Source organism: Elgaria multicarinata, chromosome 19, assembly GCF_023053635.1.
Source record: "Elgaria multicarinata webbii isolate HBS135686 ecotype San Diego chromosome 19, rElgMul1.1.pri, whole genome shotgun sequence".
Taxonomy (NCBI): Eukaryota; Metazoa; Chordata; class Lepidosauria; order Squamata; family Anguidae; genus Elgaria; species Elgaria multicarinata.
In genome coordinates this window covers 1,527,721-1,666,094 of record NC_086189.1, presented here as the reverse complement: position 1 = coordinate 1,666,094, position 138,374 = coordinate 1,527,721, and the positions used below count along the sequence as shown (strand labels likewise).

General features: G+C 50.7%; 9 protein-coding genes across 16 annotated transcripts; 4 read left to right on the top strand and 5 right to left on the bottom strand.

The window, feature by feature from the left end:
- Positions 1–2,608: 2,608 nt before the first annotated feature.
- Positions 2,609–6,823, bottom strand: RNF224 (ring finger protein 224). Its single transcript, XM_063144948.1, has 2 exons — positions 6,804–6,823; positions 2,609–3,119 (listed from the first exon to the last, which is right to left on the bottom strand). The coding sequence occupies exons 1-2, from the start codon at positions 6,821–6,823 to the stop codon at positions 2,609–2,611; spliced, it is 531 nt and encodes a 176-aa protein (XP_063001018.1).
- Positions 6,824–15,470: 8,647 nt separating this feature from the next.
- On the bottom strand, positions 15,471–22,562 carry CYSRT1 (cysteine rich tail 1). Of its 5 annotated transcripts, none has more exons than XM_063144609.1 (2): positions 22,478–22,562; positions 15,471–17,401 (listed from the first exon to the last, which is right to left on the bottom strand). In XM_063144609.1, exon 2 carries the CDS (start codon positions 17,205–17,207, stop codon positions 16,785–16,787), a length of 423 nt encoding a protein of 140 aa, XP_063000679.1. In that variant the 5' UTR covers positions 17,208–17,401; positions 22,478–22,562; the 3' UTR covers positions 15,471–16,784. The 5 variants fall into 5 exon arrangements, with proteins under 5 accessions (XP_063000679.1, XP_063000678.1, XP_063000682.1 ...); XM_063144608.1 differs by lacking the exon at positions 22,478–22,562 and adding an exon at positions 19,091–19,527; XM_063144612.1 differs by lacking the exon at positions 22,478–22,562 and adding an exon at positions 19,314–19,527.
- Positions 22,563–47,936: 25,374 nt separating this feature from the next.
- On the top strand, positions 47,937–49,095 carry RNF208 (ring finger protein 208). Its single transcript, XM_063144595.1, has one exon. It carries the CDS (start codon positions 48,195–48,197, stop codon positions 49,008–49,010), a length of 816 nt encoding a protein of 271 aa, XP_063000665.1. The 5' UTR covers positions 47,937–48,194; the 3' UTR covers positions 49,011–49,095.
- An 11,070-nt stretch (positions 49,096–60,165) lies between these two features.
- LOC134411232 (uncharacterized) lies at positions 60,166–61,683 on the bottom strand. The gene has a single exon (XM_063144947.1). It carries the CDS (start codon positions 61,681–61,683, stop codon positions 60,547–60,549), a length of 1,137 nt encoding a protein of 378 aa, XP_063001017.1. The 3' UTR covers positions 60,166–60,546.
- Positions 61,684–64,626: 2,943 nt separating this feature from the next.
- On the bottom strand, positions 64,627–92,908 carry NDOR1 (NADPH dependent diflavin oxidoreductase 1). Of its 3 annotated transcripts, XM_063144825.1 has the most exons (16): positions 92,833–92,873; positions 91,255–91,338; positions 90,742–90,876; positions 90,466–90,543; positions 90,055–90,152; positions 89,045–89,143; positions 88,125–88,226; positions 81,590–81,790; positions 81,069–81,190; positions 79,725–79,945; positions 79,297–79,404; positions 74,886–75,000; positions 73,786–73,932; positions 70,345–70,463; positions 66,975–67,066; positions 64,627–64,878 (listed from the first exon to the last, which is right to left on the bottom strand). In XM_063144825.1, exons 3-16 carry the CDS (start codon positions 90,874–90,876, stop codon positions 64,734–64,736), a joined length of 1,782 nt encoding a protein of 593 aa, XP_063000895.1. In that variant the 5' UTR covers positions 91,255–91,338; positions 92,833–92,873; the 3' UTR covers positions 64,627–64,733. The 3 variants fall into 3 exon arrangements, with proteins under 3 accessions (XP_063000895.1, XP_063000894.1, XP_063000896.1); XM_063144824.1 differs by lacking the exon at positions 91,255–91,338 and having other exon boundaries at positions 92,833–92,908; XM_063144826.1 differs by lacking the exons at positions 64,627–64,878; positions 66,975–67,066; positions 91,255–91,338 and adding an exon at positions 69,648–69,782 and having other exon boundaries at positions 92,833–92,908.
- Positions 92,905–94,155, top strand: TMEM203 (transmembrane protein 203). The gene is made up of 2 exons (XM_063144828.1): positions 92,905–92,936; positions 93,010–94,155. Exon 2 carries the CDS (start codon positions 93,110–93,112, stop codon positions 93,518–93,520), a length of 411 nt encoding a protein of 136 aa, XP_063000898.1. The 5' UTR covers positions 92,905–92,936; positions 93,010–93,109; the 3' UTR covers positions 93,521–94,155.
- A 4,174-nt stretch (positions 94,156–98,329) lies between these two features.
- On the top strand, positions 98,330–114,671 carry TPRN (taperin). Of its 2 annotated transcripts, none has more exons than XM_063144628.1 (4): positions 98,330–100,266; positions 111,739–111,919; positions 113,267–113,394; positions 113,751–114,671. In XM_063144628.1, the coding sequence occupies exons 1-4, from the start codon at positions 98,353–98,355 to the stop codon at positions 113,811–113,813; spliced, it is 2,286 nt and encodes a 761-aa protein (XP_063000698.1). In that variant the 5' UTR covers positions 98,330–98,352; the 3' UTR covers positions 113,814–114,671. The 2 variants fall into 2 exon arrangements, with proteins under 2 accessions (XP_063000698.1, XP_063000697.1); XM_063144627.1 differs by having other exon boundaries at positions 113,264–113,394.
- A 2,032-nt stretch (positions 114,672–116,703) lies between these two features.
- SSNA1 (SS nuclear autoantigen 1) lies at positions 116,704–121,831 on the bottom strand. Its single transcript, XM_063144631.1, has 3 exons — positions 121,702–121,831; positions 120,711–120,910; positions 116,704–116,933 (listed from the first exon to the last, which is right to left on the bottom strand). The coding sequence occupies exons 1-3, from the start codon at positions 121,751–121,753 to the stop codon at positions 116,832–116,834; spliced, it is 354 nt and encodes a 117-aa protein (XP_063000701.1). The 5' UTR covers positions 121,754–121,831; the 3' UTR covers positions 116,704–116,831.
- A 70-nt stretch (positions 121,832–121,901) lies between these two features.
- ANAPC2 (anaphase promoting complex subunit 2) lies at positions 121,902–137,668 on the top strand. Its single transcript, XM_063144640.1, has 13 exons — positions 121,902–122,001; positions 123,953–124,581; positions 125,701–125,833; positions 126,859–127,033; positions 127,988–128,107; positions 128,949–129,066; positions 129,293–129,474; positions 133,673–133,814; positions 134,303–134,378; positions 134,559–134,762; positions 135,448–135,577; positions 136,259–136,494; positions 137,325–137,668. Exons 1-13 carry the CDS (start codon positions 121,936–121,938, stop codon positions 137,535–137,537), a joined length of 2,424 nt encoding a protein of 807 aa, XP_063000710.1. The 5' UTR covers positions 121,902–121,935; the 3' UTR covers positions 137,538–137,668.
- Positions 137,669–138,374: the final 706 nt, after the last annotated feature.

Sequence of the window (138,374 nt, the reverse complement as noted above, 5' to 3'; positions counted from 1 at the left end):
GATGTTAACAACTACAGGCCGGTGGCTAATATCCCCTTCCTGGGCAAGGTGCTTGAGCGGGTGGTTGCAGGACAACTCCAGGCACTCTTGAATGAAACGGATTATCTAGATCCATTTCAATCGGGTTTCAGGCCTGGTTTTGGAACGGAAACTGCCTTGGTCGCCGTGTGGGATGACCTCTGTCGGGAGAGAGACAGGGGGAGTGCAACCATGGTATCCTTCTGGATAGGTTGTCTGAGCTGGGAGTTGGAGGTACTGCGTTGCAGTGGTTCTGCTCCTACTTGGATGGCCGATTCCAGAAGGTGGTGCTGGGGGATTATTGCTCTGTGCCGTGGCTCCTAAGCCATGGGGTTCCGCAGGGCTCTATCTTATCCCCTATGCTGTTTAACATATACATGAAGCCGCTGGGGGAGGTTATCCGGAGATGTGGACTGAGGTGTCATCAATATACAGATGATACCCAGCTCTACCTTTCCTTTTCATCAAACCCAGGTGAGGCAGTGACTGTTCTGAACCAGTGCCTGGGCACGGTAATGGACTGGATGAGGGCTAACAAACTGAGACTCAATCCAGACAAGACAGAGGTACTGTTAGCAGGTGGTTCATCTGTCCGGCGAGGTGATGTTTGCCCTGTCCTGGACGGGGTTGCACTCTCCCTAAAGGATCGGGTCCGTAGTTTGGGGGTGCTCGTGGATCCAGAACTGTCACTTGAGGCACAGGTGAACTCAGTGGCAAAGAGCACCTTTTATCAGCTTAGGTTGATATACCGACTACACCCTTATCTGTACAAGGATAGCCTAGCTACAGTTATCCGTGCTCTGATAACCTCTCGTTTGGATTACTGCAATGCGTTATACGTGGGGCTGCCTTTGAAAACGGTCTGGAAGCTTCAGCTGGTACAAAATAGGGCAGCCTGTTTACTAACAGGGACTGGCTGGCGAGATCACATGACGCCAGTCCTTTTCCAGCTTCATTGGCTGCTTGTCCAGGTCCGGGCCCAATTCAAAGTGCTGGTATTGACATTTAAAGCCCTAAACGGTTTGGGGCCAGGTTATTTGAAGGAACACCTCCTCCCATATGTACCTGCCCGGACCTTAAGATCATCTACAGGGGCCCTTCTCCGTGAGCCCCTGCCAAAGGAAGTGAGGCAGGTGGCTACTAGGAGGAGGGCTTTCTCCGCTGTGGCACCCCGGTTGTGGAATGAGCTCCCCAGAGAGGTCCGCCTGGCGCCTACACTGTACTTCTTTCGTCGCCAGCTGAAGACCTTTTTATTCACTCCGTATTTTAACACTTAATTTTAACTTAAATTTAAATTTTACTGTTTTAACTCTGTATTTTAATCTTATATCAATTTTGCTGCGTGGTTTTATCCTGGTTGCACTTTTTATACTGTATTTTGTAATTGTGCTTTTAACCTGTTGGTTGTTTTATTGTGGTTTTAATTTTTGTGAACTGCCCAGAGAGCTTCGGCTATTGGGCGGTATAAAAATGTGATAAATAAATAAATAAATAAATAAATAAATAAATAAATTTGATGCACTGAAGAAAAAAGGGGCACAAGCTGTGCTACCCACTCCCCAAATGGATGAAACAGAACCCTAGTTCCTAAAAGACGACCCTCTCCCACAGCCAGTTGGCCCCTGCTCCCTCTAGAGATGGGGGGGGCAAGAGCTGCTGACAGACAGCTGCTGCTACTTGTAAATCGCTGGGTTACAAGCGGAATTGAAACTGACCTTCCACACTTGGGGGTGGGGGATATTGTGCTTTTTTTGTGTTTACATCCCGCACTATCAGTGCTCCTATTCCATCCTTGAGCACTACAACGCCATCTTTAAAGGCTGCATTTTTGACATGGCTAGTGACTTTCCACATAGCTGAACCCACTGCAGCTCAGCACACGTTCACAATACCCTTTGCAACCTACACCATTTTTATTTTTAAAATTTACCCTTTAAAGTAGCATTAAAACACCTTTCCAGCTACTTTTTAAGACTCAAAATAACAATGAAATGCCACTTGCATAAAAGAGTTTTAGCTATACCACCATAATGCCAATATCCCTGAGAGTGTGGAAGAGCAATGATTTATTAGTGCTAGGAGCTTTCTGTCTGGAAACACCCTCTGCAGTAAGAAAAAAAGGTAGAAGCAACACTGGGAAAACATGGCGGGATTATAAATGGATGATGACATCATGTGGTCCAGTAAAATGTGGTTGAATAAACCACAGCAATTCCATAATGAATGCTCGCCTGGAAGCAGCCCATGTCAATATCTGTCTGAATAAAAGAACTTAGAGCTGCTCCGTGCATCAGCTCCGTGCAAGGACCAACTCCAGGAAAATAGGACTATGGGGTGATCCATTACCAAGCCCACTTGCAGATTAGATTTATTCTGTAGTCATACTATGAGTAGCCAAAGCCTAAATCCACAAAGGAAGGCTGCTGGAAGTCAAGGAGCGAGCAAGAGAAAACAAGTGGAGGTGAATGGCCACGTACACAACATAGGAGAAGTCTTCACTTGCTGTATGCTGGATCTGGGGATTTCAAGCTCTGGTTGGCCAAAGTTTCTGTTTCCAGTACTAAGGTGGCCACCCTGGCCAAAAGTTGAGTTAGCCCTGAAAAGCTGCAGTGGTCCCACAGCACAAGCAGTGGCCACAGCAGTCGTTCTGTGGCAAATACGGCTGCTGCAACGTCTCCTGGCAAAGGCTTGTGGGCTGCTGCGTGATTGGTTTCTCCTTGGTGGGCATTTTTGGGGCTGGATCTGGCTCCATTTTGGCCACCATCCGCGGATGCTCCTTCTCAGACTTCACTGCTAAAAAGGCCGCTAGATCCAGGTCGAGCATCGTCACCCCTCCGCGTGGGGTGGGTGTGTTTTGGCGGCATTGTGGACACGGAATCCACCACTGCTCATTGGTCACCACATTGAGGCGCCTGATGCAGGCCTGGCAGAATGTGTGGCCGCAGTAGAGGCGGCGAGGCAGGCGGGCCGCGAGGTCGTAAGAGCAATAACAGATGATGCAGTCGATCTTGTGACTGCTGCGAGCAATCGGAATCAGGGACTGGACCTCGGACCTCAGCTCTGCGGCCTGACTGCTTTCAGCCCCTGGAGCCTGAGGCGTCCTGGTGGGGAGAGAAACAAAGAGAGGCAGCGTTCAGTGCAAGGCCATAGACTGGCCTTCCCAAACCTGGTGGGACAAGAACTCCCAACAGCCCCCAGCTAGCAGGGCCAATTTCAAGCTCGGCAACTGGCCAAAGCCTCCTCAGTCAGTTCTGCGAGGGCTGCCCAACCTCTGCCACCCAGGCCATAGCCAGAGACCCACGGTTAGGAATCCTCCAGGCAGACCAGGGGTGCTCCCAGGTGAGGCTTTCCTCACGCCTCGCTCACAAAATTTTACGGGATGTCAAGTCATCATTGTCTTCCACTTATAATCCTCTGCATTTCCCTACAACTTCTTCTGCCTTTTATCTTTCCACAAAAAATCTGCTAAGGAAGAAAAGATAGAATAGGTGTGGCAGGGGTCCCCAAAGCAGCATCTGTGAGGGCCTCCAAGGGTGCCTATCAGGTTCTCTGCTCCCTGACCCCTTCAAAACAATTGTTTTAAATAAAATCCTTGGAAAATGATATGGTAGTCTTCTTCCTCTCCCTTTCCAGCTTCTAGCTTTGCTCTTTCTCTTCCATCTACCGCTTTCCCTTTCGACTTCCTCCTCCCTCCCAGCCTCTGGCCTCATTACTTCTCTTCTCCCCCCTCTTTTGCTCACTTTTGTCCAGCCAGCCCCCACAGCAGCCATTAAATAACCAGCCAACTCCTCCAGGGGAGCCATTTTGTTGTGGTGCTCACGGCAGTTTCTCAAATTCCCAAATGTGCCCATGGGTGCAAAGAAGTCGGGTCCCCTGAGCTACTCAGTGTCTTTGGATTTGGGAGTGCTAGGAGCCTTGTCCAGAGCATCCCAATTTACAGCTCAGTCCAAAGTATATTTTCTCAGAAGTCAGTTGGTCCCATTGACTGCAATGGAACACGAAAACCCACTGGTTTGTAGGCCTGGACTACAACTCCTCCTAACTTTAATGCCCTTTGCTACTCCACCCACAATAGGAATCAAACTTTAAAAGGCCAGAGTAGATACTTTCAAGGATTATATTCTTGCTCTGAAAGGGAAGGTACACTGTCAAAAACACGGTTTGCACAGCTGAGCCTCTTCAGCAAAGCTTAGGTTGGAAGTTCCGTCATTCCATTCTGTTTGGGCACTTGCTCATCTAGACGTCTCACGTTTAGCTTGCTGTCAAAAAAGCAAAAGTCCTGGGAAGATGCTTCATACAGAGAGCTACGAGTGGTTTAATGCACTCTTGCCACATCTGGTATCTGGTATCGCAGTGCGTGACTCACACATCGTCCCTGTCCTGCACCCATCTTGCCTCTTTTCCTCCATTTTGCATACTATTTGATGCAGGGAAAGTCTGGATTATTTTCCCCAAGTGGATTTAATGCACCCTTAAGCCTCTGTGTATTGCTGTCCTCTTGCTTTTTCCTTTGTTGGAGGCATGTGCTTTGAATGGAGTCTTGCTGACAAAAGGGGAGGGTGGGGCAGTTCTCCTCCTCCAGCATACCGTGTGGAATGAATGGACTTGTGCTTAGTTGGTTGAATGGACTTTTTACTTCTCCAATCCTGCCCTCATTACCTGCAGAAATGGAGCCCAGCCAATGAAACGTTGAATCAGTAAATCACTAGACAACAAAGCCAGAGCAAGGGCGGGAGGTAAGTAGCCTACATCTCTGAGGACCCCAGCAGATCTCTATTTTTATGAACTGGAGATGAACTGCTGCACATTATCAAAGTAAAGGAAAACAGATCCTCCACAAATGCAAACAGGTGGAATGGTTCAAGGGGGAAAGAATTTTTTTAAATCCTAAAAATTAAGGCATGAACAGATCTGGTTCAAACTTGGCTTTGCTAAAGCCCTCCTTAAGAGCTATCATGGTGCAAAGTTTCATCACTTTATCTTTAAAAATACGCAGATGTAAGCAGTTTTGTTAATTTCCATTTCAAAAATTGCTCAAAATCAAGGCATGAACAGATCTGATTTAAACTTGGCATGGCTAAAGCCCTCCTCAAGCGCTATCACTGTGCCAAGTTTCATCTCCTTATCTTTAAAAATTACACAGATGTAAGCATTTTGGTTAGCCACAGATGTCAATATCAAAGCTAGCCCTCACCCTACTCAGCCTCTTCCAAATATGGAGAGAGACTTACTTCTGAATAAACATGTATAGAACTGACTTTTAATAGTGTGGTCACTCAGAAGCTTTTTTTTAAAGTCTAAAACAGCAAACTGGAAAAGTGCTCTTTAATCCTATGCTTACTTCTGAAATTTTACTTCTGTTTACTCAGAAGTAAATCTCTCTCTATTCAATGGGATTTACTCAAAGGTAAGCATGCATCGGATTTTAGAATGACTTGGATGTAAATGCAGTTGAAATCAATGGAATTTACTCTTGAGTAAGGGCTTTAACTATGGTGAATAAAGCAAAAAAGCCTTATTTGCCATGGTTAAAGCCATGGTTTAAGGTGTCTTCTGAACAGGCCCTTTGTTTGATTTATACCAAGGTGGGTCTGACAATAATACAACTGAAATTTAAAATAAAAATGTTGTTAAAACAATTATAAAAGAAATACATTAAGAAAACAACAATAGAAAAATTAAAAACTGCACCTAAATTTAGTGGACAGCTCCTGGACTGATGCTGATTGGGGCACTGTTGTTGCTACCAGTTAGTTCACCATGCTCCCATATATCATAGACTAGTAGAGTTGGAAGGGGCCTCTAAGGCCATCGAGTCCAACACCCTGCTCAATGCAGGAATCCACCCTAAAGCATAAAGCATATAGGAGGGAGGATGACACAGGAGGATGGCACCAGCTCCCCCACCCCCCAACCTGAAGCCAGCCCTGAAGCATACCATCTACTGTCTTCCCCATAGTCTGCTTGTAAGAGCTTGGAGCCAATCCATTGAGCAATTCAGTTTGGACACAGCTGGCCCTTTGAAGATGCAACAGGGCTGCATCCCTCATCTAGCAGCTCAGCTTAAGGGGCTTCATTAAAATGAAGACAGAAGAGTAATGTCACTGAATGTCTGCTGCCCCTTACGCCTGGAACACTCTTCCAGAACATTTGAGAACTACAAGTTCAACCACAGCTTTTAAAGCTCAACTAAAAACTTTTCTTTTTCCTAAAGCTTTTAAAACTTGATGTTGTGCAGACTTCTACTGTTACTTTCTACTGTTAGTTTTTCCCTACCCTGTGCCTGCTTACCCTACCCTGTACCTGTTTGCATTCTCTTCCCCTCCTTATTGTTTTACTATGATTTTATTAGATTGTAAGCCTATGCGGCAGGGTCTTGCTATTTACTGTTTTACTCTGTACAGCACCATGTACATTGATGGTGCTATATAAAATAATAATAATAATAATAATAATAATAATAATAATAATAATAATAATAATGAATCCGGCAAAAAGTCCCCTCTAACTCAGCCAGCCAAAACTTCTTGGTGACCCAATAAGCAGCCTTCTCCCACTGTCTGCTCCAATATTAGTGGACCGTCAATGTGCCCAGCAACCCTGCCTGCAAGAGCTGCCCTTCGTTGCAGGAGCAAAACGCAGGAAGAGATCCACGGTGTCCATGACCATGATGGGAGTAAGGGGACACCTCTGCTCCAGTTGGGCACCTGCTACCTAGAATACCACCCAGCCGTGTCACTGTAGTAACCTGCATGCAAATACCTGCGGGGGGGGGGGGAACTTACATTTCCTGCAGCGCTTGCATCCTCACTATGCTCAGGACAAAATAAACAAACAAGGACAAAGCCACAACTCTGCTTCGGGCCTGCGAGCCAGGGGTCCCTTTGACTAGCAGACGGAGGCTGTTGGCCTCAGGGTGGTTTCTTGACAGCGCATCTCCCATAAGCCTGCCACCGGCTTCTCACTCTGGTAATTATAGGAGGTTCACATTTCAGACACAGTTGCGGTATTGTATCTGCCACGAGGAAGCCAACCTCATGAGATAGAGTTACTGTTGCCCCGGCTGACAATAGCCTCCGAAATACAAGAACGCGCTCCCTGTCTGCCTGTCTTCCTGGGCAGAGCTTAATAGCCAGCCAGGGCCCAGATCTCAAGAGTGAAAGGAGCCTTTTTTGAGATCTTCATCAGGCTTCTGCTGGCAGGACAGACAGTCCGATACACCTAGGATTCCAAACACAGGATCCTTCCTAGGAAGCTGGGAGCAGGCATTTTGCCCTGCTGCCAGGACTTCTTCATTCCAAGCTCCTGGCCCACTCACAGAATGACAGTTTGCAGAGATCCTCACCTGAAGGAGGGACCCATTTTCCAGGAGCCATGACAGGCCTGGAACCAGTTTATATTTGCAGTGTAGCTGGGCTACAAGTTGATATGCCCCTCCAGGCAAGGGCCTTGCAGCGCACTGTGTGCAGCCCTGGACTACCAACTTCGGGATCTCAAGAGCTGTGAGTTGCAAAGGTGGCCTCAGAGCTCCAGTGAATCCTGCTGAAGTGTTTATGGGGTCCCTGAGACAACGATGCAAAGACTGACAAAAATGCTTCAGAACAGGATTTTATTATTAATATTTATTTACTGCTTCTCATTTGAAACAAATCCTGAAGCAGTTTACAGATGAAAACAAATAAAAACAAAACAACAAGTTAGGAGCCATGCTGGATGATACCAAAGGCCCAGCTAGTCCAGCATTCTTTTCACACAGCAGACAACTAGTAGAAACTGGAGATCTCAGTGGACACTCCCCTCAGAACTACATAATATAAACCACTTTTCCCCCTTTGCATCTGTCTTGAATGATTAGTTCATTTCTTTCTCCTTTTGTCTTTCCTCCCATCTTTATTTATTTATTTATTTATTTTATCTTTATCCTTCTGTCTTTCCAAAACTGACTGTGGGCTTTTCTGCATGAGGCATTTATTGCTTGCCAGTCATTTCCTACTCACGGTTCTTTACAGGTTCTAAAGGTGATGTTGTGCCCCTCCTGTTCATCTTCTGTGTCTAAAGAGCACAGGGAAAATGTGGCATTTCACTGTATAAGTAAAAGGAAATGCTCTTTCCACTTGTGCATTTGTGCTATTCTGCTGCACCACAGTGCCATCTAGAGGTTGTGTTGCAGAAAAGCAGGAAAGGAAATGCTCTTTGTGTAGTGCTTGGATCTCAATTCCACTACAAAGCCAAGAATAGATTCAGCCAATTAACAGCCTTGGGTGGAAGCAATAATGTCTCTTATCTTGGGCCAGTTCACACCATACCAGTTAAAGTGAAATGCTTAAAGGTGGCCAAGATGTCTCTGGTGCTTAGTTGGTTTAAAATAAAATCAGTGGAGGCTGGTGGCTCCAATGTCAGTGGGGCAGTGAATCCAGAAATAGTCAGAACTCTAAAGGAGCCATCCAAGGTGCTTCACACAGTGAGCCACAGCATGCAGGTCACCTAGCCAAGGTTTTCTCCATTATGGTGAACTGTATTATATTACAGTTATTGTTTCCAAATCAGCATCTAAACCTATACATTAGCATGTGTCCTCATTTTTGGTGATGCGCAAGTGGCCACCCTACTGGGGAGTGGCCTGGAAGTACCTGGGAGATGGCCTTCCTGGGGCTGGGTAGGTGTGGAGAGGACAGACCCCCTTCAGTGGGAGACTTCTAACAAGGCAGCCGTGCCAGCCAACCCTAAAGCACCACACATTTTGCGTGGAAAGATATTTCAGCATTTCAAATGCAAATTCTGCATCTGAAATCCCGCAAGAGCTTGGCAAAATTTCAAATATTGGCAGTTCTGCAGATTGGCAAGGGCTTTTGTCTGCTTTCTTGCCCAGCTGTCCACACCTCTAAAAAGGAAACAGGCAAAAAGCAGAGCATGTCCACCAGCTGGCAAACACCTGAAGAGAAAACATGCCAAAGAGCGGGAGGAGGGCAGGTGAGGAATTATAACAGGAGGGGCCCCTTTGGCTGCCTCAGCAGCTGTGACCCACTCGTGTCCTCCCCCTCCTGGCATGGGGCTGCTTTTGAGCACAGTTTGGATACTTCAGCTGGTACTGAACGTAACTGAAAGGATGCTTGTGGGGCCACCCATGTGGGTCATGTTGCACCAATTCTAAACCAGTTACACTGAATACCTTCCCATTTCTGGGCTCAAGTGAAGCACCTTTAAAACCTTGAATGGGTTGGGATCAGGTTACCTCAAGGGTGGCAGCGGCGGTGGCGGCAGCGGCTGCACCCACAGGAGCCTGCCTGCAGCTTCCAGGCCTTGCTCTCAGGTACCATGGACAGGGCAGCTTGAGTGGCAGCTTCACCTCTTTGTCACAGGGTCACTTTTAAGCAGATTTTGAACATTGTAAATTCTGCTCAGCCTTTTATCATTGGCTTTATTTCGATGCATGTTTTAGTTGCTGCCATTTTCATTATTAATGTACTAGTTGATCAAACCAGTCCATACTCCAGGAAATAACGCCAGACTGCTCACTTGAGGGAATGGTATTAAAGGCAAAACTGAAGTACTTCGGCCACATAATGAGAAGACAGGATACCCTGGAGAAGAGGCTGATGCTAGGGAAAGTGGAAGGCAAAAGGAAGAGCGGCCGACCAAGGGCAAGATGGAGGGATGATATTCTGGAGGTGACAGACTTGACCTTGGGGGAGCTAGGGGTGGCGATGGCCGACAGAAAGCTCTGGCGTGAGCTGGTCCATGAAGTCGGAAACAACTGAACGAATAAACAACAAACAAAAACAGTAAAAAAGATAAATACATGAGACAGGGCCTTTTCTGCAGTGGCCCCACACCTCTAGAATAAGTTGCCATCAGGAGTCCACCAGGCCCCATCACTGCAGGCTTTTAAGAAAGCCCTGAAAATGTACGACTTTATTCTGGCATAGCCTTGATGAAGTTTTGTCAGACTGAGTTACAGTTGCAATTGTGTTGTAGGTTCTGTTCTTATGCTGGTGTGTTTGTGTGTGTGTGTGTGTGTGTGTGTGTGTGTGTATGTGTTTTGGAACATTGCTGTTTTTAGTACCACAACTTTTTATTATATGGATTTTACTATATACATTTTACTGTTGCATGCTTCTTTGGAAGGGCTCCTGCCCTGAAAGGCAGTCTAGAAATATTTCAAATAAATCAAATTTTAAAAATGGATATAACAGTAATGTTCAAGATTGACCAAAGGCTAACTGGAATGAACAAATAAATGTTGAGACACTTCTTAACAAGCAACAGCCATTATCTAAAGCTCTGTCCCGGATTTGGATGGCTGGCCACAGGAGAGAAAGAGAAAGGGCTAGGGTGTGTCTGTGATGGGCCCCTAGCTTTGGAACTCCTTCCCTGGAAAAGTTGACCTGGCGCCATCCTGGCTATAACTGAGGCAGTACCATGCTAATCTGTCCAATTTCCAAGCCTTTTCATGAACAATTGTTTATTGGTTTTATTCGACATTGCTGTTTCGTTCTGGCCTTGAATAAAGAATAATAACCAAAGAGGCGGAATGATGGATGAGATCCCAACTGGGCGGTGTGGTCCAGGCAGACGGGGGCATCAGAATTACGCGCTGACCATCCCTGCTTACGAAGCACACATGTTGCTTCTTCTCTGATTGGGACGAAGTCAAGGATGAAGCAGAAGGAAAGTCACTCAACAAGTTAGAAGGGCTTGATGAATGCGAAGTGAAGGGCCGCTCTCGACACTGATTGCATGGTGACCTTTGCTGGCGGCACTGACAGGAGGAGGAAGCCACCGGCTGGCCCCCATCCAAGGTGGCGTGCGTTTCCTGGAAGAACCCCAAAGAACAGGCCGCACTGGGGCAGGGACCAGTCTGGCTGCATTCCTCACCCCTCGGCTGGCAGGTAAGGAGAGAGAGAGGCTGCTTCTCAGGGGGAAGTGCACCAGAGAATCCCGCTAAACTGGAGGCTGGTGAATGGGTCAGTTGGTGCAGATCCAGAGAAACTGGGCTGGTGGCATTTTAATGCAGTGAGCTCAGGGGAGGGGGTTCCCCCCAGGGAGTGTGGGGAGGTGCATCCCTAATTCAGAATAGCCAAGGCCCTTATAAAGACTTTGTGTGTAAGTGGGGGGAGGGGTTTGGATCCTGGAAATGGCCCCTCCCCAGTGGAGAAGAGGATTGAGCTCAAAGGGGGGATCTGGTTTGGGAGGAGGAGCGTGCTCAGCTGTGCAATGGGCTTCTTTGCTACCCAAACTACATCAACCCTTTGCCTCTTATTGGATGCTGAGGAGCATCACAGTAGCAGAAGGAGTGACCCAGGGTGCTCTTCTACCACTCTCCCATTTGACTTCTGCACATCAAGCTGCTGTTAAAGACCTAACAGCAGCTCAGGGTGGGGTTTTCTAGTCAGTTGGCAACCCTCAGCAGGATGTGAGGCTTGGCACCGCTCACTGGAGGAATTAAGCACAATCTTCCTTAACCCTTCTGCTGGTTTCAGGTGTGCTTACAACTCTGGGTTGACCTTGCTGAAAAATCCAATTTTGGCAGAGGCAAGCTATGCTCATGCATTTATCTCAGTACCATTGTGTATCTCAGTATCTCACTTGCATGGCACAGTGTTGTCCTGTGGCCATTACTCCCTTAAGAGTCTGTTTCTTCCCAAACTACTTTTCTAATGTCTTCTTCAGCGATTAGAGTTTCCACGTGCGACAGAGTTATGTGTGCTCCGATCTAAGGCAGTATTATAACTCTTTCCACTGAGAGTAGCTTCAAAGCTGTAGAACCTGATTTGCAACGTCTCCGCCCACCTTCTCCTTTGGCCTCAGGTGGGGGGAAAGATTGGCAGGCACAAAATTTGTGGTTGACCTCTGTTTCCTCTCATTCAAGAAACAAGTGTTGTGGTTGTTCAGCCATCTTAATCAACATCATCATCATCACTATTTTGGGGACTATTTCAGGGTGCAGCTGTGAATAACCACACAAGTGTTTTAAAATGTGCATTCCTGCATAGTTGCACATAGTTGCACCTGACTTTATTATTAGGAGGAAGGAACTAGAGGATCGGCAGTCCTTGACTTGATACTGACTAATAGGGATGACTTAGTGGATCAAGTGGCAGTTATGGGAACTCTGGGGGAAAGTGACCACGTCATACTGGAATTCTTGATTATAAAGGAAGCAAAAGTTGAGTGTAGCCAAACGCGTACTCTGGATTTTAGGAAAGCTGATTTTAATAAACTCAGAACTATGGTAAGTAAGTTCCCATGGCAAGTGAGCCTAATGAGAAAAGGAGTGCAGGATGGGTGGGAGTATTTAAAAAAGGAAATTTTAAAGGCACAGTTACAAACAATTCCAACAAGGAAAAAAGATAGAAGACAACAAAAGAAACCAATGTGGCTCCACAAAAAGCTTAGAGATGACCTGAAAACAAAAAAAGATTACATATAGGAAGTGGAAGGAAGGCCAGGTTACAAAAGAAGAGTACAGACAGGTGGCACAGAAGTGCCGAAATGGCATCAGGAAGGCTAAAGCTTAGAATGAGCTGAGACTAGCGAGAAGTGCTAAAAGCAATAAAAAGGCTTTCTTCAGATACATGAATAGTAAAAGACAGAGGAAAAAATGGTGGTTCAACTGCTTAATGAGGATGGCAAATTGATAACAGACGACAAAGAAAAGGCTGAAGTGCACAATTCCTACTTTGGCTCAGTCTACTCCCAAAAATGGGTCTATGACCCCCCTGGAAAAAGTGAAGCACAAGTTGAGGGGGCAGGATTGCAGTTTGAGATTGATAAACAAATGGCCAAGAAACACCTAATTTCTTTGAATGAGTTCAAATCCCCAGGGCCCGATGAACTGCATCCTAGAGTAATGAAGGAGCTAGGGAAGAACTCTCAGAATTACTGTCAATTATCTTTGCGAAATCATGGAAGACGGGTGAGATGCCGGACGACTGGAGGAGGGCTAACGTCCCTATTTCAAACAGGGCAAAAAGGAGGAACCTGGGAACTACAGACCAGTCAGTCTGACATCCATCCCTAGGAAAATTCTGGAGCAGATTATAAAGAAGTCAATCTGTAAACACCTTGAAAACAATGCAGTGATTGCTAGAAGCCAACATGGATTTGTCAGGAACAAATCCTGTCAGACTAATTTGATCTCATTTTTTTTATCAGGTAACCTCCCTTGTAGACTGTGGGAATGCTGTGGACGTCATATATCTTGACTTCATCAAAGCTTTTGAAAAAGTGCCCCATGATATTCTGAAAAACAAACTAGCTAAAAGTGGGCTAGTTGGAACAATTATTAGATGGATTCACAGTTGGCTACAGAATTGGACTCAAAGAGTGCTTATCAACAGTACCTTCTCAAACTGGGGGGAGGTAACAAGTGGGGTACCTCAGGGCTCAGTCCTGGGCCCAGTGATCTTCAACATTTTTATTAATGATTTGGATTAGCAGGTGCAGGGAATGCTTATAAAATTTGCAGATGACACAAAATTGGGTGGGATAGCAAATACCCTGGAAGACAAACTTCAAAGTGATCTTGATAGGCTGGAGCGCTGGGCTGAAAACAACAGAATGAAATTTAATAGGGATAAATGCCAAGTTCTACATCCAGGAAAAGAAACCAAATGCACAGTTTACAAGAAGGGGGATACTTGGCTCAGCAATACTACAAACGAGAAGGATCTTGGAATTGTTGTAGATCATAAGCTGAATAGGAGCCAACAGTGTGATGTGGCTGCAAAAAAGGCAAATGCTTTTTTGGGCTGCATTAATAGAAGTATAGCTTCCAAATCGCATGAGGTACTCGTTCCCCTCTATGCAGCCCTGGTTAGGCCTCATCTAGAGTATTGCATCCAGTTCTGGGCACCACACTTCAAGAAGGATGCAGACAAGCTGGAGTGTGTTCAGAGGAGGGCCATGAGGATGATCAGGGATCTGGAAACAAAGCCCTATGAAGAGAGACTGAAAGAACTGGGCATGTTTAGCCTGGAAAAGAAAAGATTGAGGGGAGACATGATAGCACTCTTCAAATACTTGAAAGGTTATCACACAGAGGAGGGCCAGGATCTCTTCTCGATCCTCCCAGAGTGCATCACATAGAATAATGGGCTTAAGTTAAAGGAAGCCAGATTCCAGCTGGACATCAGGAAAAACTTCCTGACTGCTAGAGCAGTACGACAATGGAACCAGTGACCTAGGGAGGTTGTGGGCTCTCCCACACTAGAGGCCTTCAAGAGGCAGCTGGACAACCATCTGTCAGGTATGCTTTGAGGTGGATTCCTGCATTGAGCGGGGGATTGGACACGATGGCCTTATAGGCTCTTTCCAACACTACTATTCTATGATGCTATGATTCTATGATTAAAAGGCAACCTGAAGTGGCAGCATGGCCTCTCACTTCTCCTGCTTCTGCGGCATTATGTGGCCTTTTAAACTCCTCCTAATTCTCCTGCAATTGCAACACTGTGAATTGATATATGGCACTTGGTATTGTGCTGAATTCAGCCACGTGTGACCATGGAGCAGCAATTGCAGCACAGAAAAATACCGGCCCGCCGGTGCCTCAGGAACAAAAGGGACTCCGGAGCAGCCTCTCGCAGGGAGGGCCAAGCCCAGGGAAAGCAAAGAATTCCTTCCTCCAGCTCTAAGCTACCAGCATCTATTGACAGGGAGCAGCAGCTCATTTGTTTCATGCAAAGGACCCTTTTTCACATGCTCCGTGCAGGAGGCAGGACTGACCCCAGCATCCCAGGAGTGAAGCGAGCGTTGCTGCCTGGGGCTTCTGGAGTAGTGCAGCAAGCAGCTGCCTCAGGAATCCCTGTTCTGCCAGTGTCACCATGGTTTCTGTGAAACTCAATGGCTTGCCTACTTCTGCCCCAGGGTCGGGGGACACGTGGCCTTCCAGATACTGGTGGGCTGCAATTCCCAGTAGCCCTAGCCAGCATAACTAATGGTGAGAGATGATGGAATGCACAGTCCAAAAACTTGCAGGGCTCTTCTGCACATTCCCCACCCTGGTTAGACACCAAAACAATAATTTTGCCAGATGGGCCCTGCTTTTGAAACCCAGCCAGGAAGCAACAGAGCTTTGCTGTTCTACAGGCCCTTGTCTAGCTTCTCTCTGCAGCAACCGCGGCTGGCTGCTCCCTTGCCCCAGGTAGACATTGACAAGCACCAAAGCAGGGCTCAAATTATAGGGGTAAGAGTTGGGGGGGCAGTGGGGGCAGGCACCCTCCAATTTTAACTGAATCATTCCCACCCACCCATTAACCTTTCAAAAACAGTAGCTAGGCAGTCTAGGCCTCCTCTCCCCCCCCCCAGTCCCCGTAATACAAGGTATTGAATCCAGATGATGTCTCTATACCCACATTTCTGCATACAACACACAACTGTTAAGATTGCTTTCAAGTTGCAAGAGTTAAAAAGCATGCAATTAATATACTTTTATTTGACCTCTAGTTTTTATTACAATCTGGCAGAGTACACAATTTAGTCAACTACAAGGATTCATTTTGGTTCTTTCCCTTGGCAACAGATTCTGCTTTCTAGCCCCACTGTGCCAGGCTGTGGGTCCATGGCAGCCCCGTACAAAGAGTCGGATCAAGGAAACATTTCCCAGAATCGCTAGCGCCTCTTTCCTCCTGGATGCCCCAGCAATGGGGCACCCAGCTCTCAGGGAGGGAGGATACAGCAGGGGCAGGGAGGAGAGAGAGGCGGAGGCCACTAGTGAAGGCCGTGGGGCACATGGAATCCACAGTCTTCCGCACATCCGATTTGGCACAACAGTGCCACAACCAAAAGGCTGAGAAGCATCGACAGGCTGGCCTTTGGGGTGGGCTGTGTCTGCCCTTGGAGGCTCTCACTGAGCAAGTCAAAATCCCAGGAAACTCACTGTGGCAACTATTTTTGGCTGAGCAAAGGAAAGCGCAGACACCTCCTTAGAATGCTGAAAAACTAGAGCCCCTGCCCACGGGGGCAAGATGCTGGGGAGAGCAGCAGCTATAGCAAATAAAGGGCCGGTAATCTGGCCGTTCAAGAACAAGTCTGTGTACAGAAGGCAGGCCTCCGAAGGAATGGGATCCCTCTTGATGTTTACAGAGCCGCATCATTGTGCCTGGCTGCTTTGTGAAGCACTGGAGGCCCGCGCCTGGCCTGGCCCTGGGAGAGGGTCTTTTTTAGCTGGTGCAGCAGCTCACGATTCCACCCCCACCTGCACAGTGCAATGTCCGGCCCAGCCAAAAATGTCTGGTCTTCATTCCTCTCCCTTCCACTCTCAGCCCAATCTGTTCCCTGGTTCTGCCTCCAGGTTAAGGAGGTTGGGGGGAGCCCTGGAAAGGGCAGCTGGGAGTGAATCCTGCACACCCATTTGGCACACCTGCCCCAGTTCTCACTCCAAGCTGGGGGAAATTGTCCTGTTTATCAATGATAATACAAAGTCAGTTTATTTAGGTTGATTCGTTCATGGAAGGATGGGGGGATTTTTATTTTGGGGGTCCCTTTGGCTCTCTTGTAGTCCTTTGGATTACACTGGATTATGGAGGTGAGCATTTTAGGAAAGGACACTTGGCCACCTCTGTGTACCCAGGAGGACCAGCGGTAAAACCATTCTCCTGAATTGTCTGCCCTGCTTCTTAAAACATGACGGAAGGAGGCCGAAACAGCCATGGACAATCATCTGCGTGATCTTCTGGAAGTAACTGAGGCCCAAATCTCAGCAGGTTGGAACACACGGTGTGGCAGGGAAAACCTGCTGCAGATCCCCTTGCGGGGTGGTGGTGCTATGAGATGACACAGCAGCACCTCTTGCAGCAGGGGCAACACCTTCCACAGCAGGGCGTGCAGCAGCCACTGCCGCCTCCGCTGCCCTCTGGAGTTCCCACCTCGTGGCTCTTCCAGTGGAAGGGTTCCGGGGAGTTTCCACTGGGCATCTTGAGGCTGGCGTAGGGGTTGTAGGGCCTGGCCCATGACTCCCGTGTTGGGATCGGCTGACCGTTCCATGCAGCATGGGCCGGCGGATGCTGGCTGACCTCCCGCTCCTTCTCCTGGGCTAGAGAGTATGTGGGCAGGGCACTGGGGTTGAAGACCACGGTGTCTGGGGCCAGATCCTCACCCAGATAATACTTCAGGAAGCCGTCCTTGAGCTGAGCTCGGGGGATGTTCACACTGGCATAGGGGTTCTCAACTGTGACCCCGCGATCCATGGCTCCTCCAAGGCAGGGCAGCCCCCACACCCCTGCGGAAGGAGCACTCCCAGCAAAGCCTCAGAGAGGCAGCCGTGGTCTCCCTGCAAAGGGCTCTGTGAGCTCGCTTCTAGCCGGAGCAAGAATGCAGGGGCATGTGGTGGACCCGGACGGCAGTGGCGTCTCTTGCAAAGTCACCGGTGTAGCCTCACCCTCTGAAAGAAGAAGAAAAAGTCCTGTGAGCACCCTTTCTCCCACACTGTCAAGCACACGGTCATGGATAGCTTCCAAATCACGTGAGGTACTGGTTCCTCTCTATTCGGCCCTGGTTAGGCCTCATCTAGAGTATTGCGTCCAGTTCTGGGCTCCACAATTCAAGAAGGACGCAGACAAGCTGGAGCGTGTTCAGAAGAGGGCAACCAGGATGATCAGAGGTCTAGAAACAAAGCCCTATGAAGAGAGACTGAAAGAACTGGGCATGTTTAGCCTGGAGAAGAGAAGATTGAGGGGAGACATGATAGCACTCTTCAAATACTTAAAAGGTTGTCACACAGAGGAGGGCCAGGATCTCTTCTCGATCCTCCCAGAGTGCAGGACACGGAATAACGGGCTCAAGTTAAAGGAAGCCAGATTCCGGCTGGACATCAGGAAAAACTTCCTGACTGTTAGAGCAGTGCGACAATGGAATCAGCTACCTAGGGAGGTTGTGGGCTCTCCCACACTAGAGGCCTTCAAGAGGCAGCTGGACAAGCATCTGTCAGGGATGCTTTAGGGTGGATTCCTGCATTGAGCAGGGGGTTGGACTCAATGGCCTTGTAGGCCCCTTCCAACTCTGCTATTCTATGATTCTATGATTCTATGATGCCATGGATTGGATTTGGAGAATTCACCTAGTGCCTATCCTCCAAAGCATTCAACTCCCAGGGGGCACTTCCAGGTGGGCTTTTAATGTGCCCCCTCCCCACCTCATTTGCAGAATTTCATGGGGGCACAGACCACGCCGTGTTCTGCTTGTCACCCTCCTGTGTTTGCCCCCTGCTTCTTCCACCTTTTTCCTTTTAATCCGTTTAGATGACAAAGCTGGAATTGCTGCACAAGACGCCTTCTGGCTAGGAGCACCCACAGAATCTCAGTCACCCTTACAACAGCCCTGCAAGGAAGGCCAGCCTCGCCATCCCCACATTGCAGACACAAGGCAAGAGGTGGCAGCCACCCATTCTCATGGCTCCGGGAGCGTCCAGCTCCAAGCACGCTCCCTTCACTGTCCATTGGGGGCCCTCCTCTTCTCAGTGGCCTTGAGAAGCGTAGACCAGTTTCGTTTCTTCCCTCCCCAGCCTGTCCCAGAGCCTCCAGGGGGGCAAAATAAGCTTCCCAAGAGAAACCACCATCTCCCAGGCTTTACATACATTCAGGAAACGAAGCGTGCTCCCCTTCTTCCACCCTGTGCCAGTGCCGCTCAGTGGTGGAGAGTGCCTCCTCGCTGAATGCCTGAGTGCCACACAGCTGTTCACGGTACAAGAACCTTGCAGAAGGAGCCTGGCAACAACCCCGGAACATCAGGCACATCAAGGTTTTATAGGCAATGGAGAGAGTTATGCGTCCGAAAAAAGACCAATTTGATGTGGGATTCAGCAAGCTCAATTTCCAATAAGGCATTGGCAATCCAGCCCAGCCATCCCACTCTTGTGTTCTCTCTCTCTCTCTCTCTCTCTCTCTCTCTCTCCACCCCACCCCCCGCAGCTCCACCAAACATTAACTTAAAACTTAATAATTCAATTTTCCAATCTGGGACTGGGGCTGGCCAACTCACCGGAAAAAGGCCCAACCTGCTGTCGCGCTATTAGCCGCAGCTTGTAGGAAGAAACATTATAATTTTGGCACACTGCAGTTGGCGAACAACTTACAGGGAGGCTCAAGCAGATTTGCCACTCGAAAGGCACCAGCGCCGGGCAGCGTTTGAGGCTTCGTGATCTCCTCCCTCCCGGAAGCTGGGAACATTCACACCTTTAGAAAGAGAGCCCAGCCAAAGCAGCAGGGGAGTGCCGCCCCAGGGACTTGGAGGCTGAAGGGCTGCTGTGCGTCACTAAGTGCAGGAGGAGGGATGGGAGGCAGAGTTGGCCAACTGACCCGGAAAATGCAGCCTGGCCTGCTCTTACTCCTTTGAGAGGAGCTGCTGCTCAGGAATCCTCCTTTATCTTCATGCTGTGAAGAGCTTCTGCTGCCCATGTCTACCGCTCAACCTTGGCTTGAAGGCTTTAGTCACAGATGCTGGTGGAGGCACTGACCCTCCTACCCAAGAGCCAAGGAGGGCTAAATTGGACCCCCTTGATTCAAAACAACTAGCCACTTCTTCAGCTCTCGGTCTGCAGTGTGGTTCTGCTGCGCCTTGTTCATGTCACTCGGTAGGCAGAGCGGCCTTTGGGCAGGCATCCAAGATCAATATTTTCCCGCAACCTTTAATCTCACCACCCCCTTGCGATAATAATGGGGAGGAATATGACAGGAGTGCAAGAGAAGGGGAGGAATATGGGGGGAGGGGGAGGGGAAGTTGCCACCTGTTTTTCTGGCATGGACAAGAGCTGATTAGGAAGGAATTCATAATAGCAAGGGGCTCACGCAAGGCAGGCAGAGCAGGTGCAAAATCAGACTGTTGAGCAGGGCCAGTGGGGGAGGCATTCCTGGGGAAGCCTAGAGAAGACGTTGTTTTGGAAGACCCAGCTTATTAAGTGTTCAGTGGGGTGGGGGAAGAGAAACAGCTGCAGGGTATAAAAGCTGCTATCATCATCATCATCATCATCTCCTCTAATTTATGCAAGTCTTTATCTGTGAGCTTCCCTTGAAATCTGAATGCCACTATCAAATCCTCAATCTGCAGCCCAGCAGAGCTTTCCAGAGTTGTCTGGGGGCTACTACATGCCAGCCCCAAGGACATAGTAGAACCATCTGAGGCCTGCTGTAATGAATTTGCTAGGCACTTCCAGAATAAAATCTTTTGCATCCGCCAGGACTTAGACTCCAGTGTTATAACAGGAGAATCTAGTGAGGTATCCAGGGCACAGCCTTGTCCAGTTTCTTTGGATGAGTTTCAGTTGGTACAGCTCGAGGATGTTGACAAGGTGCTTGGACAGGTTTGTGCAACCACCTCCGTATTGGATCCTTACCCCTCTTGGCTAATAAAAGCTAGCAGGGATGGAACAGCCAGCGGGGCCAAGGAAGTGATTAATGCCTCCCTGTGGGAGGGAGTGGTCCCAGGCCGTCTGAAAGAGGCAGCAGTGAGACCACTCCTGAAGAAACCTTCCTTGGACCCAGAAAATCTTAGCAACTATAGACCAGTGGCAAATGTTCCATTCCTAGGCAAGGTCCTTGAGCGGGTGGTTGTGGGCCAGCTCCAGACACTCTCGGATGAGACTGATTATCTGGATCCATTTCAACCAGGCTTCAGGCCCGGTTTTGGCACAGAAACAGCCTTGGTCGCCCTGTATAATGACCTATGTCAGGAGAAGGACAAGGGGAGTGTGACTCTGTTGATTCTCCTTGATCTCTCAGCGGCTTTTGATACCATCGACCATGGTATTGGGAGTGGGAGGGACTGCATTGCAGTGGTTCCACTCCTACTTGGCTGGTCGGCTGCAGAAGGTGGTGCTTGGGGAGCATTGCTCGGCCCCGTGGATTCTCCAGTATGGGGTTCCGCAGGGGTCAGTCTTGTCCCCCATGCTGTTTAACATGTACATGAAACCATTGGGTGCGGTCATCCGGAGTTTTGGAGTGTGTTGTCATCAGCTCTACTTCTCCTTTTCATCTTCATCAGGTGAGACTGTGGATGTGCTGAACCGGTTCTTGGCTGCGACAATGGACTGGATGAGGGCTAATAAACTGAAACTCAATCCAGACAAGACTGAGATGTTGCTGGTGGGTGGTTCTTCTGGCTAGATGGTGGGTGTTAACCTGTTCTGGATGAGGTTGCACTCCCCCTAAAGGAGCAGGTTCATAGCTTGGGGGTTCTCCTTGAACCTCGGTGGCACAGAGTGCCTTCTTCCAACTCCGTTTGGTGGCCCAGCTACGCCCCTATCTGGACAGGGATAACCTAGCTTCAGTCATCCATGCTCTGGTAACCTCCAAATTGGATTACTGCAATGCCCTCTATGTGGGGCAGACTTTGAAGACGGTTTGGAAGTTGCAGCTTGTGCAAAATGCAGCAGCCAGATCGATAACTGGAACCAGAAGGTTCTGACATATAACACTGATTCTGGCCTGCTTGACTTGGCTGCCTATACGTTTCCAAGCCCAATTCAAGGTGCTGGTTTTAACCTATAAAGCCTTACACGGCTTGGGACCACAATACCTGATGGAACGCCTCTCCCAACATGAACCTACCCGTACACGGCACTCAACATCTAAGGTCCTCCTCTGAGTGCCTAGTCTGAGGGAAGCTCAGAGGATGGCAACAAGGGAGAGGGCCTTTTCAGTGGTGGCCCCTGCTATTATGGAATGATCTCCCTGATGAGGCTCGCCTGGTGCCAACATTGTTATCTTTTCAGCGCCAGGTCAAGACCTTTCTCTTCTCCCAGGCATTTAACAACATATGCTAAGTTGTTTTTTTAATGGACCCCAGAACTGTTGTTGTTTAAAATGGATACTGTTTTATACTGTTGTTTTATATTTTTGACGGTTTTAAATTTTTTACACTTTTTAATGATCACTGTTTTTAACTTTTGTAACCCGCCCAGAGAGCTTTGGCTATGGGGCGGTATATAAATTTAATAAATAAATAAATATAAATAAATAAAGCATACAGAGTACAGGTCAATGAAAAATAATAATGGCTGTCTGCTCATCAAAGGGGATCCGGAGCTCCTCACAGTTCCCAGGGTGGGCTGGGGCTTCAGTCCAGCCTTGGACCCCCATTTCAAAGCTGGTTTGTTTGCTGCTACTTTTAAAGGACTGTTTGGCTTTTCTCATTCTTGTTCATTTCTTGCATCTTCTCTCATTGTCAGCTGCTCTGGGCAGAAAGATGGGGCAGAAATAATATGCAGTAATAATCGCCCCTACTCCATACGTGCCCTTAGGATCCTGAGAGATCATCCTACCTCCGCCCTCCACGCTCCAATCCGCAGGAGCAGCGCCTGCCGCGCTTTCCCTGCCTCCCAGTGAGCCGAGCCTACCTCGCAGGGGTGTTGTGGAGGAATAAACAAAAGCAGCCCGGAATGGGGATGAGAACAAAGAGCGCTGTCAGCCCCCGGAGCGAAGGGATCATCCCCAGAGGGGCCCGGGCAGGGGCGAGACTCACTCACCTGGCTTTCTCCGCGTCGGGGCGCCGCAGCAACTGGCCGTGTAAAGGGAGCTGCTTCGCTTTGCCGGCGGCCACGGAGGACGCGGGCCCAGGCTGTGGCGGCTGCACCTGGGCGGCGCTCGGCGGCGCCTCCGCCTCCTCCTCCTGCCGCCGCCCAGGTGAGGTCACGGGCGCTGCGCTGCCCCACCCCGAGGCGCCCTGGCCTCCCCCGCCAGCCAGGCCGGAAGGTCCGCGGGCGAGTCGCCGCGGCCGCCGCGTGCGTCCTCCTCACCTGTTGGGCGCCTGCCTGCTGCCTGCCTGCCTGCCTGGGATGTGCGTGTAGTCCCGCCTCCGTACCAGATGCAGCCCACTTGTATACCTTCGCGGTGCTGCCAGGGTTTTCGTTTAAAGCTTTTAGGCTTCTCTAGGGTATCTTTCATTGCTGTGACCCGCCCGGGGAGCTTCGGCTCTTGGGAGGTGGAGAGAGTCGGCGGCATGGTGTAGCGGCTCAGGGGGTGGCCCTGGGGTCGGGAGATCCGGGTTCCAGTCCCCACTTGGCCATGGAAGCTCACTGGGTGACTCTGGGCCCTCACAGGCTCTCAGTCCAACCTACCCCACAGGGTGGTTGTGAGGATAAAATGAAGAGGAGGATTATGTATGCTGCCTTGGTTCCTTGGAGGAAGAAAGGCGGGATATAAATGCAATAAATAAACACATAAATCAACGGAGGGCTTCCAGAGGGCCCTAACCCCCCCCCCACACACACACACTGTGGCAAGACATTCATGACCTGTCCTCTGCGCCCCCCCAACTGGGCCCCTCCATATGTTTGGGACAACAACTCCCAGCATTCCTGAGCATCAGCCATGCTGGTTGGGGCTCATGGGAATGAAGTTCTGAACACCTGGAGGGCACCAGGCGGTGGAAGGTGGCTCTTCCATGCCAGGGGTGTGTGTGCGTTCTGGATTTTTCTGCTCGCCCAAGGCAGAGCCGCTGCACCCTAGTGCCCTTTGGACTTTCCCCTCGGCCTCCTCCACCCATCTTGCCATCCTGGAGTTTCCTTCCGAGGCGGTGTGGGCGGCAGCTGGGGTGGGGGGATGTATCCAGAAACACTCCCCCACCCCGTGCCTTTGTCAGTGGCATGATGGCAGGGCCTCAGCCCCTGCCCAGGGGCCCCCTCGTTCCGCAGGGAAACACTCTGCCTGTTGCCCTTCCATTCATCGGTTCATCTGAAATCTTTTTAGGCCGCCTTTACGGATACAAGAACCCATTCCAGAATAAAGTCCTTGTACAACAACACACATGAAATACAGGAATTGCCAAAGTAATCGGTGCGGTCCAGGAAAGACAGAGGTAGGAACCCACGGCTGTGGCCTCTCCTTTTAATTGGTAAACCTTCTCTTCCTTGTTGTGCTCATTTGCCTTTTCTAGGTGCCCCCAGGTGGGCTTCTAGTGGGGTGTTCTAGAGGGGATGCGCGTGCATGTATGCTTGCGTGTATACATGTGCACATGCATGTGTGAAAGCATATCTGGACATGTGTCTGCATGTCAAGGGAAATAGACACTCTAGTTTATACATCACAACCGATATGGAGCGACAGGATGAGGGCTGCAACCCAGAGATTCATTCTGGAACAAAACAGAGTGACCAGTGGATCTCCCTTCACAGTCATTTTTGCCTAAGAGCCATTACCATGGGCTGTGAATTCAAGTGGAGGCCCTGGTCAGAGGCTGGTTGGGGTAGCCGACATGAGGGGAAATTTAGATCAGGAAAGCAGTGTGGGTTAAGAGTCCTGAGGCTGGATCAGACCAAAGATCCTTCTAGTCCAGCATCCAGTTTCCCATAATGGCTAAGCAGAGACCCCCAGGAAGCCCCCCAGGAAGCACAGCATGAGGGCATTAGCCCTCCCCCCAACCCCTGCCACTTCATGGTGCAGCTCCATGTTTTTAGACTATGGCCACCATGGTTGTATCCCACCTCCACCCAACCTTTACATTACTTACATTTCTCTGCCTTCCTCACTCAACTGACAAGTGCTTCTACATTCCTGATATATTTGAGAGAGGGAAAAACTAAACCAAATGCAAAAGAGAATCCACTTGCTTTCCAACCCTGATTTTAAAGAAAGAGAGAGAGAGAGAGAGAGGCTGCCCTGAGCATAGAATCATAGAACAGCAGAGCTGGAAGGGGCCTACAAGGCCATTGTGTCCAACCCCCTGCTCAATGCAGGAATCCACCCTAAAGCATCCCTGACAGAGGGTTGTCCAGCTGCCTCTTGAAGGCCTCTAGTGTGGGAGAGCCCACAACCTCCCTAGGTAACTGATTCCGTTGTCGTACTGCTCTAACAGTCAGGAAGTTTTTCCTGATGTCCAGCTGGAATCTGGCTTCCTTTAACTTGAGCCCGTTATTCCGTGTCCTGCACTCTGGGATGATCGTGAAGAGATCCTGGCCCTCCTCTGTGTGACAACCTTTTAAGTATTTGAAGAGTGCTATCATGTCTCCCCTCAATCTTCTCTTCTCCAGGCTAAACATGCCCAGTTCTTTCAGTTTCTCTTCATAGGGCTTTGTTTCCAGACCCCTGATCATCCTGGTTGCCCTCCTCTGAACACGCTCCAGCTTGTCTGCGTCCTTCTTGAATTGTGGAGCCCAGAACTGGATGCAATACTCTAGATGAGGCCTAACCAGGGCCGAATAGAGAGGAACCAGTACCTCACGTGATTTGGAAGCTATACTTCTGTTAATGCAGCCCAAAATAGCATTTGCCTTTTTTGCAGCCACTGTTGGCTCCTATTCAGCTTGTGATCTACAACAATTCCAAGATCCTTCTCGTTTGTAGTATTGCTGAGCCAAGTATCCCCCGTCTTGTAACGGTATATTTGGTTTCTATTTCCTAGATGTAGAACTGAGGGCAATGAGCTGAGGGCAATGAAACAAGAAGGGAGCCGGCTAGAACACAGGTGGAGGAAAACTCGTGCTGGGTCTGATCGAACCCGGGTTAGAGCTCACTATCGAGCCTACTCTGTGGCGGTGAGGGTGGCAAAGAGGCAGTTCTTTTCCACCAGCATTGCATCTTCTCAGTGTCTTCCGGCGGAGCTTTTCCGAGTGGTTTGCGGCCGTTTACACTCTGGGCCAGGGCGAGAGATGGTGGAACCCTCAGTAGCACGCTGTGACGAGTTTGCACGGCACTTTGAAGATAAAGTCGCTCAGATTCGTCATGAATTGGACACCACACTTAATACAGCTCCACTAGTAGAGGCGTTCAGAGCGCCGTCCGGTTCAGTTTTATTGGATGAGTTTCAGTTATTGAGGCCCGAGGATGTGGACAAGGTGCTTGGCCAAGTCCGGTCGACCACCTGTGTGCTTGACCCTTGACCCTCATGGCTCATTACATCAAATAAGGAGAGGATCGCCGGCTGGGTCCAGGATGTTGTAAATGCCTCCTTGAGAGAGGGAGTGGTGCCGGCCTCTTTAAAAGAGGTGGTAATTAGACCACTCCTGAAGAAGCCTAATCTGGACCCGGAGGATGTTAACAACTACAGGCCGGTGGCTAATATCCCCTTCCTGGGCATGGTGCTTGAGCGGGTGGTTGCAGGACAACTCCAGGCACTCTTGAATGAAACGGATTATCTAGATCCATTTCAATCGGGTTTCAGGCCTGGTTTTGGAATGGAAACTGCCTTGGTCGCCCTGTGGGATGACCTCTGCCGGGAGAGAGACAGGGGGAGTGCGACCCTGTTGGTTCTCCTGGACCTCTCAGCGGTCTTCGATACCATCGACCATGGTATCCTTCTGGATAGGTTGTCTGAGCTGGTAGTTGGAGGCACTGCGTTGCAGTGGTTCCGCTCCTACTTGGATGGCCGATTCCAGAAGGTGGTGCTGGGGGATTATTTCTCTGAGCCGTGGCTCCTAAGCCATGGGGTTACATAGGGCTCTATTTTATCCTCTACGCTGTTTAACATATACATGAAGCCGCTGGGGGAGGTTATCCAGAGATATGGACTGAGGTGTCATCAATATGCGGATGATACCCAGCTCTACCTCTCCTTTTCATCAAACCCAGGTGAGGCAGTGACTGTTCTGAACCAGTGCCTGGGCATGGTAATGGACTGGATGAGGGCTTACAAACTGAGACTCAATCCAGACAAGACGGAGGTACTGTTAGCAGGTGGTTCATCTGTCCGGTGAGGTGATGTTTGCCCTGTCCTGGTCGGGGTTGCACTCTCCCTAAAGGATCGGGTCCGTAGTTTGGGGGTGCTCTTGGATCCAGAACTGTCACTTGAGTCACAGGTGAACTCAGTGGCAAAGAGCACCTTTTACCAGCTTAGGTTGATATACCAACTACGCCCTTATCTGGACAGAGATAGCCTAGCTACAGTTATCCATGCTCTGATAAACTCTCGTTTGGATTACTGCAATGCGTTATACGTGGGGCTGCCTTTGAAAACGGTCTGGAAGCTTCAGCTGGTACAAAACAGGGTAGCCTGTTTACTAACAGGGACTGGCCGGTGAGATCACATTACGCCAGTCCTTTTACAACTTCATTGGCTGCCTGTCCAGGTCCGGGCCCGATTCAAAGTGCTGGTATTGACATTTAAACTCTAAACGGTTTGGGGCCAGGTTATTTGAAGGAACGCCTCCTCCCATATGTACCTGCCTGGACCTTAAGATCATCTACAGGGGCCCTTCTCCGTAAGCCCCTGCCAAAGGAAGTGAGGCAGGTGGCTACTAGGAGGAGGGTTTTCTCCGCTGTGGCATCCCGGTTGTGAAATGAGCTGCCCAGAGAGGTCCGCCTGGCGCCTATACTGTACTCCTTTCGTCGCCAGCTGAAGACCTTTTTATTCCCTCAGTATTTTAACACTTAATTTTAACTTAAATTTAAATTTTACTGTTTTAACTTTGTATTTTAATCTTATATCAATTTTGCTGCGTGGTTTTATCCTGGTTGCGCTTTTTATACTGTATTTTGTATTTGTGCTTTTAACCTGTTGGTTGTTTTATTATGGTTTTAATTTTTGTGAACCGCCCAGAGAGCTTTGGCTATTGGGCAGTATAAAACTGTAATAAATAAATAAATAAATAAATAAATAAACTAGGCATTTATTAAATTCCATTCTGTTGTTTTCAGCCCAGCACTCCAGCCTATCAAGATCACATTGAAGTTTGTTTCTGTCTTCCAGGGTATTAGTAATCCCACCCAATTTTGTTTCATCTGCAAATTTGATAAGCGTTCCCTGCACCTCCTCGTCCAAATGATTAATAAAAATGTTGAAGAGCACTGGGCCCAAGACTGAGCCCTGCAGTACCCCACTTGTTACCTCTCCCCAGTTTGAGAAGGTTCCATTGATAAGTACTCTTTGAGTCCGATTCTGTAGCCAACTGTGAATCCACCTAATAGTTGTTCCATCTAGCCCACTTTTAGCTAGTTTGTTCATCAGAATGTCGTGTGGTTACTTTGTCAAAAGCTTTGCTGAACTCAAGATACATGATGGCCACAGCATCAGAGGTTACTCAATCAAAAAAATGAGATCAAATTAGTCTGGCAGGATTTGTTCCTGACAAATCCATGTTGGCTTCTAGTAATCACTGCATTGATTTCAAGGTGTTTACAGACTGACTTCTTTATAATATGCTCCAGAATTTTCACAGGGATAGATGTCAGACTGACTGGTCTGTAGTTCCCAGGTTCCTCCTTTTTGAAGATAGGGCAACGTTAGCCCTCCTCCAGTCGTCTGGCACTTCACCCGTCTCCCATGATTTTGAAAAGATAATAGTCAGCAGTTCTGAGAGTTCTTCCGCTAGCTCCTTCATTACTCTCAGATGCAGTTCATCGGGCCCTGGAGATTTGAACTCATTCAAAGAAATTAGGTGTTCCTTCACCATTTGTTTATCAATCTCAAGCTGCAATCCTGCCCCATCAACCCCAGAGGGGTCATAGACCCGCTTTTGGGAGAAGACTGAGCCAAAGTAGGAATTGAGCACTTCAGCCTTTTCTTTGCCATCTGTTATCAATTTGCTATCCTCATTAAGCAGTTGAACCACCATTTCTTTCCTCTGTCTTTTACTACTCACATATCTGAAGAAAGCCTTTTTATTGCTTTTAGCATCCCTTGCTAATCTCAGCTCATTCTCAGCTTTAGCCTTCCTGACACCATTTTGGCACTTCTGTGCCAACTGTCTGTACTCTTCTTTTGTAGCCTGGCCTTCCTTTCACTTCCTATATGTATCCCTTTTTGTTTTCAGGTCATCTATAAGCTTTTTCTGGAGCCACATTGGTTTCCTCTGTTTTCTTCTATCTTTTCTCCTTGTTGGAACTGTTTGTAAGTGTGCCTTTAAAATTTCCTTTTTTAAATACTCCCACCCATCTTGGACTCCTTTTCTCATTAGGCTCACTTGCCTTGGGACCTTACTTATCATAGTTCTGAGTTTATTAAAATCAGCTTTGCTAAAATCCAGAGTACGTTTATGGCTACACTCAACTTTTGTCTCCTTTATAATCAAGAATTCAAGTATGAATTCTTGATTATAAATTTCCCCCAGAGTTCCCGTAACTGCACTTTATCCACTAAGTCATCCCTATTGGTCAATATCAAGTCAAGGATTGCCGATCCTCTAGTTCCTTCCTCCACTTTCTGTAGGAGAAAGTTATCACCCATACATGTCAGGAATTTCTTGGAAGGGCTGCATTTGGCAGTAATGGTCTCCCAACAGATATCAGGGTCATTGAAGTCCCCCATCACTAGTACATCACACTTCCTTGAAACACTGGCAATTTGTTTCTCAAAAGTTTCATCCTCGTCTTCTCCTTGAATGGGTGGTTGGTAGTAGACTTCGATTATCATGTTCTTTTTATTCCTTGCCCCATTTATTTTAATCCAGATGCTCTTGATGGGGCTCCCGATCTGATCCGCCTGTATTTCTGTGCAGGGATAGGTATTTTTAACATATAGTGCAACTCCGCCTCCCTTTCTATTTCTTCTGCTCTTTTTGAACAAGTTATATCCTTCAATTGCTATATTCCTGTCATGGGAGTCATCCCACCAAGTTTCAGTTATACCTATCAGGTCGTATTTACCTCCATGTAATAAAAGTTCAAGTTCGTTCTGTTTGTTTCCCATATCCTGGGCATTAGTATATAGACATTGAAGACCATGTGTTTTATAGTCTGGCTTTGTTCCTACATTGTTGTGGACTCTATTTTGGGGAACTATTGGAGCTATGCTCTGTACTGTGGTGCATGGGCCTTCATCCATTATTGCCTCAAAGTTTACGTCTCCCGCCCCCGTAAGATTCAGTTTAAAGCCCTCCTGATCAAGTTCTTCATGCTGTGGCTGAACACATTCTTTCCAGCCCTTGTGAGGTGCAACCCATCCCTTGCCAGCAGTCCATCTTCCAAGTAGCGTAGCCCGTGGTCCCAGAATCCAAAACTCTCACGTTGGCACCACCTTCGTAGCCAGTCGTTCATCCGGAGTATTTTCCTTTCCCTTTCTAATCCTCTTCCAAGAACTGGGAGGATGGATGAGAAAACTACCTGGGCCCCAAAGTTCTTCAGTTTCCTTCCCAGAGCTTCAAAGTCTGAAATGATTTCTTCGTAGCTCTGCTTGGCGACATCATTTGTTCCCACATGGATGAGAAGAAAAGGGTATGTGTCCATGGGCTTTATGAACTTCGGTAACCCTTCAGTCACGTCTCTAATCTGTGCTCTAGGGAGACAGCACACCTGGCGAGTCCATGGGTCTTCACGACATACTTGGGTTTCAATCCCACGCAGCAGGGAGTCTCCCACAACGACTACTCTTCTCTTCTTGGTCGATCGACCTTCTGCCTCTTGTTCATTGTTGCATGGTATCTCCTGTACTTCTTTCTCTGCAAACTGTCCTCCAGTCTATTTCTGTTTTGTTTTTCCTTTCTGATTATAGTGGAATTGCCTGTGCTTTGGCCTGTACTCTCTGAAGGTGCATATGAGTATGTCTTAAGAGAAAAAAGGTTTTTTTTAATTTATTTTTATTATTATTTTTTGTTGGTGTTTTTGTTTTGTGTTTTTTGGGGTTGTTGTTTTTCCCCCTTTGTTTTTTTTCCCTCAGAGACCTCCCCCTTGACCTCCCCTGCCAAACTCCCCCTGTCAAACACCTGTTTGCTATCCCTGTTTGCTCACTCTCTGGGAGCTGGCTTCCTTTTCTAGCTTCTAGTTCAGCTGGGCCAGCTGCTCTTCTCTGCTTCTGCTCAGCTCTGAGTCAGGAAGCAGCACTGTTGACCCAATATGATTCCAGGAACAAGATGGGAGTTTGCTTCTCCTGCCCTGATGCTGTGCACAGAATAAGCCCTGTTTTGTTGTAGAAAAGGATATATTTTAAAGTAACCATAATAACAGGAACATCTGTAACCATATACATGCCACTCTGCCCCCCACCCCGACTATGAAATGTTCTTTGACAGAAGCAGCCAGGTGGCTGCAGCAACCAGAAGGATCCCTGCTGGAGCTGGGGGGTGGGGGGGCAGAAGGCCCTGGGTTCAAGCCAGGAGGGGCCATAGCTCAGTGGGGTAAGAGCCCCTGCGATGCATACAGACGGTCCCAATTTCGAACCCCAGCAGCATCTCCAAGTAGGGCCAGAAAGACCCCTGCTTGAAACCCTGGAGAGCTGCTGCTGCTGGCCAGTGTCAACAATACTGGACAAGATGGACTGGAGGGTCAGGGGAGGGGTCTGACTCAATGCAAGATGGCTTCTTGTGTTCCTCTGCCTGCCCCAGGACCTGGCCCTCAGTGCTACACCTGCCTTGCCTCTGATCATGAAGCTGTATTAATCCGGAGGCCTGATCTATTCAGGGCCCAGTCAAAGTACATTCTTTGGATTACCAGGATGAATCTAGACCCCTTGTGAAAGGCATGATGACAGTTTATTGACAGAAAATGGATGCAGAGTTAAAATACAAAGAAAGCTCACACATCTCTTCAGCCAATGAAGCTGGCAACTTTGCCACTGAATATGTGCTGGGGTCCCCAATCAACAGCATACAAGTCGTCATCCCTAGGACTAACAGTTCTCCGGGCTGGTTGTGCCCATTCCCCCACGGAGTTAGGCCAAATTGTACCCAATTTATACCCTTTCCCAATATTTCAGGATATGCCCAAAGCATCGCAGGTGGGTAATGAGTTCCCTTTCCCTATGACTAAGAAGTTTCAACATCCCAACACTGGGGTGGAGGGAACCCTCTCCCTTTCCTCAGTGAAATAAAACAGTAAAGCAAACAGAGGCAGCTGCATAACTGCTGACGAGAGGGTTCTACCCTTGTCAGCGTCAGGCAGCGTCTGCTGGCACTTGTTCACATGTGGATTGGTGCTTACTTGATGCCAATCTCTCTCTATGAGAAGCTGCCCACTATAGAAGCGGCCTACTCTAGGGAACCATAAAACTGCCCTTTAGTCAGTACTTGACATGCCTTTATATATTTAATAAAGAGCATGTAGGACACCTGACTTGACTCCTCACCATTTCTTTCAGAGTCAAACTCACTAGGAAAAGCCTTCATGGCAAACAGCTGTGGACTGATCTCCCCACCACCACCACCACCACCATTTTTTTTTACTCTTCATCTTTGAAAACTGTATCAATCTCCATAAATTAATTGACCCCTTCCTTTTGTTTGCCCCGATCTCCCGCCAGTCATTGGATGACCCCCGGGTCCTCAGGTTATGGTGAGAAGGGGAGAAAAACCAGGCTGTGCGCCTCCTTTGCCACACTGCTCTCCTGTCCCACGCTAAGTGCACAATCCTGATGCATGTTTAGAGAGCGAGAGAAAAGTCCTACAATCCCCAGCATGGCTGGCTGGAGAATGCTTAGGATTGTAGCCCAAGTTACTTTTCCCAAAATGAAAAAACCCAAATGCTTCCTGGCATGCAGAGAGACAACACGCAACAGACCCATGTGCCACAGGACTTCTTTTTCCTAGACTCACCCCTAACGCTGGAGATGGGCCATTTGCGTCCCAAGGTTGCCAGCATGTGCTACCACTGGCCAGCACTAGAGGTCGCCCCACACCTTTGCCACCCAGGAATGTGAGGCTGCTGCTGGGTTTGTCGCAAAAAATCCGATCTGACCGAGGCAGTGGTCTTATTCTCCTCACAGCCTCCCTGCGAGATAGGCCAGAGTGAGAGTGGCTTGCCGAGATCCATCCAGTGAGCATCAACAGCTCAGATGGGATTCAAACCCAGGTCTCCACGGTCCAGCTCAGTGGTGAAAAAACTGAGATACAGGTAAGGCGAGGTACAGCATTATATCTCAGTGTTATATATTAAAACAACGATGGATGGGTCACATTGGAGAGGCCCAGGCACTATGAGCCATAACAGGCCAAGGGGGCTTCAAATTCAGGCAGATGCTGGAAGAAGAAACAGAGTATGGCCATTGGTGCCTCCTGGGGCATCTGACAGGCCACTATTGTTGCAACAGCAACAAGAAGCACATGAGATTGAAGAGCAACAGACAGCTGAAGCAGAAGTGGAGTATGCTGAGGGGAGGAAAGCCAATGAAGAGGAAACTCCCTGGAAAAGAGTGACAGTTAGGAGCAGAAGAATTAGAAGGCATTCTGCACCGGTGGAACCATTAGAGTTAAGCAACCGCTTTCAGCTTCTGGAGAATGAGACTGAAGGACAGTTTGCAGAGGAAGAAGTGCAGGAGACACCATGCAACAGTGACCAAGAGGCAGAAGGTAGGTCAACCAAGAAGAAGAGAAGAGTAGTCGTTGTGGGAGACTCCCTGCTGTGTGGAATTGAAACCCAAGTATGTCGTGAAGACCCATGGACTCGCCAGGTGTGCTGTCTCCCTGGAGCACAGATTAGAGATGTGACTGAAGGGTTACCAAAGCTCATAAAGCCCACGGACACATAACCCTTTCTTCTCATCCATGTGGGAACAAATGATGTCGCCAAGCAGAGCTACGAAGAAATCATTTCAGACTTTGAAGCTCTGGGAAGGAAACTGAAGAACTTTGGGGCCCAGGTAGTTTTCTCATCCATCCTCCCGGTTCTTGGAAGAGGGTTAGAAAGGGAAAGAAAAATACTCCGGATGAACGACTGGCTACGAAGGTGGTGCCGACGTGAGAATTTTGGATTCTGGGACCACGGGCTACGCTACTTGGAAGATGGACTGCTGGCAAGGGATGGGTTGCACCTTACAAGGGCTGGAAAGAATGTGTTTGGCCACAGCATGAACAACTTGATCAGGAGGGCTTTAAACTGAATCTTACGGGGGCGGAAGACGTAAACTTTGAGGCAACAATGGATGAAGGCCAATGCACCACAGTACAGAGCACAGCTCCAATAGTGCCCCCAAATAGTGTCCGCAACAATGTAGGAACAAAGCCAGACTATAAAACACATGGTCTTCGAAGTCTATATACTAATGCCCAGAGCATGGGAAACAAACAGAATGAACTTGAACTCTTATTACATGGAGGTAAATATGACTTGATCGGTATAACTGAAACTTGGTGGGATGACTCCCATGACTGGAATATAACAATTGAAGGATATAACTTGTTCAAAAAGAACAGAAGAAATAGAAAGGGAGGTGGAGTTGCACTATATGTTAAAAATACCTATCCCTGCACAGAAATACAGGCGGATCAGACTGGGAGCCCCGTCGAGAGTGTCTGGATTAAAATAAATGGGGCAAGGAATAAAAAGAACATGATAATCAGAGTCTTGGGCCACCCAATCAAGGAGAAGACGAGGATGAAACTTTTGAGAAACAAATTGCCAATGTTTCAAGGAAGTGTGATGTAGTAGTGATGGGGGACTTCAATTACCCTGATATCTGTTGGGAGGCCAATCTATGACCCCCTTGGAAAAAGTGAAGCAGAAGTTGAGGGGGCAGGTTTACAGTTTGAGATTGATAAACAAATGGTCAAAGAACACCTAATTTCCTTGAATGAGTTCAAATCTCCAGGACCCGATGAACTGCAGCCTAGAGTAATGAAGGAGCTAGCGGAAGAACTCTCAGAACCTTTGTCTATTATCTTTGCAAAATCATGGAAGACGGGTGAGGTGCCGGACGACTGGAGGAGGGCTAACGTTGTCCCTATCTTCAAAAAGGGCAAAAAGGAGGAATCTGGGAACTACAGACCAGTCAGTCTGACATCCATCCCTGGGAAAATTCTGGAGCAGATTATAAAGAAGTCAATCTGTAAACACCATGAAATCAATGCGGTGATCACTAGAAGCCAACATGGATTTGTCAAGAACAAGTCCTGTCAGACAAATTTGATCTCATTTTTTGATAAGGTAACCTCCCTTGTGGACCGTGGGAATGCTGTGGACGTCATATAGCTTGACTTCAGCAAAGCTTTTGACAAAGTACCACATGACATTCTGATTAATAAACTAGCTAAAAGTGGGCTAGATAGAACAACTATTAGGTGGATCCACAGTTGGCTACAGAATCGGACTCAAAGAGTACTTATCAATGGAACCTTCTCAAACTGGGCAGAGGCAACGAGTGGGGTGCTGCAGGGCTCAGTCCTGGGCCCAGTGCTCTTCAACATTTTTATTAATGATTTGGACAAGGATGTGCAGGGAACACTTATCAAATTTGCAGATGACACAAAATTGGGTGGGATAGCTAATACCCTGGAAGACAGAAACAAACTTCAAAGTGATCTTGATAGGCTGGAGTGCTGGGCTGAAAACAACAGGATGAAATTTAATAGGGATAAATGCCAAGTTCTACATTTAGGAAATAGAAACCAAAGGCACAGTTACAAGATGGGGGATACTTGGCTCAGCAATACTACAAACGAGAAAGATCTTGGAATTGTTGTAGACTGCAAGCTGAATATGAGCCAACAGTGCGATATGGCTGCAAGAAAGGCAAATGCTATTTTGGGCTGCATTAATAGAAGTATAGCTTCCAAATCACATGAGGTCCTGGTTCCTCTCTATTCGGCCCTGGTTAGGCCTCATCTAGAGTATTGTGTCCAGTTCTGGGCTCCACAATTCAAGAAGGACGCAGACAGGCTGGAGCGTGTTCAGAGGAGGGCAACCAGGATGATCAGGGGTCTGGAAACAAAGCCCTATGAAGAGAGGCTGAAAGAACTGGGCATGTTTAGCCTGGGGAAGAGAAGATTGAGGGGAGACATGATAGCACTCTTCAAATACTTAAAAGGTTGTCACACAGAGGAGGGCCAGGATCTCTTCTCGATCCTCCCAGAGTGCAGGACACGGAATAACGGGCTCAAGTTAAAGGAAGCCAGATTCCAGCTGGACATCAGGAAAAACTTCCTGACTGTTAGAGCAGTACGACAATGGAATCAGTTACCTAGGGAGGTGGTGGGCTCTCCCACACTAGAGGCCTTCAAGAGGCAGCTGGACAAGCATCTGTCAGGGATGCTTTAGGGTGGATTCCTGCATTGAGCAGGGGGTTGGACTCGATGGCCTTGTAGGCCCCTTCCAACTCTGCTATTCTATGATTCTATGATTCTATTGGACACTGGGCTAAATGGACCCTTGATCTAATCCAACACGGCTCCTCTGATGCTCAGGAGGGCTGCGCTTGGGCAGGGCAGGCTTGTGAAGGCAGGTGCGTCCGTCGGCCGACACGGCCTGTTTCTATGTGCACTGCTTCTAGCGCACTGCTTCCAAGCAGCCTGCTGGCCTTTTCTATTTTTGCATCGCATCGCATTGGCTCTTTGCGTCATGGTGTGTCAACACTGTCAGATAAATGAAAGCCTTCTCTCTTGAGCCACGCAGCGCTTGACACGCAGGCCCAGGCTGGCTGCTGTTAGCTCCGCCCACCCGCCTCCTTCTTCCTTGGCCACGGTCTACTCTGTTGCTCTTTCTATACAGAGATTAGAGAGAAATTGTTGCTTGACACTAAATTAGAAATTAATATACTTCTTTGTTGCTTCAGGGCCTCAGAGGACAGAGACATAATCGCGGCTTTTGCTAAATTCTTTTTGAATGCTATGAGAATTGATTCTGCCACATATTTCTTAAATTTGTTTGTAATTTCGCCATATTCTTTTATATGTGTAAAGTCTGGTCAGTGACTGTAATAAAGTTGATGATGAAGAGAAGTGCCCACCCCCACCCCGCTGCTGGTCTCTTCCCCTGGCTGATCAAGGGCCATCCTGCAGGCCAGGAGGAATTTTGGCAGAAGCAGAGGAAAGCCAGGCATTGTGGCCGCCCACTGGGTGTTGGGCTGGAGCAGAAGCCGAGGATTTCCTGTGCTAGAACGTGCGCTTCCACACGCCCCGCCCCCCCCGCCTTGGCAGCACCCCCTTGTCACTGGGCCGTGTGGCTGTGGGCCAGGCCTGCCTTGACACAGCCACCTCCCTGGGGGCTGAGGGCTGACTCTTCTGTGTGGCCTCTGCCGCTGCCACCATCCTCCTCCTCCTCCTCCTCCTCCTCCTCCTCCTCCAATACTCCCCCATTTAGTACTGCACCCCTATGCATGATTATTCAGATGCAGGTCTCACTGCGCCCAATGGAAATTAGTCCCAGGTAAGTGTGTATGGCCAGCAAGGGTGCTTTATGGCCCCAAGGGGTCACGCACACATCTCCCCTCCCTGCCTGCTGAGATTTGAGGATCACTGGGTGGGGGGGAAGTAGTGGGAGGCAAGAGCTCGGCTGCTTCCCTGCTGATAGGGGTCAGCCTGGCTGCAGGGGTGGTGGGGTGTGGGTCTTCTCCAGCCAGCTTCAGGGCCACACAGGGCGGCTGCACAACCCTGGTGTCTGGGATAGTCCTGAAACTTAACGAACTCATGCAGCCAAATGCTAGCCAGCCAGGTTTACTCTAAAGCAAGCCTCAGTGAATACAAATGTAGCAACTAATCCAGAACTCAGCCCCAATGAAATCAATGGGACTTACTTCTGAGTAAACACATAGGATTGTGCAGTTAGTTGGAGAGTTTTAAATCTTTTGATCAAATAAATCTGTGTACATTTGCATATGACTAAATAGCTTTGAAGATAAAAGGCACACGTTGTTCTTAAATGGATCTTCACCTCCTTTTTCCCCTTCCAGTTTTTTTTTAAATATGCAGACCTACATTTGGTCTTAGATGGTGCATGTATTTCAGAAGAGGGCCTTGAAGGTTTTGCAGGTGCTTTGCATGAAAAACAAACCTTTTCCAAAATGAGTCCCCTGGCGGCGCGTGTGTGCCCATCTTAAGAGCCCTCCTTCCCCTTCGTCCGGGCTGGGCACCCGCCCCTCCCCGCCCCGGACAGGCCAACCGCCTGATCTCTTGGAGGGCTCTTCCCAACTGCAGTTCTTTAGCGTCACCTTGTGTGGAGGGATGGTGGGCAGAAGGCCAGCTGCCCTGCTGACCAAGGCTCACGGCCGCTGCGGTCCACTTGAGCCAGGCCAGGGCGAGCGCAGCGATGAGCCCAGCCCGAGGCAGCGAGAGAGCAAAGAGCGGGACACAGAGGCTGCTTTGTGGGGGGGGGGAGGGGGGGGGCAAAGGCCAGACAAAGGAGTGGAGGCAGAGCCACGCCGTGTCAAGAGCCAAAAGGACAGGGGACCCGGAAGGCATGGGGGTCACAGGTGGAGATCTCACCCCCTCAAATCCTCTGGGAGGCTGGGCAAAGGGCAGTGGCTTCAGAAAGCCCTGCTGGGTTTTTATGTTTTATCACCCATATGCCCCCACCCATTTTCCTCCTGCAAGGAACCCAAGAATTATGAAAACTAAGTTATTTCTTTTCTGTCCTACGGTGACTCCAGAGGGAGCAAAAATCTCTCTCTCTCTCCAGGCCACACAGAATTTTGTAGACTTCTCTCAGGTATCCCCTTAGTTACAGCCTTCCACCTGTTCTCTAAATTCAAGAGTCCAAAATGCAGCCATCTTTCCCTCTTAGGGACAGCACCAAAATACATGTAAAAGGACTACTAAAATATGAGAGCCAGCACTGAAGTTTTGTCCATATTTGACAAGATATTAGAAGGCAAGTGATGCATTTTGGAATCTTGGCCGCATTCAGATATTGCTTTTGAATCCTGCTTTGAGCAATATTCTTAAAAGCCTTCAATGTGAAAATCTTGTGGATGAATTTTAAGGTGAGTTCCAATCTTTAATTGGTGGGTTTCTATCCTTGGGGCTGAAAACAGAAAATTGGCAGGTCAATCTTAAAAACGTAATTTGAAAAAGAAGTTGTTTTCAAAGCTAGCTTGGTTCTTCTGTATTATTGTGCATGATTGTGATAAGGGATGACACAATAATTAAAACACCTTCCCCATCTTTCTGTGAGATGTCATAATGTGTTCCTATATTGTATAGTCTCATTTCTCCTTCAGAATCCCCAAGGGGTGCCTATATTGAGTTTTTGCTGATATGAATGTGTATTTCTAGTTCATTTGTTTTTTGTAAACCGCCTAGAGATTTTGTAAACTGCCCAGAGAGCTTCAGCTATGGGGAAGTATATAAATGTAATAAAATAAATAAACAAATAAATGTATTACCCAAAAGGACAGATGTATAAGGCACAAAAATTCTTAGATCAACTAATGGCCCTAAGAAATAGTTTTTTGGGGTAGAAGAGTAGTTATCTCAATATCTCTCAAGCTTACTTCGTACTTCACCCTTTGGTGATACACTTGACTTTTCTTTCTAGCATTTTTATTCCTCTGCTCAGTCAAAACCCCTCAGAGTGCCTCACATATAATCTCTAAAACAAGACAGATCCTGCCTGCAGGCTTCATATCTAAAGACACAACACAGCAGGCTCCGGCCTGCTAGAAGGGCTGCTGGTGGGGACAGTTAAGGGAGGAGGAGCCCAACTGAGGGGGGTCTTTCGGCAGGGCTGGTGGGATGGCCAGTTTCCTGTTCCGGATTCCTGTTCCCCCTCCTCTACTTTGCTGCCTTTGCTTTGACCCTCTGCAACATCTGTTGAAATTTAGATTGTAAGGTCCTTGGGGGCAAGGAACTGCTGGCCCCTTCTTCTTCCTCTCCTTCTATTACTCTGCTAATATAAAAATAAATAATCGTTCCTTCTCCCCCCATCCTCCTCTTTACATTGTACTTTACAGAATAACTATTTATCATTTAATAACATTTAACCACCACCCCATTGCTTTTTCCACCAAGCTCAGAGTAGATCTGACCGTGTATGATTTAATATTTATTTCTCAAATTCATTCAAACAAAAGAAATGAAACAATCCACACATGAAAGTCATCATCATTATCCAAAACTTAATTTAGAGTATCTTTGGGGAAATGTCCATTGAAATAAAACCGTATTTATCCAGACAACGTCCCCTTCTTCAGTAGGTGAGCTGAAGAACAGTTGTGGCATCTGTGGATGCCCAAGAGAGAATCACGTGGCAGGAGTGGGATCCGGCTGTGGCTCTCTCCAGTGCTGTTTGCTACATCATGCTGCTGCCTCACGTGCATAAGACAGTTCTCTGCCCGCAAGGAGCCTGCAGTGATGGAAGACAACAGAGGAAGGGGCTTCCAGCAACAAGAAAACATCAGTTTAATCATCTCTAAAGGTTCAACTGAGACTTTCTGCAGGAGGCTTCTCTTTACTCTGTTATTTTGTGTCCCTCAGAATGTGAGCAGATTTATCTTGTTCTATATCCTGTGACAAAGAGGCGTGAAAGATCCTGCAGTAGTGGGGGTTCCTTGGGTTCTTTTCTAAAGCTGGAAAAGTTGCATCAGCAGGTGGCTATTGAACAGGCTGCCTCTGCCTGTGGGCCATTTCCTGGCATTTCACAGACGACACCTCCCTCCCGCGCACGCACACCGGGCGCATCAAGGAAAGAGTCTTGCTTGTGCTACACGCAAAGTTCTGAATGAGGCATCCTGGAAAAGAAAGCACCATCTCAGCCATGACGAAAGGGGCTAAACCTCCCCTCCCCATCTAAACTTTTTAGAGATCACAATTTATTATCTACTAGATTTTTATTTATTATTTTTATGGATTGAGATGCTTACTTTTCCAATCGTTCAGAGTAGTTTGCAATAAAATGAAAATATAAAAACTGGTAAAGAAATTTGCCTTTGTTCTGCTCAGTTTCAACATCAGTTTGCTAAACCTGAGCTGCTTTTCCAGATATACTGTGTGCATTGAGCCAAGCATAGGGAGAACGCAGCAGCAGTGGCAGCCAAAAAGCCACAGCTGTGAGTATAATCCCACCTGTGGATGTGTCGCACCAGATGGGGATGGACTTCTGAACAGTGTCAGGTACGGATGTAGGGGAGGTTTGCCCTGGAGCTCTGAACCATTTCTGCCTGTTTGACCTCTTTATTGAAGAGGGGGGCAGGTTCAGCGGTAGGGTACAGGGTATGCATGCAGAAGGTCCCAGGTACCATCATCTCCACGTAGGGCAGGTAAAACTCTGGCCTAGAAGCTTGAGATAGCTGCTGCAGGCCACTTCCTCTGTTCACACGTGCCCGTGCTCCCTGATTTTGCCGGATCTCTCTCACTGTCTCTCCCTCTCCCTGCCTGCCTTTCTTCTGGGCACTTTTACTACTGATTAATCAACTCGGGGATATCTGATTGATCTACTGATTAAACCAAATAAAGTACATGGCCCTTCTAACTTATATCTTGATATTACATAAGCTGGCTGAGAGAAGAAAGTTTTTTGATGATTGCCAGGTTATTGGATGTTTTGTTTTAATCTGGCATACCATGAGTTAAACATGATGCTGGCTGCCTGTGTCTTATCTTGGCCATGGTGGAAACCTTTGCCTGGAGGCCTTGATGGACTGAACACCGGAAATAATGCAAAGGATTGCACAGATAATAGGGAAATTGTGGAAAGAACTTGGTGAATGTCTAGGCCAGGACTCGCCTTGTGTGTTCCTTTCCATCACTTGTCTGTTTACTCTGCCCGGGGATTCACAGAGCATGTTGGACTAGTTTTAAGATGGGGGGAGGGTTGGGGGAAGCGTTTGTGCTTCATCTTGGCCCCAGGATCTGTTTCCAAAAGCACAGGTGAGTCATGCAATATATGAAGCCAAGATAAAGTGCCTCTGAGCTGGTGCAGAGTGTCTTTCTCTCATCACTGAGGCTGCTGCCTTTTCCCAGATGCTTCCACAGAGGAATCCTCCCCCAGTGCCCTGCCGATGGCTGCGAAGATGAAACCAGAGGCCTCTCAGAGAGCAGTCCAGATCTTGTTGGACTGCAACTCCCATTAACCCTAGGAAGCATGGCCAATGGTCAGGGGAGATGGGAACTGAAGTCCACCAACATCTGGAGGACACCAGGTTTCCTAACCCTGCCCAAATGGCCCAATCCCAGGCAGAGAGAGAGAGAGAGAGAGAGAAGTCCCAGCATTCCCCAGCCAGTCCCAGAATAGCAGGCCCCTTTTCTCGCCCAGCATGCCTTGGGTGGCGCCTTGAGTCAATGTGCAACCGCCCGCACCTGCTGTGTCAGCGCCCGTTTGAGCGTTTAAGGGTCAAGGGGCAGCTCCAGAAAGACGAGACGCGCCGGTCTCTAGGGCGGGGAAGAACAGCCGCCTCCCCGCTCCCTCGCACCCGGAGCGTTTCAGCACGCGAGGAAAGGATACGGAGGCCCCTGACTGTTGGCCCCTGCCAGCGCCTGGAGCTCTGGGCTGGACGCCGCTCGCCTGAGGCTCCAGGCCTCAGCCTCGCAGCGAAGGGGGGGAGGAGGGGGAGCCCCGCTGCCTCGCCCTCGCCCTCGCCCCATTCCCCCTTTGAAGGCCCTCTGGGCCAGTGCCACCCTTCCCACCCCCACCCCGGAGAGGCGAATCCCACCCAGGAAGGGCGCTTTCCTTCCTGCAGGCCTAACGGCTCCTGCCCGCTCAGGCGCCGGGTCTCCCACCAGGCCAGCGACCGTCCTTTCAGCCGCCACCCCCTGGCCTGCGCTCCGGGAGCCCCATCGACCAGGTCGACCTCGCGGGGCTCGTGGAAGAAGAACGGCACTTGGAAGCTCCCGCTCGCCCAGGAGGGTTTCCTGGAGGCTCTGCCCCGAGGGGCCTTTGGGCGCAGAGGGGGTCAGGCGGCGGGGCAGGCGCAGAGGCTCCTCTGGGCGGGCTCCGGGCTTTGCGCCTGGCGGAGAGGCGGCGGCGGCGGCGGCGGCGGCTGCCGCCCTTGGATGAGACGCAGCGGCGGCCGCGGCAGGAGGACGAGGAGGCGGAGGCGGCAGAGAGCGAGAGGCGGGCGCTAAGGCGCTGCAGCCGGCGGCTACGAGCGAGCGAGCGAGCGAGCCGCTGCTGCTGCTGCTGACTGGGGGAAACGTGAGCCGCGCGGGGCTGCCTGCATCACTGCAGCAGAGCCGCCGCCGCCGCCGCCGCCTCTCGCTGCAGAGCGCCGAGCCAGGCAGGAGGCGCCCCGGAAGCCCGCGGCCCTCGCAGCAGCCCGCGCCGCGGACGAGGCGCCCGAGAGCCCCTGAGGCAGCCACGCGCCGCCTCGCCTCGGGGCCCGGGCTCGCCATCCGCCTCCCGGGCGCGAGAGCCCCGCCCAAGGAGAGCGGCCTGCCCGGGCACCCGCCGCGGCCGCTGCCTCTGCCGCCGCCTGGGTACCAGCTGCCGCACCAGCACCTGAGGCGCAGCGCATCGCGCGGGGCGCCGCCAGGAGGCCGCGTCCGTCAGGCGGGGAAGCGCCGCCGCTGCCGCTCCCGGGGGGCCGCGGGCGGACGGACGGAGGTCCACCAGCGCGCAACGAGGCAAGTCCCGGGTCGGGGTCGCGGGGCTGGCAGGCGCAGCAGGCCCGGAGCAGCCAGCCGGGGAGGGGGCGGCCCCCGCCCGGCCTCTGCCGCGGCGAGGATGCTCCCGCAAAGCCGCCGCCGCCGCCTGCCTTTCAGGTCACCTCTAGCTGCGCGTGGAGAGACGGAGGGAGCGGGGCGGCCCAGGCTCTGCGGCGGGTCGGGAGACCCAGGCCCGGGGCTGCCTGCGCCAGGGGAGGCGGGGCGGCCCTGCAGGACTCGTCTGGCGCCAGCTGCCGAGAGCGACCCCCAGATGATGCGGGGGAGGGGGGATCTGCTGCTGGGGAGGAAGCCCCCTGCCCTGCCGCCGCTCGGCCTCCAGGTTCTGCAGGCAGCAACCCGGCTGTGGCCGCGGTGTCCCGCAGCAGGTCCTCGCCCCGAGGCGCTTGCTTGAAGAGGAAAGCCGGCCTGGCTGGCTTCTCAGGGCGACACAGAGGGCCTCTCTGCCCCTCGCTGCGGTGCTGCTGGCTTGGAGGGCTCGGCAGGGAGAGCGCAGAGCTCTGGAGAAGGCCCGGAGGCCCCGCAGCTGCTGGGGACAGGCGAGGAGTCCGCCTCTGTACGCGCGGGTGTTGGGGGGACGGGGACGCCACCGCAGGGCCTGGCCAGCCGCTGCTTCTGGGCCCCGCGGTGCTGGGGGGCTTCCCAGAGAGGCCTCTGCCCGGACATGGCCAGTCCCAGGATGCTGGGCCTGGCCTGGATAGAACTGCCACGCTTTGGTCCAGCGAGGCCACTGTTTCCACAGGAAGGCACCTCTCTCCTCCTCCTCCTCCTCTCTTCCTCCATGCACCCAGTCCACAGCGCTGCTCAGAGTAGCACCCCCCTCCCCCAAAGGCATTGCAGCTGCCTATGGCTTATGTTGGCACAAGGGAAATGTTAATTTCTCTACCATCATGAAAGCTTCACGTGGGCAGGGGGATGCCACAGAGGGACATTATTTATTTATTTATTTATTACATTTATATACCACCCCATAGCCAAAGCTCTCCGGGCGGTTTACAGAAGTTAAAAACAGTGAACATTAAAAAGTATACAAAATTTAAAACAATCAAAAGCATAAAAACAACAGTATTATATCCTGGGTTATATCCTGGAATAGACCATACAGACCTCCGCTCCAGCACTGATCAGTGCAAAGCGTCCCTGGCCAGCTTTTGGGGCTCCACCTGGTTCTCAGAGATGCCTCTGGACGGCCATGGTTGCTGCCCACCCCACAGCTGGGGAGATGAGAATTGTCCATCCCATTCCCCAATCTCTTTCTGAAAGCTTTTTTAAACGTTTATGGTTTTGTTCCCCCACCCCAATGTATGTTTTAAACTTTGTTAGGCTGCCTTGAGGCCCAGCATTGGGCAAAAGGCGGGATACAAATAAATAAATATAATAATAATAATAATAATATTATAATAATAATAATAATAATAATAATAATAATAATAATAAAGCTCCCTCTGCCAGCAAGCATCGCAACAGCCTTCTTGTGGCAAGGATTGGGCAGAGAATTTGGACTTGCGTCCTGCCATACAAGTGCAGTGACAACGGTCCTGGGAGGTAGGCTAGGCTGAAAGACAGAGACATTCACCCAGTGAGCCTCAATGGCTGAGCAGACGTTTGAACCAAACTGTTTCCAGAGCAGTAGTCAACATGGTCTCCTCAAAATGATTTGGACCACAGCTCCCATAATCCGTGTTGGCTTCAACTGATTGGAATTGTAGTTGAAAACATCTGGAGGGCATAAGGTTGTCTACATCACACTCTTGCCAACATGACTTCCTTAAATGCCTGTTTTTATCTCAAGGGGTGTGTGTTGTTTTTCCCAGAGAGACGAGAGCAGTTTGAAAGAGGGATTGCTCTTCTCCATGTGCACCCACTTCCACCTCTGCTAAAGAGGTTTGGTAGGGTTTGGTGCTATTTCAAAACCTGCAGGATCTATTTGACTGGATTCTGTAGTAGGACAAAAGAGATATGTGTGCATGCCCAGGGAAGTGATGCTTCTGTAGACCACTTTTAGGCTGTGGTTTTTCAAAAGAGTTTTCTCCACCCATACTTCCTTTCTCTGAAGACGGAAATGTCTGTGGACATTGCTGGGGAAAGGAAGACTAACCGGGCATAACTCCGTAAGCACCAGTGGTGTCACAACAATGTCTCTTTTCTACTAAAGGTTTCCTGATGTTCAGGAAAACAAAACTCAGCTTGAAGCAGAAGAGCCCTGTGTGACTCACAAGCTTCCACCATAAAACAAAGTTGGTCCACATCAATGCATCCTAACTTGTTCTATGTTGCCAATCTCTGTCCCATTTAGTTTCATTTCCATCCTGGCGGAATATATGCAATGTTTCAAGTGCTCCAAAATGTTTTGCATCTTAGGCAGGCCAGTATTATGATTATTCACCCCCAAACTGCAGATGTGGGGCCTGAGCCTGAAGGACTAGCAGCTTGCCTAAGTCCATCTCGTGTACTGATGGCTATGGTGAGTTTGGACCACCTTGCACACTTGGTCAACACATGACCCCACTTCTCAAAGGGAAGAGTCCTGTGAAGCTGGAAAGCTCACATACTCCCACTCCTGTGAAGCAGTGCAATATCATTTCAAATTCTCGGTGTCTCTCGCCTCCTTTGGTTAGAGCTCTGCTGTCCCGGGGAGAGGAAATGACTACTGAAGCAATCCAAGTCTGTGGTTGAGATGCGGCTTGAGTGTGAGGAGGGGCTGGGAGGTGGAGCAGGAGTGGCGCTGCAGGCTGCATGTGTGTGTGCATTGTGGCTCTCGGATGCAGAAGAGACGTTGGCAGAGCTCGGAAACGTTGCCTGTGCTTGGTGTGGGATGGAGGCGCATGCACCGGGCGTCGGAAGCGGGCCTGACGTCGGAGTGTGCTGTTCATTTGAGTCGTGGGCTGGTGAAATTAGCACAGTGGGAAACCGCCGCCCGCTCCTTTCCCAAGCCCGGCACCAGGAGTGTGTGCGCACGCGCGTGAGTACGTGTGTGTGTGTGTGTGTGTGTGTGAGGGGGGGGGAAGTCTGTCCTTCATTTTCAGCACTCTTCATTTTGGAACAGCTCTGCATTGCACATGCTCAGGTGTAGCCTGTCTGTGACCCCCTGTGTTTCCAGGGAAATTCTTCCTCGTGCTGGCATCTGCAGGGCCGTATGGCTTCAGGCTGCTTCTTTCCTATGGCAAAATTTAGCAACCGTCATAATTGCTAAAGGGCTTGCAGAGGGCTTGCAATGATGGGGCACTTTTCACACTCAATAATAATAATAATGATAATAATAATTTTATTTCTTGCCCACCTCTCCATTTTGATCGAGGTGGGGATCAACAATAAACGATAAAATACATAATACTCAATTAAAACATAATATACATTGTTAAAAGCATCCTAAAAACATTTTAAACAGTCCTTGCTCAAGAAGAGGGAAGCACCCGCTTTTGCCCAGACACGCTGGGTGGAGATAGCAAGGAAGCAATCCGGGGAGGTCTGCTGGAGCGTGTGCGTCTCCCCAGGAGCCCGGCCTGAGCACTTGCCCTTTCCGCGTCTCCAAATGTGTTCTCCAAAGCTGCTGCTTCAGAAACGAAAAGGAGAGCGTGGTTTTGCAGAGCACCAGGCATCTCGTGGAAGGGCCCAGGCGTCAAGGCCCTGTGCAGACACCGGCGATGCTGCGGGATAAGAGCCCCCACTTTGCATGCAGAAGGTTCCAGGTCCCGTCCCGGCAGCAGCGCTGGGCAGGGCTGGGCAGGGTCTGTGACTGAGACCCCAGAGGGAGAGAGAGAGAGAGCCACTGGCCGTGGTCAGTGTAATAACAACAACAACAAATCTATTTATTTCTTACCTGCCTCTCCCTTTGGTTGAGGTGGAGAACAACATTAAATACAAAAATACTATAAAATACATAAATCTGATTAAAACTGTAGTTGGTGCAGGATTAGCTGGATCAAGGGGTCTGGGCTGGCAGGAGGCTGCTTCCTTTGTAACCAAACAGTGGTGAGAGGAGATATTTCCAAATCCCAGGGGGTTAAAAGAAGCCACCTGACTGCAAGGGACGTTGGAGAGGAGAGAAGCAGACTTTCGTCTGAGGGACACATTCACTGTGGGAAGGAGAGGGGCGGGGGCGGGGGCAGAATGACATTGGCACAGGGCAAGTGAAGCCACGCCTTGCAGGGGACCAGGTTGGTTTTTACAAGATGAGAAGCAGGCTTCTGAGTTCCACAGAACTCCTTTTGGGGGGCAGGTGTTCAAAGGAGAGAGAGCTTGCGTGGATGGAGCACTGACTTCTCTCACACCAATTCTGCGGCTGTGTTGGCAGATAGAAGGGTTGAGCAGAGCGCCGCCGTACGCTTTGTTTTTTAAAAATGGTTTGCTGTGTTTTCCAGGACGAGCTGACAGACACCTTCACCAGTTCCACACAAAGACGCCGGCAACGACCTGGAAGAAGCCTGCTGCCCAGCACCTGAGCAGGATGTGTTCCACCTGGCACCTGCCCTCAGGGAATGAACTCCGTGGACGCCTGTGACTGGGAGAGTGGGAGAGAGAGGGAAGTCAGAGCGCAGGAATTTGCAAAACACATTCTTGAGCCCTGTTGGGATCTCCTCACACGTAAACAGGAATCAAGGCCCGTGGGGGAGGGGTGTCAGCTGCAGCACAGGCCGCTCCAATCGCATTCCACCCGGGGATGTGGCTGTAGCTCTACTCCACAGCAGGCGAGGGGGTCGAGCGTGGGACCCCGCCAGTGCCACCTCCTGGCCTCTCCTTGGGCCAGGTTCCAGAGGGTGGCACCACAGGTGGCTTCCACATCGCCTCCCTGGCTGAGGAACGAGCCCCTCCCCCCCGTCCCTGAAGGCTCCGCCCGGCCGCAAGGCACTCCCACGCACCCGAGACGGTTTCGCCAACGCGCCTCCCGCCCTGCAGCCGACCCTGCTGGGAATGTGCACGCCCCCCCCGGCCTAGCAGCGTGCTCCCCCCGGAAGGTGCCATTGTCGCGACCGCTGCCCCAGAATGTGCCCTTGCTCCCGTGGCTGCCTCCAGCACTGCCGCTTCACGGCCCGCGCCCGGTTCAAAGGCCGGCTTGCCGCCAAAGCCATCTAGCCTCATGCAGGAGACCCTCGGAGAACCCAGAGCCCCGGACAGCCATGTGAAGAGCCTCCTCATGTCATGTCTGAAAGGGCAGCAGGTCATCATCAAGATGGAGGCCATGAAGATCATCCACCCGGAGAAGTTCTCGGAGCTGCAGAACTCTCAGGCGCGCTTCGGCCCCGCCCCCCGCCGGGAGCCGCCCCTGGTGGCCAAGCGGGCCTGGCCCTCCGAGTCGGAGATCATCGTCAACCAGGCCTGCGGGGACCTCCCAGCCTTGGATGGCCACCCGGGCCCCCTGGGGCTGTCCCGGACGCCGCCCCTGCCCCGGCGCGAGCAGCTCTACCGTGGGCAGCGCAAAGGCAGCTCCGACTTCTGCTATCACCGCCAGCCGCCGCTGCCGCCGCCGCCGCCCTCCGATGAGGTGATCGTCAACCAGTACGTGCTGCACCCCTCCACCCCCTGCGAGCCCCTGGAGTGCCCCACCTGCGGCCACGTGTACAACTTCACCAACAAGCGCCCGCGCATCCTCTCCTGCTTGCATTCGGTGTGCGAGGAGTGCCTGCAGATCCTCTACGAGTCCTGCCCCAAGTACAAGTTCATCTCCTGCCCCACCTGCAAGCGGGAGACGGTACTGTTCACCGACTACGGCCTGGCCGCGCTGGCCGTCAACACCAGCATCCTCAACAGGCTGCCCGCCGAGGCCCTGGCCGCCAACCAGGTGCAGTGGAGCACCGACGCCGACCGCAGCTGCTACCAGACCTTCCGCCAGTACTGCGGGGCGGCCTGCACGTGCCACGTCCGGAACCCGCTGTCTTCCTGCACCATCATGTAAGCTGCGCGTTCGCCACACTCCCCTGGGTCCACCCGAACCCTTCCACCGCCCCGGCAGCGGGACTGCATACGCGAGAGGAGAGCGTGCTGGCCACTGGCGCCCAGAGCGGCTCACCTGCTGCTCGGCCAGCTTTCTGCAATTGCTGACTGCACGGCCGCATGGCCTGCCTCCGTGGCCCCTCCACAAGCGAGTCGTGGTGCTTAAGTGGTGGAAGCAGCACGACTGGCACTCCTGGGCCGAAGGTGACCCGGAGGCACAGTTTGGCAGCGGGGAGATGCCTGGGCGGCCAGATGTCGGCCGGAGGAAGAGCCGTCGGGAAGGCTGCTGGAGTTTGGAAAGCGAGGCCTCGCAGCCCAGGCCCTCCAGCTTGCTCGCCCTCCCTCCACGTCCTCCGCCCCGGCCTCCATCACCAAATGCAGCGTCTGATCCCCCCTTCTGCTCACAGCACAGGGGCCCGGCAGGGCTGCTGAGGTCGTATCCAGATTGGCGGCCTCGGCAGGGAAGCCGTTGGAGTTTAGAGGAGCAGCCGATGAGGTGGCGGGATATGGGAACCCCGGAGGAGGGATGCCAGGCAGGGCCTGTGCCGCGAGCCAGCTTGGGCTCCTGTTCTTAAGTCATTTGCCAAAGCTTCCGTTTCTGTGGCCAAGCTGTTGTGCGTCCGACTCCTGGCTGCCAATTGAAAGAGAGTTGCCAGCAGACCTCCCAGTAGGGCTGCCCGATCTTCCTGACGCAGGTCCTCGAGGGAAGCAACGGACAGACAGAGATTCTTTTTATCCTCATTTTGGAGGATTTGTGTTCCTCATCACGGTTTCAAAAATGCATCTTGTTTGGGCCTTGCCGTCAAATAAAACGGATTGAGGTTGCGATGACCCTTCTTGGCTTACGTCCGTGTTGGGGAAGAGGAAAGGCAGGCCCAGCCCCCCAAATGGTCCCCATCCGGCGGGCTGCCTCCTTCCTGTCGGTGACACACCCACCCTGTGCTCCCCCTCAGCTAGTGAGATCTCAGTGAACCGGGGGTGGGTCACCCCCCAGGCAACTAGCTGGGCCTGGCCTTGTCACAAGAGCACTGCGTACAAAGACCTTTCGGTTCATGAAAGACACCTGCTTCCTAGCTGGAGAGGGAAAGTACATTCCTCTCCCTATGTGTACCCAATCCAGCCGCTTGTTTGGATCCCGGGGAGGGAGGGAGGGAGGGAGGGAGAGTGGGTGGTGGGGAGCAGAATGCTAGCTTCCTCTTGCAGGGTTTGGTCTTTTGGGGGGTCAACGGTTGTAAAAGGTTTTCTGCTAAGTGAGAAAAAAGCCATAATTTATTTGCTAGAGATCTTGTGAACACCCAGGACTAGAGGCGTGCAGAGTGGGGCAGGTCTCAGTTGTCCATCTGTGGAGGTTCAGCCCCACATGGCTGTGGGGGGGGGAGAGAGGGGAGAGGCCCACTTGGGAGCTGGCTCTCTCCAGCAAGCTTTGGACAAGTGCAGCTTTGGCTTAAGGCGCCACACCCATCTTTCCAGAAACTGGCCCAAAAGGCACGTGGTCCCTCCTCGCGCTTCTCACAGTTGTCCCCTGAGAGGTGAGGGGTCCAACAGCAAGACCAGCTGTGGGTGAAGCAGATGCCCTGAGTAATGGCAACATCCAAGTCCAACGATGGAGGAGAGGCAATGGGGTGGAGGGAGGGGCTGGGAAAGGGCGGCTGGCAGATCGTTCTGGCTAGACCTGACCCATGAGGGCTCCGAGCGGCTCCCAGCCAGTCAGGGTGAGGGACATGGGGCTCTGGCTGGCTCAAAGGATGGATTTGGGCCCACAGGAGCTGGTACTGATCCAGAGGGCAGAGGAGCTATGTGAGATCCTTAGGTAGGCTAGGCGGAGTCTTTAGCCATGATCCTGAGGAAGCTCCTTGGCTTGGGGGCCACCACTATGCAGGCATCAGGAATGGTCTGGAATTTATGTCGTAAAAAGCCCTCTGCCCACCGCATCTTACCTGGGCTGCTAGGAGGCCCCTCTTGGGCCCGCAGGGCAGGCAGCTTGTGGCAGGCCAGGGAGAGGGGAGGGTGGCAGCCTGCCAAGGAGAAGGGACCAAGACCACCAGGCTGCAGGGTACCCCTCCCTCCCTCCTTCCCTGCCCATTCCTCCAGCTGCCAGTCATGATGAAGCCCCTCCTGTTTTATACCAGCCTTGTTAATCCATAACTGAATCTCCCAAATAAAGATGATACTACTGAACCCAAATAGTGACGCACTGAGCCATCTCCGTTCAGGCCGTCTGGTGGCACAGGAGGACAGGGGTGGGTCGGGGTGGGGCAGGAATGAGCAGGGTCTGGCGTCCCGCAAAGGGCTGTGGGCGCCACAACGGCGGGGGGCGGAGGGGGCAGGCCGGTGACTGCAAACTCGCACAGAGCAGCTTGACAGGTCTACACTATGGAGCTGAACCTGTTTTGTGGCCTTCCTCTCATCCCAGGGCAGCCTGGGAATTGTGTTTTTGCAGGGCAGGGTCTCTCATGCCCCCTGGGTGGGGAGGCACAAGGATTATACTGGTATGAAACCAGTACATGCTTGTAGTGCAGCCAAGGCGCAAACCTGTGATCTGCTCTCCCTGTCCTGCCTTGGTGGTGCCCTTGGCTATGGCAATGCCAGTCCCGTGGAAGTGCCAGCCTCCTTGCTGGCGCTGGGACTTCCCTATCCCGGAACCACTTGTGCAGCACTAGCCCAGCAGCCCTGCCTGACCCAGGAGGGGAGGGGGTGCCGGGCCAGGTTCTTTGCCCTAAGCCATGCCGCTTGGCACACTGGTCATGGGCTGGGATTTGCCCATCGCTGGCCTCCTGCTTCTCCTCTGGCCGTCATTCTTCTCCATGTCTCCCCACCCACCCCGTCTGTCTTGGCAGCAAAGGAGCAGCAGGCGCCGTTACTGACGTGCCAATCTCAGGCTGCCAGCGTATGAAAGCGATTCAGGTTTTCAGAGGACAAGCAAAGCCCCAGGAGGAGGAGGAGGAGGCTGGGGCGAAGGCTTTGTGGGTGACCCATGCCAAGGGGGTGATGTGCCCCCTCTCCCTCCCCAACAACCTGCCAACAATGCCGGCATCCTTTTGTTGGCTTGGCAGTTTGCCAGCGCTGCGTTCATGCTTGCCCCTCTGGAGCTGGCAGTGCTAGAAGCTTTTCTGAGCTAGATTCGGTGCCAGCAGGCCTCGCCGTTAAAGAGGGGAAGCAGGAGCAGCCCTCGTGGGTCAGGAGCTGCTTTTCAGGGCACTCAAGCTCCAGTCGCGCATGTGCTGCCTCGAGAATAAGTCCTACTGAGACCAGGGAATTGGATTCTGCGTAAACATGACTCGGCATGTTCAGAGGTAGAGCATAGCCGCTGGGGTAGATGAAAATGCCCCTGAGCAAGCACAGAGTGCATCTCCCACTCACTAGAGAGTTCACAGACGCGGAGTTAAAGGCAAAGGCTTCTGAAGTCCTGGATCCTGGCCTCTGTTCCCATAAATTAAGCACAGAGGCGAAGGTCTTCTGCCTCCCTGCGTGGCCAGTGGACTTCCCAATTGGGCATCTGGCTGAAAGATGCTGGACTGTGAGGACATGTTGGGAGTTGTAGGACCTTTTTCTGCCCAAGCCTCCATAGGGTCACGCCCTGAATGCACCCAGCCAGTCAATGGCTATTGCCAGGTTTGAACGGCCGTCGAGTGCCAGGAGCTGCTGGGCTGTGCGTTCCCAGTCAGGTGGCTTCTCTGTCCCAGCAGGACAGAGGCCCGTTTGCACGTGGCTCGGCTGTGGCTCAGTGGCCCTGCAAAGGCTCCCAGTGGCACATGGAGAAAGACCCACAGGCTGGGCCTCAATCCAGGCCCTTGCCCAACAGCCACTTCCCCTCCCTCACCACCAGCCTTTCTTTTAAGATGTTCCGCATCCAACTGAAGGAAGTGTTCTGTGTAGCCTGAAAGCCCACGTCTCCTAAGCCATGATGCTTCCATTTCTTTGAGGAGCCACTCACTCATCATGCAAAGACCGGCATAGCTGGAGCTGAGAAGGAAAAGCACACAAACAGGAAGGAGCTCCGGGGCAGGAAGAACCAACTGGGGGCAAAACAGGAAGCCCAACCGGTTTCCCAAGGTGCAATTTGTAAATAGCTGGCAAAAGTGTGGGTGTAGGGAGGTGGGAGAAGATGCTGGTCAGGTGTGGCAATGCTTCAGCCAGAGGGGCCTGCTCTTGGGCCTGTGTTCTTGGGGGAAAGCTCTCCTCTTTTTCCTGTCCTCTCGGATGCCCGTGGCTGAAATATGCCGCAAGGGTCCCATGCAGCTCCTGGTCTCTAAAGCCTTGTCAGGCTTCAGGCCTCAAGCTTCCCCAGGTCAGAATATTAAGGGCTCAATCTGAAGCAGATTTCATATTATTCGTAGAGTTGGAAGGGGCCTACAAGGCCATCGAGTCCCCCCCCCCCTGCTCAATGCAGGATTCAGGAATCCACCCTAAAGCACACCTGACAGATGGATGTCCAGCTGCCTCTTGAAGGCCTCCAGTGTGGGAGAGCCCACAACCTCCCCAGGTGACTGGTTCCGTTGTTGTACTGCTCTAACAGTCAGGAAGTTTTTCCTGATGTCCAGCCGGAATCTGGCTTCCTTTAACTTGAGCCTGTTATTCCGTGTCCTGCACCCTGGGAGGATCGAGAAGAGATCCTGGCCCTCCTCTGTGTCACAACCTTTCAAGTCCTTGAAGAGTGCTATCGTCTCCCCTCAATCTTCATTATCTTGATGTAGAATTCAGGTGGCCCAAAGACACAACACCGGGAGTTCTTATGGGCACAGCCAATGCTGGAGAAAATCTGCACCTATTGGATTTCTGCCTGACATTCAGCTACCAGAAAAAGATGGTGACTCCAACAAGCTATTGGGTGTGTGTGTGAGAGAGAAAGTCTCCACCATAATTGAACTATGGCAGGTGCTATTCTGCAGCGTCTGGTGCAAGATGGTGAAGATGGTGCTGGGATCAGAGGGAGCGGCTGGAGCTGGCCAGCAAGATGTCACTTTGAAACCAGGAGCCACCTGCCAGTCCTATGAACAGGCAACCACAACTGCACAAAAGGGCAACCCCAAACCCACACCGAAGAAAGCTGAGATGCAAATTAAACAGAAACTCCACCCGCAGCCCCCTGAGCCCTAAAAGCCGAGGGTGAACAAGAGCGGAGGGCTGTTGCTTTGCTGACACATCCCTTGGGAGCATCTTTGCAGCCTGTGCCTCACAGAAATGGACCTGGACTGAGACAGACCTGGCGTTGACCTAGCAGCAGAATTCATGCAGCCTTGTTAAGAGCATAAGAATAGTATGGAAGTTACTAGAAGTATGCAGGAAAGGGCAAAGAACCATAGGTGGCCCTGGAGATTCACTGTCTGAAACACACACACATACACACACAGTTTCTGGGAATTCATCAGGCACCGTCCATGTACATTCAAACCTACTATTGACATCTTAAGGGCTAGAAACGTGATGTGTGTGTCACCGTGTTTAAATGAAAGCTAAGTCTGAACCTTGCACTTTGAACATGGGGAAAGGCTGAATTAATTTATCCCCCCACCCACTTCTGTAAACTGCTCTTCAACCCTATGACAAGGTGGAAAGAGGAACGAGTTCTTCTGATGCTGCGCTGTGATGAGGTGAGAAACTCGCGGAGAGGGTGAGCGACGGAGATGAGCCTGGAGATGAGCTCGTGGTTAGCAGTTCCTGGAACCAAAGAGCAGCAGTCAGATGAGCCAATGGGTTCACTGGGGTATCAGACCCCAGTGTGTGTGTGTGTGTGTGTGTGCGCGCATCATGTTCAGGGGTAGACGAAAGGAAGTGCTTCTGCACACGGTGCAGAATGAGCTGATGGGGCTCATGGCCACATAATGGAACTTCCATGTTCAGCGACAGTCTGTCCTTGGATGCCAGGCCTGAGTGAGAGCTGGAACCCTCATCCCCTGCTTGCAAAATCCCTGGACACAGCAGGGATCTTTTGGCAGTACAGAATGGAGGATGCTATGGGCCTTTGCCCTGATCCAGCAAAGCAGTTTGTACATGCGCATGAGAACCACCGAGCAAGTAGGGAGGGGGAGTCAGGGCGGTCCATAATCACATGAAAAGAACTCACATCTTTAGAGTCTCTTCCCTCACCCCAATACTTAAAATTTCTAAAACAAAAGGTACAGGGGACCAGAAGTCCCATTTTGTAATCTAAAAAACTACTGGGGGGGGGGAGAGCAAAATGCACTTTGCACATGCTCAGAGGTACCAGCAGTAGGACTTCAGGACAAGTGTCTATTATCTTTGTGAAATCATGGAAGACAGGTGAGGTGCTGGACGACTGGAGGAGGGCTAACGTCGTCCCTATCTTCAAAAAGGGCAAAAAGGAGGAACTGGGAACTACAGACCAGTCAGTCTGACATCCATCCCTGGGAAAATTCTGGAGCAGATCATAAAGAAGTCAATCTGTAAACACCTTGAAAACAATGCAGTGATTACTAGAAGCCAGCATGGATTTGTGAAGAACAAATCCTGTCAGACTAATTTGATCTCAATTTTTGATCGGGTAACCTCCCTTGTGGACCGTGGGAATGCTGTGGACGTCATATATCTTGAGTTCAGCAAAGCTTTTGACAAAGTGCCCCATGATATTCTGATTAACAAACTAGCTAAAAGTGGGCCAGATGGAACAACTATTAGGTGGATCCACAGTTGGCTACAGAATCGGACTCAAAGAGTGCTTATCATCAGTACCTTCTCAAACTGGGGAGAGGTAACGAGTGGGGTACCGCAGGGCTCGGTCCTGGGCCCCGTGCTCTTAAAGATTTGGATGAGGAGGTGCAGGGAACGCTTATATTTGCAGACGACACAAAATTGGGTGGGATAGCTAATACCCTGGAAGACAGAAACAAACTTCAAAGTGATCTTGATAGGCTGGAGTGCTGAGCTGAAAACAACAGGATGAAATTTAATAGGGATAAATGCCAAGTTCTACATTTAGGAAAAAGAAACCAAATGCAGAGTTACAAGATGGGGGATACTTGGCTCAGCAATACTACAAAGAGAAGGAACTTGCAATTGCGGTAGATCACAAGCTGAATAGGAGCCAACAGTGTGATGTGGCTGCAAAAAAAGCAAATGCTATTTTGTTCTGCATTAATAGAAGTATTGTGTGAGGTACTGGTTTTTCTCTATTCAGCCCTGGTTAGGCCTCATGTAAGTATTGCATCCAGTTCTGGGCACCACAATTCAAGAAGGACGCAGACAAGCTGGAGCGTGTTCAGAGGAGGGCAACCAGGATGATCAAGGGTCTGGAAACAAAGTCCTATGAAGAGAGACTGAAAGAACTGGGCATGTTTAGCATGGAGAAGAGAAGATTGAGGGGAGACATGATAGCACTCTTCAAGGACTTGAAAGGTTGTCACACAGAGGAGGGCCAGGATCTCTTCTCAATTATTCCAGAGTGCAGGACACGGAATAACGGGCTCAAGTTAAAGGAAGCCAGATTCCAGCTGGACATCAGGAAAAACTTCCTGACTGTTAGAGCAGTACAACAATGGAACCAGTTACCAAGGGAGATTGTCGACTCTCCCACACTAGAGTCCTTCAAGAGGCAGCTGGACAAGCATCTGTCAGGGATGCTTTAGGGTGGATTCCTTCCTCAAGCAGGGGGTTGAACTTGATGGCCTTGTAGGCCACTCCCAACTCTGCTATTCTATGATTCTATGACTAGGGTGTGGAATTGGCAGGCTCCAGCTCCAATTAATTTGATTTGTAAATTAAGCAGCTGGGAGATGTGGTCACCCCCCCTCCCCACGACTGTTGACATAGCAAAGCACTCTCTGCCAGTTGGTTTTTCAGGTATTTGCCCTTATTTATTTATTTAATTTATTTCATTTTTATACCGACCAATAGCCGAAGCTCTCTAGGCGGTTCACAAAAATTAAAACCATGAAGAGCATAAAAACAACCAACTATCTAAAAACACAAATACAAAATACAATTTAAAAAGCACAACCAGGATAAAACCACACAGCAAAAATTGATATAGGTTAAAACATAGAATTAAAACAGCAAAGTTTACATTTAAGTTAAATTAGGTGTTAAAATACCGAGAAAATAAAAAGGTCTTCAGCTGGCGACGGAAGGAGGACACTGTAGGCACCAAGCGGACGTCTCTGGGGAGCTCGTTCCACAGCCGGGTGCCACAGCAGAGAAGGCCCTTATTGAAATATTGTGTTTTACTACTCAAGACAATTGAGTGCACAACTACCCACACCCCTGTTGATCAGCCTTGGTTGCGGCACTTTGCATATGCTCAGAGTTACTCTCTCATTTTTGAGCACATGTCCTGGGCACCAAGCACCGGCACTAAAAATAGTTTCTGGGTGAAGTCTCAGCTTCTCTGCTTTAACCTAACCTTTATTCTGCAAGGGCTGTGTCTTTTTTGAGCTCTTGTTTCAGTTGAGAGTATAGTTAAATTAACAGGAATCTGCTTTTAAGGCAATGTTGGTATCGAGGTACAGCTTAGAGCAATGCTGCCTAGCTGAGAAGCCCTGGGCAGGTGTGGAGGCATCACCAGAGACGGAGCCCAGAACAGAAGCTGCCTATTTACCTAAAATACGCTATTAATTTTTAAAAGGGGCTGGAAAGTGGTGGGATCCTAAATTAACCAAGACACCTGTGTTTTGGCTCTGCTCGCTCTCTCTCCTTTGATCCTGCCCAAGCTCTGTGAAGCCCAGCCCCGACGCACCAGCATGCCACCACGCGGAAAGCCGGGCCGGGCCGCCGCCGGCTCCGTTTTCCTGCTCTCGGCTGAGGGAGCCTCGGAGCTCCTGTGCTTCTGCCTTCCTCCACCTGGGACCATGCAGATGTGCCCCGCCACCATTCCGCACCGCTGGCGGGAGTGCGCGTCTGGGACCCGTACACACCTGCCAGGTTGGGAAGAGCTGGCGTGGAGGCCTGGCTCGGGTTCCGTAGGAAGCCCCCGGGCCCCTTCCGCCGCCCAGGCTCCCTCTCCCCGGCGGCCCGGCCCCGCCGGCGGGTCCTGCAAAGCTCACGCGTGTTGCCGCCAGGCGACATCCGAGGCAGGCGCTGCTCTCCCCCCCACCCCGCTTCCTGAGCCGTCCGCGCCCATGCGCGTCCCCACGTGGGCCGGGCCGGGCCGGGCCGCGCTCCCTCTGGCGTCGTCGGAGGGCCTCTCGGAGGCGGCAGCTGGCAGAGGCGGCTCGGGCGCGCGGAGCGGACGCTGCCGCCGCCCCTCCGGGCTCCCACCAAGCACTGGCGGCATTAGCCCGGAATGCTCAGCGCCGTCGCCCTTGCGGCGGAGGGGCGCGGGAAGGCGTGCTCGGAGGGGGGCCCGCCGCCCGGCTCAAGGAGGGGCGCCGCCAAGCAGCAGCAAAAGGGCGGGCAGGCAGGCAGGCGGGCGGCGCGGCTCAAGTCGGATTGCTGTGTTTAAGGGGGAGGTTTTCTTTACTTCCAATAAAGGGGGGGGGCGGAGAGACTTCCTGATTTGAGGAATAATGATTCATTCTTAGCGAAGAGGTTCGGCTGAAGAGGTCCGTGAAATAGGCCGACGCTACGCCGGCAACGAGCTGAGAGCCGGGGAGTGAAAACGGAGCGGCCGTGATGGGAACGGCTTCCTTGCGCACCTGGGGGAAGGCTGCACGCGCCATACGAAGATACGGCAGCAGGGCTGGAAACGGTACAGAAAAAGGCAGCTAAACGATCGAGGAGTTGGAGAAATTATTATTATTATTTATTTATATAGCACCATCAATGTACATGGTGCTGTACAGAGTAAAACAGTAAATAGCGAGACCCTGCCGCATAGGCTTACATTCTAATAAAACCATGATAAACAAGGAGGAGGGGAAGAGAAAGCAAACAGGCACTGGGTAGTATAAAGTCAGAACAAAATCAAGTTTTAAAAGCTTTAGGAAAAAGAAAAGTTTTTAGCTGAGCTTAAAAAGCTGCAGTTGATCTCCCTACGCAGAAAAACATTTGGGAGCAATAATAATAATAATCTTACCCGCCTCTCCCTTTGGATTGAGGCGGGGAACATTAGTACAACAAATCAAACCCATCTTAAAAATTCTTGATTTCACATTCATCTGGGTAGGCCTGCCGGAAAATGCTAGTCTTTAAAGGAGAGTTGACGAATCTCCTTCCACAAGCCGTTCCACATGTTGGATTACAACTCCCATAATCCCCCAGCCAGCATAACATAATGTGATGGTTGAGATCTGCTGGAGGTTTTTTGAATCTTGGTTTGCCAACACCTTCTCAAATTGCACATGAAAATGAGCGCCCCAGTGACACTAGAAGGCAGCTGCCTTCCTTGTGAAAAGGGACATGCTTGCTGATCCGGCGCTCCAAGGGTGCACCTCAAGGACAAACAACTGCATCCTGGCTTCTGTGGCTGGTTGCTCATGTTGTCAGGCCCCTGTGCACCCAACGGAGTTCACAAAGGCCTCTGCCAGAATCCACGTGCAACTCCTTGTTTCTGCTGCAACGGGCTAAGACACCTGTTGCCCCTCTGGACATGAATCTGGCCAGGCTGCCGCCCGAGCCATGGTTCAGCTTCCCCAAGCGGTTATCAATTCCCAAGCCTGACCATGGATATGAGGAAAGAGGCCATCTGAGCATGAGCCAAGAGACTTCCCTTATTAGATTGTAAGCCTATGCGGCAGGGTCTTGCTATTTACTGTGTATAATCTGTACAGCACCATGTACATTGATGGTGCTATATAAATAAATAAATAAATATAATAATAATAATAATAATAATAATTTGCACCCGCCCCAGGGAAGAGAGATGAACGCTGTGTGAGAGGAGGGGGCTACGGCTGCCAGTCCAGCAAAGGAGTGCAGTGGGTCCAGGCCCTGGGGAAGGAGCGGGACTGCTCCGTCCCTCCTCAGCAAACAGGACACATGGCACGCAGGCCATTTGTACAGCCAAATGCCCCTGGCTAGAGATGGCCTTCGATGAAATCACACATTTAACCAATAGCAACAGTAAAGCGCAGTAGCATCAATAGGCGGCAAAGACTTTCTTTTCTCTTTCTGCTCCATATGAGCCTCAGACGTGAAAGACCACCAGCAGCAGACCAGGCTCCGGCAGCCCCCTGGCATTCTCCCCCCTTGGTCCCCTAAGGGCCCTCCTGTGTGAGTGCCCTGTCCCCACTGCAAACAGCCCACCCCCTCCGGTTCTTAGTGCTGAAATTTCCAGAGGGAAACCTGCTGCCCCCAACTCCAAAACTATCGCCATTCTGCGAGTGCCGCTTTCCCCTCAGAGCAGTTGTCGGAGCGGTGTGCGGAGGCCTGCGTGTTTGCGGCTCGTTCAAAGTTCCTCGCCCTTCGAACCGCGGGAGAGGGAGCCGTTCTCTTCCAGAGGGACCCTCGGATCCCTTCTCCTCCACTGGGAAGTGAAGGCGGCAGCTGTTTCCTTGACTTTGGTGCTGCTGCTGCTGAATCACCCGTCAGGGAAAGGCTGCGTGGCAAAGAGCCGTCCAAGCCCCCGCCATGCTTTCCAGCCCCCTCGTAGGGCCAGGCCAGGCGCCCTATTTGTCCAGGATGAGGAAGAGCAGCAGGAGCAGCACGATGGGCAGGAAGACCAGCAGCAGGCTGAGCATCTCGGCCCCCAGCAGCAGCAGCAGCGCCAGCCGGTAGCCCCAGGGGCAACGGCGCTGCAGCCGGGCCAGGCCACCGATCAGGCAGGGCGGGTAGCGAAGGCAGGGCAGGAAGCCCATCATGCGGCTGGTGAGGAACCGGACCTGGAAGCGGTGCTCCAGGCCTCCCCAGAAGCCCGGGCGCCGGGCCGGCAGGGACTGGAAGGCAGGTGGCCCCAGGCACGGACCCGGCGTGGCGCTCAGCAGCAGCAGCTCCTCCTGCAGCTTGCAGATCTCCCACTCCATCATGGGTGTCTTCTGGCGGCAGATTGGGCAGCGCACACGGCCGATGTCTGCGGCGCTGGCCGCCTCCATGATGGCGTGCAGGCACTGGCCGCACAGCGTGTGGCCACAGTTGAGTAGGGCCGGCCGGCGCCTGGCGCCGTCATACACCTCTGTACAGATGGGGCATTCCTGCTCACTGCTGCTGGAGCCCTCGGCCTGGATGCAGCAGGAGGACTCCGGGGCCTCCTGTTGGCTGCCCTCCGGGGCCAGGCCCTTGCGCTCCAAGAGGCACAGACATTCCGCCCCATCCGGGTCTCCTTCCGTCAACAGCAGCTCTTGCCCAGGGGCTGTCCTGAGGCTGCTTTCCCCCGTGGCAAGCACAACCTCGCCGACCTCTTCTTTGGCTCGGGAAGGAAGCTGTGGCAGCTCCAGAGATTCTGCTGGGTCCACGGAGGACTCGCCCGGAGTCCCTTCTTCACTGTTGGCGGGCTCCGGGTAGCTGGGCTCCTCCTCCTCCTCCTCCGGGCTCCCTGACGACACAGGCCGGTCATCCAAGTGGAGACCTCTGTGAGGTGGGAGGCACGCCCCTCCTGCGTCATGCTCACGGCCAGCGTCTTCTTCCTCAGTGCCCATGGCTGGAGGTTTGCTGTGGGTCCAGTTCCGCCACAGTGCTGCCTCCTGGCCAAGGGTGCCGGGCGGAGAGGCATCCCACAGACTGGCTGCTTCTGGCTGCTCCAGGTCAAGCGCCAGGGGCCGCTGTTCCACCATGGGGGCTCTTTCAGAGTCCGCGGGGGTCATTCCCATCCCGATCTCAGGCTCTGCCTCAGGACAAGCGCTGGCACCTGTGCAGGCCCCCGGCACCCCTGCCTTGCAGCTGGACAGATCCTGCACTGCACAAGGGCCAGCAGGCAGGCAGGCAGGCACACGGCCCCATCCCGCCCGGCCCGGGACTTCTGCCAGGCGCTTTGCAGGAGAGGGCCCGGATCCAAAGCCCACGGGCCCTTCCTCCGTGGAAAGGCTTGGTCTCGTGCCACCCAGTGGCTGACACTCCAGGCTCGGTGCGCTTCACGCTGCCGGTGCGGCGATTTGCTCTGCTGCACCTGCCCAGGCCCAGCGAGCAGCCAAATAGGACGGGCAGCTGTGAGGCTGGCGAGGGCAGGGCTGCTGTGTCAACTTGCACGGCTCTGTGCAAATCAAGGCAGCCCCCTGGCTGAGCCCAGCGCGGCTGCCAATCAGCTGCCTGGCCCGGCCCAGGGGGCAGGGCTGCCTCTGCAGGTACAGCCTTCCAGGTCGGCTCGTTGGCGATGGAATTCACGTTGGCTGTGAGTCAGGGCTTGAGGCCCTGCTACCTTCCCTCCACAGGGATGGCCTTTGGAAAAAATGCATGCCCCTTAAGGTGGCTGAACCCTCCCCTTGAAAACGGGCGCCTTTCCCCCTTCGGGGCAGGAGAAACGCTTTGCACACAGTGGCCTTCTCCCGAAGGAGGAAATACCTCTCACTAGGGCCCAATCACAGGACTCCGCAATGGCGTCACTCAAATATATTGCCCTAAAACAGGTCCACTCACATTCAAGAAAACATTCGTTGGGCCTCTGCCGGGAGAGGCGTTGCTGTGCTTGACAGCCAACATGCTAAGAGGGGGAAATGCAGCTCAGGGTGCCGTTGTGCGCATGCTTGCACAGACAGATGTCGTACTCCCCCTCCCAGCCTGGCTCAGCCAACCATGCTGGATTGAGGGGGGGGGGGGCTTTTTCTGTCTAAACATGCAGAGTTGCTCAGCCTCCCAGGAGATGGAACTGCAACCATTGCACGTTCTCCCCTTTTCACCCCTGCTTTCATTTTGCTCCCCTTCTGCTGCAGATATTGAGAAGAGCTCTCTCTCTCTCTCTCTGCTCCCCCGCGCTCAGCCTTGGAAAGCACCCTGCATATGGATGGGGCTGCCAGCCTAAAGCAATGGCTCCATGCGATCCCCATGGACGGTGGGAGTCTATCTCCAAGTTCCAGGCGGTGGAGACAAGCCAAGGACAGGGGCTTCTGGCGCTGCTGCTGCTGCTGTTGCTGGGCTTCCCAGGGGTCTCTGGCTGGTCCCCCTTAGAACCTGGGGTCAACGGGCCCGTGGTGGGATCCAGCAGGGCAACAGCACCCCTCCTTCTGGGCTCCTTGCCAATGTGTGGCTGGGGCCGGCCAGCCCAAGCAGCCAGGCACGTCCCTTCCCCACCCTCACCCCAGGCAGGGCCTGGCCTGGCTCACCCCATTGTTCCACTTCCCAGGCAGGAAGGCGACTGGGTCAAGCGGCTGAGTCAGCCTGGGCCTGGCCTGGCCAGGCCGCTCATTCCCGGCTCACCAGGGCGAGAGGGAGATGAGGGCGGGAAGAAGCATTGCTCAGCCAGGAACACGAGAGAAGAAGCTCATGAGAGGAGGAGGAGGAGGGTTCAAAGCAGCTGGGCCAAACGGGGGGCCCACCCATGGGGAAAAGGGCTCAAGCTTGGGGTGAAACTACTGGATTCGCTGCCTGTTCCGGCAACTGCTTTTCTTCACCTCCAGCCTGCTAAGTTGTTTAGGGCTAGCGAGGCCGTTGGGCTTCAAGCCTCCCCCCTTCTCCTTTCCTGCCCGGCTCCTGTGCAGCTCTCTAGTTCCATGTGGTGAAGGAGCAAGGGGGCTGGGCGCAGAGCAGAGAGGCCCTGTCCAAATCCCCTTGGCTCAGTCTCCGTCTCTCTCAGCCTAGCCTACTGCACAAGGTTGTTGTGAAGGTAAAAGGGGAGGCAGCCCTGAACTCCCTCAAGGAAGGGCGGGAATAAAGTCATGAACGTTAAAGGGCATCCAGACACAGAACAGAGGAAGGGGGTTCAGGTGGGCTCTGCCCGTGCCAGGCCATTGGCTGTGATGGCAGCGCCCCCCCCCCCACAAACCCTTCTTAAAAGCCACCCCAGCCAGTGGGCGTCTTTCTTACGCCGGCCTTCAAGCTCCTGCCCTCCCGCTTCACAGGGTGACCCCAAATTCTAGCATTAAGAGCGTGGGGGGAAGCTCTCCCTCCACACCGTGCACCAATTCTCATTCTGGTACTGCAAGAAAATGGGGAGAGAAAGGGAGAGAGATTCCTCTCTTGCTCCATATGAGAACTTTTCATAAACTCTGCTGCTCCCCCCTCCCCCCAACCGCAGGAGGCAAAGCTGTTCACTGAGCAGAGGTGACGTACAGGGAGAAGAACGGGGCAAGAGAATGGGGGGCGGGAGCTGAAGCAGCACAACGGGGCAACGAGAGAAGCAGAGCAACCGGAGCACGGCAGTTCTGGGCTGGAACTTGTGTTCACCAAAGAATATCAGAAGGGCCCTGAGGCTGGATTTGGCCCAGGGTCCATCTCGGCCAGCACTCTGTGCCCACAGTGGCTGCCCAGCTGCCCCAATGGGAAGCCCACAAGCAGGACACGAGTGCAAGAGCACCTTCCCTCTCGCCACGCTCCCCAGCAACTGGCATACACAGGCACACTGCGCCTGATACTGGAGCCACCAAGACTAGTAGCCACGGATGGCCTTCTCTTCCCTCAGGCATTTGTCCAACCCCCTTTTAAAGCCATCCAAATTGGGAAGATCTGAATGGGGCCTTCTGGGGCGCTCTCTCGCACACCCACCGTGGCCCTGAGATTTTGAAAAACAAAGAGCAGTGTCTCCCACAAGCCCACGGCCACACTGAAGCAGCCTCCCCCCACTGACCCGAAATCCAGGAGCCAAGCTGCCAAGGGCTCAGAGAGATGGTCCTGGCCTGCTTTTATTGGTGACGGTCTGGGTCCAGGACCCCACATTTGCCACGTCTGCTTAATTCTGGGTCAGAGGCCTCCTCCGTCCACGCGTGGCCACTCAAGACCAGGTCTCAGCCTGGAAGCGGTGGGTCCGCTCTAAGCTGGCCAGGTACTCCTCGGCTTGCGGAGCAGAGAGGCCTCCTGCCGACTGGAACACGAACTTCAGGGCCTCCGTCACGGCCTCCGGCATCTGCTTGGCATTGCTGGAACACAGAGACACCCGGAGCTGCCTGATGATCATGGAGGCCTTTCGCCTATGTCGCCCAGTAGGATGCATTCTGGGCCGGCAGCAGCTCCCCAGGGTTTCAGGCCGGGATCTTTCCAGCCCCACCTGCAGATGCTGCTGGGAATCGAACCTGGGGGCTCTCCCACGGAGCCACGGAAGAGGCGGCTACGGGGCAGCAGGGCAGGGGGCAGAGATCGTGACACCAGCTATTAGTGTCTTGCTGTGCCCCAAGGCAGAGGTAGCGGCAGAGGGCCTACCTTCAGCAGTGAAGGATGGGCAGCGGGAGAAGCTGAAGTCTCTCCCGGCACGTGAGAACTCTTCCTTCTGTTTTTTTGACATGACTGCTGCTGCCTTTCCCTCTTGGCCCCCACCCTCAGACTAACCTACCTCACGGCTGTTGTGAGGATGGGGGGCGGAAGGGGAGGACTCCCTTCAAGGAAGGCCAAGACAGAAAACGTTGGAAATTTAAGACATGATTCAAGTGCAAATGTTAAAAGCCTCCGTGCCAAGTGCTTGCCAAACATCCCAGTGCCTTGGTGCTCATTGGCCAGAACACGTGGAAGGCGGGAGTAGAGCTCCCTGAATTTCCTTCACTGCTATCGCTATCACTAAAAGGGGCAAGAAGCAGCAAATTCAGGCAAATGCCTTGAGCATGTCCCCCTTTTCGATTGTTTCCCTCCGCTCCGTCATTATTTTGGCCTGACTGAATTCACTTATGCCGTTCTGTCCTTCACAAAAGCCAGGCCTCCATTCCTCGGAGGCCTCCCCAGGCCTGTACCCTGCCAGCCAAGCTGACTACGCCCACAGGCTTCCTGGAGGCCTCTTTGTGCTCCCAGGAATGCGGAGGAGCTGGTTTGACCCAGAGACCTGGCCCCCGCCCCGGCCCAGAAAGAGGCATCGAGGCTTCCTCCGAGGATCAGGACAGGTGGGCGGTGCTTGTGCACACAGGCAGGAGGTGCGGGCCGCCTCAGAGGAGGCTGCCTGGTCCAGGACCGGGGGAAGGTGGGCATCCTGCCCAGGGCAGGCCTGCCACTGGTGCAATTCTGACACCAGAACCAGGGGGTCTGAGGCAGGGCGACATCTGGTGGCCCTACAGATGCTTTGCTTTACAAATCCCATTAGGCTGAGCCAGTGAGGGCTGATGGGAGCTGTAGGTCAAAACATCTGGAGGGTGGCCAGATGTTGCCCAGCCCTGGTCTAAGAGAAAAGGTCCTGGCCAGGCATGCAGATGTGCCATGCTGAAGCACACCTGGATGCACCTGGGTAGCGCATGCCAGGTACTCTGGAACTGCGACCCTCCAGGCTAAAGCAATGTTAAGGACCCCCTGGACCTCCCTGCCCCAGGAAGTACATGGGGCCGAAATGGGGAGCCCTGCAGACCCTCCCACCAAGCCTGCTCCCAAAATCTGCAATTCTGAATACAAAGGCTATGGTGTGCATCCCCCTGCCCCATTCCTTGGCCATCACTGGTGATGGAAAGTGGGGAGAGGCATTGAATAAGTAAGCAGAGGGACACCGTGGGACTTACTACGCAGTGCATCTGCATGGGGTGGGGGGGAGTTACGCCACTGCAGGGCCTTTGCAGCAAAGACAACAACAGCAAAGACTCGTCGCTCTTTCATGGTCAGGAGTCGGCCGACGTGGACTCTAGCCCACAAAAGCTTAGGCCATAATCCGCTCGATGGGGCTTTGGCCAGGGGGCTGCTCAAGATGGCCCGCTGTTTCCCCAAGACCTAGTGAACCCCAGGGGGCGGTTCCCACCCTCCGCCTCCGCTCCAATCCTTGGGCTGCCTTCAGTCAGCTCGCTCTGCGAGCTGAATGCAGCAACATGATGGCGGCATCCGGAGCAGGAGAGGCCGTTTGACTCGGACGCGACTGCAGCGGTGAATCAGGGAGATGGCCCGGCCCTGGGGAGCCCCAGGCAGGAAGCAGCTGTCTCAGGCCCCGGGGAATCCACAGAGGTGGTTCTTTCCGGCACAGCCAGCAAGGTGCGACTGGCTCATGCCCCCAAATCTACTCAGGCCCCTGCCCCACTTACAGAGACCAGCGAAGGCCTCTGCTCTCGGCACTCACCCGGCCAGGTAAAGGTGGGCGCCCCGTCTCAGGAGGTCCCACACAAGCTCCTTATTCTCTCGGATCTGGTGCTGGACGTAAACCTTCTCCTCCTGTGGGGAACACCACCGGGCAGACTTTCATGGACGTTCACGTAATCTTGTCTAATCCATGTGGTTCCAAAAAAACAAAACCCCACCTATGGCTGGGGGAGCAGGACACGCCCAGGAGAGGATGAGGGCGGCCAGCTCCACTCCCCTCAGTGCCAGACAACATCCAGATCAGGCCCAGACCTTTGCAAGAGGAGCCCTGCAGCTGGAACCAGCGCTCTGCCTGGATGCTGCCCTCTTCCCAGCAACAGCTGGCTGTGGTGGAACATGGGCTTCCACGCAGCCAACGACCCTTGAGGGCTAGTGGGCCGCTCCCTTTCCAGGAGGGTTCCTCATCCTCTTTGCAAAGCCATCTCTTCCAGTCTGTGGCCACCTCCCCATCCTGTGGCAGGGAGTTCCGCAGGGCAACTGCAGGGTTGGGAGGAGATACCTGCCATGTGGTCTACCCTAAATCGCCAATTGGGTTTTTTGCATCCTTTTATAAGCTCCCATCAAATCTCAGCGCTGTCGCCTTTTTCCTAATTCCACACTTCAGCCTTTCCTCAAAGGGGGAGTTGCTGGTCACCTGGGCTGCTCTTTTCTGTACCTTTTCTCACCTGGAAAAGTGGGAAACATTATTTTCCCAGGAAGACATAGCCCCAGCTGCGCATGCATGCACACACACGAGTCAGGGAGGAGAAAGGCATCTGAAATATTCACGGAGTAATGATGATTACTCAGGTGAATCTGGAACATGCTGCCATGAACCGCACACTCCCAAAACAAGCCAGCCAGGCGGAAGGTGGGTGTGAACCGGGGGCAGAGCTTCTAATTGCCTTCCTCCTTGTCCTCTTCCTACGATGCATCTTCCTGGCTGTTTGTCAGAGCTCAGCTACCCGTTCAGAAGAAGCATGTGGTAGTGGTACAGCCCCTTCCTGGGAGGGAACCGCATCACAATACAGCTGCTGGTGGCACGCTTAAAGGCTCCTCCACATTTTAAGAGACCCTAGCTTTTGGCAGGAAGAGGATTGATACCATGGTGCAGCTCCCCCACCTGCTTCCTGAAGTGGGGCAGTCCCAAGAGGAGTACAGCAAGAGATTCTTCTGATTGATCCTGAAAGCCACAGGCAGGGACAGGCAGGCCCAGGTGGCAGGCAGCAGCTTTCTGTAGACAACTTAACGAATTCTATAACAGCCCTGAGGAAGAGCGCAGTTGCGTTCGAAATGCGTAGGCGGCACCTTGGCACTGGAAATAAACTTTTGAAAATATTTGTTTTTGAAGATTGCTTGGTTCTAGCCTGGCCTTTGGCTTTTTTTACTCCACCTCAGACCAGGCCAGGCTATTGGTTCCCCGGGGCCTCAGGCAGACAGAGAGCGGGGTGTGGGTGTGGGTGTCCCATGACCTGCCTGTAGGAGTCTTTTAATATGAAATGCTGCTACCCAGGATAGAACCAGGACCTTGTGTGTGCGAAGTGGGGGCTCCACCCCTGAGCTATGGTCCCTGCCTAGGCTAACGGGAGGCGAAAGGCAGTGCCTGGCCCAGCCTGGAACCAGGCCCAAATTGACTGGGCACAAAGCCAGTGTCCGCAACAATGTAGGAACAAAGCCAGACTATAAAACACATGGTCTTCGATGTCTATATACTAATGCCCAGAGCATGGGAAACAAACAGAATGAACTTGAACTCTTATTACATGAAGGCAAATATGACTTGATAGGTATAACTGAAACTTGGTGGGATGACTCCCATGACTGGAATATAGCAATTGAAGGATATAACTTGTTCAAAAAGAACAGAAGAAATAGAAAGGGAAGTGGAGTTGCACTATATGTTAAAAATACCTATCCCTGCACAGAAATACAGGCGGATCAGACTGGGAGCCCCATCGAGAGCATCTGGATTAAAATAAATGGGGCTAGAAATAAAAAAAACATGATAATTGGAGTCTACTACCGACCGACCACCCAATCAAGGAGAAGACGAGGACGAAACTTTTGAGAAACAAATTGCCAGTGTTTCAAGGAAGTGTGATGTACTAGTGATGGGGGACTTCAATTACCCTGATATCTGTTGGGAGACCAATACTGCCAAAAGCAGCCCTTCCAAGAAATTCCTGACATGTGTGGGTGAAAACTTTCTCCTACAGAAAGTGGTGGAAGGAACTAGAGGATCGGCAATCCTTGACTTGATATTGACCAATAGGGATGACTTAGTGGATCAAGTGGCAGTTACGGGAACTCTGGGGGAAAGTGACCATGTCATACTTGAATTCTTGATTATGAAGGAGACAAAAGTCGAGCGTAGCCATACACGTACTCTGGATTTTAGGAAAGCTGATATTAATAAACTCAGAACTATGGTAAGTAAGGTCCCGTGGCAAGGGAGCCTAAAAAGAAAAGGAGTGCAGGATGGGTGGGAGTATCTAAAAAAGGAAATTTTAAAGGCACAGTTACAAACAATTCCAACAAGGAGAAAAGAGAGAAGACAACAAAGTAAACCAATGTGGCTCCACAAAAAGCTTATTGATGAACTGAAAACAGAAAGGGATACATATAGGAAGTGGAAGGAAGGCCAGGCTACCAAAGAAGAGTACAGACAAGTGGCGCCGTTTTGACTAATCCGCTTGATATTTGCTAGCCACAGGTGCTATGCGGGGAGCCGGTCTGTAGAAATTGTATGCCACAACTCCTCTGAAGCATTCTGCGATTTCAGAATCCTCTAGTCCATGAGGATTAGAGCCTTGTTTCCAAAAAAGAAAGCAAGAAACTTTCAGAAAAGCTCGATTCTGTGGCCATCATTGCCTTCTGTAGCCATCCTGGCCTCCTGTGCGAACAGGGCACACCACACCGCCTGGCAGCGGCCTCTCAAAGCCAGAGGGCCTGGAGCCAGGGAAAGGGCAGGGGGCGGATCCTGCTCTCCTTCCGCAGGGAGTCCTACCAGTCTGGCCAAACCCACTCCTGCTCCCAAGGTCGGGCAAAGCACCAGACCTTCCCAGGTAAACAGAATGAGCTCAGCTGCACCAGGAAGCACAGGGCAGCCAAGGTGAAGGCGGTGGCGTCTGCACGAAGCCCCAGGGCTCCCGCAGCTCCCACGGAGGGACTTCTGGCTGTGGGATCATTGTGCTCCTCGGATCCAGCTTGCACCTAGCTATGCGGCGGGGGGGGGGGGGGCTAGGAAGGCCTGCAGCTGGAACCAGAGTGACCCAAACTGGAGCCACTCCTTCTTCAGATGCCTCAACTGGGGACCCCGTGGGTTGGAAAACACACCGCAGCTCCCCAAATCCCTGGGACTAAGTACTCACCTGATCCCGAGAGAAGGCCACAAAGAGGGTCAGGAAGCCCATTTTAACAAGATCCTCCCATTCCGCCCGGCAGTAAAAATCTTTGGCTTTCTGTCGGCAGCCAAAAAAGAGACAGTTCCCTGCAAAGAGACGGGGAGGCGCAGGAGCACTTTAACAATTAGAGCAATGAGCTTTAGCAGGCAGATGAGGCAGCTAAACCTTCAGCTCATTCAATGGTGGGGCTGCAGTTTAAGGGCATACCCGTTTGTTTCTTTAATGCTACTTTGCTCCTGGTGTGTTACTGTATGGCGCCATTTCCCACATTATGTAAAGCAAACTTGGAGTTCAAACTGAGTGCTATTCTCAACTGGGACCCACAGCCAATCCCATTTTCCCAATGAGTACACCTGTGCTAGAAGCCTGCCACTTGCCACATTCACACCCCTTTAGGTGGGCACCAAAGTAACACAGTTTGTGAAGCAGCCCCTACAGAAGGGAAAGAAAAGACGCGACGAGTGGGAGGCTGTGCAAATTAAATTGCTTATGGGATGATATCTGGTAGTATTCAGGGCACGGGACAAACCAAGGCTATCAGGGGCGGGCCCAATTTTTGATCGCATCAGCGGAACTCCATAGAGCTGGATGGTGGAAAGACCCAAATTTGCCAAGTGTGCAGATAATGAAATTACGGGAGGCCTGCATTAATGGAGGCAGTAACGTGTCACACGAAATTAAGGGTGCAATCCGATGCCTGTTGAGACCAGAAAAAAAGTCCTGCAGGTGCCCTAAGATATGTAAATATACAATGGCGCCTCTTCCCAGAAGGAACGGGTGTTGGCAACCTGCTGGGCCCTTGAGCGTGCCCGGACCGCTCCCCGGTGCACTTGGCAACCTGGCACTTGCACTTTCAGGGACTCAGCCCAGAAGAAAGCAGGTCTGAGGCTTGAAGTCACGGCAGGACAACGAGCCAGGAAGGAAGCAACATTCAGTCACATCAGTAGGTCTAAAATTAGCAAAGCCGCACAACCAAAACAGCACATGATTAAGTGCCTCGTGATTGACTCAATGCAATCATTAGATTGTAGATGTGCACACATATTTCAGGCATGGGGCGACTCCCCCCCAGGCATGACTCAACCACGGAAAGGAAATCCCCCAATGACTGAGCCACACAGTCGTACGGTGCAGCTCTGCCTTGACTGGATTGGGCCCATCCCAAGCTGGCCTTTTCGGACCTTCGACGGCTGGAGAGACGAGCCATCGTGGCCTTTTGTTGGTGGCCCGAGACCTGCGCGGAGCCTCCGCGAGAACCATCCCCTGCGCTCCTGTGTTATTGGCGTTTTCAGGCACCGTCGTCCCTTTGCTGGATCCCTAGAAGAAACCCGGACTGAGTCCACAGAATGCCAGCGCCCCTGAGCTGCGGAACTTCCTTGGTCCTGGGAACGCACATCGGTTCTGCTCCCCTGAAAGCGCTGGGCCTTCTGGGCCTTCCACCATGCTCCTCCCAAGGGCCTCCCTGGTCGTGTGGCAAGACCGCTTCCTCCCGGTTGCCTCTGCTGGCTCCCACTCGGGCTGCTGAGATGACCGTACGTCACAGGAGGCCGGGCTCCTGCCACCGAGCCCCGCTACCCGCCTGAGTCTGCCTGCCTAAGTCCCCCCATGCTTTTGCTAAGGCTGTGGCTGCCAGAAGGCCCTTCCCACAGCTGAAGCCTCAGGACCGTCCCTGGGCCCCAGCTTCATCGATGGGACGGATCCAACGCCGGCCCAGGAAAGCCCTCTCTGGCCTTCTGAAGACAAATCGAGTGACCCATCGCAGCCTCTGGCTCCGCACCCGCCTTCCTACCGTGTGCCTGTGTGAGAGTGGAGAAATCCGGTCTATTTCCGAAGCAGCCTTTTGAGCAGAAGCCCAGCCACTCCAGGGCAGACTTCCCCTGGCTGCCCAGTGGGGAGAATCGGGGCCAGCTTCCTAATTCCGGCACTCCCTCCCTTGCTCCTTCTTCCCCCCAGCGCGAGGATCCCCGTCTCTCTGCTGAAGCCGGCTTGACACGCCACGGGAGAGGGAGTCCCCAAGGCTCCACGTGTGGGAAGCAGACCAGGCAGGGCAGGGGGCGGCCGCACTCCAGGCGCTGGGAATCAGAGGGAGGGAGGGGGTGCACGCCGGCGCTATGGGCAGCACTCGCCCCGCCTCCCCTGTCATCAGTGACTGTGCTGTGCACAGAGACCGACGCCACGGGCCAGCCTCCGGGAGTCCTGCCCTCCTCCCTGCTCTCGCAACCGCCCCCCGGAGCCGCTCTCTTGCCCCCCACCCCCTAGCACCAATGTGCTTAACCTCAACCTCCACAACCTCCTCAGAGCCCCCCAGCCCAGCTTAGCTCAGACGACCCACACATCGCTGCAGCCACGTCCTTCTCTGCACCGCACTCCTCAGCTCACCAGCTGAGTAGACGTTACACTAATTTCTCCAATGTTCGAAGCCGCCGCTTTTTGTATTTGTTTACCCTTGCTTAATCTGCAAAGGTTTGTTTATAATCTTTGAACTAACTGAAACCATTTTAGAATTTGTCCAGGTGCCTTTTCCAACCAGCTAATTCCAAAAGTATACTTTGATTTGTGCATGCGTAATAAAATTGCCCATTTTTGAAGAGGTATGTGCGTATCACTGGGTCATGTTTGCCAAAGTTAAAAGGAATCAGAACGTCTACGGGTTTGTACTCATGTTCCTTTTATTACGGGCTGACAACTCCGGGTGGGAGCTGCCATGATTTTGTTGGTGAAGGGCACAATCCTGTGCATGTTTAGGCAGGGGGGGAAAGTCCTAAACTCCCAGCCTGCCCCAGCCAGTCATAGTGACTTTAAAATCCTGGGAGTTGTAGGACTTTCTTTCCTGTCTCAACATGAATAGGGTTGCGCCCTAAATAATTTGTGAATAATGAAGTCTCTGATTTTGTTAAAACAATAGAAAAAGGTTTCCCAGAAAATTAAATGATCTAACAGCTCCTCCAATAACTCCAAAAGTCATATTGATGTTTTGACAATATGGAAAAGGATTATGGATTAATTAGCAGACGATTTGACTGAAAACAGCTAAAAATCCTGTAATCAGTCAACAGCCAGCAACCTGTTGTGGCCGTGCCTTGCTAGCCAGGAAGCTGAGATGTGAATTGTCCGTGTGTCCCCCGCCCACATACGCCCCCCCCCCCCCCATCTGACTAGGCATTGAAATAGAAACTGGAAAGCTCACCCTCACCATACCACTTTTCCCACTCTGTTTTTGCTGCTGTTTTCCAAAGAGTGTCCCATTAAGCCCCAACAGCGCCACCTACTGAAAACTAAAGGGGAGGGTCTCACAATGCACTTTAATAGAGTTCAGTTAACTCTAATCCAGTTGCGAATTAGCCTCCAAACCACCCTGCTCCCCGTCAGAACTCGAGAAAGGCCCCGTCGCCCAAATAAAAGCATCACCTCTTTTGCCCTGGGCAACTCGCTCCTGTATCGCCGCTCGGAAAGGTGCTACTCCAGTGCCGGGGCCAATGAGGATCACGGGGGTGTGTGGTTCAGCTGGGAATTTCATCCCCCCTCTCTTCACCCAAAGGGGCACCCTCACAGCCTCTGGGGAAAAGCAAAGAGCGCACGCAGATTGCAAAAGTGCCAAACAGCCGGGATTGACGCAGTCGTTTCACTTCTCACCCCATTTGGCTACTGGTCTAAGTGGGAGGGAGCGACGTGGCCCGTGCCGTGGCTCCTAATGGGACATGGAATAAAGTCTCACAGCCCCGCCCCCCCCGGTCTGTCCCGCCATTCTCTCCGCCCTCTTCCACTCCTTGGAGACCTTTGCTTTGCAGGTCCCTTGCAGGGGAGGTGGTGGTGGTGGTGGTGGGGTTTATGCGACATTTGTGCCCCCACCCCCAAACTGGCTCATGCCCACCATTGTCTTCCTTTGTGTCATTTACACTCAGCCCCTCCTCCAGGGAGCTCAAGGCAACCCCCACGGCTCTCTCCCTTCCCTACTGGATATGAGCATTACAACAACCCTGGCAGGCAGGTCAGTTGAGAGACAGTGATGCCCCACCCACCCCAGAGGGAGGCTGCATCCCCTGCCCCCCAGAAGAAAATCACGGCAAGGGGGAGACCAATCTGGGCCCACACATTGGCCAGAGAAGGAGCAGCTGTGGAGAGCTCGTTCCGCCCTTCCTAGGAGCGCTTCAAAAGGCAGCCCTGGCGCCTGAGACTTGGCTTCTTCCTCCTCCCTTGCAATCCCCTTTCCTTTCGGGTGGGGGCCTTGTTTAGATGGCAAGCACAAACGCAAGGGGAGCCTTCTTATTAAACTCTGTCAGGCACTCTGGGAGCCTTTTTCAGCTGAAGAGGGAGGCTACACTGATCATAAATAACTAAAATGAGTAAAGAATGGCTCTCGAATAATGAGCGACAGAACTGCAACCCAGGACAGCCGGGGTGGGGGCTGGCTGGTCTGGACTACCCTGCCCCTCAGCCCCACTCTGGAAAACAACAAACCCAGCCCACTCCAGAAGAGTTTCCCCGCTGCCTCCCGTCCCCCAATTTACCACTCCGTGGATCGAGGGAGGCCAGCCACGTGGAACAGAGGCCTCGCCGGGGCTTGCTAAGGCCAGTCTTGTAACGCACCACGGCTAGGAGGATTTCGATGTGGTTGGGGTGTGTCTGGAGCAGGGAAGACACACACACACAGGTTATGGGGTGCAGGCTGGGAGGGCTGGGGCAGGGACACCCCCTGGATCAGCAGGCAGGCAGGGACCTGGGGAGAGGTGGCAGCAGCTGCCCAAGGAACGTCAGAAGTTGCCTTCGACTGAGCCAGAACCTTGGTCCTTCTAGCTCAATACTGTCCACACCGACTGCAGCATTGGCTCTCCAGGGTTTCAGGCAGGAGCTTTCCCAGCCCTACCTGGAGATGCTGGAGGTTGGACATGGGACCTTCTGCGTTCCAAGCGTGTGCTCTCCCACGGAGCTGCGCACCCCCAGGCAAGAGGGAAGGAGAGGCTCCCGCCCAATGCCACGGAATCAGCCTCTCAAGGCCCCAGCATTCGACCTATGCCAGGCACAAGGGGCTCGCACCAAAGATCCACACACGTGTAGAGCAACACCCCCACCCACATCGTGGGCCTACTGCCCACAAGAGGCTTTTCCAAAGCAGGGCCAGAGGTGGAGACGTCAGCCCACTCGGCTGGCATGATTTCTTGGCTCTATGGGATTCAGAGCGGCCTCAGACCAGCGCCACCTGCAGGACAGGTGGGGAAGCACAGCCAAAGCCAGGAACAGCAGGAAGTTTCCCATCCCAAATATTTAATCAGGGAGAATTGATGAATTCAGTCTTCTCCAACCTTCTCCACTGTCTATTATCTTTGCGAAATCATGGAAGACGGGTGAGGTGCCGGACGACTGGAGGAGGGCTAACGTTGTCCCTATCTTCAAAAAGGGCAAAAAGGAGGAACCTGGGAACTACAGACCAGTCAGTCTGACATCCATCCCTGGGAAAATTCTGGAGCAGATTATAAAGAAGTCAATCTGTAAACACCTTGAAATCAATGCAGTGATTACTAGAAGCCAACATGGATTTGTCAGGAACAAATCCTGTCAGAATAATCTGATCTCAATTTTTGATTGGGTAACTGTGGCGTTACACCCCACAAGTCAATTCCAAATGTATGTCTGCAGTGTGTAAGTCTGTGGTTTTTAGAATGTTGGCCTGAGTGGGCGGAGTTAGAGTGTCTTGGGAGGGGGAGGAGTGATATATAAGGGAAGGACGGAGGGGATTAAGAGACTTTTTCAGGGAACCTTTTCAGAGAGACTTGTTAGGTACTTAGTGACCTCATTCTGGTTCCTGACTTGGAGCTGAGCAGAAGCAGGGAAGAGCAGCTGGCCCAGCTCAAGTAGGAGCTATAAAAGTAAGCCAGTTCCCAGGGAGCGAGCAAACAGGAAGAGCGAACAGGAGTTTGACAGGGGGAGTTCGGCAGGGGAGGCCAAGGGGGAGGCCTCTAAATAAATAAATAAATAAATAAATAAATAAAAAAAAAGAGGTGGGAAAAACAAAGAAAAACATAAAGAGAAAAAACCCCCACAAAACCACCACCAAAAAAAAAAAAAAAAACCCCAAAATATCTTACTTTCCCTTAAGACATCCTCATATAGTTGTGTACCTTCAGAGAGGACAGGACAAAGCAAAGGCAATTCCACTATAATCAAAAAGGAAAAAACCAAAGCAGAAATCAACAATATGGATGGAAAGGAGTCCCTAGAGGTGGTGACCTGCAAAGGGTGTGCAATGTTCGTGTTTCTGCCTGAGCTCAACATGGCGTATACCTGCAACAAGTGCAAGCTGGTGGCACTTTTGGAAGAAAAAGTGAGAGGACTTGAGCGGCGAGTGTCCACCCTCCAAGGAATAAGAGAAGTCGAGGAGTTCTTAGACCGAACGGTGGAACTGCAACAGCAACAAGAAGCACATGAGATTGAAGAGCAACAGCCAGCTGAAGCAGAAGTAGAGTATGCTGAGGGGAGGAAAACCAATGAAGAGGAAACTCCCTGGAAAAGAGTGACAGTTAGGAGAGGAGGAATTAGAGGGTGTTCTGCACCGGTGGAACCATTAGAGTTAAGCAACCGCTTTCAGCTTCTGTAGAATGAGACTGAAGGACAGTTTGCAGAGGAAGAAGTACAGGAGACACCATGCAACAGTGACCAAGAGGCAGAAGGTAGGTCAACCAAGAAGAAGAGAAGAGTAGTCATTGTGGGAGACTCCCTGCTGCGTGGGAGTGAAACCCAAGTATGTCGTGAAGACCCATGGACTCGCCAGGTGTGCTGTCTTCCTGGAGCACAGATTAGAGATGTGACTGAAGGGTTACCGAAGCTCATAAAGCCCATGGACACATACCCCTTTCTTCTCATCCATGTGGGAACAAATGATGTCGCCAAGCAGAGCTACGAAGAAATCATTTCAGACTTTGAAGTTCTGGGAAGGAAACTGAAGAACTTTGGGGCCCAGGTAGTTTTCTCATCCATCCCCCCAGTTCTTGGAAGAGGATTAGAAAAGGAAAGAAAAATACTCCGGATGAACGACTGGCTTCGAAGGTGGTGCCGTCGTGAGAGTTTTGGATTCTGGGACCACGGGCTACGCTACTTGGAACATGGACTGCTGGCAAGGGATGGGTTGCACCTCACAAGGGCTGTAAAGAATGAGTTCGGCCACAGCATGAACAACTTGATCAAGAGGGCTTTAAACTGAATCTTACGGGGGTGGGAGACGTAAATTTTGAGGCAACAATGGATGAAGGCCAATGCACCACAGTACAGAGAACAGCTCCAACAGTGTCCCAAAATAGTGTCTGCAACAAGGTAGGAACAAAGCCAGACTATAAAACACATGGTCTTCGATGTCTATATACTAATGCCCAGAGCATGGGAAACAAACAGAATGAACTTGAACTCTTATTACATGAAGGCAAATACGACTTGATAGGTATAACTGAAACTTGGTGGGATGACTCCCATGACTGGAATATAGCAATTGAAGGATATAACTTGTTCAAAAAGAACAGAAGAAATAGAAAGGCAACGAGTGGGGTACCGCAGGGCTGGAGTGCTGGGCTGAAAACAACAGGATGAAATTTAATAGGGATAAATGCCAAGTTCTACATTTCGGGAATAGAAACCAAATGCACAGTTACAAGATGGGGGACACTTGGCTCAGCAATACTACAAACGAGAAAGATCAAGCTGGAGCGTGTTCAGAAGAGGGCAACCAGGATGATCAGAGGTCTGGAAACAAAGCCCTATGAAGAGAGACTGAAAGAACTGGGCATGTTTAGCCTGGAGAAGAGAAGATTGAGGGGAGACATGAGAGCACTCTTCAAATACTTAAAAGGTTGTCACACAGAGGAGGGCCAGGATCTCTTCTCGATCCTCCCAGAGTGCAGGACACGGAATAACGGGCTCAAGTTAAAGGAAGCCAGATTCCAGTTGGACATCAGGAAAAACTTCCTAACTGTTAGAGCAGTGCGACGGTGGAATCAGTTACCTAGGGAGGTTGTGGGCTCTCCCACACTAGAGGCCTTCAAGAGGCAGCTGGACAAGCATCTGTCAGGGATGCTTTAGGGTGGATTCCTGCATTGAGCAGGGGGTTGGACTCGATGGCCTTTAGGCCCCTTCCAATTCTGCTATTCTATGATTCTATGAACCTGGCAGCCTCCAACTCCCAGCACCTGGAGGGCACCAGGTTGGGCTCCAGTATCAGAGGCAGGAAGCCTGTGTGCCCCAGTGGCTGGGAACATGGAAAGGAGAGGTGCTGTTGCGCTCCTGCCCTGCTTGTGGGCTTCCCATTGGGGCAGCCGGTCTCGTCCTAGAGGGACCCTTGCTCTGACCCAGCCTCAGGGCTCTTCTTCCATTCTTATGTCCTTAAGGCTGTATTAGTTTCTATGAGAAACTCCCCCTCTTCCTCCTCCTCCCATGTCTCACAGCACTGCAGCCATGCCCACAGCTGGCAGAAAGATGCAAATTGAGCAGCAAAGTATTTGCATAAATTGGGGAGGGGAAGCTCCTTTGCAAGCTAGTGAAGATGTTTGCTCAACCTGAGTTGCAAGTAGCTCATCAGACCCAATGCTCTTGCAAGACCTCATCTACTCATTCAGCAAGTGCCAGATATCTCTGCTTGTACCGCCTGTCTCGTGTACCCATAATCACGTTAGAAAGGGTGGGTGGGGAGGGAGCCAACAAGACTCACTGTGGAACTTTACTGCGGTACAAGATCAGCAGCCCAGAGACGCAGAGTCCTAAAACAATTCCTCGCCAACCCCAGCTGGGGCAAAAGCTGCCTGGCAGAAAGGAAGGGAGGGCGACGTCCAGGGAAAGATGCCAGCCGGGCCACTTGCCCATCTGGCCCAGGGGAGCACAAAGAGACACGGGGATACAATCCCACCCTCATGCATGGTTGGAGCACCTTCCCACCCTTACCTGCATCGAGGAAGCGATGGAGAAGGCACGGGGTCGGATTCGTGGAACGAGGTCTAGCAGATAATCACACGGGATGGCATAGGTTGTATGAGGGAAGTCACAGAGGACCTTGGAGGAGGAGGAGGAGGAGATGTTGGTCTAAAGCAGCCTTCCCCAACCTGGAGCCCTCTAGGTGGGTTGGACTGCAATTATGCTGGCTGGGGGATTATGGGAGTTGCAGCCCACCCATTTGGGGGGCTCCAGGTTGGGGAAGGCTGTTTGAGAGAATTCTGTGAGTGCATGATTGGCTTTTCTGGGCGCAGAACTGTACAGATTTATTGGCATCAATCAAAGCAAGCTCTCGCAGAGACTTAAGCCAATGTACCCATGAAGGCAGTTGAGGTGGGGGGGGGGCACACTAACCAGAAGGAGGCTTGGCACTGCCTTACCTCAAGGGTGGTCCGGCGTGGCCGGTTGCAATAGGCGTAGAGCTCTTCCTGGCCCTGGGCAGAGCTGAATTCCTGCAGCTTCTCTCGCTCCAGGTCGTTCAGGGAGAAATGGGACAGAAGCTCGAAGAAGGAGCGGCGGGGGACACAGGTGATGTCCAGGTACCGGCTGACCAGGTGACGGACAGTGCAGGGCTGGGGCAGGAGGGCAGGAAGGGGAATGCCTGCAAAAATCAGGGACCAGGGAATGAAGGAATAAGGCTTCAACCTAGAACTGATGGATCGGTCAGGTGGGTTAATAGAGAAAGGCCTCAAGCCTACGGACAGAAAAATAGTCTTACAAATCCCAGCGCGGCTCGCGGGGTAACGCTGGGAGTTGTAGGAGTTTTTTCTGTCTACACACACACAGGATTGTACCCTAAAGCCCTTTTTAATTGACTAAAAAGTGTAGTGGTTAGAGTGTTGGACTGGGCTCAAGTCTCCACTTGGCCATGAAGCTCACTGGGTGACTCCCAGCTTAGCCAACCTCACAGGGTTTTGTGAGGATAAAAATAGAGAGGACGTCGACCACATGAGCCACCTTGGGTACCTTGGAGGAAAAAAGGCGCGATATAAATGCCATAAAAACACAGGCACCCCGACTAAACTGGGCAATGCATTTCTTAAAGCAACGTCCATTTCATTCTCGAAAATGCTTCTTACAATGGCAGGTGGCAAGAGACCCCCTGAACAGAAGGGCCTTTTCTGAGGCAAGAAATGTGTATGTCACTTGCTCTGACATACTCAGGCACCATCTTAAAACAAAGGAAGGCAATTTGGATATTAATATTTTAAATTCAAAAACAAAGTTTAAAAGTCTCAAAAGAAAGGAAGGGTGCTTTTTTCTTCAAAATTATTGCTTTCATTCTGCTCACATACGTGCAGATTTAATTGATGAATTAACTGATTAAAAACTTCTTTGGTTAATCAACTAAGACTTCCCTGATCAGGTTACAGCCCTACAAAAAGGAACGCGTCCAAAGCAGCAGGATTTGAACAGGGACCCTTGGCAGCCTTCCCCAAAGAGCCCCCGCCTCTGAAAGCCAAGTGTCCATGTTCCAGTCCTGCTGCTGGCTCAGCTCAGGCACCATGGAGAACTCAGCTTAGTCAAGGCCTGCAAGGGAGCCACTTGGCCGTGCTCATCCGGGCCAGCTCTAATCCCATCCACGACATCTCTCAGGCCACACTCAAGAGCTGCTGAGGCCTCAGGCGGGGCAAGGATAACTTCACAGCCGCTCAAAGAGCCAGGAGGCCAAAGTGGCCCCTGGCGATTTGGCACAGAAGGCTGCACAAGGGAGCTGTGTGTACCTGGCTCAGTAGACCTCAGCACGAAGCGCATGTCAGGATCCAGGCGCAGGACATCGCAGAAGAGCTGCACCTCCTTGGGAGGATTGCACGGCTGGATCATCACCACGTCACCGGCAGCGTATCTGCAAAGAGCAGTCGGCCCCTGAGCCTGGCCTGTCTCGCCCGAGGCCAGCTTCAGAGGCTGCTGAAGGGCCTTTGACTCTCGCCCTGTTCTCACTGAGGGAGGTCCACAATCCTCCTCCTCCTCCCGAGAGGAGGCGATTCCTCTGCTCCCGGAGAGCCACTAGTCCGTCTAAGCTGAAGACTCTCCCGGCAGGTGCCGGGGCTTTCTCAACCCTTGCTACCTGGTCCTTAGACCTGGGGATGCTGCCGGGGGGGGGCGGAAACCAGCACCTTCTGCCCGCAACGCCTCTGCTGTGCTATTGAGTTAGGGCCCCTCCTATCCAGAGCAGGTTCTGGGTGACCTCTTCCCCAGAATGGTCTGCTCACTGGCCTGGACGAGGGAAGCCAGGGAAGCTCACCCGATTCCGGAGCCAGCCACATCGAATGCAATCAGGCGGACGTCCTGGGAATGTGACTCTGCCGTCACTCTCTCGTTGGACACCATCCGGGCAGGGAAAGGGTGCAGCTCCGAGGGGGCACCCTGAGCGGCTTCGTCCTGCTGCAGGGGGACCTCACTGGAGGCCTCATCCAGAAACTGGAAAGTGAACTTTGGCGGTAAGCTGCAGGGAAGGAAGGAACATGGCAGTATCATGTCTTGGTGTGAATTCTCTCTTCTGAACACCTGGAAGTGGGTGTCAAGGTGCAGGATCCAGAGGAGCTTACCCTACCTGTATTCCTTTAATGTCCTTATTTGACCTTATTCTATCTGCAAGAAACTCTATTACCATTGTAAATAAAAGAGGCGATAAAGGACATCCCTGTCTTATTCCCTAGTTAAGTTTTATTTCCTCCATTTCTGTTCCATTATATCGTATTTATATATTGCTTCTATTATGTTTTTATTTATCTCCCAAATTGTATATTGCTGGGAAATTAATTATAAATTTTGGGTTAACCGTATTGAAATACTTATACAGATCCAGTGTCATAATTATTGTTGGGATTTTTGTTTTTTTGCAGATGTTTATTAAAGCAAATATTTTCCGAATTGGGTCTGCAATGAATCTATTTTTTAAAAAACCATATTGATCTGAGCCTATGGATTCATTAATGACCTCTTTCAATCTTTTTGCCCATATTTTTGTAAACATCTTATAATCTACATACAGTAGGGATATTGGTCTATATGACTCCAGATTGTATTTATCTTTGTTGGGTTTAGTTTGTGTCCATGTTTCTGGTAAAGAGCCCCCTTCTTGTATTTCATCAAATAATACTTTCAGTTGCGGTATCAATATGTCAGCAAATATCTTTGACCTGGTGATTTATTGTTTTTTAAGTCTTTAATTGCCTCTTTTATCTTGTTTTCTTCAATCCTTGCTTCTGATTACTGTTTTTGTTCTTCCTTTAATGGTGGGATTTTTGCTTTCCCTTGGTATCCCTGAAACTTTTTTGTTTCTATCTCTTCTCCTTCATACAACTTTTTAAAATATTTTTGTAAAATTTCTCCCATCTCTTTGATCATACGTCTTAGTTCCATCCTTTCTATTTAAAGCTAAGATCTTAATCCTATTTCTCTTTGATTTAACTCTATTTGCCAGCAGTTTTGAACTTTTTCAGTAAATTCATAATACCTTTGCTTCACATATAACATATTTATCATTGTTTTGTTTATTTCTACTATTTCTCTTTCTTTCCTTTTTCTTTCCATTTCTTTTCTTATTGCAATGTTTCCCGTATTTTTATACTGTTCCGTAAGACTATTGATTTCTTGATCTAATTTTTCTTTCTTTTCCCTATCTTTCCTCTTTATAATACTCATTTGTTTCATACATTCTCTAATTGTCGCTTTCCCTGCTTCCCAGCGTATATTTTGCGTTGTTTGCCCTCTTATTTCCCTCAAAATATCTTTCTATACTTTTTCTTAATTTTTCCCTTACCATTTTATTATTTAATAATATGGGGTTCAGTCTCCATATGTAACCACTTTCAGTTTTCTGATCTAATTCTACCTCTGCTCGAATTGCCGCGTGATCTGTGATCTTAATTTGACCTATTTCCATTTTTTTGTTCTTCCTGGTACCGTATTTCTTCGATTCTAAGATGCCATCAATTGTAAGACACACACTAATTTCAGTACCACCAACAAGAAAAAAAGCTTTGATTCTAAAAAATAATAAACGCAGCTGCGATTCTAAGACGTACCCCATTTTTAGAGATGTTTATTGGGGGAAAAAGTGTATCTTAGAATCGAAGCAATACAATTGCTGTATTGCTTTCTGTCATTAAAATTGTAAGTTTTCTGTCATTAAAATTGTATCTAGTCTACTGAAACTTTTATGTATCTCCGAATAATAGGTATAGCTATAATCATTGGGATTCATTTCTATCCATGTGTCATATAAATCATGTTTTTTAATGTTTTCCATATATCTGCGTACTTTTTTGTCCTGTTTTGAAGTTATTTATTTCTTCCCCTTACCCATCTTTGGACTTCCCCCCTGTAGATTCCAATTTCCTTTTCAATCTGGATTCCGTCCTTTGCATTCCACTGAAACAGCCCTTACTAAGATCACCAATGATCTTCTTACTGCCAAGTCTAAAGGCCTTTATTCCGTTCTTATTCTCCTTGATCTAACTGCAGCCTTTGACACGGTTGATCATGATCTTCTCTTAGATTCCCTTCATGACCTTGGACTTTGTGGCTCTGTCTATAACTGGTTTGCCTCCTATCTAGCGGGTTGCTCTTTCAGCGTGTTGGCTAATGGCAGCTCGTCTTCCTCTTTTCCCCTTTTAGTAGGGGTTCCGCAAGGCCCGTTGTTGTTTTCTTTATACATGTTGCCCTTGGGTAAGCTTATTCAATCTCATGGCCTCCAATATCACCTGTATGCCGATGATACACAATTATATCTTTCTTCTCCGAAACTTTCTCCTGATGTTCACGATCGTATCTCGGCATGTCTTTCAGATATCTCAGCCTGGCTGCTTCATCGTCGTTTGAAACTTAATATGGCAAAGACTGAATTCCTTGTTTTTCCTCCTAAACCTTCTCCTCATCTCTCATTCTCTCTTACTGTCAATGATGTAACGCTTACTCCGGTCAAGGAAGCTCGTAGTCTTGGCTTTATATTTGACTCCTCGCTCTCCTTTATTCCTCATATTGAGGCAGTAGCTAAATCCTGTCGTTTTTTCCTGTATAATATTGCCAGGATTCGATCATTTTTGTCTGTCTCTTCTGCCAAGACGCTTGTTCATGCACTGGTTATTTCTCGGTTGGACTACTGCAACCTTCTTCTCTCTGGCCTTCCTTCTTCTCACATCAGTCCGTTGGTCTCTGTCCACCACTCTGCCGCTAAGATCATCTTCTTGGCTCGCCGCTCTGACCATGTCACTCCACTTCTGAAATCTCTTCATTGGCTTCCAATCCACTTCAGAATCCAATATAAACTTCTCCTGTTGACCTTCAAAGCTTTTCACGGTCTAGCTCCTTCCTATCTCTCCTCTCTCATCTCACACTATTGCCCCGCTCGTGCTCTTCGCTCCTCTGATGCCATGTTTCTCGCCTGCCCAAGGGTCTCTACTTCCCTTACTCGGCTTCGTCCATTCTCTTCTGCTGCCCCTTACGCCTGGAACGCTCTTCCAGAACATTTGAGATCTACAAGCTCAATCACAACTTTTAAAGCTCAGCTAAAAACTTTTCTTATTCCTAAAGCTTTTAAAACTTGATGTTGCTCGGACTCTATACTGTTAGTTTTACCCTACCCTGTGCCTGTTTACCCTACCCAGTGCCTGTTTGCATTCCCTTCCCCTCCTTATTGCTTTACTATGATTTTAGTAGAATGTAAGCCTATGCAGCAGGGTCTTGCTATTTACTGTTTTACGCTGTACAGCACCATGTACATTGATGGTGCTATATAAATAAATAAATAATAATAATAATAATAATTTAGATCCCCTGTGATAATTTTCTCAGATATAGAGAATCTGTTTATTTTTGCCAAGATCTTCTGTAAAAAATTTAATTGATTTGTATTGGGGCTATATACTGATGCCAATATAATTGTTTCTTGATTATTATATAACCCCTCTACAAATATATACCTTCCTTTTTTGTCTTTCAAGATTTTTTTACTTGAAAATCTCCCTCTCTTTTAATTAAAATACATACTCCATGGGATTTTCCTGTACCAAGATCTAATAATTTGTGGGCCCATTGTTTGCTTCCTAAAACACCACTGCCTATCTTTGGCTTGTGAAGTTCCTGTAAAAATAATATTTTCAGTTTCATTTCCATAATTAATTTAGAAAGTCTGTTGCTTTTGATATGCCCACCCTTCCCTCTTATATTTAGAGAAATGCATTGTCATTTTACCTTTTTATAGTATCCCAGCACTAGATGTCCCTCTTTCCCTTTGATTGTCCCTTTAATCTTTTCCCAATTTCCCAAGTCTTTTTGCTTTCTGTTTCCCCCTCCCAAGACTTTTAGTTCCCTCCCTTCTTGGCTCCCTCCCCAACTCCCCCAGAAATCCCCCCTTCATTTCCAGAGCAGTGGAAATTTCTTAGAGCTAGGTAATATCTTATATCTTATATCCCCCATATCTTCCCCTTTTTTCTAAGACTTTATAACCTCTGTTCTTGTAACTATTTTATATACAATTTTTTCTTTATGCCTCTATTACCCCCTTTCCCCTAAATTTATATACTATATGATAAAGAATACAGTTGATAACTGAGATAGGAGGAATTCATCAATAAATTTTAGAAAAAAATAACTCAAAAATAGAACAGAGTTTAAGTTTAAGTTTCCCTATGAGATGATTAAATCTTTCCCAATCCTCTCTGGGGTGGTCAACCAAACTTATTCCTTTCAGAAGTTGGCCCCGTGTATTAGGTCTCCCCACTGTAATGTTTAAATTTCCTTTCCTCCCTTCGTTTAACCACAGACATTATTGTTTTTCCCTCACCATCCTGATTTTGTGTCCATTCTTGCTGTTATCTCCATTTTTGAGAGAAGGATCTTAGTTCTCTCAGTTTTGTCGGAACATATTCTTTTTTCGCTGGACACTCCATTGTCAACTTCTGCTATAATGACGGCATCTAAGTCTGCTCTTATCCGAGAGATTTTATCTGTGAAATGATCATTAAAGGCATCACAGCAAACTGTCGTAAGCTCTGAAGTTGGGTTCAGGGGGAAAGTGTCTGTGTTAGACCCCTCACCACCTTGAACAGTTCTGCTGGATGCAAAATTCGCAGATGCAATGCATGCAGAGAAGAAAGCTTTCTTCGCTGCACGTATTGTCACCCCATAGAAACAAAGATGTTCTCTATGTCGTGACTTGTCGTATATGTCGAGTTTTCTGCCATCAGCGCTCCAGTCATCGTCCTTCCTGCTTCAACTCCCTGAGATCTTCTGTGTACCAAGGTGCCTGATTAGAAGTGAGTCGGAGAAGACGTTTGGGGGCGATTGTGCTGATAGTCCTAGTTAGGTCTTGATTCCATCTATTGACCAGGGGGCTTCAACAGGATTGTCAGCGATACTAGCTGAAGAACTGTCTAAGGCTTTCTGGAATCCAAGCAGATCCATCAGTCTTCGAGGACAGACCATCTTAATAGGTCCACCTCCCCTACAGGGGCGGATGGTAGCCATGATATTAACCCTGACCAGAAAATGGTCTGTCCATGACAACGCAGAGGTATTTATCACTTCTGCCCACAGATCTGTCTGTTCAGAACTGAAAACAGCATCGAGGGTGCGACCTGCTGAATGTGTGGGTCCAGAGACCAATTGGGATAGGCCCATGTTTGTCATGGATGCCATGAACTCCCGAGCTGCACCTGACAAACAGGCCTCAAATGGGATGTTGAAATCACCCAGGACCAAAAGCCTGGGCGACTCCAACACCAGCTCCAAGACCAGTTTTGTGAGCTCAGCAGGGGAGTCTGCTAGGCAGCGGGGTGACCAGTACTCTAACAGAATCCCCAGTCTATCCCTGGTCTTCAGACTCAGGTACACACACTCGATGTGATTCAATTCACGGACTGGAAGTCTGGTCAGGTTAAGATTATCCCTGTAGACCACAGCTACTCCCCCCACCCACACTTTCCCTCACCTGCTCACTAACACAGGGCCCAGCTGGGAGGGCCTGGGCCCATGTCGGGCCACTGTCATCTCCCAGCCAGCCAGCTCTCTGTGAAGCATGCCAGGTCGGCCTCCTCATCTAGAAGGAGATCATAGACGATACGTGTTTTGTTTTTAACCAACCTGGCATTGCCTAGGAGCAAGGAGAGGTTCTGTGGGTGGCCTGGTTTGTTCTCCAGGACCCCTGGGGTGGCAGGGCGAGTGGAAGGCCCAGGGTCTCTTCCAGCTCAGCTCGCCATCCCATCAGCCCACTTCCCCTTTGCACCAGGTCTCCCTGACGCCCTGTTGTGGCATTTTACAGTATGAATCTTTGGGGGCGCTCTGGCCAAGCCCATGCTGCGAGTGTGCTTAGGAGAACCTGTGGCAGAGTTCCCCAGGTTAGCAGGGCGACCAGAAGGTAAGACGGGTGTTATATAACTACCTCTCCTTCCCCTGTAATGGCACTTTGCCCTGCCATCACCATATCTCCCTCTGCCCTGCACAACACATATTGCTGCTCCCTGACACATTATTCCCGGCTGGACTGCAGCTCCCTTAGGTCTCTTGGAGCGGTGGGGTGGGCGCAGTGCCTCGAGCTGCTGCCCTCACTCTCCTCCTGCCCCGTGGGTGGTGTTTCAATTGCATTTTTAAGAGAGCTGCTTTCAGGGCTTTATTTTCAACCAAGAGGAGCACAGAAAACAACAAAAAAACAAGCTCACATATTAGCCGTTAGACTAAACATATTAGAGGGCAGAGTTTCTGCTAAAAACTTGCCTGGATTCTGCATTAAGGCAACCCAAATTCTGCACCAATTGCCAGTTTCCCTTTGTACTTACACGACATCTGGGTTGATGGTGTGGAGGCCAGCAGGAAGCGGATACAAAGCCAAGACCTTTTCCCACAAGTCCAAAAGCCATGGGTCAGTCACCGCATCTGGGCTGCAGAAGGCGGGCCAGAGAAGGGAGGCCAGTTCAGATCAATCCAGACTTTAACATGTGACTCTAACCCCTGATTCAAAATGCACACCTCTTCCACCTCTGACGCACACCATTCTTCTCCACACCTGTGGGCTGAATGAAGGGGGAAGCAGTGTGTCTGCCCTCCAAGATCCAAAAGCCCCCAATAGAATTTTAGATTTTTTAATTGAATATTTGATTGAATTTTTATTGAATTTATTCCACACTGTTTATATCATGTACACTGCCTTGAGAGGGTTCTACTCTTAAAGGAGACCTAAAGATACTTCTAGATCAAATAAAAGGCATCTCTCCAGCTCAGAAACCCTGTGGTCTCTTTTTCCTCAAAGTGGGGACACGTTTTCCCTTAAAAGAGGCGACTGCATAGCTCGAAATGGCCGTGGCTCAGCGGCCGGGAGGTTGCTTTGCATGCAGACGGTGGCCAGCAGCATCTCCAGGCAGGGTCAAGAGAGATCCTTCTCTGCCCGGTCCCTTGAAGATCCACCGCCAGTCAGATCTGTGGTCCTGAGGTGACGGGACCAAGGGTCTGGCTAGGTAGAAAGGAGCTTCCTGTGTCCCTGTGAACATGCTGTTACATTTCTGAGGTGTCAAGCTTTTGACAACCCCCCTGGAGAAAATCAATTGCCATGGGCGACCAGAGGATTCACCAGAGGAGGTAGGGGCACCTCATGGGCGTCTCAACAGCCAGGCCTAACAGCTGCCAACAACGCCCCCCCCCCCCCCCCGGCACAAATCAGACAAGAGAAAATCCCCTCCCCCTCTCCCAAGGGTTTCCTTACCCCAAGTCGTGCTGGTCGTCTCCCAGGGCCACTGGAACCACAGGGCAGCCCCCAAGTTGCAGAAGTCTCTTGTGCAGTTTCTTGGCAATGAAATTGAACCTGAGCAGAGAAGCAGTCAAGATGTGGAGGTCAGGAGAGGGCGCCCAAAGCGCTCCCAGGATTTTGGCAGCAGCAGCAGCAGCGAGAGCAGATGTAGCCCCCTGCCATCCCCGACAGAGGTCTTTCCCCTCAGCAAGGGTCTGAGCAGCTCAGAATCCAAGACAGCTCAGCTCTTACTGGGGGGAAACCTGTCAAATTTCCCAGGTGGAGGGCAGGGGTGGGCATTCTGCCCCAACCCCTAAAGCTCTGCCCCATACAAGCCCCACCCACCCCATCGGCACAGTGGCCGTTTGGCTAGCAGTACAACAAGAGCCAGGCTTGACTGCAAAACATTAAAGGACACTTTTTGTGGCACCAGGCTAAAGAAGCTCTGTAATCGCAAGGTGGGGATGGGCAGGGGCGAGAAAGGGGTCCAAACCAAATTAAGCTGATGGAACTCACTGCTGCAAAAGGTGACCATATCCACTCAGCTGATGGTGCTTTTTAAAAAGGGGATCAGAAAAAGCCAGGGAAGAGAGCAATTCTACTGTGTCTGGGCAACTTGGGAGGCTTTTGCTGACATAGAAATATTTGCCTAAATCAAACAGATGACTCTCAGCCATTACAATTTTATGGCACTGCATTTTCCAGAGGCAGCATCCGATGCCAGGAAGAGAGAAAGGACAGAGCCGTCACAACCACACTCTGGCCACAAGCTCCCCAGAGGCAAAATATCCAGCTGGCTCTTGGGAACAGCGCCCAGATGGGCCTTCAGCCCCATCCTGCACAACAGTTCCTACTGATGCAAAGGCCACTCTAGGGCTGGACAAGGCAGCCGGTTGCTGAGATACGTCCACAGGGCCGGAGCTCACATTCCTGGCTGAGGACAAAACAGCTGTCTATAGGTGCCGTAATATGGAAGCATCACTTACTTGGGATATGAGGAATCTCCAAGCCCCAGAACGGCGTAGTCCATCTGGCACAGGGAGGTGGGAGGCAGGCTCTTCCGGAATAGGAACCTCCAGAAATTCTGGAATTCAATCAGCCAAGAGGGGAGGTGTCACGCTGGAGCTTACACCCAGGGAAAGTGCTCCAGTTGTGCCCCTAGTGTGGCTCCCTCTCCTCCCTGCTGCTTCACTCATTCCCAGGTGAATGGGGGGGGGGCAGGGTGGACACAACATCCCCAGTTCAATCCCTGGCAGCCTCTCCAGGCAGGGCCGAGAAGCCACTGGGGCGGGGAGGACTCTGCTTTGCCTGGCACCATGGCACTCATGGGGGTCTGATGCCTCCCCTGCCCCCCATCGAGGAACTCTAGAATGCAACAATCACGAGGGCCACCTGACCTTCATGTTATCCGGAGGGTCCCCTTGTCCCGTGGTTGCACAGACAAAGACCACCAGTGGCTCCTGGATCAGGGTAGCCTTGGAAGAAAAGCCACGCAGGTTAACTTTGATGCAGAGGCATGCGCTGCCTTTCTTGCAGACACCACCTGTGCTCCTCTTTCTCATAAAAAGACCTTACGACCACGTGAGGTAGGCCAGTGTTAGCTTCTCCCAGTCGCAGGTGGGTGTGCGTGTCGAGGCTAAAATAATGGCTGGGAGCACAGTCGAAGCACTCACCACGTTGTAGCTGTCCAGGGCCTCAATTCTACACTGGAAATGGCGCCGCTTGGCTTCCCGGCCAATCCTCTCGGCTGTGTCTTCAGCAGTCCCTGTCTGGCTGCCGAAAAGGATGAGGATCTTCCGCATGGCCATCTGAATAAAGCAGGGTGCAGGGAGAGAGAGAAATCAATTCAACGAACATGTCAAAGACTTCAGCCTTGGCAAATTGCTTATTGCTGGAGTTTTCCTCAACTTCAAACAACAACAATTCAAGCAAGAGAGGAGGGGAGGGAAGAAGCAGATGTCAATGGCAAAAGAGAGAGGAAAGAATTGGACCGTCTTGGGCCTCCAACAGAGTTTGCCGCACAGCAGAATTCTGTACCTTTCAGTATAGTAAAAATAGCTCGTTCCCTGGTGTACCAAGTCCAATTCAGCACACAAGGAGGAGAGGAGAAGAAGTATGGGTCAAACAGCGTTTATTCTGCAGAATAAAGAGGCATCGGAGCTAATTGCTGCAAAGCATTTGCCTACCTCGCAAGGGAAGTAGCTAGGTATTTATACACTTTCTTCTCAGGCGGCCGCATACGCAGGCACCATCTAACAGGAAATTTCTAACTGAAAAGAAAGTACATGGAAATACAGTCTCTGTTCTTTTTGGCAAGCATCTACTAAAAGAGATAAGTACTCACTGTTCTTTAAGAAAACATTCACTTGATTTCAGTTATCTAAGAATTTCTTGGCTTCTTAGACATTTCAATTTTGCAACATTTTGTTAGCAACTACCGTAGGTTACTATGGTTCAGAGCTGGGTGCTTTTCTTCAACAGTAGCGTGAATCACACCAGAGGTACAGACCAGAGATCCCAAGAACTGCTCTCTGCTCTCAACAGAGGATTTGAGGTGCTCCCAAGCTATCGCAGGCTGTCTTCCATTACATGCTCTGTGGGGGCCTGAAATGTGGTTCTAAGTGGCATCTCTTTCCCAGCTGGCATCAAAGGCCAGAACTGGGTGGATTCGACAACACCTTCTGCAAGTGCCCGGACTCATTATGCTGCTTTGGATCGCCAATATAAAACATAACTGCAGGCATAACATGCATGCATCCTGAGTGTTATGCCTGCTATCTTTCCACTGCTATCTTTCCGGCGCCAGGTTAAGACTTCCCTCTTTGCCCAGGGTATGGCAGCACATCTTAATCACCCACATGTTTAGTTTTTTTAACGTTTTTTAATGCTTTATGTGTGTATGTTCTGTGTTTTAAATTTTTAAATTTTGTATACTTGTTTTTATCTCAATTTTAGAATTTCTGTAAACCACCCAGTGAGCCCTGGCTATGGGGGTGGTATATAAGTGTAATAAATAAATAAAATAAATAAATCCCCTTTGCATATCACTGTAATATAGCATTTTGCAGCATGCAAGGCTGATGGAGCTACATATCTCATTCTCCCAGGGTTTGCCTTCACAACATCCTAGGGAGGCAGGTTACCATGAGCTCAGTTTTACGGAGATCGGGAGGACTCAGGCTCAGATCCTGCAGTTTCCTCAGAGGCTCTACAAGCAGCCTGTGGATAAGGCAGAACTCGAACCCAGGGCCAGGATCTTCCCACCAAATCGCCATTCTCTCCCACCCCCCACAATCCACAAAGCCCTTTCTTAGGGCCCAGGCATGGACTTCCTTAGAGACAGATAAATGGACACATTGTTCTAGAATAAAGCCCATCAGCCTCTGCCTCCCCTGAGTACCGGAAACTCAGAGGACACAGGCGAAGCTGAGAGCAACAGCCCTCTGCCTTCTGATGCACCGGAAGCCGCCAGAAGCACAGGCGAAGAAACCAGCACAGGCCGGGGATTCCGGAAGTTGTAATCGAAACCCTCTGGAGGGCCTCAGGTTGGAGCAGGCTGCCCCAAACGCAAGCGAAGCTGCACCTACAGAACCGGGGAGTGAGAGCCGCGCCCTCTACACGTGCTCAGGAACACACTCACCTTTGCGGCTGCAAAACAGATGCATACACATCTCCCCACCACCACCCACCCTGCCTCTCCGAATAACCGCCCCTCCCACGCACCCGCGCAGCATTAATCATCATCAGCATAATACAAAACTCACCTGAGCCAAACCCGGCATCCCGCCGCTTCCGCATACGTCACCGGAGCGCGCCGGAAGCTGGGGAGCGGGAGGCGCCGAGAGCGGAAGTGCCCTGTGGGTGGGCGGTGGCGACCTCGTCTATTGGTGGGGCACCGCTGCAGGGGCGGCGCATGCGCAGGGGCGTCCTGGCGGTGTGAGGCGCCGGCCTTAGCAGCAGGAGGCGCCGCTCCGCCGGCGGCCCGAAGAAGCAGCAAGAGGCGGAGGCAGAGGAGGCGCCGCCGCCCCCCGCGCTGGCGCGATGCTGTTCTCGCTGCGGGAGCTGGTGCAGTGGCTGGGCTTCGCGCCCTTCGAGCTGCTGCTGCAGGCGGTGGCGCTGCTGGCCGCCTCGGTGCTGCTGGTGCTGAAGGCGGACGGCGGGGCGCCCGGGCTGAGCTGGTGGGGGGTCTTCAGCCCCTTCTTCGCCGCCGACGGGCTGAGCACCTACTTCACCACCATCGTCTCGGTGCGCCTCTTCCAGGACGGCGAGAAGCGGCTGGCCGTGCTGCGCCTCTTCTGGATCCTCACCTTGCTCAGCCTCAAGTTCGTCTTCGAGATGCTGCTGTGCCAGAAGCTGAGCCAGAAGAGCGACGAGCTGTGGTTCGGCCTCATAATGTCGCCCGTCTTCATCCTCCTCCAGCTGCTCATGATCCGCGCCTGCCGGGTCAATTAGGGGCTGGGTGGCTGGCGCCGGCCGCCCTGCATCCCCTGGCGCTCCCACGTGGGCGCAGGACCTGCGTGTGGCGCTTGGCAAAGGTCGCCGAGGCACCAGGCTGCTTCTTTGGGCACACTGCACTTGCCTCCGATCGGGCTGGCTGCATGGCATAGCCCTGCCTCCAGTGTTCCAGGATAAGGCACTCGCTGAAGGGGACAGCTGACTTTCATCCTGGCAGCAAAGTTTTGGAGGAACGAACTTTGGGGATGTGGGGTGGGAATCCCCATGTCTAGACTGGTGAAACTCTCTTGCACTTATGGAATCCACAAAACTGATCCAAGCACAGCTCCTTACGCTGTTCTTTTCATTGGACTTGAAACCTATCTCCAGTCTCTATGATGCCATCAAACCTGAGCAGGGTCTGATTAAGACTGTTATTTAAGAATAAAAATAGTTAGCTTATAAGTGCTGCTTCACACAATCCAGAATATGATTTATGGGACTCGCTTCCACAAGATGTGGCAATGCCCAGTTGCTCAGAGAGGTCTTTGAAGTGGGATTAGCTGCATGCATGGGGAAGGAGAGCCTTCCAGGGGCTGTGAACCCTGGGGGCCATATCCAACCTCCATGTCCAGAAGCAGCATGTCACTGAAGGCCAGTTGCTGGCTAAAGAAGGAGAGAGCTACTGCTTTCATGTCTTGCTTGTGGGCTTCCCAGAGGCATTTGGTTGGCCACCGTGGGAAGAGAATGGTGGACCAGATCAGACTTGCCTGCAACAAGTTGCCTGTTAGCCACAGAGTGAGCTGTAAGCTGAAGGGCAGGGTAAAAATACTTTTCAAAGATAAATAAATCGTGACCAGGGATCCCACTCAAGCGAGTGAGTGGCCTGGGAGAGGAGGGAGGGATTTGTTCATTGCCCCCACCAGTTTGCTTGGGTTCCATACTGGCTGTAGCAGAAGAGACGTCCACCCCTTAGCCCTGCCCCTCCTGTTACCGAATGTTCTCTTTAGGTATGTTTACAAACTTGTTCATATTCCGAGACATGCACCTGTCAAGGGATCTTTTCACTTTGGCAGGAGGACACCCAACAGTGGGGACATACGTGCGCGCGCGCACACACACACACACACACACACACACAAACACACTGGTTTCTTCAACAACAGAGGAATTTATTAAGCACACAAGAATTACAAATGTATCATTATTACTTGGGAAATTAGTCAGTAGAGCGATCGTTACAGAATGACAAAATATTGGCAGTTCCTTCATAGATTACTAATGAAATATGCAGAGCAAACCACTGGGTACAATCAAGGAATGGCTGGTATGCAGGTCCATGCCCCAGTTCAAATGGTGTGGAGATTACTGAATAGTTCTCTCGGTGGTTAAAACAAGGGCTGTGGTAGACAAGACTATTCCAGGGATGTGTGTTAAGTGTCTGGGTTGGATTGGGTAGGGCTTATGGTCTAGCAGGGAATTGCAGAGGATGGAGTTAGACAACAAGAGACCCTAATGCTGCCAGGGAGTGGGGTTGTGGGTGATCTTTCAAGCAGGAGGGAGAGGAGAAACCTGCAGGGGCTCAGCTGGGAAAGCAGGCTGTGTGCCAAGGCAGGACTAGTGTGCAGGTCTCTGTGACAAAAGGGGAAGTCAGGGAGAACCTACAGCTCTTTGACACACTCCAGTTTCCAGCACCTTCTGGGCTGTCTCTCTTGTCTCGTTATCGAGAACTATATTGTCGAGAAAAAGTTGCAGACCAAGGCAAACTGGGAAGATACAATGATAAGGAGGCAGGAGAGGCTCCTAAATCAAGGGGACCTGGCTGCAATTCTTCCTTGTAATCAAACAGCAGAAGGGTACATGAAGCGGCTGGCTCCTAACCAGATACTGTAAAGAAAAAGAAAGAGAGGCCAAATTAGTACAAGGCTACAATTTGACAACGAAGGTCCTCTAGAAGATAAAAAAGGGCTGTGGAAGGTATGTTTCCTTGGGTTGAATATTGGGGCATGTTGAAATTCCTGAAGTAAGGCTCTGGAGGGAGGGTGTCTGTCCAAAAAAGTGGCAGAACAATGACGCCCCAGAGCTCAGCTATTTCTGTCTGGTCTAATGGAAGCTGCTGGGGCTCTCTGGGCTTGTCTGCAATCAACAGAGGAGATACCAGTCCTTAGGAAGCTTTGGAACTCCAGGGAGTGAGTTGGAATCCTGCCAAGAGTGGGGAAGCCAGGAAACTGAAGGGAACCTGTGTGCCTCCTTGGCTTGAGTTGGGCTTCCTCAGTTTTGGTTCTCCATCTGTGAAATAGGCGCAGTCAAGTCGAAACCAAAGGTACAGCTTATGGAATTTCATCCATTCAAAGGGGTACAGAAAAGCCGTATGAAGCATTAATATTTGCAGCAGGCCCTGACTGCACCCTGGCATGGGACAACCTCAAAAACCTTTTACTAAGGTGAAATTCCCCCTACTTCTTCAAAAACAGTCTATACAGGAGCCTCCCCCAAGGCATTGGCTCATCTGAAATGCATGCTGGCTGTGGTTACCCTGCTGGTGAGGAAAATATACCTGTTCCCAGGCACGCCTTGGTTTTTGTATTTCCTGCGCTCCATGGCACAGCCTTGCCATTGTAGGGAAATTCCAGGCATGGGCCCTTGGTTAGAGCACACCGACCTATCAAGGCCGGTGATGTGTCCATACAGTGGCTGGCTGGATGCCCTGAGGGGAACCCTGCAAGCCTTGGACTAAAAAACTCTGCAGTGGGGAGGATGGTTCCCCACCTGAAAGGGTTCACAAGAGCAGGAAGAGTGTCGGGGAAACCACAGAAGGCTTTGTTCATTGCTTGGGTTTAATCCGAGGCACTGCTCAAGTGAAACTGCTTTGTTTGAACACAGGGGCCATGCCTGGGAGTGGCTCTCCTGGAGAAGGAGAAGGCCCAAAGGTCAGTTGCTATGTGGGAGAATGCCTCCTCTATATCCCCTTGGCTGGCACGATCAGGATTTTCCCTGAGCTGGGGCTGAGCCCCGGAGCCCATTTTCAGTGCCAGGAATGTGTGACATACAACTAAAGAATGGGGGCTCCAGAGAATTTAACGTTTTAACTCTGGGTTGCCCATATGTTCATAGGTGGAAGGTATGTTCCCAGCACTATCAAGCTCAATTAAATTATTATGGTTAAGAGATTCCTCATTTTGAGTGCTTTTAGTGTGTACTGCCAGATGGGGATCCAGAGGGAGGAGAGATGCCCAATTCTCGAATACTCTGGAGACTAATATACCACGCTTGCTTAGTAGGTTCCTGCATTCATACAAGGGCAAGGAAAGGTGAAATCCTTAACGAACAACCAGATGATGCTAAAAAAATAAAAATAAAATTGGAATTTACAATAATATTACATTAAAAGTGCAATAACATATTGCACAGGAAAAAAATATCTGACAAAAACAACGTAAGATAAACAAGCCAAACGCGTTTCAACACGAAGTCTTCGTCAGTGGCCAATGCAGGCTACTGTATGCTCCCTGGAAATTTAATTGGGCTGACTTTACAGTTCCCACAGTTGTGTGGTAAAAGGTTTCACTCCTATTTGAAAATAGTACAGGCCTTTTCATTTTGAGCTGAGTTACGCGTGGGGTTTGGTATTATTCTGGTTTACTTCCCTTCTCATGGGGGAATTCTCAATGTTTCTGGTTGGATTTCAGTTTTGGGCTATTGTCAAGTATTTTGAAGACTTTCTTGTAATCTATTTTTTTAAAAGTGAGCAGGCTTTAGATTTTTTACATTAATCAATAAAATAAAATAAATCAATAAAATAAAATAAGGAGCAGGAGAAGAAGGCACTTCTTGGAAGACTTGGCTGCGCTGCTGTGTGAAGTGGGACCCTGGGTGCTTGAGAGGGAAATTGCACTTTGCACATGCCCAGGGGTGCCCCTTCTTTAGTTATCCGTTTACCTTGCTCCTGGGCTGATCCCTGTGGACGTGGCTGTTGTGGGGAGGGGCACTCTGCACATGTACAGAAGTACCATCGGGTTTAAAAAAATAAAGATGGCTCCCTTTCTAATTACGAGGAGACTCTCAACGATTAAAATCATAATGGTGAAAAGCGATTTCAGTCAGGTATACACCGCTACCGTTTTAGGCCTCCCCGGTCTGGCTCATAGGCGATGGCGTACACAAACAGACAGGGTTCCGGACCTCTGTTCCGAGAGAGGTGAGGTGGGGGAGCAGGTACGAAGGCGGAAGCTTGTGAGTCACTTAGCCAATGAGCTGCCCCATTACCCTGGTGAAAGGGCGGAAGATGGTACTCTTATCCAATGAACATGCTCGGTGAGCAACCTAGCCACCCAATAGGATAGTGCCGGTAGAAACCATAGAGATGGGAATGTTTATGGTTCATGTTCTAATCGTTACATGAAGCCGCTTTTCCCAATGGGTGGGTTTCTAAACGAATTCCTCTGCATTTGAGACGACCAATAAGCCTCGTCGTTTCCTCAAGCGATGGTCAATCACCCCGTCCAATGGATGCGTTTCGAGCGATATTCGTGACCAATGGGAGCCTTTCCTCGGCGTAAGGGCGGGGCCGTTCATCTCCTACCCAATCAGCTGAGGCGCCACCTCAAGCGCTGGCCGAACCCCGTGGCTAATGACGGCGTCCCTCTCGGATTCAGAGGCGGGCGCTCAAGCCCTTCACCCAATCATCTTCGCCGCTACCTCAGGACACGCTCCCCACATTCGACCAATGGGTGGCGCCCGGACAAGGGTCCTGCCCAATGGGCGGCACTGCCGCTTGCCGGGGCTCATTCTTGCGCGGCGGCCGGCCGGGTCGGTCGGTGCCGGCGGCCGCTTCTCCTTCCGCCGTCGCCATGAGCAGCCCACCTCTGGGTCCCGGAGCGGCGGCGGCCGGCCTGCCGGCCTGGAAGCGAGCTATCCTGGAGCGCAAGCGGGCCAAGCTGGCGGCCGGCGTGGAGCTCGGTCGGGCGCCGGAGGCGGCGAGACCGAAGGGCGAGGCGGCGCCGAGACAGGGGCCGGGCGAGCGGCTGGTGGTGGCCGAGAGCTTGGGCCCCTTGCGGGAGAACCCCTTCATGCGGCAGGAGAGCGAGCGCAGGCGGCGGCGGCGGAGGCGCGTCCCGCCGCCCCCGCCGCCGCCGCCGCCGCCTCACGGGCCCGCCGCCTGCGCGGCCGCCGCCCCCAGCTCACCGGCGCCGGAGCCCCCGGCCTTGACGCAGCTGCTCGAGCTCTACAGCTCCATGCCGGGCATCCGCACCATCCGCGCTGACAACATCCTCATCATCGAGTCCCAGGCCGCCTCCGGAGCGCCGGGGCCGCCGCGCCAGGTTTCCCCCGTGGTGTCACCGGCCTCGCCCTCCCCCCGAAGCAGGGACCCTTTCCGCGAACTGCTCTCCCGCGGCGGCTCCGCCGTCACCGAGATCCGAGCCGCCGAAGTCGTCATCTACGAGCCCTCCCCGGCCAGGCCCGGGTCGGCCCCCAGCGGGGCAGGCTTCCAGCTGGCCTCGGAGCCCGGCAGGGTCAGCCGGCTGCTGCAGAAGTTCGACAGGCGGCCCCGGGGGGGTAACGTGGCCAGGGCGAAGTGGTGGGGCGGAGAGGGCCCCCGCCTGGGGCCAGGGGTGCCAAACGCTTGCCTGGAGGATGAAGCAGTTCCTGCACCCCCACCTGCTGTCCCCACTGGTGCCGTCCGCCCTAGTTCTCCATGCAGCCCCCAGCCCGGCACCAGACATTTTGTGCAGAAGATTGGCTCCAATTCATTCACGGTGAATCCGCGGGGCTACCGCCCCCCTGGCCCCGCCATCCCCGGGCATGTCGCTGGCCCTATGCTCAGCAATGGGCCTGTGGCCCTGGAGGAGGACGCCGTGGCCATGCTAGCTGTGCCCAAGGGGCGAAGTCAGTGTGTCGCAGCCCCCGCCGGCCTCAAGCCAGTGCCATCGCCAAGCACCGCTGCAGCTTCATCTCCAATCCGAGCCAACTCGTGGAAGCCAAAGCCCGAGGGAGCTGTCGAGACCCCGCCACTGCCGTCCAGTGCCAGTCAGGACAGCTGTGCCACCGCCGGCTCGCCCCGGCTCACGCCACTGTCCAGCTCCAGCTGCTCCTTTGAGATCCACCCGGCCCCGAAGCCGGACCTGGCTGCCATCCCTGCCCATGATGTCCAAGCACAGGCCTTGGCCAGCCTGCGCCTCAACTCCCGCAACTCCTTTCTCTTCGTGCCCCGTCAGAGAGGGGAAGTCCCAGGCCCACCTGAACCTTCAGAAACCCTCCCGACGTTGCCAGGAGGGGGCCTGCCAGCTGGCCCTGAGAAGCCGGCAGAGACTTTGGTGCCTGTGACTTACATTGATGAGGACTTGGTGGAGCTGGAGTCTGATCACTTGCCCCCCTTGAAAGTCCTGAGTCCAAGGCTGGAGGGCTTTGATGTGCCCCAAGAAAATAACTTGGTACATGATATGGAGGACTCTGCTGTACTCTCATACAGGCCCCACCCTGCTGGCTTTGCCACTGTGTCTCAGAAAGGTAGCAACACCATTACCATTGTGCCCAAACGGAAACCCCCCAGCGCTGGACTGGAGACCTTCAGCAGAGCTTGGCTGCAGGAGGAAGAAGAGGAGGAAGAAGAAAGCCAAGCCAAAGCCAGGAGTGATACGCCCCACCAGGATCTGGGTCAGCTCCTTAAAAAGCGCTACCCCACTGTGAATGAGATTGAGGTGATCGGGGGCTACCTCTCTCTGGATAAGTCCTGCATGAGCAAATCGGGCTCCCGTCGCAAAAAGGTAACCACCTGGCTTGAGTTCTGCCAGGCAATAATGGCGATCAACCATTTTTCTGATACAGCCTTTCTCGCCTGTCTTGGCACATGATCAAGATGTGACAAATCCAAAGGAATGGCTGTGTTCTCTGTAAATGATCTACTTCAAGTCTTCTCAATCTCTGTCCTTGCCAGAACATTTCATGCTAAGGATTAACAACCTGTGCAGAAGTGTTCGATGAACATAGTGTACTACTTCTAGTTGCACTGGGTAACCTCTTGGCATAGATGCACCAAACCATACTTAATGTGGGTTAAGAGTTAGCTGGCCTGTGTGAAGCTATGGGACAAGGGTGGTGTGTTCCAGTGCCTCCTCTCTTTGTAAGACACATGAGCAGGTTTTCTCCAGCTCACACTGGTCCCCTCTAGCCTGTGTAATTAACAAGAGGTGGTGAAAGTTCAGCATGGCTGACTTCATTGATCTCGGGAGTGTCCTGCAGGAGAAGAGGCCTTCCTTGTCCAGGACAATGCCTACATTTCAGTCCTGTGCTGCATCATTCAGCCAGCTTGCAGTCTTCTGGTGTTTGGACCTGGTTCAAATGGGTGTTTCTGCAATAAGAATTTGTGATTGTTCCGGTAGTGCTGCTTTCTTTGGAGGTTTGCTTTGAAAAGCAAACTTTTTTGATATGACAGCTGTGAATGTTCACCTGGCCAGAAAGTGAGGTGTATTGGGGATTGGTGGGAGTCTGTGTTGTGGATTTTGAACTCTGTAGGTGAACTGAGAATTTCCTTTTGTGCTAACTAGAAGAACCCCAACATGCACCTTTCAGGAACTGTTGGCATAGCAGGTGAGTTGTGCTGAAATTACTACACCCTCATGCTGGAGCATGGCTCTTCACTTCTAACTTAATTATGAGACTGCAGAGTTCATTCTTGGTGCTGTCTTTTGTGGGGCACTAGGAACTCTCCACCAAACTCAGAATTCCCAAAACAATAATATATACAGATGTTCAGGCTGTCTGTAGAAAGTCTGGGATCCTAGGAGTGATGCTTGAGCTGCTGCTAAGTGGTTTTAAGAGACTTCCTCTGTCTGCCAAGCTGCTGCAGGAGTTAACATCTCTTCTTGTGGTAACAGGCATGAGGCTGTAGCTTTGACAGCATGCCAGAAATGGGGTGAGGGGAAGTTGACAATGGGGCACAGTCATTTTCTCATAAAGAGCTATTGCTGAGCTGGATTGGGATATGTTTTGGTCCAAAATGATGCTAGACAATGGATCATTGTGTTGGTGAGCTACTAGGCCATCTATACCATTTGGTTTTTGAAATAGGGTGCAAATCACTGGTGAATCTGCCCTGATTCCAGGCATGGAAGAAAGGTCTGGTTTCCCCTGGGCTCTGCAAATAATTGCTTGAAGAACTGTCAATGGGTTGGTGGATCATGTTTAAAAATATAGCCTAAGCAAGTCAGGCTGTATCTCTTTTAGCCCAACAACACCCAAATTCTAACCTAGAACAGTCTTGAATCAAAGAACTGTTAAAAGCTCTACAAGATGGAACAAAACCAGCCCCTTCTTCTTTGTCTTTGATCTTCCTTTTTTCCTGGAAGAAAAGGATAAGGCTGAGCAGCTAGCCAAGGCATTCAGACCTAAACTATGATCTCTTAGGAGAAGGGATTCCAACAAAAATGTTTGCAAACGTTTGTAACATATGTAAGTGCCATTGATGGGAAGGAGAGAGGTCTTTAGACTGCTGCCTGGCCCAGTTATATCCCATGAGAACACCCTTTTATGTTCTCTTGTGTGCTGGTCTAGAAGGCTTGAATCTTTGGTTGGGATTTCCAAGAGTGGGCGGAGGACAGAGAACGTATTTCCCTCTCCTCCTAGCATTTGGCTTTCAGATTTGAGCGTAAACAACGGTGAGTAGATTGTGTTCTCCATGTTTCCCACACAAGACCACCAAAGGAAGGTCATTCAAGCCTTCATGGCTGATAGGCATAGACATAACTGCAAAGACTGTTGGGTATAAAGTATGGCTTAGCCCTCTCTCTCTCTCTCTCTCTTTTGCACCTCCCCTCGTTCTGCAAGATTATAGCTGCTTAGAAGCTGACCCAGATGCAGTCTGATAGTTTTACTGTTCTTATCCAGTAAGGAGCTACAGGGCCAAGCAGTAGCTGTACTTTGCAGGGACATTAAGGTGTGTTCACTTTAAAAAAAAAAACCAACCACACACAACCCACTCATGCTGAACCTAGCAGAACATGTTTTCTCCAAATGCATTTAATTGTTATGCCCTTGCTGAGTCTGTAATGCTATATCTGACTGTAGAGTTGTATAGCAGAAATAATGATGGAAAAATGAAAATATCAAGTGATCAAAGGTTATAGAATGTTGTAGTTTGAGCTAGAGGAGGAGGAATGTGAATTAACTCTTTTGGTATACAATGTTTGGTAAACATTGGCATTCCCGTGCTCAGATTGCAAACACCCATTTTTTGTGCTGAGACTTGCACTCCAAGTATGAGTGTCTTGACAACTGGTCTCTTGGTTGACCAGAGGTTTGACTAACCACATCTATGACGTTATCTAATCTTTATTATCCTACTAATCATAGTCAAGTGTGCGCACAGCACCCCTCTCCGTCCTCTCATGCTGCTGCTGAAAGATTTCCCTCTTGTCCTGACTAATGCTGCTATTTATATCCCATGCTGTGAAAAGGAGGAAGGAAACCTAGGACTGAATAGCCATTGTGCTGCTGTTGTGTTCAGGTTGCACCAAAGCTGTGGATTCCTGGCTCTTGGTCTGACTGCGAATAAGGGAAAGGCAAAACAGTTGCCTGCTCCATATTACTAAAAGAGGTGGGGAGCCTCTTAGCTGGAGGACTAAATTTAATATTGGAGAAACTGGGTTGGGTGGGGGAAGGGCCAGGGCAAAAGGCGGGGGGGGGCATTAAAAAAAAAAAAGCACACCAGCTTATTGTAGCTTAAAGCTCTTACTGCCAGTATCTAAGTCTTAGGAGAGGCACTTCAACCTTTAGAATCATAGAATAGCAGAGTTGGAAGGGGCCTACAAGGCCATCGAGTCCAACCCCCTGGTCAATGCAGGAATCCACCCTAAAGCATCCCCGACAGATGGTTGTCCAGCTGCCTCTTGAAGGCCTCTAGTGTGGGAGAGCCCACAACCTCCCTAGGTAACTAGAAGGGGATGAGGGACAGGACACAATTGGTGGTTAAGGAAAAGGTAGTTGGGCCAGGGAAAGGGGATGAGGACATCTGGGCAACCCTGGAATGCCGGATTGGGTCCCTGGACCTGAGCTTCCCCACCCCCATAGTGCTGCTGTGAAATACCTGTTCTTCTCTGTCCTTAAACATTTCTTGCCTAGAGCTCTCATGTAAAGGATTACTTCTAAAATACGTCTAGACATTAATAGTCTATTTCTCTCCAAGTACTTTTGTTGGCAAAATGAGTGTTACCAGGGAAATACAGGTTGCTGACTCAAAAAGGGACCAGCTTGGAAAAAGTTAGAACGGTACAGAGAAGAGCGTAGTTTTCGTGGAGCCAGGAAGCAGATAATGATCAAGTACAGACATCATAGTAGGGAGTGGAAGTGAGCATGCTGGGTCCTGGCTGGCCACCCACTCCTGGGTTAGTTCTTAGGGTACAAGTCTGGGTTGTTCCTCCAATTGTGCATTTGGATGTCTTGCTAAACAACCAGGAACAGAGTTCAGTAGGACGGGCTGGGAGCCTGCATGGTTGCTTGTTCACGTCTACCCAGGGTTTAAACTTTAAATCCTGGGTAGCAGTGACATCTGAACCAGGTCAAAGTGGCTTAAATGCTTTTAAATAGCTTTAATCTGCTTCCATTATTCACTACTTCAGTGGTTCCCAAACTTTTTCAGGTAACCGCCCCCTTGGTTCCACAAACTCAAACCCAGTGCCCCCTACCCTATACTATAAAAATCATTATTCAGAATAGCAGTTTTCAACGACCCACTAAGGAAGATAATATCAAAATTCAAAACAGTAACAATTAATTGAATATTTATTCAAAATACAATTACATTTTTTTTAGTTTATTCAGTTGAACATAATTGATGAACTTGATCCAGTGATATCATCTTTTCAAAGTCTGATAGTCATTTAGCAAGAATATTAGATATCACATTTAGTAACTAGGGTAGAGTACCTCACTATTCTGTAAATTCTTAATGGGATGGATGGGCTTGAAGTGATACCAGTTTCCCAATGTCTGGTTTAAAGTCACTTAACATGAGTCTTAAATCACCACGTTGCAAATAGTTCAGACAAATAAGCAATGTCATGCCTGATTTCTTTGAGGTCATTACTGAGCAAAGCAATGGATCCTGCTGGTCTGGGCACCTGGGCTGAGCAGCAGTGGCTGGGCGGAGCGGCTGAGCTGATGAGCTGAGAATGAAAAAGGGGCCGTGCTGCATGCAGCCCCTTTAAATGGGAAGCACCCGCCGCAGGCTTGCCAAGGGAGGGAGGGAGGGAATAGAGCTAACGCCTCTGTTTTGCAGCTAGCATGGCGGGGCACACCAAGCAGAGTAAATCTCTTCATTAGCGTTTTGGTGCTTTTGAAACATTTCAATTCACCGTTAAAAGGACTCTTCTTAAATGGTAGTAATACATGTGTGGATTCTTCCCCTATATGGCTTGGGACCAAACTACCTTCTCCTATAAAAATGTCCCTGGGTTTTAAGTCCTTCTGGAGAGGCGCTTCTGGGAAAAGACCACCTTGAGCGCCCCCCTGCCGCCTCTCTGCCTCTTAGCGCCCCCCTGCCACCCCCTTGCCTCTTAAAGCCCCCCTGTGCAATCCCACCCACCCCAAGGGGGCAGTACTGCCCGCTTTGGGAGCCACTGCACTACTTGATATGAAAAATTCTGATCATTCACCTGCGCATCTTTTCTAAAGGCATGGCCTTTCCTTAGAGGGACACAAAATATAACCCGTAGTGTGTATACGTATTCTGCATAGACGATAATCAAGTCTAATACAAATTGACAAAGCTTTCTTTTTATACAGACACCTGGTCTCTATAAAATGTTGTTGTTTATTCGTTAAGTCGTTTCCGACTCTTTGTGACTTCATGGACCAGCCCACGCCAGAGCTTTCTGTCGGCCGTTGCCACCCCTAGCTCCCCCAAGGTCAAGTCTGCCACCTCCAGAATATCATCCATCCATCTTGCCCTTGGTCGGCTGCTCTTCCTTTTGCCTTCCACTTTCCCTAGCATCAGCCTCTTCTCCAGGGTATCCTGTCTTCTCATTATGTGGCCAAAGTACTTCAGTTTTGCCTTTAATACCATTCCCTCAAGTGAGCAGTCTGGCTTTATTTCCTGGAGTATGGACTGGTTTGATCTTCTTGCAGTCCAAGGCACTCTCAGAATTTTCCTCCAACTCCACAGTTCAAAAGCATCTATCTTCCTGCGCTCAGATTTCCTTATGGTCCAGCTCTCGCAGCCATAGGTTACTACGGGGAATACCATTGCTTTAACTATGCGGACCTTTGTTGTCAGTGTGGTGTCTCTGCTCTTAACTATTTTATCAAGATTTGTCATTGCTCTCCTCCCAAGAAGTAGACGTCTTCTGATTTCCTGGCTGCAGTCAGCATCTGCAGTAATCTTTGTGCCCAGAAATACAAAGTCTGTCACTGCCTCCACGTTTTCTCCCTCTATTTGCCAGTTATCAATCAAGCTGGTTGCCATAATCTTGGTTTTTTTGAGGTTTAACTGCAACCCAGTTTTTGCACTTTCTTCTTTCACCTTTGTAATAAGGCTCCTCAGCTCCTCCTCGCTTTCAGCCATCAAAGTGGTGTCATCTGCATATCTGAGATTGTTAATGTTTCTTCCTGCGATTTTAACTCCAGCCTTGGATTTGTCAAGCCCAGCACGTCGCATGATGTGTTCTGCATAAAAGTTGAATAGGTAAGGTGAGAGTATACAACCCTGCCGTACTCCTTTCCCAATCTTAAACCAGTCCGTTGTTCCGTGGTCTGTTCTTACTGTTGCTACTTGTTCGTTATACAGATTCCTCAGGAGGCAGACAAGATTTTTATTTATTTATTTATTACATTTCTATACCGCCCAATAGCCGGAGCTCTCTGGGCGGTTCACAAAGATGACTTGGTGTCCCCATACCACCAAGAACTTGCCACAGTTTGTTATGATCCACACAGTCAAAGGCTTTAGAATAGTCAATAAAACAGAAATAGACGTTTTTCTGGAACTCCCTGGCTTTCTCCATTATCCAGCGGATATTGGCAATTTGGTCTCTAGTTCCTCTGCCTTTTCTAAACCCAGCTTGTACATCTGGCAATTCTCGCTCCATGAATTGCTGGAGTCTACCTTGCAGGAACTTGAGTATTACCTTGCTGGCATGTGAAATAAGTGCCACTGTCCGATAGTTTGAACATTCTTTAGTGTTTCCCTTTTTTGGTATGGGGATATAAGTTGATTTTTTCCAGTCTGATGGCCATTTTTGTGTTTTCCAAATTTGCTGGCATATGGCATGCATCACCTTGACAGCATCATCTTGCAATATTTTAAACAGTTCAGCTGGGATACCGTCGTCTCCTGCTGCCTTGTTATTAGCAATGCTTCTTAAGGCCCATTCAACCTCACTCTTCAGGATGTCTGGCTCTAACTCACTGACTACACCATCTGAGCTATCCCCGATATTATTCTCCTTCCTATCCAGATTTTCTGTATATTCTTGCCACCTTTTCTTGATCTCTTCTGTTTCTGTTAGGTCCTTGCCATCTTTGTTTTTGATCATTTATTTATTTATTTATTACATTTTTATACCGCCCAATAGCCGAAGCTCTCCGATCATACCCATTTTTGCCTGGAATTTACCTCTGATATTTCTAATTTTCTGGAAGAGGTCTCTTGTCCTTCCTATTCTATTGTCTCCTTCCACTTCCGCACATTGCTTGTTTAAAAATAATTCCTTATCTCTTCTGGCTAACCTCTGGAATTTTGCATTTAATTGGGCATATCTCCCCCTATCACTGTTGCCTTTTGTTTTCCTTCTTTCTTGGGCTACTTCCAGTGTCTCAGCAGACAGCCATCTTGCCTTCTTGGTTTTCTTTTTCTTTGGGACTTTTTTGTTGCCACCTCTTGGACAATGTTGCGAACTTCTGTCCATAGTTCTTCCGGGACCCTATCTACTAAATCTAGTCCCTTAAATCTATTCTTCACTTCCACTGCATATTCATTAGGAATATTAGTGAGCTCATATCTAACTGATCTGTGGGTCTTCCCTATTCTCTTTAGTTTGATTCTAAATTGTGCAATAAGAAGTTCGTGATCTGAACTACAGTCAGCTCCAGGTCTTGTTTTTACTGTCTGTATAGATGTCCGCCACCTTTGGCTGCAAAGGATGTAGTCAATCTGATTTCGTTGTCGGCCATCTGGTGAAGTCCATGTATAAAGCCGTCTTTTCGGATGTTGGAAGAGAGTGTTTGTTATGCACAGTGAGTTGTCCTGGCAGAATTCTATCAGCCTATGCCCCGCTTCATTTTGTTCTCCTAGACCATGCTTACCTGTAATTCCAGATGTCATTTGACTGCCCACCTTAGCGTTCCAGTCTCCTGTAACGAAAATAACATCTCTTTTTGGTGTATTATCCAGTAGGTGCTGCAGATCCTCATAGAACTGATCTACTTCTGCTTCTTCAGCATCTGTGGTTGGGGCATATATTTGGATCACTGTGATGTTAAATGGCTTATCCTGAATTCGAATTGAGATCATTCTATCATTTTTTGGATTGTATCCAAGCACTGCTTTAGCCACTTTATTATTAATTATGAAGGCTACTCCATTTCTTCTGTGATCCTCTTGTCCACAGTAGTAGATCTGGTGGTGATCTGATGAGAAATGACCTATTCCAGTCCATTTCAGTTCACTGACACCCAATATATCTATATTTAATCTTGACCTCACCAATAACCACATCCAATTTGCCCTGGCTCATAGATCTTACATTCCAGGTTCCTATGGTGTGTTGATCTTTAGAACATCGGATTCGTCATTCACCACCAGCACCGTCGGCCGCTAGCCGTCCTTTCGGCTTTGAGCTAGCTGCGTCATCACATCTGGGGCTAGTTGAACTTATCCTCTGTTCCTCCCCAGTAGCATTTTGACCATCTTCCGACCTGGGGGTCCCATCTTCCGATGGTATACCGACATATCTCTGGTTGTACTGATCCATTTAGTTTTCATGGCAAGAATACTGGGGTGGGTTGCCATTACCTTCCCCAGGGGTTGTATTTAGTCTGACCTCTCTACCATGACCTTCCCGTCTTGGGTGTCCCTTCACGGAGTCCTTAACTGTGGATGCTTGGTTCTGCTGATATACATCTGACAGGTTGCATGAACTATATGTAGTATTTATTGCTCCATTGCTGTTAAGTATGCTGCTAGGAGTGACTCCATATCTCGCCAAGCTGATTCATAAGGAAACAGAATTTGCTTCCCTTCCCATTCAACCAGTTATGATCAGAGAGAGGATGCAAAGTCTACTCCCTACACACATTTCCTGAGCAATTTGAAACTCCTCTGGTAAATGACATGTGGTATTTTGAGCCTGGCGTATTGCTCTGCCTGCCATGTGCTTCAGCATATTGATTACAGAGAGCTGGTTACTGTACGGGCTTTCTCTCCTGTAAGGGGAGATTCTGGCTCTTTGGTACTGGGCTTGAGAGTGTGGGGTAACGCTATAGGTATCCTTCCCCGCTGGCAGAGAGCAACATGGCTGATGTCCAGAACCTGGACTAGAAAAACACTGGTGTTTCACCTTTAAAGCTGTGGTTCAGCTGTGATACCTATGTTTTGCATGCCCACCTGATTAGTGCTATCTCTGAAAATCTGAGCATATGTTACACTGAGGGGAGAAAATTGCACGAGGAAGAGGGGTTTTTTGCAAGTCATGTGATTTTGCATAAACCTAATCAATTTGCTTATCTTGTTTGCAAAATCAAGAAATAGAATGGTATGTAAGTGGTATCCTGGAGGCATTGACAAGAATCCAGGGAACTTTGGCTTTTGCTCTTTTTATTACAAAATACATTTTCATTAATATACCAGGTGCTTCTTGCCCATGTGTTCGTTTTACTGGCTGTAAGCTGAGCCTGTAGTTGGTTGGCTCCTCTTAGCTGGGATCTGAGTGCTGTGCTGTCCTACATAGCATTTACAAAGCTGTGGCTACAGAAGCTGTCATGCAGCCTGAAATGGAGTGCAACTTTAGTAATGTGCTTTTCATTGTGAAACAGGGCCTGCTAATGCCCAGGCATGCTGCTTGGCTTGTCAAGTGATTCCTGGGATAATCCACAGTAAAGCAATTGGCTGAATTAAACACGAAGCAGAAATCAATGCAGGCCTTGAGAGTGGAATTTCAGTCAGCCACTCCAGCTGCATAGACGGTGACCCCCTCACATCTTGGCTGCTACTATTGAATGTCTCTTGAGTGAGAGAAGCTTTCTGACTAGGTCATCTGCTTAGGCAGCTCTGTGGCATTTTCCAAGCAATCCAGTGGAGGGAAGTGTGCAGAAGCCTTCAAATCACAACAGGGTTGTAGGAAGAATGAAGGCCAGTTATTCACAGCATCATGAAGGAGGTGAGGAATTCTTGGAATGCATGTAGGAGACTGGCAAATCCCTAAATTGAGGCAGGCTGCAGCACCCAAAGGGCACCACTGATAGAAACCTCTGGATTTAAGGAGAGCTGTAGAGAACAACTGGTGCGCTTTTGCTGCTGCTTGCAATAAGTTAACGGTGCGGTAGTAGTCCTGGTCACTGGATATCTATACTAGCAGCAACGATCACTGGATATCTATTCTAGCTTGGTTGTTGGAGGCTGCCTCCGTGGTGGTAGCACACATTTAGAAGGACTTAAAACTTCACAGCGCTCAGTAATTGCCATTGCTGCAGCAGGCTACTAGCATTGCTGAACCCTTTAGCACCAGCAAGAAGAGCGCTGGGCTCCAAGGAAGGCTTGCGTGGCAGTTCTGTCTTGTCAGGGCCCAAAACTGTTTAAAGATTTAAAGCCTGAATGTGACCAAGTGTGTGGAATGAAGCTTCAGTCTAGCTTGCTGGCACCTGATTTCGAGAAACTTGCTCTTGCTAATTAGAAGACTAAAGACTTGGTCTCAGCAGCCCTTTTCTTCCCTGACCCGATATGTCCAGAATCATCCTCAGTGTGATACTTTGTTTGATCAGGAAAGGTAATCTAAATGAAGCAGAAAGGGAAGAGTGAAAGAGAAGCTAAAGTGGGAGGATCCCATATTCCTGTTGTCTGGCCACCCAGTGTTGCTGGCAAGGTAGTTCTCGGGGTTGAAAGTTCTTGCCCCGCTTCCTCCTGGAGTCAGATTGAATGGGAGGCAGTCGTGCTTTTGCGGCTTGAAATAAGCAGCTCTGCCACTTTACTTTGGAGGTGTCCCAGTTCAGGGTGTGGGAGCCGTTGTGGTGTAGTAGCTAGAATGTCAGACTAGGACTCAAGAGACCTGGGTTCAGCTCTCCCACTGAGCAATGAAGTTCATTGGGTGATCTTGGGTCCAGTTGCCCCTTCCCTTTCTGTGTTTGACCCACTTCATGGGGTTCTGAGGATAAATTGGTGGTGGTGGAGAGAGAAGAATCATGTATATTGTCCTGAACTCCTTGGCAGAAGGGCGGGATAAGCACACCGTAGATGGATCTGTGCAGAAACCTGGAAGGCTGACTTAGACCAAGCAGGTGTGACTAGGCTTGGAAGGGAGGCAGGGTACAAGGCCTTTTCTGCGGCAGCACTCAGGTTATGGAACTCCCTTAAGGTGGTCTGGCTCGCCCCATCTTTACCTAGCTTTACTTTATTTAGGTTGGCTTTTGATGGGTTTTAATTGTTTTACTCTATACTCTGGGTGTTGTAAAGATGGATTACTCAATTTTTAATTTGATTATCTTGATATGAGATTGTTTATAAAGTTATATGTCTCCTTTGGGTAGAAAGATGATTCACAAATGAGTCAATAAACAGCACTTTCTTGAGCTACAGTATTATGCCAGTTCTTAAATTCTGCAGATCTTTATCTATCTGCACTGGCAAAAAGTTTGTGAGAGATTATTCCAGTTGCCAGTCACTCATTTTGTGTGTCTCACTATTCTTGCATTGAGCAGGGGGTTGGACTCGATGGCCTTGTAGGCCCCTTCCAACTCTGCTATTCTATGATTCTATGATTCTTTGAGGTCTGCAGCAGAGGTGCTTCTAGGGCATTTGTGGTCCTTGTTCCCTATTGTGATATCTCAAAGCCATTCCAAAATGTGGTCAAGTCTCTCTTTGCTCCTGAGGGAAAAAGTGGGGATGTAGCACTGGTCTTATTAAAATTTGCAATTGGATTGTTTTCCTTTTAATGGGTGAACTTCAGGTGAAGTGAGCTAGTAGAAATTCAGCTCGATCAAAGTTCAGGTAGAGTTGCAAAGCAGCTTCTCATTGCTCTTCCTGCTTTTTTCAGATGAAGATTTCTTTCAATGAGAGCAGCCTGCAGACAATGTTTGAATACCCATCAGAAAGCTCGTTGGTGGAGGAGGAGGAGAAGGAGGAGGAAGAAGAGTATGCCACAGAAGTGGATGAGACGCCTGCCCTGTTCATTCCTCGCCCAAGCAGTACCTTGCACTCAAACGGAACTGACTCAGGTAAGCCATGTAGTGTTATCGGCTACACTGATGAGATCATCTGGTATTCCATCCTTGCTCACGACTCAGTTCTCCTGCTCTGTGGTTGGCTGAAGCTATTTGGCACACCACTCGTGGCTACACATGATCCTTGGAAGTAAGTGGGGAGGCAATGTGGCTGCTACTTAACTCTTTCAGTTCAGGGAATGGGCTTTATGTGTCTGTGGTAGCCAGGAGCAAGGCCTAAAAATAGGATAAGAAATATATTTGGTCTTCCTTTTGTCCTTAAGCGCTCCTTCTTTTCTTTTGCTACCTATTGCTTTCCAGTCATGCACACAAGGAATAGTAGAAAGGTGGGAGTTGCCCCCCTTCCAATGCTTGTTAGCTTAGGATAGTGATTATGAGGATGCAACCAGAAGAGAGTAGCTAGTTCCATCTTTAATTCTGACTGGCTGAGTTCAGACGACACTCTAATCAATTGTGGGGTGGGGGGAACAGAATGCGAAACCACTGTTGATTAGCGGGTCGTCCAAACTCCGCCACTATTTATGCTTCTGTGAATATACTGGTAGTTCTTTTCAGTAATTGCAGAATGACCCCCATTCCAGGCCTGAGAGTGTTCACTTTATTGGTCATACAGTCATATTAAAGCATAATGTGGGGAGTTCAGGTATTCTCTCTTGTGCTGCTGGAGCGTGTTCAGAGGAGGGCAACCAGGATGATCAGGGGTCTGGAAACAAAGCTCTATGAAGAGAGACTGAAAGAACTGGGCCTGTTTAGCCTGGAGAAGAGAAGATTGAGGGGAGAGATGAGAGCACTCTTCAAGGACTTGAAAGGTTGTCACACAGAGGAGGGCCAGGATCTCTTCTCGATCCTCCCAGAGTGCAGGACACGGAATAACGGTCTCAAGTTACAGGAAGTCAGATTCTGGCTGGACATCAGGAAAAACTTCCTGACTGTTAGAGCAGTATGACAATGGAACCAGTGTCCTAGGGAGGTTGTGGTCTCTCCCACACTAGAGGCATTCAAGAGGCAGCTGGACAACCATCTGTCAGGGATGCTTTAGGGTGGATTCCTGCATTGAGCAGGGGGTTGGACTTGATGGCCTTACAGGACCCTTCCAACTCTACTATTCTATGGTTCTATGATTCTCTGCTCTGGTTCATCATTTGGCTGTAGGGATGATGAAGCTGTGTGCTTGCCTTTTGATGCAATTGGATTCATCAAGCTGTATCTTTGTTCCAGCCTCAGAGAGCAAGGGTCATAGGAGGATCAGCCCCTCTGATAGTCTCACCCCCATCTCTCACTTCTGTTTACAACTTCTGGTGATTCCTGATCAAACTTGAGATTTTTATACTCTCTTAATAGGTTTATCAGGTTACACTCCAAAGCACTCCGTAGAGTTCAGCAAGTGGCAGGAGCAGCAATATGAGGAGATGCCTCCAAGCACAGGAGCCTTTCCACAGGACGCTGACCCACCAGGCAACCAGGTCATGGTAAGATGTATGTATGTGGGTAGGGGGTGGGTGCATTGCTTCTTTCCTCTCTCACTTTGTCTTTAGCTGAGAGGGGGCTTAAGCACACCTGCAACATTTAAATGTGTGGTGAGGTGCTCATTGCTTTTTTAAACACCAAAGAGCAGAGGTAACACCTGAGTTTCTGGGCTTGTCAGGAGGAAGATAGAGATCCTATAGATATTCCTTTGGGGAGCAGTTTCTGTTGGCTTTATTCCTCTACTGAATGGCCATGCTTCATGCCATGCTTACACTCCCTGCCCTTCCCTGTATCACCCTTCTCTGGAAGGGGAGCAGTGTGGCTTCCATCCCTTTTGTCTCTGTTTCCTCCTTTCCAGCTCACCCCAGCAGACAAGAGCAGCCTCTCCGACTTCAGTAGTGAACCTGCTCTCTACTTCTAAAGTCTCATCCTGGGTTGGTGCTGAACAGAGACATCGCATTGTTCCTGTTGTCCTTGCCTCTGGGTGTCTGCAGAAGCACTTTGTGGAAGACCCAGGCAGGCGTTTAAGCCAAGCCTCTCTTCCTTTATCAGGTACTGAGGCGCCGTGGAGCGGGCCTCGTATTTACACTGGATTCTGGGGTATCTCTTGCTTTAAGGCAACTTCCTTTTTCTACTTGTGGCCTTAATTGTTCTTTCTCAAGACCTGGCTTTGAATGCAAATCCCCTTGTCTAGAGAGTGACTCACGAGAAGACTAGTTTCTGAATGGGCTGCCAGAAGCCTGGCTGCTGCTGTTCTTTTTGCTGGGTTGTGCTCTTCCTGTCAGCCAGGCATGTTTGAACTGGCTTGGCAATTAGCTTGGTGCCAAGCCCTTGCAAACAAGCTGCGATTTGACAGTGGTGACCTAATGGAAAATACCGTCTTAAAATTCACCTTGGGGAACTAATGCTTTGAACGACCTTATGGGACTCGTATTTGGATTATTTCACTGTGCAAAGAATGATGAATGACGTTGCCTGTTCTGGTGAGCTGATGAAAACGGTGGAGAGATGGAAGAAATTGTTCTATGTTAATTTAAAGAAAGCAAATTTGGGAGGAGTTTCCAGCACCCCCCAGGGCTGATCATGGGTGGGTGCTTACTCAGATTATGTAGCACTGTGACTCAGAGTAGCTTTAAAGGATGCTTGGCCATGCAGCAATTACTTGCATGTGCCTTGTGGCAACTTGAACCATGGGACATTGGTGACCTTCAGTTGTGTGTTGAACTGAGTATTGCTGCACACACTTCAGTTGCCAGATTAGTAAGGCTGGAGCTTCAGTCTGGCTAGCTCTCCCACATAATCTTGCCACACTGTGGCTCCTGAGTAAATGCTAAGCACAACTTCCATAGCTGGGAAGCAAAAGGGCTGCAGTAGGCTCCTTCCTATGTCACGGCTCCTAGAGCCAAGATCTCCCAGCCTGCAGGACAGCTGTTGGGTCAGCCCAGCTCCTGGTAGGCTGGCAGGGAACTTCGTGGCTCTCAGGTCCTTACATTCCAAGTTCTGATAATGACCTCTTGCTACCACATTCTTCAGACCTGGTTGCTGAAAGAGGATTATGTTAGTCCTGGTTTGCTGCTGCAATAACCATTCTACTGGCCCAGTGAAGTCATTTCTTAAGTTCTGGTGATGGAAGCAAGATTAAGCACTGACACTTCCTGCAAGACGCTTCCTGCAAGAACAGAATATTGCTTTGGGGCAGAAATAGGGCTGACATGCTTGTTGTGTACGTAAGTGCCCCATGTTCATGTTCAGCCGCCTCCTAAAGGACCAAGATTTCTGCTCTGAAACCTACTGATGTATTTTGTTTTGTTTTTGTATGTCAAATCAAAATGAGCTAATTTACTGTGGTGGGTTATAAAATGCTCTGTATTTTGCACATGGCAACCGTTTATTAATGGAGTGGGGATTCTAGACCACATGCTCAGCTGCCCATTGTTGCTGGGTCTGGCTGGAGGGGCCAAACTACTGTACTTGTCATTCCCCCTCCCTCTTGAATGGTATCACTTTGTGCTTCCAAAGCTTATTAAACTACACAAGTGATTTCTTCTTCAGTGTGGTCTTTCAGTAGTTTTTCTTGACCATCGCATGCAACACGAGCGCCACCTGAGCAGGTCAACAGGAAATGCAGCAAGTGGGGCAGAGGGGCTGGCCCTTGCTGTTTACTCCCTTTGAAATCTCTGGCTTGGATACTGCTGGTGACAAGTGGACCTATTTATGATCCCTTTATAATGCTGTGATATTTTAAACACTCAGATCCTGTGCTTGCTTTGAACTGGGAAATGTGCACTGACTTATACTTATATAATTGGGGATTGAAGGTGAGAGCAGCACCCAAGAGCCCCCGGATGAAATCAGCCAGGCAGCTCATCCACCCCCACTGCTGCCTTGCTGTTGGCATTTCTATCCTATAGAAAAGGGGGTGGGAGGATTGTCATCATACTCATTCTTCACTGTTTCATTCCTTGTTGACATATGGGAATGAAAGAGGTGTTTGGTTATTGGGTTCCTATTGCTCCCCAATGGAACATACCGTATTTCTTTGATTGTAAGACGCCATCGATTGTAAGACGCACAGTAATTTCAGTACCACCAACAGAAAAAAAAACCTAAGACACCCCCGCGATTCTAAGACCCACCCCATTTTTAGAGATGTTTATATGGGAAAAAAGTGTGTCTTAGAATCGAAGAAATAGGGTATTAGCTTTAGTGCACCCACCAACTCACAGTCCTTCTGATCCTCCTCTTAGAAGCAGTTTGTGTTTCTCACAGATCTATTTACCATCCTTCTACATACTTGCCAGTCTGCTGCAAGTGAAGATGACTCCTAACATGGCCACTCCTTCAGCTTAAAACACCTGTCCCTTAATACGCCAAGCAGATCCAGTTCTCTCCTCCCTTGGTACTGCAGCAACCTCTTCCCATCTGCCTGCAGCGTCCTAGGCTTGGCTACTGATGTACTACTGTCTTAGAGGCTATACCAAAACACAGCAACACCACCCCTGCCCGGGAATTCTATTCTGTGGTAGATGGGGGAGGATGGCAGGTAGCTGGAGCAGGGGGGAGCCAAGTCCCTTCAGCTCCTGCCTGACAGGAGTTCTGGCTGCAGTTCTGTTACTGACAGGCTAGTTTGCATTTGCTTTCTAGCTCGCATCACGCATGACTTGAGTCTTCTCATCCAAGGATGTGCTCTTTTGTGCCTCAAGAACAGAAACCTTTTCTAGTATATGATGGGACGTGCTTGAACAATTGTCCCATAAGCATATCAATTCAATGGATTGTAGCAAAAAAAAATTTGTTCAATAAAACAAAGCTTTAAGAAAACTAAATACTTTTATTATACATTGTGCTACCAATAAAACAAGCTGTGTCTGCACAGCTCCCAGGTGAGTGTGGAGTTATCCCTCAAAGGCTAACAGCAGGGTAATTCAAGCTAAAATATTCAGCTATCTTTAGTTGTGGGGTTTTTTGACTCTGTGGCTTTGGCAAGATTTCCTGCTTCCTTCCTCAGTACATTGAGCAGTGTCTGGGAGCTTTCCAAAATCTGGGAAGTAGGAAAAAATAAATATAAATATTTGGAGATTTATGAACATAAATTTGTCTTTAAGAGAACAAAGCAGCCAAACAGTTTCTGATACACGTGCTTGTGTAATTTAGTTAGGACCCAGGTTTCATCAGTAACCTTTACTTCTGTAAATAGCCATCCCATAACAGAAATTCTCTGTGCAGCTAACGAATATGCCATACCTCAGCTGCATTTAAGCTCAACAACTACCAGCCCGTCTTACACCAGTTTTAAAATCTCTTCACTGGCTGCCAATTAGTTTCCAGGCAAAGTATAAAGTGTTGGTTATCACCTTGAAAGCCCTACATGGTTTGGGTCCAGGCTACCTGCGGGATCGCCTTCTCCTGTACAATCCGCCCTGCACACTCAGGTCCTCTGGGAAGAATTTCCATCAGCCAGCCAAAACTAGGCTGACAGGTATTAGAGGACCTTCTCTTCTGCTGCTCCCAGACTGTGGAATGGTCTGCTGGAGGAGATTCGTCAACTTAACAGTCTTTTAGCATTTAAGAAAGCTATAAAGACTGATCTCTTCTGGCAGGCCTATCCAGTAGAATTTTAGTATGCTTTTAAGATGTTTTTTAGGATGTTTTAACAATGTATACTATGTTTTTAATCAGTATTTTATGTATTTTATTCTTACTGTTATTCTCCACCTCGATCAAAATGAAGAGGTGGGTAAGAAATAAAATTATTATTTCCAAAGCAAGATTAAAGTCCAAAGTATGTTAAAAAGGTAGTTCAAAAAGAACCCAGGAATCTGCCTTATACCAGAGTAGACTCCTTTATCTATCTAGACCAGTATTGTATAAAATGGGAGTCATCCCATGAAGCTGATTGGTGGGAGATTAAGGACAGATAAAAGGAAGTAATTCACAGAATCATAGAATAGTAGAGTTGAAAGGGGCCTACAAGGCCATCGAGTCCAAACCCCCCCCCCCCCGCTCGATGCAGGAATCCACCATAAAGCACATCTGACAGATGTTTGTTCAGTTGCCTCTTGAATGCCTCTAGTGTGGGAGAGCCCACAACCTCCCTAGGTAAGTGGTTCCATTGTCGTACTGCTCTTACAGTCAGGAAGTTTTTCCTGATATCCAGCCGGAATCTGGCTTCCTGTAATTTGAGACCATTATTCCGTGTCCTGGTCTATGGGATGATCGAGAAGAGATCCTGGCCCTCCTCTGTGTGACAACCTTTCAAGTATTTGAAGTGCTATCATGTCTACCCTCAATCTTCTCTTCTCCAGGCTAAACATGCCCAGTTCTTTCAGTCTCTCTTCATAGGGCTTTGTTTCCAGACCCCTGATCATCCTGGTTGCCCTCCTCTGAACACGCTCCAGCTTGCCTGCATCCTTCTTGAAGTGTGGTGCCCAGAACTGGACGCAATACTCAAGATGAGGCCTAACCAGGGCCGAATAGAGAAGAATCAGTACCTCACGTGATTGATTGATTGATTGATTACATTTTTATACCGCCCAATAGCCAAAGCTCTCTGGGCGGTTCACAAGTTCTCTGAGTGGTTCACATTTGGAAGCTATGCTTCTATTAATGCAGCCCAAAATAGCATTTGCTTTTTTTGCAGCCACATCACACTGTTGGCTCCTATTCAGCTTGTGATCTACAACAATTCCAAGATCCTTCTCGTTTGTAGTATTGCTCAGTGTGTTTGGTTTTTATTTCCTAGATGTAGAACTTGGCATTTATCCCTATTAAATTTCATCCTGTTGTTTTCAGCCCAGCACTCCAGCCAATCAAAATCACTTTGGAGTTTGTTTCTGTCTTCCAGGGTATTAGCTATCTCACGCAATTTTGTGTCATCTGCAAATTTGATAAGTGTTCCTTGCACCTCCTTGTCCAAATCATTAATAAAAATGTTGAAGAGCACTGGGCCCGGGATTGTGCCCTGCGATACCCCACTCGTTACCTCTCCCCAGTTTGAGAAGGTACCATTGATAAGCACTCTTTGAGTCCGATTCTGTAGCCAACTGTAAATCCACCTAACCCATCTAGCCCACTTTTAGCTAGTTTGTAATCAGAATATCATGGGGCACTTTGTCAAAAGCTTTGCTGAAGTCAAGACATATTACGTCCACAGCATTCCAGTATGCCAGTGTACACCATCTGTGGGGGACATAGTTGGGAGAATGCTGTTGCAGTTGTGTCTTGCTTGTGGATTCCTGGTCAGCTAGCTGACCACTGTGTGAACAGAATGCTGGACTAGATGGACCCTTGGATGGCTCTTATGTTAAGAGAAACCATGTGCTAGGAGTAAGGAAGGGGTGATTGGTACTGGGAATGGCTCGTCTTTTAATGTGTTAATTTTACTATGGTTTTATTATGGTTCATAGGAACTGGGAGATAAATGGCCCAGCTGCATGGCATGGGGGAGTCGGGTGAAGCCCGGAATCGCCTGGGGCAATCGCCTGAAATTAACATCTCAGGTGGAGGTGTGAAAAGATCTTCGCCTGGAAAGCCAAAGGGAGGGGGCAGGAGTTGGAAAAAGAAACTATAAAGCATACTTTGGTGGGGGGAGTTCGGCGCGGCTGGCTGACTCCAAGGTTGGGTGATGTATGAGTTGTAACTTAGTTTCTGGCTTGCTTTCTCTGGGTTCTTATATATATGCATGTTTTAGTGATTTTAGTCTGCTATTCCCATGTAACCTACCCCTATCCTGAAATAAAGGTCTTAAACCTCCAAATTTGTGAGCTGTGTGTGTCCGTTCTGGGGATCTGTGCTAAATCCAGTCTAAGGGCCAGCTTGTGCTGGGGCGTGCTTCTTTTACACTAGGAACTCATGTATAGGAGAAAGATTTATGGGCTCCAGAGGGGAGAATAAGGATCTCTAGAAGCTCTAAGAACAGAAGTGCATGTGTGATGAAAGATTACGAGAAAAGGATAAAGAGGAAAAGGTAGGAGAGTGTTTCTCCTAGAACTTCAAGCAAGACACAGCCCCTCTACGCATAGAGAAATAAAGTGTGTGGGAGCAAACAATAGGGGTTCAAAGAAGAAATTGCTCCCAGGAGCATGCAATTTCCTTTGCACAGAATAAGTGAGACTAAGGTCCTCTGGGAAGAATTTACTCCAACCAACAAAAACAAGGCTGACAACTATTACCCAGAGGACCTTTTCTTCTGCTGTTTCCAAATTGTGGAATGGCTTGCCGGGAGAGATTCGTCAACTTAAAAGTCTTCCGGAATTTAAGAAAGCCATAAAGACTGATCTCTTCCGGTAGGCCTACCTAGTTGAATTTTTAATAATGTGCATTTTTAATAATGTGCTGCTTTTAATAAAGTATTAGTTTTATATGTTTTAATTAGTTATATGTATTTTATGGAGTTTGCATTTGTGTTGTACCCCGTCTCGATCCAGAGGGAGAGGCGGGTAACATTTATTATTATTATTATTGACTCTGGGAAGTTCTTATCTGCCTAACCTCTGCAGGCATGTCGTTGCCACCAGTAAAGACTTGAGAGTGGCTTAGTTCAAGTCACTTGAGCTAAGGGCTTCCATGGCATTTTTTGTGGCACCATTCTCTTGCCTCCCTCCAAGAACATTGCCCTTTATTTTATGTGTTAAAGAAAGTACCTTAATTTTGAGAAGGCTAAGAAAGATTTTGGTTGCGCTGATTTGAGCACATACTTTTGAAACTCAAGTCTAGCATAAGACCCCTTTGACATGTCACACATATCTTGTTTGCTGTACTGCCCCAGTTATCTTAAAAGAAATGCAAAGCAAGGCACAAAAGCTCCTGCAAGCATTACCTTCATGTAAGCAGCCTCTGTTTCAGCGATGGTTTTATCAAACTCATTCCTGGAGGCCATCTTACGAGCCAGGTTCTCATTAATGCGGGCCAACCTCTCTGTCAGGATACGGATGTCATTCTGCAGTTTGTTCTTCTCCTCTTCCTCCAGCCGGATCTGCTTGTTCAACTCATCCCTCTTGACACTGAGGTCTTCAATACCTAAGGAAGCAGGAGAGTCGAGTCAGTGCTGCTCAGGGGGCGGGGTGATGCACCTGGTCACATCTCCAAACATAGTTTGCTGACATGGATCTGTTTCATCCCAGGTGACGCTTTAGGATAGCAGTTAGGACAGAAGGAGATGGAGGAGGCAGGTCTGACACAGGGGGTCACCCCCTTGGTCTTTGCAACAAGTGCTTGTGGTTGTTGGTGTTGCAGCCTCCATGTTTCCTCAGTGCCATGGTGCAATGCCTATACAATCACACATGGCAAGTGTGTGAGTGTGGACACACAGTGGCCCTTGGATCATCACTTCAGGCGTATTTCCTGTACATGCCTAACCTTGTGTCCTTTCAACCTGTATCCCTCAACTTTTGGGCAGACTCCCCCTCCTCCCCCCCGGGCAAATACACAACATGCACCCACTGCCCATGGCCCCTCTACAAACTTATCCCACACCCTTGAGACTTCGGCAACCCGGTTTCCTCCAGATGTTTTGGACTACAACTCCTTTCAGCCCCAGCTAGCGTGGCCAACGATCGGGGATTATGGAAGTTGCAGTCCAACTCGCTCTCCCCTCCCCCCGCGGCTCTGGAGAGCGGGGGGGGGTTTACCACAACCCGTCTCTTCGAGCCCCCTTCTCTCCCCACAGATCCCTCCTGTCCTCCCCCAACCTCTGGATAAGCCTGCCCTTCCTCCGACCCTCGGTTTCTTTTCTGGACTTCCCGCCTGCCCAGGTAGGCCCCGTCGCCATGGCAACGTTCGGCCTACTCTTCCAGCCGCCGCCTGCTCACATTTGACCAGCTCGTTGTTGTAGCTTTGCAGGGCCGCCCCTTGCTGGGTCATCGCCGGGCCTAGGGCGGCGGCGGCACCGACACCGACACCGACACCGACACCGGCGCCAACCACGGCCACGTCCCGCTCCCTCCTCCGACTTCCTCTCTCGGCCGCGCCTCCTCCCTGCCCTGCGCCCCGGCTCCGCCTCCGGCTCCAACGGCCGCCTCCGGTTCCGCGCGCCCGGAGTGGTCATGGAGCTCTCGGCCGCCTGGCACACGCTCAGCACCGGCCTGGTGCCGCCCGCCGCCCTCGGCCTGGTACGGGAGGGGGTCCTGGGCCCAAGCTGGGCCCCCTCTCTGTGTGTGCGGTGGAATTAGCATGCGGGGATTTTGTGAGGGGACGAGACGGGGGCCGCGGAGAGGGGGCATCAGTGGGGCTGGGAGCGAAAGGGTGGGGGTGTTCTTGGGCATGGGCGGCGCGTTTGGCGGGTGGGGGGAGCGAGCGGCATGGAGGTTTGGGGGTGTGGAAGGGCCGCCCCCTAAGGTGCAAAGCGGGAGGGGGCAGAAATGGCAGGCAGGGCCCAAACCGGCGGGCGAGCTGGGGGGTCAGTTCACTTGTGTTATTTATGACATTGGTATTTCGGATATTGGGCGTGTGGAGTAAAAGCAGCCCCCCCCCCGGGTGCAAATGGGGACCTCTCCCGTGGCTGAAGTGGGGATTAGCAAATGGGGGGGAGGGAGACGACAGTGCACGTGAGAGTGAAGTGACACGAGTTGGGGGTGAAACCATATAGGTTGGGACATGTCTTTATGCAGAGGTTAAAGGGTGGCATAGATTCAGAAGGGATCTGGGGCTTATATTTCCCCCCCCTCAAGTCCCAGTTATGGTTATGGGTGGATTTGGGGCATCCACTGGTAGAGCAGGAGGGCTGGGAAATTGGTGGGTCATTATTTCATTTCATGTATGATATTTCTATACCACCCCATACCCAGAGCTAACTGGATGGTTCACAAAAATTTAAAACTATTAAAATACATTAGATATAAGTGGTTGGAGGAGTGGAAAAAACAGGAGGGGGGTATATCCCTGATCACAGGTTGGGTGCTGTAGCAAAGGGTAGGTCGGGGTCTCCTGGCACAAGCTGTGCAAGAGGTATAGTTGGCACACGTGTGGAGGGGTGTCCTGGAGACACGGTAAAAGAGGGGTGCCTGGTGGCGGCACAGCAGGCACAGAGTACTGTTGTTTTTATATTTTTGATGGTTTTAAATCTTGTATACTTTTTTAGTGTTCACTGTTTTAAACTTGTAAACCGCCCAGAGAGCTTCAGCTATGGGGTAGTATATAAATTTAATATTTATTTATTTATTTATTTATTTATTAAGAGTATTTTTATCCCGCACCTCAGCCAAAAGGCTCTCGGAGCGGCTTACAATGTATCAATAAAGAAGACAGTAAATAAATATATGGGGGTGGGTGGGATGGGGTGTATGTGAAGACCCTTCAGCACAAGTGAGGGAGGGGACCAGTAGCCGCAGACCGGAAAAGCTGGATATGGAAGGGGGGCTCGTTTGAAAGCAAAGTAGGTCAGCTGTCCCTTCCATCTCGTCTGCTGGGACGGGACGGACAGGCCCCTGAGCAAATGGACGACCAGGTTGATTTGGTAGGGCAAAGGTAAGTCCTTGGGGAGGGCAGGGGGATCCCAAGCAGGCACAAGTTGAGCTCAGAGTGGGTATCCCATCGCTGTTCAGGAGGAAAGGGGCTGAGCAAACAGAGGAGGAAGAGGGGAAGGACCCTTAATGCCCATGAAATAAAAAACTTAGGAAATGATGTAGGAGCTTGGAAAGGTATATTTCTTAATGCTGAGTAGTGAGTCAGGAGAGGGGGACATAAAAGTTTGGTGCTGGAGGCAGAAAATCCTAATGGCCCCTCTCTCCCCCCTCCCCCTGCTTAGTTATTAAATACAGAAATTGCCTAAATAATGTGCTATCTTTAAATAAATAGCAACTTTCTGTCTTCCCTGAAATGGGCCACCTGCATCGTAATAGGACCAGTTCTGGATATGGACTGGAGGGTTGTGGGTGTATTCTGGCCACAGATTGTTCGTGTGGATTCCAGTATTGGGCAGCAGCTCTGGGACTCCTTCTTCTGCCCAGGATCCTGGGAGCAGCATGCAGCCAGCCTCCTAAGTAGCGACCGTTTTCCTCCAGCGGTTGAATCTTGATCTTTGATGCTGAGCTCTGATGCCGAATGTGTTGTCTTGCTCTCCAGGTGGCGCCCAGGTCTGGCTTGGCCGGGCCACTGAACGATGGCGACCTGCAGGCGGCCATGGAAGTCCTGCAGCGGCACGACTTGCACTCGGTCCTGGAGGAGTGGTTCTTGGAAGTTTTGCAGACTGATCTTCAGGGGAATATTGCTCCCGAGTTCTGGAACTGCATTGCGCAATATGAAAACACTGCCGAAGAGCCTCAGTGCTCACTCCTGCTCCTGGACGCCTTTTGTCTCCTGAAGTGCCGCTTGGACCCTTACCTGCACAGCCTGGACCTTCTGGAGGAATGGACCCGAGGCGGCTTGCTCCTTGGGACGGGCTCCCAGGGGCTGCGGGAGAAAGTCTACACCATGTTCCGAGCCATCCTCTTCTTCTCCACCACAAAGACCTTCCAGGAGATGATCCAGCAGTTCTACAGCCGCAGCTTCAAGATCTACATGCGGCAGTGGAAGGGAAGCGAGGAGCGGGCGAGTGAGGGAGAGAGCAGCATGAGTGAAAACGAGCAGGGGAGTGAGGCGGAAGAGGGGGAGCCGGGAGCAGGGGGCCGGCTGTGTGCTGGCTGCAGCTTCAAGAAGGACCGCTGTTGGTGCCCCACGGCCATGGAGCAGTTTCGGCAGCTCAGCGAGATCCTGTGGGTACCTTTGTGGCCTGGCCAACCAGGAGGCGCTTGCTCCTGCTTAACCGAACAGTCAGCGTGGGGTGAAAGAATACATTGTGGAGCGTTCTGTGGGCTGAGAAGCCCCGAGTTCAAAAGTTGCCTTCCCTGTGAACTCATGACAGCAGACTTCCCCAGCTGGGTTGCCCGGCGGTGCCCCAACCCAGTTTGGGGAAGTTGACCTAGAGGACAGCTGCTAGTCAGTTTTATCTGCTGCTTTGTAGTTTTTATCCTGCTGATTCTTAGGACATTTTATCTGTTCTTGTGTAAGCCGCCTTAAGGATATTTATGTTGAATGGCGACACGGGATTTCTAAAAATAATGTAGAATAGGTAGTTCTTACAGTGACCCTGGGAAGGGAAGCCGGTCGCGTCATCCCTGGGCTGCAGAATGGTGCTGAGGGTAAGAGCTTGTGCCAAAGGCTGCCTTGCCGTTGGCACCGTTGCATACGAGCAGCATCCGTGGGTGTGGTGTTTTGCAGTGACACAAGCCGTTTACAGGGAGAGACGAGGAGGAGGCTGCACACCTCTGACCTGGCAGGGAGTTCCGGGTGCGAGAGGCAGCAAGGGAAGAAAGGCACCCTGGGTGGAGGCAAAGGTCATCGGCAGGGATATATTGGAATATAAGGGTATAAAGAGAGGGCAGAGTCCCAGACTTTGAAGGTAAGGATGAAGACCTTTCATTGGAAATGTCTTCCCCTTTATGTTTCCAGCGGTAACACCAAAGTATACAAGTTACAGGTTGAGTTGTAGCTGTTATCCAAGCCAAACAATAGAAATTACACTAGAAGGCCACTGTGACATTTGCACACATGCTGCTGTCCAAGCACCTCTGGAACTCATAATAGTGATATTCCAAGTGGAGCAGGAGGAGAGGCCTAATGGGGCACAGCTGGGAATGATGATGAAATGGAATATTTCAAACAGGGAGACTGGGTCTGTTCACATTTTTGGAACAGGAAAATAGTCAGGGCACCGGCCTCTCTCATCTAGCTAAGGTGTTTATAGGTTGTTTAACCTATCTGGAGGGGACTTGTGTGTGTTCTTGGCCCCCTGTTGCGGCTTCTGAGCAAAGCCCCTTCCTTTGTTCCTCCAGCCACAGGCTGAACCTGCTGGAACGGGTCAGTGCGGACGGCGTCACCAACATCCTGCACCGGATGATTGAGGAGCGGATGGAGTGGAGGTGCCGGGGGGAGTATGAGCGCTCCTTTCTGAATGAGTTCCAAGAGGTAAGCAGGGCACCTCCCCCGCCCCTGGCTGCATTGGCAGGGGCCGCTCGGAGCAGGTGGGCCGTTCTCTGGAACCGAACCTCCCCAGGTGTGGTTATCACAGTGTCCTTCAGGTGACCCTTGTTCTACTTCGGCTTGTCTGCCATGCTGGGACTGGCAATTGGCGGGTCGGATTGGAGCCTCCTCCTGAATGTTTCCCCTTGCAGGGGGAGATCTAGCAATGGGTCGGGGATCTTTCTAGGAAACACCGGTGAACCGGAAAGGGATTGATCCCTGGTTTCCTTTCAGGTTTTCCCTCAAATGTGTGTGGGCAGGCGGACAAATCACATTTGATCTATTCTTTGGATTCCTAGGCGCCTGGACCCACCCTTGAGTGGTACTGTTTGTGTGGGATTAGAATCCCTAACCGGCTGCCTCCCTAAGGAGCATGCTCGGATGCGGAGGGCACCAGCCAAGCTGCTCTCCTCAGGCAACGGGCCCTGCAGAAGGCCTGGCTGCCAGGAACGCTCTAGGGAAGAGCAAAAGAGGCCGTTGGCATTTCGTTGCGGGAGGCTGTGCTTGTTACATCTGAATCCTGCCTTTCTGCCAATGCCCTCGCAGCAGCTTTCAGTTTAAAATAATGGCACACAATCCAGTCGTACAAAAGTAAAAAAGGGAGGGGGAAGGGAAGGGGGGATGAGCAGATCCAGGTACCAGTTCCTAGATCACAGTCACAACACCCAGGTGGTGTGGATGGCAGGAGGCAGGCCCAGCAGGGGGAGGGAGGGAGGGAGGCAGGCCCCTCCCTCGGGTGCAGGCATGTGGAGTGGCAGCTGATGCAGACAGTTTCCCATCAGAGCCCTGCTCGGCCACGAAGCTCCCTGCGTGGCCAGTCTGCTCTACAAAGCGCATGCATTCAGGCTTTGTCGTGCAGTGGTGAGGATGGCAAAGAGGCAGCTCTGTAACTTGCTGTGTGTGTTGGACGTGCAGCAGCATCTGGCAGCAGCAGCAGCAGCAGTCCTCTCTTCCTTGTCCTTGTCCTGCAGTGGATCGAGACAGTGATTGGCTGGCTCAGCCGGGTGTTTCTGCAGGATGGTGCCCGGGCCCACCCTAGCCCTGAGGCCAGCAGCACCCTGAAGCGCTGGCGGTGCCACGTCCAGAGGTTCTTCTACCGCCTGTATGCCAGCATGCGCATTGAGGAGCTCTTCAGCATCATCCGAGGTAGGGCTCTTGCCTCACCTTCATGATGTTGCCCTCCCCCCTCCCCCTCCCTGCGTATGCATACACATGCGACTGATTTGGCTCTGCCTTTGCTGTCCAGTGCCCGCCCTGATGGTGCATTTTGGTACATTTCTGTTAATTACTGTGTTTAATGTTTTGAGTTGTTATGTCCCCAAGGATAGCTTAATGTCAGAAGTCAGCATTTTAGATGTACAGTACTTAGTTATGTTATGTTATTTATTTATTTATTTATTGCATTTTTATACCGCCCAATAGCCGAAGCTGCTGCTGTTGGGGTATTATTATTTATTTATTTATTTATATAGCACCATCAATGTACATGGTGCTGTACAGAGTAAAACAGTAAATAGCAAGACCCTGCCGCTTAGGCTTACATTCTAATTAAATCATGGTAAAACAATAAGGAGGGGAAGAGAATGCAAACAGGCACAGGGTAGGGTAAACAGGCACTGGGTAGGGTAAAACTAACAGTATAAAGTCCAGACAACATCAAGTTTTAAAAGCTTTAGGAAAGAGAAAGGTTTTTAGCTGAGCTTTAAAAGCTGCGATTGAACTTGTAGATCTCAAATGTTCTGGAAGAGCGTTCCAGGCGTAAGGGGCAGCAGAAGAAAATGGACGAAGCCGAGCAAGGGAAGTAGAGGCCCTTGGGCAGGCGAGAAACATGGCATCAGAGGAGCGAAGAGCACGAGCGGGGCAATAGTGTGAGATGAGAGAGGAGAGATAAGAATACCACAAGGGCAGCACGTAGAAATGCGCAACATTGATGTGGCTGCTTAGGGTGATTGGTTCCGCCCCCCCGCCCCCAAACACCCCGTGCCTTTCCCTGCTGCCACAGAGACATGCCGCTTGGCAAACGTATGCAGGACTTCACCATCCCGAACGCATTGCTGTGGCCGGCTGTCTCAGGCCCTTCCTCTGCTCTTTGGCCTGCAGATTTCCCAGAGTCAAAGCCGGCAGTGGACGACCTGAAGTACTGTCTGGAAAGGACAAATCAGCGGCAGCAGCTTTTGAGCTCTCTGAAAAGCGCATTGGAGATGCGGCTTCTGCATCCCGGTGAGTTTTTGAACAGGTGGACAGAGAGAGTTTTTTCTTCCTCTTCTCCCAATGTCAAAGTCAGAATTATTTATTTATTTATTTATTTATTTATTTATTTTAGCATTTTTATCCCGCCCTTTAGCCAAAAAGGCTCTAAAGGCGGCTTACAAAAATATTTCTTAAGACAGTCCCTGCCCACAGGCTTACAATCTTAAAAATTATTATTAAAAATTATTCAGTGAAGCTGCTTGCAGGAGGGCTCAGGACTGAAAAAAGCAGGAACTCCTTGGCAGGGCTGCAGAATTCCCTTACAGGACTCAAGATAGCAAGAGGGCCTCTCGTGCACAAGGCCGGAGGGGCGGGCAGGTGGGTCACTGGCTGCGAGCAGCACTGGAAGTCAGGCGGCAGCGATGGAGAGAGACTGAGAGCTGGACATAGATTTCAGATCCCTCCCAGCCTCCTGCCCAGGGTGGGGCCGTGGGCAAGTGGCTCCCCCTCTTTTAGCCACTGTTCCCTGTTCCACAGCCCAGTGGAAGTGGAGCTGAAGAGCTCACAGATTCTTGGGGGAAACCAGCGAGGGAATTCCAGTTGGAATCCTGAATCCGGAGAGCTTTGCCATGTGTCACAAGTTAGATGGAGTGCCCGATGAGGCAGCACGTGCCAGTACCCATCTTTCCGCCCTTTCAGAAGCAGACGTGGGCCTCTGCTGAACACCAACCCCAGGAACTCAGAATGGTCGCTGGCCGTTCCCTCCCATCTCCTTGGCCCTCATGTCTCTCCTTGGGGGCATCTATGCTTCCCAGCAGGGAGGGTGACAGCGTCCATCTCCCCCCCGCCCCCACATCCATCCTTGCTGCAGGGGTGAACACCTCGGACATCATCACCCTCTACATCTCCGCTATCAAGGCCCTGCGGGAGCTGGATCCTTCCATGGTTATCCTGGAAGTAGCCTGCGAGCCCATCAGGAAGTACTTGAGGTGAGGGGGTGGGGGGTGGGCTGGCCTTTTCAGCCCTTGCCACTGCCATGTTTTGCCCTGGAGGAGCGCTGGGCGTCAAGCGCTGCTCCTTCCCAGAAGCATAAACCTTTGCTGGTCCTTGCAAGGGAGCAGCGTGTGGCCATGGGGGAGTGCAGAGCTGTTGGCCATGCCTGTTTCGGTGCACGGTGCAGAGTCTGGGCTACCAGCACTCGCTTCCTCCTGACAGAACCAGAGAGGATACAGTGCGGCAGATTGTGGCTGGTTTAACAGGGGACGCCGAAGGGTCCGGCGACTTGGCCAATGAGCTCTCCAAAGCGGATCCGGTGACCCTGGAGAATGGCCAGGAGAGCGATGATGACATCTGCGAGCCGGAGGACTGGGTGCCTGATCCAGTCGATGCCGATCCAGGTCAGTGAGTGCTACAGAAGGCGCATCAGTCCGGGAGGGGGCCATACCTCAAGGGCAGAGTCCCCACCTTGCATGCAGTCCCCAGCCACCCCCCAGGAAGGCCTCTCTCTCTGCTCCAGGCCCCGGAGATCCGTGGCTGCCAGGCGCAGGATGGACCCACTCAGGGGCCCTGTCGGAGCCAGCTTCCGAGGCTCCTGCCCGTGCCCGTGCCTGGGATCTGGCACATCCTGCGCTCGTGGTGCCTGCGTTTTGGTTTCTCTCCTCCCACTTTTTACCCGTTACAAAATTTGGGCTGGCCTCATCACTGACCTTATTGAGCAGTTTGGCAAAGGTCAAGGTTAATTCATCATCAGCCAGACTGTGAATATATTACTTGAAGGCTGTGAACAGGTCGGTGCAATAGGCTTGTGCCTTACAGAAGCTTTTGGTCTCTCTCTTCGTGTTAGTTTTATTTTGAAACGTGTGGACCGTTTTCTGTTTTACACTGGCAAAAGCAGTAGTCACTCCCTTGGATGTGTGTGTGCTTTGTGCTCTGGCAAGTTTCCATTTCATATCCAACTAGCTGATACACCCAGCGTTGCTCGGCCCGCCTAAGATATATGTCTGCGAGGTCATCATCTTAAAGTAGTAGGCCTGTGAGTTAACTTTTAAATGAAATAAACTCATTTCTTTTTCCCCTCGCTCACCCTCACAACAACCCCAGAAGGTAGGCCAGTGCTAGGCCTGTGAGGTAACTTTAAAATGAATTAAATTCATTTCTTTCTCCTCCTCCCCCCTCACCACCGACGCAGGAAGCTACAGCTCTCCATGCTTAGGGTAACCATGTGGAAAGGAGGACCGGGCTCCTGTATCTTTAACAGTTGCATTGAAAAGGGAATTTCAGCAGGTGTCATTTGTATGCATGCAGCACCTGGTGAAATTCCCTCTTCATCACAACATTTAAAGCTGTAGGTGCCCTGCCCTCTTGACCAGAGACAAACGAGGGCAGGTGTGGCCTCACCAGCCTCTGTGACGTCTATTTTTAAACCTCTCCTTCACTGCCACCACCCTATACTTTATCTTCTAAAAGAACGAGGGAATCCTAAACCCGTGTGTGTGTGTGTGTGTGTGTGTGTGTGTGTGTGTGTGTGTGTGTGTGTGTATTGTCCACCTGAAGTAACACATATGACTGAGCAGACATGGTTGTTAAAACAAAATAAGAATAAAATTTATTCATATAGAAAAAGATTTTAAAAGACACTTGAAGATTATTCTATGTTATACGCATACATCTACCTCCTTCAACCTCCCAGGGAATACTAACCACCTCCAAATCCTATAACCCCACTTTCCGAATACTGTCCTGAAACAAGCCTCTACGAAACCCCACTCATTCCTCCTACCTTCACTGTTTCTCACTTCCTCCCCCATTCAAATCAACCAATCAATACATGGCTTGGGACCACAATACCCGATGGAACGCCTCTCCCGACATGAACCTACCCGTACACTGCACTCAACATCTAAGGTCCTCCTCCCAGTGTCTACTCCGAGGGAAGCTCAGACGATGGCAACAAAGGAGAGGGCCTTTTCGGTGGTGGCCCCCCAACTGGAATGATCTCCCCGATGAGGCTTACCTGGCACCAACACAGTTATCTTAGAATCATAGAACCATACAATAGCAGAGTTGGAAGGGGCCTACAAGGCCATCGAGTCCAACCCCCTGCTCAATCCAGGAATCCGCCTTCAAGCATCCCTGACAGATGCTTGTCCAGCTGCCTCTTGAAGGCCTCTAGTGTGGGAGAGCCCACAACCTCCCTAGGTAACTGATTCCATTGTTGCACTGCTCTAACAGTCAGGAAGTTTTTCCTGATGTCCAGCTGGAATCTGGCTTCCTTTAACTTGAGTCCATTATTCCACATCCTGCACTCTGGGAGGATCGAGAAGAGATCCTGGCCCTCCTCTGTGTGACAACCTTTTAAGTATTTGAAGAGTGTTATCATGTCTCCCCTCAATCTTCTCTTCTCCAGGCTAAACATGCCCAGTTCTTTCAGTCTCTTCATAGGGCTTTGTTTCCAGACCCCTGATCATCCTGGTTGCCCTTTTTGGCAACCAGGATCTTTTCAGCGCCAAGTCAAGACTTTTCTCTTCTCCCAGGCATTTAACACCATTTAACAACGCTAAGTGTGTGTTTTAACAGACCCCCAGAACTGTGGTTTTTAAATGGATACTGTGGTTTTTATACTGTTGTTTTTATGGTTTTAAATTTTGTATACTTTTAATGTTTACTGTTTTTAACTTTTGTAAACCGCCCAGAGAGCTTTGGCTATGGGGCGGTATATAAATGTAACAAATAAATAAATAAATAAATAAATAAATAAAAGAGGGCAGGGCTCCTGCAGCTTTAACTGTTGTGATGAAGAGGGAATTCCACCAGGTGTTGCGTGCATACAAATGACACTTGCTGAAATTCCCTTTTCTGTACAACTGTTAAAGATACAGGAGCCCGGTCCTCCTTTCCATGGCCCACTTGACCATCTTCTGCTTGAGGACCTTGGGGGGGCAGCTGGGTCAAAGCCGTGTGCCTGCCTCAGCCTGTACTTCTTGCTGAGCAAGTGCTCCAACACGAGGCTGTAGCGAAGCGCTGGGCCCTGCTAAATGGGGGACTCACTTGCCCCCCTTCGTCAGGCCTACCCAGGCCTGAGGAAGAAGCCACCACCATGATTTTCCTTGTCCCTGCAGAAAACAAAAACTACAACTCCCAGAATGCTTTTTGCCACTATGCCTGACTTGCCCAATGGGACTCCTACTGCCAAGGCTCACGGTAAGTGAAGTCTGGCCAAGCCGCTCCACGCTGCGCTGTGCCAGCTGTGCCCGTCAGTAGGCCGAGAGGGAGCAGGCTGGCTTGGAGCGGCATCCTCCTTCCCTCCCGCTCCTGATTGTGCCTCGTGACCAAGGCAGGCAGCCCCAGGTGCTCTCCCTCTCATTGCCGAGCCTCGGCCTGCCCTTCTTGCCCACCAAGTGCTCCATCAGAGTCAGGGCTGGCCCGCCTGCTTGCCCCCCTTCGTTGAGCCTATTTCTGGGCATGCCCAGAATGCTTCCTTTCCTCCCTCCCTCTTAAGGATGAAGGCTGCATGTGTGCTTCCCCTAGTTTCTGAGAAAACAGCAATATCAGGACGGGGTGCCTTTGAGCATGTCCAGAGTTTGGCCTCTCAAAGTCAAGCTATTGTATCTAGTTATGATTTTAAAACCGCACATGGCAGGCGGGAGGAGGCAGCTGTGCAAATGGATGCAGCCCATTTAGGTGGGTTGATTCCTTTTATGTGGAATTGGGTTGACTGCTCGAGACTCACCTTAGGAATCACAATGGCCGCCAAAGGCCTTGAGCTCCACCCAAGGCATGCTGGGAGTTGTAGGTGTAAACCTAGGTTTTTATTAAATTCTTTAAAAATACTTAAAATCCCAAAAATTGTGTTTTTAGATTTTTTATGGCATATTGTACAGCCAGACCTATCACTGTGTAAAATTTCAAGTTTCTAACTCATCTGGAAGTGAGTAAACATTTCCAGACATACATGACACACACATACTTTCCACTTTAGAGGTAGAGAAGCAAGATTTACCATATGGGAAAATCCAGTTTTTTGTGCGTGTGTTTTTAAAGTTTATGGTTCTGATGGCTACAGGTCCATTTATTTTATAGAATAAACCCATTTCCATAATCCATGAAGGCTCAAGACTTGCCTCAAAAAATATGAAAACCTGAGATTTGCCTATCTTAAAATAATTATTGAATGAAACATGTCTTTAAAAGGCTGACCTTACTTCAGTTGATCTTTAGAACCACGTTCCTGGGGATCTCAGGGACCCCCCCCCCTCACTCCAGAGGTGGGTCTTTAGCGTTTTGCAGAGGCCTTTGTGCCTCCCCAGTGACCTCCAGGAGCAGCATTAATGAAGGGGCGAAAGAACACGTTCCTAATTGATTTGGTTTTTAGATGTTATTTTTGCCTTGGCACAGAACGTTAGTTAATCAGAGCAGAATACGTTTTTGTGTTGTGTGTTGGCCAAAAGTGTGCGCGGCCCCGGTTGTGCCTTCATCATACATGGCTCTTCCAGGGATTTGACGGCTTCAGTCCCTTGGCAACACTCTGGGCTTCCTCCTTTCTTGTCGCCAGTGAGCTCCTTTCTCCGGCTTTTCACCGCTTCCCTCTCCCATCAGGAAAGTCAAGCTCCAAGCGCCGCTCCTCAGACATCATCAGCCTGCTGGTGAGCATCTATGGCAGCAAAGACCTGTTCATCAACGAGTACCGCACGCTGCTGGCTGACCGACTGCTGCACCAGTTCAACTACAGCGCAGAGAGGTGAGGGCCGGCCAGCTGGCCAGCTGCCTACAGGTGCCGAGCTTCATGCCTCTTCTCTCGGCCTGCTGGGTTGGGTGCCTTGGTCTTCTCTGTGGTCGGCTCTTTAGCACGAGGGGGGATAGTGAGAAGTGCCGCTTTTAGCACCGGGCACCTGGCTCAAGCTTGTCTTAGAAGACCGTTTGGGGAGGGGAGGGGAGGGGAGGGGGAATTGAGGATCCCACAGCCCTAGCCTCAGACTGCAGCCATCCAAGAGCCAGCCGGGACGTAGCTCAAAGTTGCTGGTGGCAGGTTGCCTTCTTTGCAGAGATGGAGCTGGTGCTTCTAGGACCAGGTCCTGCTGCTGCTTCTTTGTGTGGTGTGTCGTCTCCTCCTCCTCCTCCTCCTCCTCCTCCTCCTCCTCCTCCTCCTCCTCCTCCCCCCCCACGCCGCCGAAGCACACTCAGGCTCTCTTGGGGCTCACGTGAGTCCTTTGCTTCTCTCTGCCTCAGGGAAATCCGAAATGTGGAACTGCTGAAGCTGCGATTCGGGGAAGCCCAGATGCATTACTGTGAGGTCATGTTGAAAGTAGGTTTTTGGGCTGGCCGTGAATGGTGTGCCCCTTCCTGCCTCTCTCTGAGCCACCTTGACAGAAAGCGGAGGAGCCTGTAGCTTGGGGGAGAGATGCCCAGGAGAACGAGCCCTTCTCCTTGCTCCCTCCCTGGCTTGGCCATGCAGCGGGGGCTGCTTCCCTTCCTCCCGCTGCAGGACATGGCAGACTCTCGCCGCATAAACGCCAACATTCGTGACGAGGAGCAGAAGGTCCCGGAAGAGGAGAGGCCCCCGTTCAGCCTGGTTGCCGTCATCCTCTCCAGCGAGTTCTGGCCGCCTCTGAAGGAGGAGAAGCTGGAGCTGCCCGAGCAGATCAAGGGGACCATGGAGGCCTACGCCAAGAAGTACGAGAAGCTGAAGGTGAGCCAGCCGGTCCCGAGCAGTGGCGGCAGCCGCGGGGCGGGCAGACGTTGGCTTCCAGAAATCCTCACCAGAGGGGCAGGAGGAAAAGCCCTCCTCAGCTTGACTAAGAGGACCTGTGAGGGGGCTGCTTTCTACTGAGTCAGACCCCCCCCCGGGTCCATCTAGCCCAGTCTTGTTGACACTGACTGGCAGCAGCACCTCTCCAGGGTCTCAGGCAAGGGTGTTCCCCTCACCTGCCTGGAGGTGCAGGTAGGAGTTGAACCTGTGGCTTTCTGCATGCAGAGCAGGGACTCTGCCACTACGCTGCGGCTCCTTTCTGCAGGGGACCCTTCCGCCTCTGCCTTTCCTCAGGCCCCTTTCCTTCGGCAGGCAGCTTGAAGGCCATATTGTGGCCACCTTTGCTCTGCCACTGGGCCTCTGCCTATTCCTTCGCTTCCCACTGCCTTCAGCCACTTCCAAGAGCTTCCCGGCCTCCGTTCCCAGGTGCCGCACTGCCTTAGATGGCTCCCTGTGGGCAAGAAATGCCAGGCCCTGCAGGGCTGTGACGAGAAGGGCTATGGGGCCACCCTGGGAAAGCTGCGGCCTCTGGGGAGAGTGGTGTTCCTCATCCGCTGAGTCTGACGGCTGTTCCGGCCCTGGCTGCCTTTGGTCGCTGAGGGGCCCCATCTCTCCCCCTTCTCAGGCCATGAGGACCTTGAACTGGAAGCACCACCTGGGCTTGGTGAACCTGGATGTGGAGCTGGCGGATCGCACGCTCTCCCTTGCTGTGTCACCTGTGCACGCGGCCATCATCCTGCACTTCCAGTGCAAGGGTGAGTCTCCCGGTACCCTGGGAAGCTGGCGGCTGGGAGAGCTGCAGCCGCTCTTGCACAGGGAGGGGCCGACTGGCGCAGGGCAGCAGAACACGCTGGAGGGCTCAGCTGGACCCAACAGCAATGTGCCCCCCCCCCCGTCCCTCCTGGCTGTTTGGGTCAACCCCCGGCCTCCTCTCCTCTGGGAACTGCAGCTTTGCTTCATCATAGCTTTCCCAGCAGCTCCAAAGCGCTCATCTGCGCAGGGCAGCATTTCACCAGCTGCATTGGGGCAGAGAGCAGGGATGAGCAAGGCCGGCTGGGGGGTGGGGGTGGCACAACACGCTTGCCAGCCTGCCCACAGGCCTGAGGCGCCTGCAGTTCCGCTGTCTGAGTCGCCGTTTGCTCTCTTAGCAAATGGTGATGGGAAGGCAGCAGGTGGGGTGGGGGAGGAGGGACCCAGCGCCTGCGATATGGAGCCTCTCGGGCAGGAGGCCTTATCCAGCCCTGCTGCAGGAGGTGCTGTCAGCAGTCAGAGCAGCTGGGACCCCCCTGCGCTGCCACTGAGCTCTTGGGCCCTGCCCAGTGTCACTCCCCCTGCCCCCCACCCCCGCGTGGGAAATGCCCCTCGCCCCACCCCGCTTGACTTCTGATGCTGCTTTCTGTATTGTGGTGGTGATGTCTCCCCCCCCTCCTTTTCAGGCACATGGACTCTGGAGGAGCTGAGTGAAGTGCTGAAGGTGCCAGTGGCCCCTCTCCGACGCAAGATGGCCCTGTGGCTGCAGCAGGGGGTGTTGCGGGAGGAGCCCCCAGGCACCTTCACAGTGATTGAGGAGGAGCAGAAGGACCGGGCCGAGAAAGTGGTGCTGATCGACAGTGACGAGGAAGGCGACTCGGCCATGGCCTCGCAAGCCGACCAGAAGGAGGAGGAGCTGCAGGTGCCGCCCTCGGGCCTCCCTGGGGGTGGGGTGGGGGCTTCCCCCTCTTGCTGGACCGGGCCGGGGGCAGCCCCACAGCTGCTGCCCTGTCCCAAAATAACCCACTTCCACAAACTCAGTGGAAACTTTGGGAGCCACCTCCTCTGGGTGCAGACGAATTGCCCACCCCGTCTGGAGCCGTCTCCCCTGGCCGATGGTGGCCCTGCAGGCTCTCAAGCAGAGAGAAGGAGTTGCCCTGGGCTGAACCTGAGGCCTTCCGCCTGCCACTGAGCGCTGATCCCTGGTCCCCTCCGAAGGGGCCCTTCCACGCCCGTTTCCTCACAGCTCCTTCTGTGTCACCTGTTCCGTGCAGAAACACTGTGGGCCTTCACGTCGCAACCCGTTACAGCGCTGGTGTTGCAGTCGCTGCCCAAAGCATAGTGGTGGCAGAATCCCCTCAACCCAGGGCCAGTGTTTTATTATTTCATGCTATATATTCATACGTTAAAAGCCACCTTTCAGGAATGATTGGCTTGCAATTAAAATCCACACCAAGACCCAATATAGTTAGGGGTTTGGTGGGCGTTGTTGTTGTTGTTGGGGGTCTCACCTGGCAGCTGGTGATGCAGTCCGGCTCCCAGCCTCTTCCCGCCAGAGGGGAGGCGGCAGAAGGAGCTGCAGGTCGACTACCGGTAGAGAGCCGCCTGAGTTGCACCAGGGCCGCACCGCTGCAGGGGGCTGGCCGTGCAGCTCAGAGAGGGCTTGAACCCCTGCACGTCTCGGTCTAGGAACGCTACGCTTCGTTCGCTTCCCTGTTTCTGACGGCTGCTTCAATTCCATTCCCTGTGCAGCTCTTCTGGTCGTACATCCAAGCGATGCTGACCAACCTGGAGTGCCTCTCCCTGGAGCGCATCCACAGCATGCTCAAGATCTTCGTGATGACAGGCCCCATGGTGACGGAGATTGACATTCTGGAGTTGCAGGGCTTCCTCCAGAAGAAGGTGCGGGACCAACAGCTCATCTTCTCTGGCGGCGTCTACCGCCTGCCCAAGAGCTGCAACTGAGCCCCATTCCTTGGCGGTGCTTGGCGGAGGACCTCCCCTCGGAGGCTGGCCTGCTCCGGGCTGGTGTGGCGGCAAAGCGCTTGTGTGTTCTGTCACCTTGGTCAATAATAAAATGGACTCTTCATCTTGTAGAGTGGCCTGCAGTGGCGTTTTATTCCATGGTCTCACCTGGAGGGCCAGGCCAGAGCCCAGGGGTCTCGCTTCCTGTGGCTGCCAGCACTCCAGTCCCAGTTGCTGCATTTCCTTACCATGCACGTGCGGGAGGAGATCTGAGGAGGTCTGGCAGCTGAGGCTGTTATCCTCCAACAGCAGAGGAAGGCAGGAATGAGCCAGCAGCAGGCAGGGGCGAGGGGAGAGGCAAGGTGATGGGAGGCCCCCCGGCCGAGGTACGTCAGGCTTCCTGCAGCAGCTGCTGCTACTGCCACTACTGCTCCTCTTCTGCTGCTGCTGCTACTACTACTACTACTACTACTACTACTACTACCTCTTCTTCTTCATCATCATCATCTTCATTTTGTAAAGGGCCTAAGGGTTTCCATGCATTGTACAAATTTTATTTATTTACAGCATTTATACACTGCTCCGCTTCTAAACAGTTTCTGGAGCGATGAACAATAAAAGATAAAAAGATAAAAGAAATAAAACACATCAGTTACCTAGGGAGGTTGTGGGCTCTCCCACACTAGAGGCCTTCAAGAGGCAGCTGGACAAGCATCTGTCAGGGGTGCTTTAGGGTGGATTCCTGCATTGAGCAGGGGGTTGGACTCGATGGCCTTGTAGGCCCCTTCCAACTCTGCTATTCTATGATACTATGATTCTATTATTATTATTATTATT

Excerpts from the sequence above, each read along its gene's own strand:
- RNF224 (XM_063144948.1), bottom strand. The coding sequence starts at position 6,823 with ATGCAAGCGCTGCAGGAAAT. Across the intron at positions 3,120-6,803 it reads ATGCAAGCGCTGCAGGAAAT|GACGCCTCAGGCTCCAGGGG; the intron begins GTAAGTTCCCCC and ends TCTCCCCACCAG.
- CYSRT1 (XM_063144609.1), bottom strand. The coding sequence starts at position 17,207 with ATGGATCGCGGGGTCACAGTTGAGAACCCCTATGCCAGTGTGAACATC.
- RNF208 (XM_063144595.1), top strand. The coding sequence starts at position 48,195 with ATGCAGGAGACCCTCGGAGAACCCAGAGCCCCGGACAGCCATGTGAAG.
- LOC134411232 (XM_063144947.1), bottom strand. The coding sequence starts at position 61,683 with ATGGGAATGACCCCCGCGGACTCTGAAAGAGCCCCCATGGTGGAACAG.
- NDOR1 (XM_063144824.1), bottom strand. Across the intron at positions 88,227-89,044 it reads GACGACCAGCACGACTTGGG|CCCAGATGCGGTGACTGACC; the intron begins GTAAGGAAACCC and ends CGCCTTCTGCAG. Across the intron at positions 64,879-66,974 it reads GCCCACCTTTACCTGGCCGG|CAATGCCAAGCAGATGCCGG; the intron begins GTGAGTGCCGAG and ends TCTGTGTTCCAG.
- TMEM203 (XM_063144828.1), top strand. The coding sequence starts at position 93,110 with ATGCTGTTCTCGCTGCGGGAGCTGGTGCAGTGGCTGGGCTTCGCGCCC.
- TPRN (XM_063144627.1), top strand. The coding sequence starts at position 98,353 with ATGAGCAGCCCACCTCTGGGTCCCGGAGCGGCGGCGGCCGGCCTGCCG. Across the intron at positions 100,267-111,738 it reads CGGGCTCCCGTCGCAAAAAG|ATGAAGATTTCTTTCAATGA; the intron begins GTAACCACCTGG and ends TGCTTTTTTCAG. Across the intron at positions 111,920-113,263 it reads CTCAAACGGAACTGACTCAG|TAGGTTTATCAGGTTACACT; the intron begins GTAAGCCATGTA and ends ATACTCTCTTAA.
- SSNA1 (XM_063144631.1), bottom strand. The coding sequence starts at position 121,753 with ATGACCCAGCAAGGGGCGGCCCTGCAAAGCTACAACAACGAGCTGGTC. Across the intron at positions 120,911-121,701 it reads CAACAACGAGCTGGTCAAAT|GTATTGAAGACCTCAGTGTC; the intron begins GTGAGCAGGCGG and ends CTGCTTCCTTAG. Across the intron at positions 116,934-120,710 it reads CAGAGGCTGCTTACATGAAG|ATTTTGGAAAGCTCCCAGAC; the intron begins GTAATGCTTGCA and ends CCTACTTCCCAG.
- ANAPC2 (XM_063144640.1), top strand. The coding sequence starts at position 121,936 with ATGGAGCTCTCGGCCGCCTGGCACACGCTCAGCACCGGCCTGGTGCCG. Across the intron at positions 129,067-129,292 it reads CCCATCAGGAAGTACTTGAG|AACCAGAGAGGATACAGTGC; the intron begins GTGAGGGGGTGG and ends TCCTCCTGACAG. Across the intron at positions 135,578-136,258 it reads CCTGCACTTCCAGTGCAAGG|GCACATGGACTCTGGAGGAG; the intron begins GTGAGTCTCCCG and ends CCTCCTTTTCAG.